The sequence below is a fragment of the Mercurialis annua genome, linkage group LG1-X (assembly GCF_937616625.2).
Source record: "Mercurialis annua linkage group LG1-X, ddMerAnnu1.2, whole genome shotgun sequence".
NCBI lineage: Eukaryota > Viridiplantae > Streptophyta > Magnoliopsida > Malpighiales > Euphorbiaceae > Mercurialis > Mercurialis annua.
The window spans coordinates 13,256,916-13,401,094 of NC_065570.1; the positions used below are offsets into that span (position 1 = coordinate 13,256,916).

General features: G+C 33.4%; 14 protein-coding genes, 1 non-coding gene and 1 pseudogene across 27 annotated transcripts; 6 read left to right on the top strand and 10 right to left on the bottom strand.

Moving 5' to 3' along the window:
- Nucleotides 1-22,581: 22,581 nt before the first annotated feature.
- LOC126665250 (uncharacterized) lies at nucleotides 22,582-23,445 on the bottom strand. The gene has a single exon (XM_050357989.1). It carries the CDS (start codon nucleotides 23,443-23,445, stop codon nucleotides 22,582-22,584), a length of 864 nt encoding a protein of 287 aa, XP_050213946.1.
- A 1,230-nt stretch (nucleotides 23,446-24,675) lies between these two features.
- On the bottom strand, nucleotides 24,676-25,152 carry LOC126665259 (conglutin beta 5-like). Its single transcript, XM_050358000.1, has one exon. The coding sequence runs from the start codon at nucleotides 25,150-25,152 to the stop codon at nucleotides 24,676-24,678; it is 477 nt and encodes a 158-aa protein (XP_050213957.1).
- Nucleotides 25,153-26,231: 1,079 nt separating this feature from the next.
- Nucleotides 26,232-30,783, top strand: LOC126678452 (uncharacterized). 2 transcript variants are annotated; one of them, XM_050373350.1, is made up of 10 exons: nucleotides 26,232-26,473; nucleotides 26,706-26,849; nucleotides 26,991-27,226; nucleotides 27,862-27,976; nucleotides 28,108-28,182; nucleotides 28,369-28,492; nucleotides 28,595-29,046; nucleotides 29,481-29,617; nucleotides 29,804-29,893; nucleotides 30,352-30,783. In XM_050373350.1, the coding sequence occupies exons 2-10, from the start codon at nucleotides 26,829-26,831 to the stop codon at nucleotides 30,461-30,463; spliced, it is 1,362 nt and encodes a 453-aa protein (XP_050229307.1). In that variant the 5' UTR covers nucleotides 26,232-26,473; nucleotides 26,706-26,828; the 3' UTR covers nucleotides 30,464-30,783. The 2 variants fall into 2 exon arrangements, with proteins under 2 accessions (XP_050229307.1, XP_050229309.1); XM_050373352.1 differs by having other exon boundaries at nucleotides 26,751-26,849.
- Nucleotides 30,784-34,630: 3,847 nt separating this feature from the next.
- Nucleotides 34,631-37,421, bottom strand: LOC126678444 (ammonium transporter 3 member 1-like). Its single transcript, XM_050373344.2, has 3 exons — nucleotides 36,674-37,421; nucleotides 35,835-36,120; nucleotides 34,631-35,556 (listed from the first exon to the last, which is right to left on the bottom strand). The coding sequence occupies exons 1-3, from the start codon at nucleotides 37,331-37,333 to the stop codon at nucleotides 35,036-35,038; spliced, it is 1,467 nt and encodes a 488-aa protein (XP_050229301.1). The 5' UTR covers nucleotides 37,334-37,421; the 3' UTR covers nucleotides 34,631-35,035.
- A 5,248-nt stretch (nucleotides 37,422-42,669) lies between these two features.
- LOC126678460 (uncharacterized) lies at nucleotides 42,670-43,666 on the top strand. Its single transcript, XM_050373359.1, has 3 exons — nucleotides 42,670-42,980; nucleotides 43,225-43,371; nucleotides 43,462-43,666. The coding sequence occupies exons 1-3, from the start codon at nucleotides 42,720-42,722 to the stop codon at nucleotides 43,543-43,545; spliced, it is 492 nt and encodes a 163-aa protein (XP_050229316.1). The 5' UTR covers nucleotides 42,670-42,719; the 3' UTR covers nucleotides 43,546-43,666.
- A 545-nt stretch (nucleotides 43,667-44,211) lies between these two features.
- On the bottom strand, nucleotides 44,212-48,008 carry LOC126678434 (protein RBL). 2 transcript variants are annotated; one of them, XM_050373334.1, is made up of 5 exons: nucleotides 47,892-48,008; nucleotides 47,720-47,818; nucleotides 46,554-47,641; nucleotides 46,222-46,480; nucleotides 44,212-44,578 (listed from the first exon to the last, which is right to left on the bottom strand). In XM_050373334.1, exons 1-5 carry the CDS (start codon nucleotides 47,908-47,910, stop codon nucleotides 44,388-44,390), a joined length of 1,656 nt encoding a protein of 551 aa, XP_050229291.1. In that variant the 5' UTR covers nucleotides 47,911-48,008; the 3' UTR covers nucleotides 44,212-44,387. The 2 variants fall into 2 exon arrangements, with proteins under 2 accessions (XP_050229291.1, XP_050229294.1); XM_050373337.2 differs by having other exon boundaries at nucleotides 44,490-44,578; nucleotides 46,198-46,480.
- A 5,533-nt stretch (nucleotides 48,009-53,541) lies between these two features.
- LOC126658622 (pentatricopeptide repeat-containing protein At2g16880) lies at nucleotides 53,542-61,194 on the bottom strand. 6 transcript variants are annotated; one of them, XM_050352679.2, is made up of 5 exons: nucleotides 58,724-61,194; nucleotides 56,583-56,764; nucleotides 56,446-56,498; nucleotides 56,279-56,356; nucleotides 53,542-53,903 (listed from the first exon to the last, which is right to left on the bottom strand). In XM_050352679.2, exon 1 carries the CDS (start codon nucleotides 61,143-61,145, stop codon nucleotides 58,818-58,820), a length of 2,328 nt encoding a protein of 775 aa, XP_050208636.1. In that variant the 5' UTR covers nucleotides 61,146-61,194; the 3' UTR covers nucleotides 53,542-53,903; nucleotides 56,279-56,356; nucleotides 56,446-56,498; nucleotides 56,583-56,764; nucleotides 58,724-58,817. The 6 variants fall into 6 exon arrangements, with proteins under 6 accessions (XP_050208636.1, XP_050208635.1, XP_050208633.1 ...); XM_050352678.2 differs by having other exon boundaries at nucleotides 53,542-53,919; XM_050352676.2 differs by lacking the exon at nucleotides 53,542-53,903 and adding an exon at nucleotides 54,680-55,054.
- Nucleotides 61,195-61,591: 397 nt separating this feature from the next.
- Nucleotides 61,592-62,135, top strand: LOC126665284 (probable galacturonosyltransferase-like 1; annotated as a pseudogene).
- A 6,899-nt stretch (nucleotides 62,136-69,034) lies between these two features.
- LOC126666451 (small nucleolar RNA R71) lies at nucleotides 69,035-69,142 on the bottom strand. Its single transcript, XR_007637949.1, has one exon. It is a non-coding gene; the product is annotated as a small nucleolar RNA R71 (small nucleolar RNA).
- A 27,135-nt stretch (nucleotides 69,143-96,277) lies between these two features.
- Nucleotides 96,278-96,860, top strand: LOC126665085 (uncharacterized). The gene has a single exon (XM_050357785.2). The coding sequence runs from the start codon at nucleotides 96,391-96,393 to the stop codon at nucleotides 96,691-96,693; it is 303 nt and encodes a 100-aa protein (XP_050213742.1). The 5' UTR covers nucleotides 96,278-96,390; the 3' UTR covers nucleotides 96,694-96,860.
- Nucleotides 96,861-99,722: 2,862 nt separating this feature from the next.
- LOC126665292 (TPD1 protein homolog 1-like) lies at nucleotides 99,723-101,232 on the top strand. Its single transcript, XM_050358053.1, is given in 3 exon segments — nucleotides 99,723-99,732; nucleotides 100,800-100,831; nucleotides 100,834-101,232. Coding segments are annotated over 3 exon segments (339 nt in total). The 3' UTR covers nucleotides 101,131-101,232.
- An 842-nt stretch (nucleotides 101,233-102,074) lies between these two features.
- Nucleotides 102,075-102,747, bottom strand: LOC126671256 (uncharacterized). The gene has a single exon (XM_050367920.2). The coding sequence runs from the start codon at nucleotides 102,607-102,609 to the stop codon at nucleotides 102,112-102,114; it is 498 nt and encodes a 165-aa protein (XP_050223877.1). The 5' UTR covers nucleotides 102,610-102,747; the 3' UTR covers nucleotides 102,075-102,111.
- Nucleotides 102,748-103,531: 784 nt separating this feature from the next.
- LOC126664964 (transcriptional adapter ADA2) lies at nucleotides 103,532-108,916 on the bottom strand. 6 transcript variants are annotated; one of them, XM_056106110.1, is made up of 14 exons: nucleotides 108,575-108,914; nucleotides 108,400-108,455; nucleotides 107,866-107,941; nucleotides 107,496-107,674; nucleotides 107,003-107,068; nucleotides 106,766-106,891; nucleotides 106,608-106,680; nucleotides 106,404-106,470; nucleotides 106,261-106,319; nucleotides 106,064-106,177; nucleotides 105,767-105,986; nucleotides 105,018-105,228; nucleotides 104,045-104,293; nucleotides 103,532-103,884 (listed from the first exon to the last, which is right to left on the bottom strand). In XM_056106110.1, the coding sequence occupies exons 4-14, from the start codon at nucleotides 107,496-107,498 to the stop codon at nucleotides 103,693-103,695; spliced, it is 1,380 nt and encodes a 459-aa protein (XP_055962085.1). In that variant the 5' UTR covers nucleotides 107,499-107,674; nucleotides 107,866-107,941; nucleotides 108,400-108,455; nucleotides 108,575-108,914; the 3' UTR covers nucleotides 103,532-103,692. The 6 variants fall into 6 exon arrangements, with proteins under 6 accessions (XP_055962085.1, XP_055962084.1, XP_050213555.1 ...); XM_056106109.1 differs by having other exon boundaries at nucleotides 107,802-107,941; XM_050357598.2 differs by lacking the exon at nucleotides 107,866-107,941 and having other exon boundaries at nucleotides 108,575-108,916.
- A 4,160-nt stretch (nucleotides 108,917-113,076) lies between these two features.
- LOC126665301 (serine/threonine-protein phosphatase 7 long form homolog) lies at nucleotides 113,077-114,426 on the bottom strand. The gene is made up of 2 exons (XM_050358060.2): nucleotides 114,037-114,426; nucleotides 113,077-113,939 (listed from the first exon to the last, which is right to left on the bottom strand). The coding sequence occupies exons 1-2, from the start codon at nucleotides 114,403-114,405 to the stop codon at nucleotides 113,361-113,363; spliced, it is 948 nt and encodes a 315-aa protein (XP_050214017.2). The 5' UTR covers nucleotides 114,406-114,426; the 3' UTR covers nucleotides 113,077-113,360.
- A 2,907-nt stretch (nucleotides 114,427-117,333) lies between these two features.
- LOC126665626 (mitochondrial carnitine/acylcarnitine carrier-like protein) lies at nucleotides 117,334-119,213 on the bottom strand. Its single transcript, XM_050358467.2, has 3 exons — nucleotides 119,082-119,213; nucleotides 118,355-118,755; nucleotides 117,334-118,008 (listed from the first exon to the last, which is right to left on the bottom strand). Exons 2-3 carry the CDS (start codon nucleotides 118,744-118,746, stop codon nucleotides 117,489-117,491), a joined length of 912 nt encoding a protein of 303 aa, XP_050214424.1. The 5' UTR covers nucleotides 118,747-118,755; nucleotides 119,082-119,213; the 3' UTR covers nucleotides 117,334-117,488.
- A 12,454-nt stretch (nucleotides 119,214-131,667) lies between these two features.
- Nucleotides 131,668-134,024, top strand: LOC126666169 (premnaspirodiene oxygenase-like). The gene is made up of 2 exons (XM_050359160.1): nucleotides 131,668-132,727; nucleotides 133,163-134,024. The coding sequence occupies exons 1-2, from the start codon at nucleotides 131,750-131,752 to the stop codon at nucleotides 133,820-133,822; spliced, it is 1,638 nt and encodes a 545-aa protein (XP_050215117.1). The 5' UTR covers nucleotides 131,668-131,749; the 3' UTR covers nucleotides 133,823-134,024.
- Nucleotides 134,025-144,179: the final 10,155 nt, after the last annotated feature.

Here is a 144,179-nt window from a genome sequence, read left to right on the forward strand (position 1 = left end):
GAAATTAAGCTTTAGAACTAGCAGTCTATCCTTTCTTCCGGTTGCCAAGTGAACAAGTTCATTACCAATCATAGAACACTCCAAAATACTCCTACCTTTTAGAAAGGCATGTTGGCTATCCGAGACAAATTTAGTTGGTAAATGCGCTAATCTCAAGGACAAAGTCTTTGAGAGTAACTTGAAGAGGCCATTTACTAAATTAATTAGTCTATAGTCCTTAATATCAGCAGACCCCACAACTTTAGGAACCAAGACCATGAAAGACGTGTTTATTCCGTTAGGTAAAAAATTTGAACTATGAAAGTCCTCAAAAAACCCCAAATAACATCTTTTATAAAATACCACACTCGTCTGTAAAAGTAAAAATTAAACCCATCTAGCCCTAGAGCCTTTCTCTCACCACAGGAAGCAAGCGCTTTAAAAATTTCCTCTTCACTAAACGGCCATATCAACACGATTGCCTGTTCCTCAGAACTTTTCTCAAAAAACAGCCTTGAGAGATCAAAATTCACATCAAGTTGTTGAATGTATAAGGATTTAAAAAATATCTTATATAACCTCGAATTTCACTAGGATTGGTATGAATAGTTTCCACAACTTGGATAGAGGAGATATTTGATGTCAGGGAATGAGTTGCAATGAAAGGTCTCGTACATCGAGGACTAAAGTGCCAAACCACCAAGAAACCTTACAGACCTAAACAGTTAAATTAGGGTGAACCTCATGGCATTTTAGTAATTTACCTTTATAGAAAATGCATTTTAAAAGGATAAAGAATTACCGCAAGCAAAACTTGTTTAAACTACTTGAGCTCTTTGAGTTTTCTTCTAGCTGATCATGTCTTTGATCAGAGTGAAAAACCCTTAAAAATTGTGCTAATAGCTCATGATAAGACTTTGATTTTTATGGTTGAGCTTGCATAATTGCAAATTTTAAATGTTGCATTATTACTTGTGAAGCATCAGTGCTCTCCTGGTAACATGGAAAATCTAAAGGAGTAATCTTATTTTAATATCAAACTTTTGTTGATTTTGTCAGTTATAGCCAAATCTTTTAAAATCTTCAGAATTAGCCCATTTTGAAATATACAAAACCTTTTCAAGTCATTTAGGCTAATCCTGTATGTAATAACTTAGGGTTAAATTCAAAAAATGGCTAGAAAAGGTAATGAATATCATAAAATGGGCTAATCCTAACGATTTTGAAATGTTTGGCTATAATTGGTAAAACCTGTAAAGGTTTGGTATTAAATGAGAAGAACTTAATATAGGAAGAACTTGAAATACCTAGGCTGCAATTACTATTTCCCAGCAAATGAATGATATATCTGCTCTAGTACATCCCCCATCAATGAATTGATAGATGTGGGAATTTTTACAAGGATTACTTTGTTTGTTTTATATTAAGAGCTTAGTCGGATAGAAGGTTTGGCCTCTAGTCTGGTTATGTGTCTCAGATTCGATCCTCTCTGGTGGCTTGAGAGTGACTTATTTATAGGCGAGCGTGACCGCGCGTTTGTTATTCCTTTTAGAATATGTGGGATTTATAACCTCGTTCCATCATTAATCCCTCCCCTATTCCCGTTTCATATAGATATTTACGTCTATTTTGGTGAAACGGGTTTTCGTGGGTCGGGTCGTTGGTTCGGCTTTCTCTTCCCCTCTCTTTTTTTGTTCCTTTTGACAGCTTGCCATACAATTAATACGTCTTGCACCCTTTCGTGTCCTTCCGCCATTTTGTTCCCCTTTCAATTTCAAAATTTTCCTAAATTGTTCATTTCACTCTTTTTATTCTGATTGTCTTTCTGCTTACATATCGTTCTTATTTTTCCCTAACCATTTGTTGAGGCTTCTTTCTTTTTTGATGATGGATGAGGGTTACTAGAAAGTCGTTGCTTCTTTAAAGAAGTGGCCTTGTACGTTGACTCGGGAATCCTTGGTGATGTTGCACGAAACCTATAGCATCCCTTCCAATTTTATTCTTTATTTTCTGGGTGACGGTCAGTTTGCAAATTCTCGCCCCCATGGTCAATCGTTCATTTTTAGGAGCAATTGTTGACAGGTCTTAGCTTCCCGTTGGATTCTTTGTTGCTTCGCTTTCTTTAGACCTGGGGTATTGCTTTGTCTCAACTACATCTGAACGCCATTCGTCACTTTATATGTCTGAAGTCGCTTTATCATCTCCATGGTGAACAACTGACCCTTGCTCGCATTCATTATTGGATAAACTCTCCTTTCCGCCGTAAGGATTGGCCGTTCTTTATCTTGGGTTTTCGATGTGGGTTGAAGATGTTTAGCAATATTCCGGATTCTTTGAAAAAAGTGGAAGGATAAGTTTTTCCTTATCTCCCATCCTACTCGCTCTTTTGGGCTTATCCTCTGGCGTTTTCATAACAACCCTCGAGATCCGTTGGTGATATCGACGAACAAACAGGCATTGATGGAGTGCATCAGTGTTACTTATGCTGAGGGGTCCCGGTCGTATGCCGACTTCATTAGCGAATATTTATAGAGGCGAGCGGCTCCTATGGCAGATGTTCCCCCGAATTTTGTTTCTTTTGCTGGTATGTTTTTGCTTTGCTTGTTTTTTTTTTTTTGCGGTTGTGTTATTTACTTTTGTCTTGTTGGTTTTGGTAGGTCGTTCTGCTGCTTCTTCTGCTGCTTCTTATGCTCCTCTTCCTGTTGAGTCTTCTGCTGTTTCTCAGAAACGTGTTCGGGATAATGTCTTGGAGCTTCCTTCTAAAAAGAAGCCTTCGCTTGGGCCGTCTCCTCCCCTTATTCCAACTCCTTGTTCTACCCCTTCGAAGGTGAGTGATGTTACTCCTCACGTTTCTTCTCGGGGATTGCGTGCCATTGTGTCTTCTCCGATTTCCCAAACTGGTGTAATGTAGGTTCCTTCGGTACCGGCGTGTGGTCCTCCTTCTTCGATTGGTGTTTTTGGGCCTCCTTAGATCCTATAGTTGCTTCGACTAATTCTTCTTCCAAGGAAACTAAGGAAGATGTAGTCCCGATTCCTAGCACCGCCGTTCATCCCGGTTTCCACCTAATCCTCCTGTAACGACTTGGACATTCTTCACCAAGTTCGTGACTTCATTGGGATGATGGACCCTCCTTCTATTTACCATCACTTGGAGGACAACGACCTCTATGATTCGATTTTCCAGGATTTCCTCAACATTGTCAATGGTGTGTCGCTAAGGAGTGCGAGTTAGTGGCCGAGCAGGCGGATCTCAAGTTTGATACCGTTCAGGCGAAGGAAGCTTTGATAGAGCAAGATCTTCAGGGGAAGGACAATATTGCTCTACGGGCTGAGTTGGGTTAGGTGAAGGCTGATTATACTCCCATGGAGGAGAGCTTAGAGGATTCTTATTTCGTTGTTTCTCGGATGTTGAGGCTGTATCGTAAGATCATTCGTGATAATTATCTTGATCTTCATCCTGGTGGGGACACTTATTTCTTGGCCGTTAATACTCGCATGTTGAAGGAGGAGGCCCAACGTATGTTGGTGGAGTATAAGCAAGGCAGGTTGTGCCACCTTCTTTTAGTGCACCCGCATCTGCTCCTTTGATTCCTTCTGTTTTAGTTAGTCATTCGGGCCTTCCTCTGTTGTCTTTGGGCTTTCCATCTTTGTTTGCTTCTTAGCCTTTGGCTTTCCCAAATTCCAGCATGCCTTTTCTTTCTGAGGGTTTTAGCTTTTTAGATACCCCAAATGGGAGATAGCCTTATAATGTTTTTATTTTGTAAATTCTAATGACCATGGTTCTTCTTTTCTTAATTGGATTTTGCACTTCTTTTAACTCTGTGTTTTGTTTCCTTTGTTTTGCTTGCTTGTCATTATTTTTGTGTTTCGTTTATGCTTTTTTGGGGGAATGTTTTCCACTTTTTGGCCATTGTCTTATTCTTTTCTTTTGAGGAATGCTCTTCAGATGTTTTGGTTGTTGCCTTATTATTTTCTTTTGAGGAATGTTCCTAAGTTGTTTTGGTCGTTGCCTTTTTGAGAGATGTCTCTCAAGTGTTGGCCGTTGCCTTTTGAGAACTGTTTCTCAAATGTCATGGTCGTTGCCATTTGGGATTTGTTTCCCATGTGTTCTGTTTGTTAATTTGTTTTTATCGCTTTTGTTAAACATTTCTTTGTGAGCTTTATTCATTCGTGATACAATTTGAAATGTTCTACATTCTAGCATATGGGTACTTTCTCTCCCTCTATTGTTTCAAGGCGGTATCCTCCTCTTCCGGCTGTCTTGGTTACTTTATATGGTCCTTCCCAGTTGCTTTCAAGTTTGCCTACACTAGCATTGCCTTTATCTGTTTTGGTATCTCTTAAGATGAGGTCCACTACCTTGAATTCCCGCACTTGCACTCTCTTTTTGTGGTATCTTGCCGCTTGGCTTCGATACGCTTTCGCTCGTATGTTTTCCAAATGCCTTTATTCTTCCAAGTGGTCTTTCGATAACCGCAATTCTTCTTCATTCGTTTCTTCATTATAGTGTTTTGTTCTCATTGTAGGCATTCTGATTTCCACTGGTATGACTGCGCTGTCTCGTATGTCATCCAAAAGGGTGTTTCGCCCGTCCTTTTCCTTGGCATCGTTCTGTATGCCCAAACTACACAATGTCATTCCTCCGCCCAATTGTCTTTTGATTCGTCTAGTTTTTTCTTCAACCCTTTACAAATTGTTCTGTTTGTAACCTCTGTCATTCTGTTTGTTTGTGGATGCACAACTGATGTGAGCTATAAGTTTATCCCCAGGTTTCCACAAAAGCCTTTGAATGTGGTGATGTCGATCCACTTCTCATTATATGTGACATGCGTCTTGGTATGCCGAATTGGCATACCACTTCTCACCAAAAGAATTCCTCAGCCTTGGTAGAGGCTATTGTGGAAACGGCTTCCACTTCTACCCATTTGGTAGAGTGGTCGACAACTACGAAGATGAATTTCTTCTAATTTTTAGATGTTAGAAATAGTCCCTAGATATCTTATTCCCCATTTTATAAATGGCTAGGGACTGTGTGTCTGGTTGGTTTCTAGGACGGGTATGTGTGATCTGTCTCCATACCTCTGGCACTTGTCGCATTTTCTGACAAACTCTGTTGCATCTGGATCCATGGTTGGCCAGTAGTATCCTTGCAAGGATGCTTTTCTAGCCATGGCGGTTGGTCCTTCGTGGGCTCCACAGATTCTGTCGTGTATTTTACCATGGATGTATTGTCCTTCTCTTTCTGATACACACCTGGACCATGGATGGCTTGTCGATGTTCGGTACATTGTTCCTTTGTAGATTGCATATCTGCTGGCTATTCTTCTAACCTTTTCATCTTCTCTTTTGCCTTCTGTCGTTTCGCCTGTCTCTAGGTATTTCCATACAGGTTCCATCCATGGGTTCATCTCTTGTATGTGGTAGCTTGCTGGGGTGTCAATTGTTGGTGCCCTTATTTCTTCTTTGAGTTTCATATGTTGGAATTTGCCATTCCTTTCTGAGGCTGCTTTTGCTATCAGGTCTACTTCTGCGTTCTCTTCTCTTCCGATCTCCGTTATCTGCCATTGTCCTCCTCTTATTTCAATTTCTTGCAGTAACTCCTTTTCCCTTTTGTGATACTTTATTAGGTTTTTTTTTGTGGCGAACGTTCTATCGATTTTTCCAACCACCTATTGTGAATCGCTGTAGATCTTCAAGTTCTATATTCTTACCTCTGCTCAGTGCCAATCCTGCTATCAGCGCTTCGTACTCTGCTATGTGGTTCATTGCTGTGAAGCTTAAGTAGACTACGTATCTATTCGCACCTTGTGTGAGAGTTTAAGGATGATCCCTGCTCATGCTCCATTCTTATTTTTGGCCAGAGACGGCGCCAAATGATAGATGTGGGAATTTTTATAGGGATGACTCTATTATTTTTCGTATTAAGAGATTAGTTGGATAAAGAGTTTGGCCTCTAGTTCGGTTGTGTGTCTCAGATTCGATCCCCTCTGGTGGCTTTAGAATGCCTTTTTATAGGCGAGCGCGGACGTGCGTTTGTTAATCCATTTAAGCAATGTAGGATTTGTAGCCTCGTTCCATCATGAATGAATGATTTTTCCCACCTATTATACCAAACCTCTCAGGATATCTTTTTACAACGCGACTAGAAGAAACTACAAACACAACCAATTCAACACAAAAAAAGTATGAAACCTAATACTATGACAAAATGCATGACTACCAAATGTTCCATGATTTTCTAAATTACTTGGCCATTTGATATTTAGATAATTTCAAAATGAAAATAACCAAATTCTATTTCTGGACAAGTATCGACAATCTTTATGCAGCATTGGCAATTTTTTTATAGTCTGGGAAAATTCTAATCAGTGTTTTAAAACCCGGATCGGCCAGGCTAACTGGTTGAACTGCTAAACGGCAGGTTAAACAGTCCAAAACCTCCTTTTTAACCGAAAATGTGGTTGGATCATATTGAACTGGATGAAACCGCCAAAAAAACGATGAACCGGTCCAAAATGATGAAACGGGCCGGTTATGCAATAACCCATATGTTAATGAAAATTTACACAAAAAAATAGAATTTTCTTATTTTTACAGTCGATCCTTCACAAATAGTAAAAAACGTAAAAAACCCCTGTTGCTGTGAAAAGTGAAGGTGAATATTGAGGATAGTGGCTACGTATTTAGAGATAGTAAAAGTGATAGAAATTGTAAAAGGAATTAGTTGTGACAGTGGATTTGTTGGTGAACGCATGAATTAAAAAGAAAATAAAAATATTCATAATTTTTTTTTTTTTTTTTTGAAAAAGAAGAGATGAATTTAGGAGCTATAAGTGTGCAATTATGCTAACGGTTTCTAAAACCCTATTCTAAGATACTAGAGCTCGTCATGGTCCGGGTCAACCCATTAACCGGCTCTAAACTGGTCAAACACGGAACCGAACTATAACCGACTCGGGACCTTTGAAAGACCATTTTTGGGCCGGTTTCAAAAATTTTGAACATGAACCGGCAGTTTAAAGATCGAAACCGACGATAAAAATTATTTAATTTTAATGTATTTGTTATATATTATATATTATAGTTTATAGTTTATATTTGGTTTAATTGCATAACAAATCACCAACTTTCGCGTGTTTTTGGTATTTAACATAATCTTATTTTCTTGGCATAAAAAATCACCAACTTTCAAAGTTTGGCGTATTTGTCCACGGGATGTGAAACGGCGCCGAAAACGGCGCCGTTTTGCGCTAAAACATCGTCGTTTTATGCTTAATTTTTCAAAGGAAACAGTTAGGTGGACAAATATGTTAAAAAATGAAAGTTGATGATATTTTATGCCAAGAAAAAAAGATTATGTTAAAAACCAAAAACACGCGAAAGTTTGTTATTTTTGGTGCAATTAAGCCTTTATATTTCATATTTTATTTTTATATTATATTATATTATATTATATATTTATATATATATATTATATTATGTTATTTATTATTATATAATATAATATATATTTATTATAAGTTATACATATAATATTATATTTTAAAAGGTCAAAAAATGACCATTTACAGCTAACGGTCACCTTGTGAACAAATTACAAGTTGAATTGCAAGGAATGTAAACAGTCAAGTGCCCGTTTGCAGTCTTCTGCAAAATGTTAAGAACTAATAATAACATTATATTTCAAGGCCAAATGATAAAAAAAGGGTTAATTACATATAAAATCACCATCTTTATACGATTTTTTAAAAATAACTCGACTTTTAAAACGTGTCAATTCAAGCCATCATCTTTCATTTCTTTTTAAAAATAACATGAGCACATTTTTAGGTAAAATTTCGCTGATTTGGACACCTAATGGATTTTCCATGTGTCCTTCCACGTCAGCAAAAAACGCCACTAAAAATTGCTGATGTTGTTTTAGAAAAAAATGAAAGGCAGTGTCCTGAATTAACACGTTTTAAAAGTCGAGTTATTTTTAAAAATTCGTGTAAAGATGGTGATTTTATATGTAATTAACCCTAAAAAAGGCCAAACCTTTATGAAAGTTTCATAAAAGTTTAAACATTTTAATCTTATCCAATTTGTTATGAAACGCATGATTTTGTTTCAATAATGTCCAACTATGTAATTTTGCTCATGTGTCGCATACGTGGCGCTAATGTGGCATGCCACACATCATCACCATATAAGCAAAATTGTAAAATTGGACATAATTGAAACGAAATCAAGTCAAACTCGAACTCGAGCTATCTGAGTTTAATATCGACTTAAATTCGAATATGAGTTAAAAACGTTCCAAAAACTCGCGAACAAATTAAATTTAAACGGATTGCTTACACTTACAAAATGATAATTTGATATTTTGTTACTGTATAAATCATCTTAGTTGGTTGAAATTTTTTATATTTTATTTGAATCCTTTATATACGTTAAAGATGTAATTTGTAATAATTACTTTTATTGATTTTCAGTCGAGCTTGAATTCGAAATCGAGTAATCTGAATGTTTTTAAAATTCGAGTCTGAGCTAGAAAATTTAAGCCAATTAAGCTCAATGTTGAAAATTAAAATTCATTTAAACTCGAGATTGAGATTGAACTTGTATATATAATCGAGTTCAAAATTGAGCTTGGCATAATTCGAGCCAGCTCGGCGCGAGTCGACTCAACTCATTTATACAACTAAGTTTTGCCCAAAAGTATAAAAAATAAAAAGGTTTTGGAGGTTATTTTAGCTTGAGGGAATTACACCATCTATATCATTTTTGATATTATTCACAAAATTACTCTATCATCTTTTTTTTTACAAGCGTGCCTTTTCTTTAATGTTGCATTTGCAAATATACGCTCTTTATTAAAATGGGCAATCAGCTCTACTAGTTGCCAACTCATCAAAAAAGAAAACTAGCAAAAGCAAAGTTATAGAAATAAAAGCCTCAACTCTGTAAAAACTGGTATCACACTAGCGGTCAAAAGAACTAAAAATTCCAACACCATGCTCTTTTCTTTCTTTAGCAAATCAATTTTTTACTTTTTCTTTTTACTTTACATTAAAAGCCTAAAGATCAGTAAAAAAATTAATGGGTTTGATTTTTATTAGAGTTGAAGATTAATATAGCCATGATGAAACAACAATAGTTATGTCACCAACCAAGACAACAATGGAGATACACAATTGTGACCGGAGCGGGGTTCGGGGCCGCTCGCCCAAGGCTTATGGCCGACTTCTCGATCTGGAAATGGTTTGAAAAATGGAGTCGCCACCTAGTTCAACTAGAAAATGCCTTTTAACCGACTAGATAACCTTACTCGCCTCCGGTAAGATTATCGTGCATCAGACCAAAGACTAGGGTTTGTGGACCTCCCCGAGACTCTTGTGCTTGTCTTATCTGTTATCGGCTTTATTTACTGGACATATTCGTTTTTATCTCATCTCAATAGTATATGCAGTTCACAGGATATAAAAGCTGTAAATAAACAGGGATGAAAGCAGTAAACAGGTTTGACCCACATATGACTCGATCTAGACTGGCATTTGAGGCAAGTAGCAGGTACTCCTAAACATACATCTAATCTTAGAGGTTTCTAGCAAGCAACATAAGTCTGGAAGGTCTGAAGATTTTACATGCACAAAGCCTAAACCAGATGTATAAGTGTGAGTGATTGATTTTATTAGGTGAGTCTTGAAAAACCTATACAACCGTTACAACATTTTCATATTAGTCCTAGTATGTCTAGGTGATGGGCCGGAATTGGGTTAATAGGCCAATTTTAGGTGATTATTTCATTAACCGGTTATTATTTGATTTAGAATACTTTTGGAAAGCAGTAAACATTGCAGGCGTACTCAAGGACAGTTGGATATACATATAAGGTTAAGAATACTTTTCAACTTCGTTGACTTTTGAGTGTCTTGCACTCGGCTCAATTTGACCGTCTGTCCGATCAGATATAGATTTCGGTCAAAGGACGAAAGTTGACCGGCTCGTCGATATAAATCCACTGGTTCAAACCGGAGTTGATTCGGAGTTCGGTTGATCCCAGAAATTGGTCTGGAAGTTGTTGGTCAGATCAAATCTAATTCGATGGGCCCGGTTGACTGGGCATATTACAATAGCAGGCTTCGAGGCCCTAAAAATATCGGTTTAAGCTCATTTACTATTACAAACAGATCCTACAACTAAAACAATATTTATGGAATCAAACTGAGCTTAATTCGGAGTCCAGATGATTCTGGAAACGCGTTTGGAAGTTTGGATCGAAGTCTGGGAGATCTGTGAGCGAATATGGGAAAGGCTGAGGAACGCCAAACACGGTGCCGGTGTGACTGCCGCCGCCGCCAATTAGACCGGCGGCGCCGCCAGGCAGCGGCGGCACTGCGGAGGCAGCAGACATCAGCAATTTCCAGCATCCGTTTTTTAGCGTTTTTGAGCCCGTTTTTCATGCAAAAAGAGGTCGAAAGGCATTAAAAAGAATCAAACATTCTAAATACGACATGTAAGGAGTATTTACATCATCACAACTATCAAATCGCATTAGTTATCGAATAAAACATATTATGTCAAATAGGCTTGTAATTAACCTAAACATGCATTCTAAGCAGTTTTAGTGTCTGGATTTCTGGATCTAAACATACAAAACGTATTAATTCATCTATTAACATGCTTTCTAGTCATTTTTCATGGCAATCATGATAATATTATTAAAACGAACAATTATGGCAAAAATATAATTTAAGCAATTTACAGTAAAATAGCCAAAACATGCAGTTTAAAAACATGAAATCTAGCAATTCTAAATAATCATGGCAAAAAGTGATGGAAAGAAGATTAGAGTCCTTAGAAGTACCGATCTGAGTCCTTGACTCGTTTGCTGGCGAAGTGGATATGGAATCCAGCTTCGAATCTGTGTAGGGCTTGCGTTCTTCGTTATTTTTCTGGTCTAGAATTGATGTGATTTGTATGTGTTTTTGGTGTACAAATCGGCTAGGATTTTGTCTAGGGTGGTGGCCTATTTTTCTGTCTGTATTTCTAGGGTTTGCGTGCCACCTTTAGCCATGATGGCTTAAGGCTGTATTTATAGGGGAATGGGTGACCTATGGTTAGATTAGAGTGTTCTAGGGTTTAAATTGTTAAGTGATAAGTCATTAGGTGTTAAGATTAGTTTTAAACTCTATTTATTTAATTTTTCTTTTAATGTTCGGATTTGGACTTGCTAGCTAATTTAAAAGGTGCTAAAAGTCTATTTTGGTGCCTAAAAGTGTTAAAAAGGCTACTAAAGTCCTATAGATTTGGTTATGGTCAATTTCAGTCCGTAAAACATGCAAATTGACCCATAAACTTCTAAGATATTGCAATTAGTCCAATTTATGGACTTAGACTACAATCTCTTTGGATTTTTATGGGCTATTTACGCCTAATTGCGTTTTAATCCTCCAAGTTTGCAACTGTGCATAGATTACGCCTGCTTAGATTTCAGCAAGCAAATTGAAAGCTCGTCACTCGGAAGGATTTCTCTGGAATTCATCATTGGACGCTTCCGTTCCTTATCACTTTTTATATGTCCAAAAAATATGTGTCTACAACAGTATTTGGGTCTTCAATTTTCCTTTTCCATCTTCTTATGGGAGTATTTTGAAATTTTTCAGATCTGATATCATATATGCCCTCACCATTTTCAGTTTTGACATTTCTCAAATGAGCACCATAAATAAAAATATATATTATATCACCCATTATCATGAGACTTTAATTTAAAGAAGAAAGTTGCAGACTTTAATATGGTAATTATCTCTATGTGAATGCATGTGATACTAATAAGGTTGTTTCTAGTTATTTGATGAGTTTGTGTATGAGATAAGTTTTTAAGATGAGTTTTGTGATATGTTCTTAGAATAATATTTGTGTTTAGATTATTAGAATGGTATTTAATTACTTTAGTTTTAAGTGAGATATGAAAATTATCAAAATAAAAGTGAGATGTGTAATCTGAAAAAAAAAATTGCTTTTCATTACTGAATTTTTATTTTCATTAATCAATTCTTGTTTTATCTAGTGCTCGTTGGTTGTTTTTTTTATTGGTTGCTCCTTGGCTGCTGCTTTGGTGCTTTTTGATTGCTCATTGTATGAGATATAGTTTATTCTACTATTGATTCATATTAACAACTAACATTATAAATCCATTTGAATGACAAATGATTTTTGTAGCTTATTTGCACCTATCTAAAAGGATAATGTCAAAAAAATTCACGAACTTTACATATTTTTTATTTTAATCACGCAGTTTAAATTTTGTCATTTTCATACATGAACTATCACTTTTTCCCAAATTCATACACGGTGCTGAGGTGTCACGGCTCCATTGATGTAATTCGCTGAGGTGGAGGTCATTTTACACAAATGAATGAGTGCCACCTCAGCGTCGTGTATGAATTTGGAAAAAAGTTGTAGTTCGTGCATGAAAATAATAAAATTTAAATTGTATGATTAAAATGAAAAAACATGTAAAGTTCGTGAATTTTTTTAACATTAACCCTAAATTAAATGAGGTGGATAATTATATAATGTTGATTCAGAAGTCACATTTGCACTCACATTTCTCTTAACTATTACCATACAATGTATTTCTATTTCATATAAATAAGTAGGGGTGAGCGCGGATCCTGGATATCTCCGAAACCGAACCAGAAATATCCAGGACCGAAAAATATCCGTTGACCATTGACTTTCTCCGAACCGAACCGTACCGAAAATTTTATTGGTACGGTTCTGGATCTTAGGTAGATAACCGTACCGAGAACCGTACCGAACCGTACCGAACCGATGAACCGAACTTATAACTGAAGAACCGAAATAATATATATACTATTTTATTTTATTTTTTATTTTATTATTATATTCATATTACATTTGAATTATTGAACATTATAATTGTTTTGTAAGTTTAAAGAATATAAGTCAATCTACTTGTAATCTATGTCTATATACTTATATACTTGAGAGGGCTAAAAAAGTATTCTTATGAGTTTTCAATTTAAATAAAACACTTATTTTATTTTTTAAAGTTATTATTAATAGATAATTTTTATTAGTGTCTTAATTTGAAGAAAAAAAATTATACTAAAACAACATTTTTATGACTTTCAAATTGAACTATCCAATATCTATAAGCTAATTTATCCAAAAAATACAAATTACTATAAGCTAATGACAAAAATAAAAATTATATTATTAAATCTAAATGAAGGTCGTAGTATAAATATTATTTTAAAATAATTATTTAATAACTATAAGTAAATGTTATTGATATTATTTAATTTTAAAATTTTGTAAATTAATGTACTATATATATTTCTAACAAAAATGATTACTAACTTGAAATTGACTATAAATAAAATAAATTGATATAATTATAGTTAATTTAATAAATAAATAAATTGACGAGTCACGTGTGTTGCACATTAATACGAAACTAATTTGATAAAAAGAATGGGAAAATAAAATACATATTTATAATTCATTAGTATGTTTTATAAATATAAAAAATAGGAGATAAAAATATAAATGGAAAGCTAAATATTTTTAGTCTTTTAATTTATTTATGTGACTTAGCATTACTTAAATTCTTTTATTATTGGTTAAAACTACGTAGTTTTGATCAAAATGATGTAGTTTTAGTTTGAAATAGAAAAGAAAACCCTAATGGCTTAACCAAAATAGGTTCTGTTTTTGTTTTAATTTCTCGCTGTGCATTTTCTTCCCCGTCGACGCCGTCGTGCCATTTCTCATCTTTCTCGCTTCTTTCAGAGTTGCCGCCACCGACGTCCACTCGAGCAAATCCGTTGGTGTTTTATGAATAAAAAAGGCATGTTCTGTATTATTTTCTTATATATTTACATAGCCTTTTTTTTCAAATTATTGTGATCATTTAGAATGGCTTTATCATAAGATTTTATCTATGATCTTTCTTTTTCAACACCTCTGATTATACTTAATTTCTTCAATGAACTTGTAATTGCAAATTATAATTTTATAATATAAATATTACTTTTAGTGGAAATATAAGAATGAAAGTAGATAGAGTTATGAATCTTATACAATAGATGTATTTTGGAGATAACTTATTCTTTCAACTTCATACAGATTGGAGATCTTAAAGGGCTGTTTGGACTACTTGCCGTTTACATGCAAGCAAGTACTAAGAGCAAAATTGGACGTACTAGGCATGTCTTGTGAAAATGGGACAGGTGAGTTTGTTTGGTTAAGGCATGAAATTGTAATGGACTAATATATTATGTTCAACTGTATTTTTCATACTTAATTTTTTGTGTAATTGATGAGTTTTCTTTAATGCGATTATTTTTATAGTGTCAAGTAAGCGGAAAAGCGCAACTTTCGGAAGTAATGACAGCAATGAAGCGGCAACACCTTCTTCATCAATTGCTCCTACTCGAACAATAAGTTCAATGGATGATTCTATGGCTGCTTCTATGGTAATGCCGCCTCCAAAATCTCCTTCTGTAGTGGAAGGTAATAATACTCTTACCTCGCCTGCACCAAAAAAGAACAGATCTAGTGTATGGGCAAATTTTGAGAAATTAAAAGATGCTAATGGAAATGAAACTGGGAGGTCTAAGTGCATATGGTGTGGAAATACTTATCAGAGTAAAAGTGAGCAAGGCACTTCAGGGTTGTGGAAACATTTGAGAGAAACATGTAAAAAGTGTCCAATTAGGAAAGAATTAGTTGAAGTACATAATAAAAAGGAAACTGATAAAGGTCAAAAACTTTTGAACTTTCAAAATATGACTGATTCAGAGATAGGAAAACTTAATTGTTGGAAATTTGACCAAGAAGCTATACGGGCAGCTCTTGTTAAAATGGTAATCAAGGACGAACTTTCTTTTAAATTTGTCGAGGGGGAAGGGTTTAGGGAATTTATTGAAGTAGGCATCCCCATGTTTCATATTCCATCTAGATTTACCATTGCTAGAGATTGTTTTGCTCTATTTGTAAAAGAAAAGAAAAAGTTGAAAGTCTTACTTCAATCTAGCTGTCAAAGGGTGTCTTTAACTACTGATACATGGACAAGTATTCAGAATGTTAATTATTTGTGTTTGACAGCTCACTTTATTGATGCCAATTGGAATATGCATAAACGGATTTTGAATTTTTGTGTCATTAAGAGTCATAAAGGTGTGAATATTGGAAATGCTATTGATTTCTGTATGGATGAGTGGGGTTTGAACAAAGTGATGTGCATTACTGTTGACAATGCTTCATCAAATGATACTGCTGTTCAGCAATTAAAGAAAAAATTGTTGAAAAAAAATGCTTTTGTTTTGGGCGGGGATGCATTTCATATGAGGTGTTTTGCACACATCTTGCAATTGATTGTTAGAGATGGTCTTGACATTGCTAATTCTTGTGTTATAAAAATCCGTGCTGTTGTTAAGTATGTTAGGAGTAGTCCTCAAAGGTTAGCGACGTTCAAAAAATGTTGTGAGAATGCAAAGATTATTTCTAAAGCATCTGTACAATTGGATTGTCCTACTAGATGGAACTCAACATATCTCATGTTAGACGTTGCTTTAACTTTGCAAGCTGGTTTTGATAAGTTAGAAGATGCAGATTGTAGATTTGTAAGTGAATTTGGAAACAATTTGCCTAGCGAAAATGATTGGAATTATGCTGCCCGCTTTTGCAAATTTCTTAAACGGTTTTATGATGTCACTTGTAAGTTGTCGGGTACCTTGTATTCTACTTCTAATTTATATTTTCCTGAAATAATGAAAATTTTGAAGGATTTGGAAACTTTTCAAAACAGTCATGACCTTTGTTTGATTGAAATGGGAAAACAAATGAGAGAAAAGTTTGATAAATATTGGGGTTCCGTTGATAAGATGAACGTTATGCTCTTTATTGCTGTTGTATTAGACCCAAGATATAAGATGAAATATCTTAGTTCTAAATACAAGATTCATTATTCTGAGATGATAGCTAATGATCTAGTACATGAGGTAACTAGATCCATGAGAGCTTTAATTGAAGAGTATAGGGTTATGGTAGAAAAGAAAGTTGAATCTTCAAGTCAGTCACAAGGTCGTGGGATTGGCGGTAGTGTAATGGAAGTTGATGAAGATATAGACGATTTTTTCTTAGAGGGAGGGAATCAAGAGAAGGCTGCCGAAGAAGAGTTTGATAGATATTTAGAGGAATTTTTGGAAAAATATACTCATGATTTTGATATTTTGGCTTGGTGGAAAGTAAATTCTATTAGGTTTCCAATCCTAAGCCTTATTGCAAAAGATGTTTTGGCCATTCAATCTTCAACTGTAGCTTCTGAATCAGCATTTAGTACCGGAGGTCGCACTTTAGATCGTTTTAGGAGTTCTTTAACTCCTACAACAGCTGAAGTTCTTATTTGTTGTCAAGATTGGTTGAGGAGTTCTAAGAAACCGATTCAAGTTGAGGAAGCAATAGAAGATCTTGAACGTTTTGAATCGGGTACGTAATTTTATTATAATTTTTCATTATGGATGTTTTTTAATTAGCATTTTTGCATATCTTTAATTTAATTTGAAATTTATTTTCAGATATAATTCAAGATCCTGAAATTATGGAAAGTGTTTTGTCAAGTTCGAAAGTAGATTGCTGAATTCAGATTGTTAATGACAAAAGGTATGTGAAATTTCCATTTTAAACTTAGACCTTTGGTTGGAATGAAAATTAAAAACCAATGCATGTTAAATTCTTCCAATTGTGATTGAAAGATTGATTAATTTATAGCAAATAGCTGCCATGAAATGGCCATGTGAGATAGTTTTTCATATGTTTTTTTTATCTTTTTAATCTAATAGTCTATTGTTTATCTTACATACTCGTCCACTGTTTATAGCTAAATATATAGCTGAATTATAGCTAAATATATAGCTGGATTTGTTTTAGCCATATTATTATTGTGGTGTTTAATTATATAATTTCTAAATTTATAATTTTAATTTTAGTCAATAACTGCTTAGTGTATAAATTGATGGATTATACTTTATTTATATATTTAATTTTATATCTAACTTTACTTATTTTTATTTGACAGTTTTAAGGTACAAGGACAACTATTTTGAAAGCACCGGAGATCAATATCATATTAGTTAGTTTGAAAGACTTTACCAATTTTTTTTATAATCAGAAACTTATTCTGAGTGTTTAGCAATTTTAATTATAATCAATGTATGAATTGGTGAATTTTGAATTTTTTTGTTTAATGACAGGATTTTATTATTGTTGCTAATGTAGAGTATAATTAAATGCTTAGTAGTTTTGCTTTTCTTGCCGGGAACTGGGCAGATATATTGTTGTCCTTCGATGATGAAACAAGTGCTATTTCTTTCCATTTATTTGTCATTGTTAAGGAGTTGAAATGATTCTGCATTTAAATGAAATGTGATGACGGGAAATTTAGATCATAAAAAATATTGTTGAAATTGAATAAAAAAATAAAAAGAACAAAAAAGAACTATATTGTAGATAAATTAATATTCGTGGTTCTAACGATAACCGTACCGAACTGCACCGAACCGTTAGAACCGAATCCCCGCACCGAACCGTACCGAAAAATAAAATCACCGGACCGAACCGAACCGAATATTGGTACGGATCCGGAGACTGCATTTTTGATATTCCCGGTTTTTGGTTTGGTTTCGGAGATGTGCCGATCCCCGGACTCCCCCGAACCGTGCTCACCCCTATAAATAAGTCAATGCTAAATAAAATTGTCATAGTCTAATACTGATAAATAAAATGAGTTCGGTGTTATTTTTGACACCTTTAACTATAACAATCTGTAATAATTAATATATTGACTAAAATATAATACAATTTATCTATTAGTTTTAAAAGAAACAAAAAAGAAAAATCATAAAGCGATATAAAAATATTTTGTGCGTCAATTTTAAATAATGCTCATAGTTAGGCTTTTTATGTGAAACATAGATAAGAATATGAGTATAATAATTTATGAAAATTCGACAAAAAAATAATAATTTATGAAAAAACGACATTAGAAATTGAAAAACTATTAAAGAACAACCAACGAGCAACAATTTAAAAGATAAAAAATTATGTCAAAAAGACTTATCTTTCTATAAAAATAAAAAATAATTTAAATTTATTTTTATGTTTTGATTGCACATATGTTAATATAATTGAGTAATACATATTTTGAAATATTATTCATGTCTTTTATTTAAAAAAAATAGATGATATTTGAAAATAATAAAAGATAAAAAAGACTATATTATTGATAAGTGTAAAATTAGATTAAAAAAGTGATAATATATAGTAACTTGATAAAATAATGATAAAATATTAAATAAAGAAAAGTTAAAATAATAAAAATTGCAAGTGTTTTAACGTACAAGACATGTGTTTATATATGAATGGCTTAAATGCATAAAAAATTACTAACTTTTGCGTGTTTTTAGTATTTAACATGAACTTTTACTTTTAGCATACTAATACATGAACTTTCAAAATTTTACGATAATGACATCGACACCGTTTTGGGTGTAAAACGGTTCTGTTTTGGATATAAAACGACACCGTTTTAAATGAAAAAATCGCAAACGTAATACATAATTGCAAAATTGAAGAGTTCGTGATAAATATGCCAAAATTAAAAGTTCATGTTAAATACCAAAAAACGCGAAAATTAGTGATTTTTGATGCATTTAAACCTAAATAAAAATTTAAATATTCAAAGATAAACAAGTGTCTTAGTAATAAATAAATTTGTTAAGTTTTTTAATTAAAAATTTAATATCTTCATTATAAAAATAATGATAATAAAAAACAATATCACTTTGTCTTCTCTTATATATGCAACAGCCAATAGACAAAAGGCGAGGTCAGAATTTTAGAAACTATAACACACCTATATTATTATGTATTAAAGACTGATGGAGTCTGTCTTCTGATCCGTGAATTAGACCTGCAAAATAGGGTAGAAGCTAACCGGACGGTAGTTGTTCGATAACTCTCCGATGCTAAAGTCAGCATTGAGCTTTGAGCAGAGTTTTGAGTATATGAATGTAGTTGTGTGTTTAGGCTTACCTCATACTCCTTTTATAGTAGATAATTGCATACCTAGTAGAGTTATAGTAGGAAAGTGAATCCTACTTTATAGGGTTTGACTCTGATTTGGAGTAATCTTCCTTATTCAGACATGAGTCTTATTTAGGATCGTCTTCCTAAGTTAGAGTTTATTTTCCCAAGTTGGAGTCTGTATCCAAATAGGTAAGATACTCGAGAATATTTCGTAGATCTGGCAATTCATCCGAATCCCATGGTCGATGCGCTTTGTCCGAGTCCTCAGGAATTCGGTATTATTCCTGTCGGATAAGTCGAGGCGGATCCTATGGATTCGGCCACCTGTTTCATATGTTCTGGTCCTTCGGGTGAGAGTCCTGCATCGTTTGAGAGTGGATCTCCTGCGACTCGGTTCCATTATAGTTAAGATAGGATTCGGTATACATCATTAGCCCCCCACCCCCTACCCCGCAAGTGAGGTGAAGTCTTGGTATGTATGCCTTAGTAAATTTTAACTCTTTTGGAGCTGAGTCGTTTTATATTCGAGCGAGTCGATTTACTTCTTTAGCAAGATTTCTATTTTTCTTCCCTCCTCCATGTGTCATTTGCTGATTCTTTATTGTAACCTGATTTTAAGACAAGTGTCTGTTAGTGTCTTGTTCCTCGTATTTAAATTGTTCATGTTTCTTCTTCCATTTTTACTTATCATTTTTGAAAGCATTTCTTTTTTCTCCTGCAATCACTTTCGCTCTCCTGCATTTTCTTTGTTTTGATTCTTCGTTGTTCAAATTAAGCTTCCAAATACTTCTTGTGTTTGAATTAGAGGTTTGAAATAGCTCTTTTGTTTATTCGTAATCTGCATCTCCTGGTTTTAATTGTTTTTGATATCTTGGCAAACTTCCTTTAGTGTTCTTGGTGTTCTTGATCATTTCCCTTGTTTGATCTTCTTCTTTGTTAATTTTCGTATAATTCCTGTTCCTGTTTAGAATGTCGACTAGTCGGGCGAAGGCGGCATATGCCTCAATGGCTATTACCGATTCTTGACTTAGCGAAGATGAGTTTCGGGACATTTATTATATATACAATTTCCCTTCTGAATATAGAGTAAAACTTACTGGGTACGGGAAACCTGCTTTCGGGTCTCCCGGTTCGCCATGTAAAGCCATCATTTTTAAGGAGAGGCTTGTTGCTGGTCTTCGGTTCCCCTTAGATCCCTTCTTGATAGAGTTGCATATGGACTTAAAGGTTTCTGTAGGACAGCTTCATCCTGGGACTATTAGGGTCCTCCTTGCTTTCGTCGAAGCGTGTAGGCTTTGGGGTCAATCTTCTTCCCTTAACGTTTTTTACTATTTTATAGAGTTAAAGAAATGCGATGCTTGTTTATTTTTGCAGTCGGTCATAAGGGTCGTTCGTCCATCGATTTGCCCTGCTTGGACAATGGTTGGCGAAAGCAGTTTTCATAGTCACACATAATTTTGCTTTTCTTCATTTTCCTGATGGTTTTTCTATTTATCGCCTTTCGAATTATCCTTCTCCTTTAAGTTTATCCGAGTCGATCCTTGCTTGATTTGTCATTTCATAGTATTTTCCAGCGTCCTATTATAGATGTTTTGGTTAATAGTCATATTCGGTGTCGATGGCTTCCTTTGGAGGATCCTTCGCGTGGTTTGGCGGATCTCCATTATACGTTTCTTGAAGGTATTTATTTCTGATTTTGTTATTTTTATTTTCTTTTGTAGGATGTCTTCTTCATCTGATGATCTGCTTTCCGGTTTTAAAGTAGATCTGGACGTTCCAATGGGCAGTCCTGAAGTAGATGTTGCTGCCGAGCCGATTCCTGAAGATGAAGCTCAAGTCACCTTGGTTCCTGCTAGAGCGATTTTATTAGAAGGCGATGGAATAATCGTCGTGGCGGATGATGATGCATTTGAAGAGCCTGCAGACGATGAGGTTGCTGTTCCCATCCCCCTAGCTCCAATGATTTCTTCAGAAGAGGTGGTGGTACTAGATTTGGACAAGACAATTGTCTAGTATTTCGAGGAGGCTTCCCCGAATCAAGGTCCTGATGATTCGCCATCTCGGAAGAGACGTCGAGTTGATGAGGGGTCTCCCTCAGGGGGAGGCCTTCGCGTCAGTTCGTGTTCCGCTATGAAGTTAGCGGAGTGAGTTGAGGGCCATGACCCGACCAGTCTCCTGAACCCTCGGGTTATGGCTGAGTACATCAGAAAATTGGCGATTTCTGATGATATTACTTGGTTTGCCTCTAAGCCCGGTCAGGAGCTTTCGGACATCGCTTGCTTCCATGGCTTCTCGGTGAGTTGGTTTTGATTTTATTTTCCACTTTTTTAACTTTGTCAATTTCTCTTTGATCACTCATTTCTCTTGTTGTTTTCATGTTAGGCCCTTCAAGCTGTGCTGATTTTGAACGATCGTCGACAGTGTGCTGAGGAGGAAGTTGAGCGTCTTACCTCTCTTTTGGCGACGTCCGAGTCGGAGAGGGCAAAGTTGAAGACTTCGGTGGAAGAGCATGATTCGCTTCTCCTGCAGCTGAAGGCTCAAGATGCTATTAATGATCGTCAGGTCACAGTGATTGAGAAGAAAACTGATGATTTGACTCGGGATATTAAGGAGCTCATTAGGGTGAATACCTATGTTGGTGAAGAGCGGAATAAATTGAGGGCCGAAGTTGAGAAGCTTCATATTCGTTTGCTCGATACAAAAGCTTTCTATTCCGCTTTGATCAGCGAGTATCGTCTCGCCATTGGGAGGAAGCTCTTGGAGCAGAACCCAAAAATTAATTTGTCTGGTAAATGGGTTGGATCCTCAAGTCATAGCTCATGACCTGCTCGAGAAGATGGCGAAGGATCGCTCGTCTAAAAAGTAGATTTTTTATTTTTTTTTTGGCCTTCGCCTTATTTGTATAAGATTTTGTAGTCTTGATATTGTTGTAATCTTGATATTTTTATGAATATGCAACTCTTTTTCTTCATTGTTGATTCGAATGCTTGATTTATTTTATTTTTTGCTTTGAATTTCGCCTGATTCTTTCGCCTGTGATTTATTTTATTGTTGATGTCTTCATATTTCTAGGAGTTTGTCTTCTTAGAGACATTTTAGAGTTAATTTGGACTATATCTTTAATTGGCATTTTCCCTTATTTGAGAGTTAATCTAAACTCTTATTTTAGTGTTTCGCCTTGCTTGAGTTAATTGAAGCTCTTATTTCGGCGTTTCGCCTTGTGCGAGTTAATCTAAACTCTTAATTTGGCATTTCTCCTTGTGTGAGTTAATCTAAACTCACTTTTTATCGTTTCGCCTTTGCTCGAATTTAATTATAACTCTTTATCTTTGGTTCTTTGTTTTCTTTTCGGTTCCTTTTTCGCGTTTAGCCGATCACACATAGTAGGAAAATTGAACTTTTATTAATTTAATAACTGCTTACAAAATATTAAAGATAGTTGTAACACCATCGGGTATGACACAAAGTCTTTACTAGCGATGAGTTATTTTTCTTCTTCTACTCTCCTTTCTTTTCTGATTTGTTTTCTTGGAGATCTACAACAGACTCGTCGTAGCATGTTTTGGCGATGTTCTGGTCTCCTCTCAGCGTTACCATTCCCTTCTCGGTTGGTACTTTCATCGCCAGGGCTCTTATGCTGGTTACTAACGCTGATTCATGGAGGAAAGGTCTCCCTATGATGGCATTGTATGTCAGTTCCATGTCCACTATGTTGAATAGCGACATGACCTTCTTGTTGATCCCCCTTTCCGGGCCGATTATGACTTCCAAAGTGACGGCACCTAGTGGGTTGATTGAGGGGCTCCCGAGTCCAGATAGCGGGATCGGTACTCGGCGCAACCTTGCTGCGGTTCCTCCCAGCATCTTATATGCATCATTCGTCATCAGATTTGCAGCACTTCCTTCATCAATAAGGATTCGCTCCATGTTCCAGTTTTCGATGATGGTGGTTACCACCAAAGCATCATTATGGAGCGCTTTCACATGCTCGTAATCCTCAACGTCAAAGATCACCGGTGGCATGTAGGTTTCTCTGATGTTCATCACTTCTCTCTTTTGTTTTCTTCTAATTGTCGAACTACTGTGCCCTGCTCCATTGATCATGTGTATAGTTCCCAGAATTTTTGACGGCCTCTCTTTTTCTTTTTCCTTTCCTTTGTCGTATTTACTCATCTTCTCCCCCTTATCACTGCTTTTCGTCTTGTGAGCTATGAACTTCCTCAGCTCGCCTGCATCTATCATTCTCTCAATTTCCTCTTTTAAGTCTCTGCACCCATCCGTCTCGTGCCCATAATCCTCATGAAATATGCAGTATGTCCTTGTGTCTCTGATTTCAAATTTCATCTTAGGCTGCCACACCATGTTTTTGACATTTTCTTTGATCCATATGAGGACATTGGTTCGGCTGGTGTTCAGCGGTGTATAGTTTCGCTCATCATCTCGGGGGTCGTATCTCGGATCTTATCTTCCTTGGGGGGCGAATCGTCTATTCTCTTCAGGTCTTCCTTGCCTATCTTCCGATCTCGATTTCGACTTCTCTTTGGGTTTTTCTTTTGATTCCTTCCCCTTCGCCTCTTTTCCGCGAATGGCCCTCCGGCCTTCGTCAAGCTCGAAGTAATTTTGGGTTATGCCCATCAGGTTTGAGAAAGTGGTTGGTTTGTTTACCAACAATTTATCCACTAATTTGCCGAATCACGTTCCTTCTCGTAATACTTCAATTGCCATGTTAACATTCAAGTTGTCTATCTTCATAGCTTGCTTGTTGAATCGTTCGATGTAGCTTCTTAGTGTTTCTCCTTCTTCTTGGATACACGACCTCAGAATGCTGGTGGTCGTTTTTGCTGGTATATTGGTGAGATACCTGTTTAGAAATTTCGTCGATAGCGAGGCGAAGCTCTTGATCGACCTAGGTTTGAGCTTGTTGTACCATCTCTAGGCTGTTCCTATGAGGGTGGTTGGGAACACTCGACACAGGATTGTGTCCGATACGCTTAATAGCCCCATGGTGGCGATGAATCTGGACGTATGGTCTCTTGGATCTCCTTCTCCATTGAAAGTTGGCAAGGTGGACAATTTCATGTTATACGGGATTGTCTCCTCTATTATCTCGGACGAGAGGGACGTTCCCTTCAATCTGAGGTCATCTATGTCAAGCTCGTCAGATTTCATCTTTTTTAGCGCCTTGGCAATCTTCTCTTCCAGGTCCTCCTCAACGACATATGTAGCTTTACTTTTCTGGGGTGATTCTGAGGATTCGTCCTCCTCTTCCTGGTCTTCTTTCTTGGATTAATTACATATAAAATCATGACCTTTGCACCAAGTTTCAAAAATAACATAACCTTTGAAACGTGTCAATTATAGACACCACCTTTTATTTTTTTTCAAAAATAACATCGGCGATTTTTGGTGGCATTTTTGCTGACGTGGTATGACACGTGGCAGACCAATTGGCTGTCCCAGTCAGCATAATTTCACCAAAAAATGTGCCCATGATGAAATTGAAAAAAATGAAAGGTGGTGTCTATAATTGACACGTTTTAAAGGTAATGTTATTTTTCAAACTTGGTGCAAAGGTCATGATTTTATATGTAATTAACCCTTCTTTCTTTGACTGCGTTTTTCCTGCGTCATTGTCCTGTTTTTTGCTCTTCGGTGGCGCATCCTCCTTTTCCTTCTCCCTTCGCTCCTCTCTTCTAGAATTGAGCCCGCTTCGGGTGTCGTCCTGGTTCTCGCCGTTTCTGGGCGCTTCTCTCGGGTTTTCTCTTCAGAATCATCTCTTCTATGTTCATGCTTCTCTGGGCTTTCTTCCTTTTTGTTTCTCCCACCGTTTTTCCCTTCGTTTCTTCTTTCATTTTTCCTTCTGGTTGGCCCTTGACGGCTTGGCTCTGCGTTTTCTGTTCTGCCCCTTCGTCTGGCAGAATTTGGACTGAAGTTTTCCCTTAGGATCTTCATTGTTTCTTCATGGTTGTCGTTTGTTCTTTTGGCTTCGTTGGCCAATCTGTCCAAGTTCGCCTGGACAAATTCTAACACTTTCTTCAGAATCTCGTTGTAGAGGTCTTGCGCTGCCATGCCTCGCGTTTGTTCTTCCTCAGTTTTTAAATTGAAAGCAATCAGATTGCTCCCCTCATCGGGTTGGTCTGGTACTGGGGAGTAGAGAAGGAGGTCCCTCCGGTGTTGCTCTTCCCAGAAGAGCTATGTATACCATCTTCAGTGACATTAATAATCTCCGATGTGTTTTTGGGGTCCATCGGCTGTTTGTCTTTCAGGTTCATTCTGTCAGAAGTCATCTTCTTCAATAGTATTTGTTTTTAGTTCAGAAAAGCTCATTCGATTTGAAATTGGTTAAGGTTTTCCCACAGACGGCGCCAATTGTTGGAGTCTGCCTTCTAATCCGTGAATTAGACCTGCAAAACAGGGTATAAGCTAACCGGACGGCGGTTGTCCGATTAGCTCTCCGATGCTAAAGTCAGTATTGAGCTTTGAACAACGTTATGAGTATATGAATTTAGTTGTGTGTTTAGGCATACTTCATACTCTTTTTATAGTAGATGATTGCATACCTAGTAGACTTATAATAGGAAAGTGAATCCTACTTTGTAGGGTTTGATGCTGATTTGCAGTAATCTTCCTTATTCAAACATGAGTCCTATTTAGGAACATCTTCCTAAATAGTCTCGTCTTCCTAAGTTAGAGTTTATCTTTCTAAGTTGGAGTTTGTATCCAAATAGGTAAGATACTCGAGAATATTCAGCAGATCTGGCAATTCATCTGAATCCCAGTCGACGCGCTTTATCTGAGTCGTCAGAGATTCGGTGTTATTTCTGTCGGATAAGTCGAGGCGGATCCTATGGATTCGGCCACCTGTTTCGTATGTTGGTCCTTCGGATGGGAGTCCAGCATCGTCTGAGAGTGAATCTCCTGCAACTCAGCTCTATTGTCTTCTCTTGCAAGAACCAATAGCCAAAAGGCGAGGTCAGAATTTTAGAAACTATAACACACCAATATCATTATGTATTAAAGACCATATAAATGCAAAAGACTTGGATAAAAATCGTATGTTTGTAACCAGTTTTTATGAACCTTATAAATATAAAGAGCTGTACAAAAATACCAATTTATGTAAGAATCCCTTCTAGCTTTTGTCCATACGGCACCGTTTCTAATCCGAACCCTCCTCTCTCGTCTCTTCTTTTGAACAGCAGTAGATTATCGAAATCGGACAGACAGAGACCGACTCCAAATAAAAAATAGAAAACAAAATAACCTCAACCAGAAGAAGATTTTCCACAATCCGCTTCGGCTTTCGGCGGCGGATCTTAGCGGAGTCTGTTAATCGGAAAATATCCTTCCTCGTTCTTCTCCTCTCCGCCTTACCAAAAAACCACCGCAGGTATAATTTAGGGTTTTGATTTTTTGTTGGTTTAGGGTTACGTTTAATAGCATTGGATTACTACAATTAAAGTTTTATAGACAATTGCTTCATGTATATTTTTTAATTAGTTTTGTTTCTGCTGTATTTCTGGATCTATTTTGTTGTGATTGGCTATTGTTTCTCTTGTTTCTTATTATGATCAAATTTAAGATTTGTTTCATTTTCCTTGTATTTTTCGACATTTTGAAAGCTCGTTGAAGAACACAACGGAATTGAACTTGGTCTGCTTCTATAGGGAAATTGCTGTTATCTCGTAGTGGCAGCAGCAGCGGTAGCGGCAGCCTGTTGATCCGAGAGGATATAGTAAGCTGCAATGCGGGAATATGCAAGAGATGTAAGCAGTTTTAGTTTTTTCTTTAGTATGTCAATCAACTTTGAAAATTTTAGTGTAAAGTCGATGTTACTTAACCGTAAGTGAAAGTTATGTCTCTTTAGAAATAATGGTGAAATAATGGTGATTTTGTTTTATATATAGGAATATGAAGATTATGATGAGTATGAGGAAGAATACGAGCAAGATGAATACGGTGAAGCAGAGGACGAATATGAAGAAGAAGAGGAAGAAAAAGAGCGAAAACCAAGTGCAGAGGAACTAGAATACCTCGAGTTGAGGGCACGCCTTAAAGAACAATATAGGAAGAAACTGCAGAGAGAAAATGGTACTGCTGCTTCCAGATCCCAGGAATTGAAGAAGAAAGTTCCTTTAGATAAGTCAGTGCCATGCTTGTTTCTCCTTGCATTTTTATTATTTTCTGTTCTCTTGTTTGACTTTGGATTTTGTTGCTTCCACTATATATGGACGATTTAGTGAACATGTAGTTAGCATATGAAGTCAGCTGTACACCCGTTTTAACTTTTGAGAGACTGTATCTAAAGATTCATTGCCCAATTTGAGATCAACAGTCTTACCTTCAGGCTATGCATGTATTTCTTTGATTAAGTTAAAAAACATTTATGGTTTTCAAGCGAGTGCGCACCTAGTTCATAATTTTTATAGAATTGTTTTAATGGCAGAAGCTCTAGTAGTAGTTTGGGAGCATGTTTTACCTACTTCAAGCCAACACGTCTGTTTATACAGCTTTTTCCGTTTTGTGACTAAAAGGTCTCCCCTGAAATTTCTACCTATAATATGCACTACAGGTTGACGTCTTTACTTTTGTTACCCATGTCATTATTGTCACTCTACATTCTTGGCTACTTTGTTTCTGTGAGTCTTATATTTGTAGTTTCCATCCCTAGTTAATTTTATTGAAATGATCTTGATATATATCTTGTGGTTGATAGCGAGCATAATGATTAATTATTTAATTGTTTGCTTCATGTTTCTATTGATTTTTTTTCTGCAGATTTGGGTCATTCTTTGGTCCTTCTCAGCCAGTTATTGCTCAAAGAGTAATTCAAGAAAGCAAGTCGTTGCTAGAAAACCCACATTTGGCATTCAAAGCACTGAATCCCCAGAAGGTATTTGCAATAAACCTTCATCTTATGCTGGTCATATATGAGTAACTACTAAGTGAACTGAATTCAAGCTCTCTTTTGCATGTTCTAATTCCTTATTATGATTTATAAATATGATAGTGCTGTTGCTGCAGGAGAAGGTCTCTTCTTCGAATGGCACAGGTCCAAAGAATGGCGTAAATGAGCGAGTGCATAAAATCAGGAATGAGGTATTTGAGCAGTTTTTTTTTATTATTATTATTATAATTGTATCTCCTACCATCCTACAGCCCTTTTCCGCTTTTCTTATTACATTTTTTTGTCAGTCTTGTTATGGGTGTGTTTGGGTGGTTCATTTGTTTTAGAAAGATATCTGAACTAGCGTTCTGTATGATCATGGGTTTTCTCATGTGCAGATGAAGACAAAAGTCGAAAAACTTAAAAATACGAGAGATTACTCTTTCCTGCTATCTGATGATGCAGAACTCCCAGCTCCTAGCAAACAGCCTGTGCCTCGAAACATCAATGTCCCTAAATCTGGTAAAATATTCGATTTAGCACTAAAATCTAGCTTGTGTAACTTGATGCATTTATTTCCATTCAGAAAAATTTAAATGGATTTTTTTTTTGCCAATGTTGAAGAGGCGCGACCTGCTCACGTGCCACAGAAGAGCAGACAGCTATCAGGCAATAGCGTTCGAGATATTGTTGGTGGTCGTGAAGAAAGGAAATCAGTTCCTATGAATGGGCAAATGCATTCTAAATCAGGGCCCTGCCGACCAACTTCTATGAACAAAACAATTTCAAGACCAATGGATTCAAGAAGGCAGCCTGGTAGCAATAGTGGGATTGGACCCGGGAGGCCTGCAGGGTCAAAAGGCTTGGTTCCAAAGATGCCTCTTGCCACTGTGGAGAGGAAGGCCCCTGCACCAGCTCCAAAAACCATCATGCCTGCTACACGCAAACCTCTACCTCCACCTCTTAAGCCTCGGCCTTCTGTTCCAAGGCAACATGTCGAACAGAAAAAGACATTACAAGAACCAAAGAAGAATGTAGCAATGCCAAAACGTCCTGTGGAGTCTTCAAGACATCAGGTTTAAGCCAGATCTTAATATTACTACTTTTTGTTAGTCTTATGAGGTGATTCAACTAAAAATGAAAGGATAAATAAGGGCTCATAAGAGAGAATCCAAGTGTCCCAAGTCACATCTTAATGGCTCATTAGGAGGAATCCTTTGCTCTCTTAGAGTTTTAGGATTCAAAACCTTACCTGAAATTCTGCTTGCTTCTCTTGGCAATTTTCATAAGCATTAAATAAAGTTTAAGCCAATGGCTGCAGCCTGAAAGTAACTTTCCTCTATGTGTAACATAATTATTTATCCTGACCATATTAAATGCTGCTAACTGCATCACTTTTTTGTGCATCTGATCTGAGATATCTGGATCTTCTTGTCTAGGCTACATATCGGTTTTACTTCTAAACCTTTGTCGATGTCATCTTGTCTCTTACTTTCTGAAACTTCAACAGATTAATAAGCCTTTGAAGCGGATACCATCTCATGCACTGCAAGATAATCGTCCCAAGAAAAAGCCTGCCAGACCATTTTATGACGATGTTGCTGCTGATGATGAAGAGGCTATTCAGATGCTTAGACAGATGCTTGGGTAGAGCTTGTTTTTCTTTTTGACTTGACATGCTGTCATTTAAATATCTTTTTGAAGATATTGTCCATAATCATTTGAAATGGAGGATAATCCATAGATCCAACCCTCGATAAATTTGGGTTTATGCATAGTTGAGTTGAGTTGTAAAAATTTATGATACCTTGTAAGAGATTTATTCTTTTGCAGGCCTAAAAGATGGAATGCAGCTGATGATGATGATGATATTAGTGACATGGAAGCAAACTTTGATGAGATCCAGCAAGAAGAGAAGAAAAGGTTAGTGGCATTTGCTAAATTTTTCTGGAAAAATTGGTAATGGAGTAGTTGATGTTTATTATGGCTTAAAAGTATGGGTTATCGGTTTTTGCCCAAAAAAGAGAAGGAAGAGACCTGATTCTAATAATGTAATGAAGCCTTTATATATAAAAATTTCAGGCAGGTCCTTTGGTTAATTTGTTAAATCCAAATGGATATTGTTGAAATTCTTGATGATAATACAAATTCTTTTGCTTTTTGGTTGTAAAACCAAAGGTTAACAAATGTTGAATGGAGATTCTTGGACCTGAAGTATCAGTTTTTTCACTTTTTGTGTTTTGGAAGACTTTGTGGGTCAAAACTCAATTTCCTCTCATCAAACTAATTATTTTCTTACATTTGTCCTGTTGCGCAGCAAAATTCTTGAACCTATTTTAATACTCCTGCTAACCAAATCTATGTTTTCTTGGTGATAACAGTTTGAAAATTGCACGGAAAGAGGACGAGGAACAACTCCGTCTGATAATGGAAGAGGAGCGGCGTGAGCGGGAGAGAAAGATGAGTAAGAAGAAAAAGCTGATGCAACGGTGACAGTACCTCTTTTTATACCCTGTTGGAGTCTTCTAGTCCCATTCAGCCCTGCATCACTACGTATGCTGTAATTTGGGACTCTTGATTTTTATTCAATTGTAGAAATGTAACGCCCATTTTAGATGCAATTTTAATTTTATTGATAACATGTGAGTGTATTTTTGGCAGACGCATTTCTTTTAACTTTAGGATTTAGGAATAATGTTGCAGTGTGCGATAGATAGTTGGGGGCAGTTTACTTGTACAATAACATAAATGGAAATGTGATCTCCTTATCCTCACATAACTGAGCAATGACTATGGGACTCGGGCTTGCTTGAGAGACTATTCTTGTCGTAGGGGCTACGGAAGCAATTATTTGATTTTATTTTACTGTTGATGCTGCGACTTGGTCTAAGCAATAGAAAGTGTATCCCGTGGTGAATCTTTGATGTTTGAACATGACGGAAAATGAGTTGACATTCTACACGTTTCTTTTTTGTTTTAACTATAAATATACTCTCTTCTATTAGTACAGTTCCATATCTTTTTAACTTTAGTTTACAGATTTATGATTTCATTATTATGTTTATATTTTCTCTTAATTATCTTTATATTTGTCGAGTCTACAACGTTCAATGATGATTTCTACGTCAACATAGTTGGGTATGAAGATTTTGAGGTCTAAATTGACATATTGCGGCAAAGTTGTTGAACTGTAATTATCGCAAATAAACATAAAATTCAGTCACATATTTTAGCAAACCATGTTCCATATTTTTTTTACGATGCAAGCTATCTTTTAAATTTAAGATAGGAAGTGGAATGCGTCAATCAGCAAAAGTGACATATTTAAACGGTTAGGTAGCGACTCTATCCTAGATCTGATCACCAGATTGCCATAAGGTTGAGTGAACAACGGTTAGGACCAAACGCTGCTTTCGATAGTGACTCCAATAGGATAATGGATGTTTCGAGGAATGTGATTATGTGATACGTTATTATAAAGATTATCACATTTTCAGAGCATTACAGTAAATATTTTGTTTCTAACCTTCTTTAGATGTCCTAGCTATAAATGATATCTATAATAAGCAAGTCCGGTGTTTGCATTCGAATACTGAATTGTTAGAAAACACCACTCAGTACAGTATCTTGTTCTGGGTTCTTGTAGGTGATGTGTATGAAGTGTGTGTAGTCCTATTTGGGTCTACAAGCTAACATAAAGTAAGAAGAAATGCCAGTCCATATAAATTCTAAGGTTATCGAGCATTAGTTAGTTTAGTACTTTGATTATTTCGATTCAACATGTTTTTGAGAGTTGGTTGTGTTTATACTAAGTAGAGAAATATAAATATTATTAAGAAACAACAAGTGCAAATCAATAATAAAAGAGAGGATTAGACTACTAATGTTATGTTGTAATCGATTAAAAATTGAATCGTAGTAAAAAATCACGAACCGCCAAAAAACAAGCTATCACGCAACATTTTCATACTATGGTGACAGAACACTTTTGTGTAGCATCATGCAAGTTGATTATGGATGATGCCTGTTTGAACAATTCTCTGCTCATCACATAACTTCTGCCCTATTTTGTCCAACAAATTTCTTTTCTGATGATTCGAGGGCCAATTTTATCCTGGATTGCACATATGATCATATTATCGTATTATATGTTCCAGAAATATTGCACGACTTCAAAATCGTTTATAATCACAAACTTCCCAGAAATAAGCAAATCAATGAGTATAAAAGTTTTTTTCTTGTACTATGTTTAAATTGATGCAATGACTATGCTAACATTGTCTATTGCTTCATATTAACATGATTCAAATCTACATTGTCAACTAATTCAAATTTAATAATCATTCAATTCGATTCTAGACTAATCAATGATATTGAAAACACAAGATTATCAAGAAAAAACAAGTAGATGCATATTTAATCATTCAAGACAAATGATTACAATTAATCTCACTTATGCCTCCAATTTAAATTTTGTGCATGAAAATTGGATAATTTATTTGTTAGAAATCCAAAATTAAATGCTTATTTTACGATTTTGTGTTCTTTGCTTGCCTATGATCATTCAAATGTGAGTCCTATACCAATATTTATTGCATTTATGCATTTGTTCATATAGTTCTAATTTACTTGTAGTTTATTTCAGTTTTTCCAGTTTATGCTCCATTTGAGACTCTGATTTATTGTTTCTTGTATGATATGATTTTGTATATTTAAGAGTATTTTGGTAAATTAATAAATTTAATAATTGAAAATTTATATGAGTTGAACCATATTCCGAACCTAGATCTTTTGGTTTGATGCACTGTATCTTATGCATCTATAAGCGAGTTGTGAAATACTATTTTGATATAAAATATAATTTTTGTGTTTTGGGGCACAAATCCAGAAATTATAATATTAGGGAGGCACTTTTTTGTCAAAAACCCCTTATTCAGAATCTTCTTCTTCCTCTTTTTATATGGTTTTGAATTATTCTAGTATTGTTTTTTTGACAGATTCAATTTTTTTGATAAAATCTTCATTTTTTTTTAATGATATTTTGACATGGTTTTTAAATATTTTTAAATTAATTTTAGAAACCGTTTGTTTGAAACTATGTTTTAGAAATTGTTTTAAACTGCTTGAAACCTTTATAAACCGTTTGAAAGTATTCTTTTTGAAAGTGTTATTTTTGAGATTATTTGAGAATGTTTTTAGAAATTGTTTTAAACTGTTTGAAACCTTTATAGACTGTTTGCAACCTTTATTTGAAACTGTTATTTTTTAAGACCGTTTGAAACTATTTTTAAAAACCTTTATAAACTGTTTTAATTTTTTATAAGATATTTGAAAACGTTTTTAAATAAAGGTTGTAAATTGTGTTTTTGAAAATTGTTTGAAACTGTTTTATACCTTTGTAAACCATTTGGAACTATTTGCAACAGTTTGAAACCGTTTTAATATTTTTTTATTAGAAGAAAGATAAATTAATAGTTTACAGTTATTTTCTTTTTGAAGAAATTTACGATTATTAGATCTGAATTCGCAACAAAATTTGAAGAAATTTAATTACGAATTAAAAAATCAAGCGGATCGAAAATTAATTTGAAACTCGCAATTTTTTTGAAGAAATAACAGTAGAATTACAGAAATCAATTGTCGAATTGTTATGAAATGAAGCTTTTGAACTAATTTGTTAAATTGTTAATTCAATTTCTTTGAATAAGTTGAAGAAGATGAAGAATTAGAAGAAGAAGAGGACGTTTGCTATTTATAAAATATGTAAAGTAAATACAGAGTACAAAATAAAAGTGACAGAGTAAAAAACAATAACATGCTGAGATAAAAAAATTAAATTGGATTTTTAGAGTTAAAAATGCTAATATTTTTATTGATTAGCTATTTTTCTAAAAAAAATTCGGCTAATCCCCTTAAAAACCCTCCACCTTTGACCCCCAATTCAATTCCACTCTCACCTTGCAAAATTCCTAATTTTATTCAAATTATCACTTTTTATTTTCAATTGCACCCTAAAAGTACTAAATTGATCTCTTTTCACAGGAAAAATTTCAAATCAATACTTTAAATTTCAACAAATATTCTAAATAGTTCTCAATGTTAAAATTTCAACAATAAAACCATCTTTCCTAAAATTTTAAAAGTTAACAAATTTTAAATTTAATATAAATTAATTAAAAATAATTTTAAAAATATAAATAATATTTTTATATATAAAATTAATTTAAAGTTTTGAATCGAATCATATCTCACCGCCCTTATTCCGCAAAATTAATTTAATTTATCTTTATATTATTTTTAGTTTATATTTAATTAAAAAATCTCGTGTCCAATTTTAAACCGATTATCTTTTAAAAAAAAAATTAAAAACCGACCACCACAAATCCACCGCTTCTCCTCCATCTGTTCTTCTCAAGGAAGAACAGCCGCTGTTCTTCCCAAGTAATGAGCAGCCGAATTCGCTGAGCGTTTAACAAAAGCAACATATATAAAATTCATACAGCTTATCAGTGAAATATCAAGGACTACATCAGAGAAATAGGATAAATCTTTATTGGGACATAATGGTTGTATGTGTTAGTTTGATAGATAATATAATGTGACATCAATGATGATATGAATTGAGAATATAATTCTTTCAATTCCAAAAGTATACATGATCGTTCGAGGAAAACAAAGAATAGCAGGAAAGAATGTTTTTAGCAAGAACATAAAGCTTACTTTGCACATAAGTACTCTACAATACATTAACTTGTCCTAGCAAATGCAATTTACACTTACAACACAAAACACGAGTAACAAAAAGTTGCTGACAAACATGAAAACCTAACAAATATAATTCCTAATAACAATTTATTCTAAATAAATTTCTTAGTTAAATCCGGTTTACCACGTAAAATTTTAACTTCATTTTTAGTAGTGTGACGCATGACACATTTTAATTAAAATTACCTATCACTTAAATGTAATTATCTAAAAATTGATTCGAGACTTTAACCAATTACTTCATATGGTAAAAAAATTTAATTTTACGTGGTGAACTGAATCTTTCTAATTCTAAATTAACTAGACAGCTTGAGCTGCAACAATTGGTGTCTTATGGTGCGTGGTGTCGTCTGAGTAAAACCCGTGCTTACTCGAGTCATATTTTTCTCCATCACCCCATAACGCATATGCCTCTTCACCATGCACAGCGTCGTCCCCTATCAGTAGATGCTCCTCCGGCATACGCAGCGGGATCACCAAGTTGATCACCACACAAATAATTGACGTAACAACAACGTTCCATCCAATGACGAATGCACCACCGACTAATTGTTTCAGAACTTGCATTCCTCCAGATCCGCCGTAGATGGCTCCTCTAGAGTTGGTGACAGGTAAAAAGAGAGCGCATAATTCGGGTTCAGCAAAAATACCCGTTAAAACGCCGCCTAGGAGGCCAGCTACGGCATGTGTATGAAAGACGCCAAGAGTGTCGTCAATCTTTTGGAGGAGTGTCCATCTTTTATGTATAATCATCATTGTGAACCATGGAACACTTCCTGATAGGATCCCCATTACTATTGCTGCCCATCCTTGAACAATACCTAATTGATTCGTCAAGCAAATTGATAAATTAATAAACGAATTAAATCTTCGAATTGTTCAATTATTTAAATAACCATAAAATCTTTTACTTATATACACAGACTATGATCACCAAGTGATTTATAAACACAATCAATAACATTACACATAATTAAGTATTAATTTTTCCGTTCTGTTTAAGAAGGAACATATTTCATTTTACATGTTCCATTTAAGAAATCGATATTATATTTTCCATCCGAAGACGGATAATTAAGAAAAGGAATAATGTATATACCAGCAGCAGGAGTGATGCAAACAAGGCCGGTGATCATGCCTTGAACAGCGCCAATAACAGAAGGTTTGTCGAAGAAAATGACATCAAGCAAAGTCCAAACCAGAAGGCTTGTAGCTGCACATATGTTTGTGTTCAGGACGGCCATGGAAGAGTCCACGTTGGCACTGTATGGATCTCCACCGTTGAATCCTGCCCATCCCATCCATATTAATCCTGCTCCTGCTAGCACTAATAGTACATTATTTGGTGGAAATCTCTCCCTGTCCTTTTTTGATCTTGGACCCACCTGCATCCATTTTACTCTAATAGATTAATTATGAATCAATGTAAATTTGTTTATTCTCATGAGTTGAATATCACCATACTTTTAACCCATGTAAGTTTGTTTATTTAAATGAGCCGAACACTAATACGATATGTTTAGTATATTTACTGATAACATGTTGAGTCTGATTGACACGGCACAATATATTTTAAATTTTGTCATACACGGATTGAATGAGTTAAAATGCTAATCCATACACGACATATTCTAAGGTGTGTTATGAATAAATTTATCCGTTTATAACATCTATCTTAACGTCAATCCCGACACTGTTTTTTTTTTCCGCAGTGGCAAATCGTGTTTTCAAATTCTAACAATTGTATTTAACATAAAACAGTTTTAGTTATAGCCAATATCTTTTATTAAGATATTAAAGGAAACAGCTAGCAGCCACCAGCCAGAAGAAACAGCTAACAGCCACCAACGATAACTGTAACTCTTAACTTTAGAATAATAAAATATAAAATAATTTATTATCAAAAAGAAAGGAGTGGAAAGTATGTATAATACTAACCCAAAAAGCAGTAGTCAAGCCAGCAATACCAGAAGAAAGATGAATAACATAGCCACCGGAATAATCCATAACACCCCAATGAAACAAAAACCCTCCGCCCCACAAGCTAAACGCCCCCACCGTATACGAAAACGTCAGCCAAAGCGGCACAAAAGCCATCCACGCCTTTATATTCATCCTCCCAAGTACCGATCCCGCAAGCAAAATCAACGTTATGGCAGCAAACACGCATTGAAACCAAACCATCGTAGCCATCGGATAGAACGGTTCGGCCATGGCGGTCTCCACTTCTCCATTTTTAAAATAATGTGTAGTTGCAGGCAATGCAGCCTGTTTTATCAGAAACTTCTGCCCCAAGGCAGGTCCGGCTTTCCCCCAAAACGGTAAAAGCTCGTCGCCGAACGACATCTTATACGCCCAAGTCACCCAACAAATGACAACTGCAGCGAACGCGTATAAGGCCATGAAAGCGGAATTGACTGCCCATTTCTTTTTTACGATACTTCCGTAGAGAATGACGAGCCCCGGTACGCTCTGGAGGCCGACCAGGGTGGCCGAGATCATTTGCCACGCGTTGTCTCCTTTGTTTAGCCATTCGGGAACCGCTGCTGATCCTCCTTGGTATGCTATTGGTACCGGGTTAAATGGAGGAGCAGCCATGGCTAATTAATTTGCTAGCTCTCTAGTTAGGGTTAGGGCAAAACAAAGCTTATGTATTGCCTAACTATTTAACCATGCAGATTCCATAGTCAAATGATACCTGAAACTGAATCATTTATAAATAGAATATTGCCAGGTCCCTTTTCAAATTTTTATAGTCTAATTTTAAATTTTTAGGGGATGTATTGAAACGTATAAATTTGGCAGAAAAAAAGTATAATTAACTATTGTTTTGCCCAATAGTAACCAGCTGTGATATGCACTTAGCTTAAGTTAAGGAATCAATTAAATTTAATACATTATTCGGCTAAATTTAGATAAATATAAAATTGAAAAATATATTTGTGTCATTATCAATTCTAATGTACATTGATTAAAATGGATACTAATGCATTTCCTGCTATTTATCATGAAGAAAGTTGTATATCTTTCTATTGTCTTGCCCTGATGTCTTATTGCCAATTAAGTAGTGAAGAAAAAACAATACAATCCTCTTATTTTATTTGCTAACAAAATAAGGGAATCAAACACAGTAAAATTAATCAGACTCTTTGAATATAATTTGATTCCATTTCGGTTGTAGTTGTTGAAAAGTTCAACTTAGCCGAATCCATGGAAGGTTTTAAATAGACCAAATAACCAAAAAAAAGACAATTCTTTTTATAAAATTTTTATAAAAATTCAAACCTTTTAATTTTATCCAATTTTTCCTGAAATGCATGATTTTATTTCAATTATGTCCAACTATAAAATTTTGCTTATGTGGCGCTAATGTGTGGCAATGCCACATCAGCGCCACGTAGGCGCCACATGAGTAAAATCATGTAGTTGGACAATATCAAAACGAAATCATGCATGTGTTTCGGGACAAATTGGATAAAATTGAAAGATTTGAATTTTTGTGAGTTCCCTTCAAAAGTTTGGTCTTTTTTAGTTATTTGGCCTTTTATATACAATGGGTAGAATGTTATTGCCAATGTTGTTTACTTCAGGGGTATTGACAATATTGAATTTCAAAATCTATCATTTGTAGCGAGTTAATCGCAACATTTAAAATGTTATAAAACAAATTACAATATTTTCTCTTTTTTTATTTTGTAGCGAAAATTTATTTTCCGACAATTTTGTGAATAAATGGCAGACTAGAGTTCCAAGTGAAATACATATATTGGCATATTCAATCTTAAAGTTTCGCACTTTTACACTATGACGCCTAAAAATAATTATTTTTTATGAATTAATATGTATATTAGCCTCAAACAGAGGCTACATGTCACCATCCGAAATCTCGGATTGAGATCGACACTAGAAAATAATAGTGGTTGCTCTGAAACATCATTTGCGTCAGGGGCGGAACCACGCTTAGATTCGGGTAGGCTAGAGACAGGGCTGTCGCCGGAAAATCAAAAGTGGACCGGTGGAGGTGGACGGTGAGCTGGAGCTGTATCAGCTTATTCCAGTTGTTATAGCCCTGGCTGCGCTATTCTGTAAATTCCAACGAAGAAGAAAACTAATTTTTAGGTTAAATTTTAAGGGCCAAACGGGCCTCAGGTGAACTTAAAAAGATTGGATTTTTAGACAAATACCTATCAAACACATACTTATTCTCAAAAATACCTTTTGACTAAAACTAGTTGAAATTTACAGTTTGACCAAATTTTTTTATAAAAATACTTTTTTTATTTGCAATAATACAATTTTAGTTTCTAACAGTTTACTAACAATTTACTAAATATTTGTTTTTCACCAACAGTTTGCTAACCGTTTACTAACAATTTACTAAATGATAAGTTAATTTAGTAACTGTTTACTAACAGTTTCCTAACGTTTTACTAAAAAAATAAATCAGACTCCTAAAATTCATAAATAGAAAATAACATAAAATTTAAATATATGAATAACATAAAGTCATTTTGTCCAGTATTTTGGTAGCAAAATTTGATGATAATATAGGAAAAATGTTTTGTACCTTTTTAATATGAATGAAATTTGAGATTTCAAATTGAAACATAGATAAAGTTTTGGTACAATTTAAATTTTCAATTCACAAATCTGTTCCAGCTAGCCTTAATCATAATCTCAGCTAGATTGAGCCGTATTATTGTGGTTGTTGCTGCTCTTGTTGCAAGAAATTCCACCATTGTCAACACCTCCGCCAGAAAATCCAACAATCGACGACCCATTGTCGGACGAACAATCAACAACCCATCGTCGCCGCCGTCCAACCCATCAATCGAGAACCCATCGCCGCTGCCTTCAGATCCATCAAACAATAACCCATCGCCGCCGCCATCGCCAGCAAACCCATAGATCCGCAATCCATCGCCGATTTAGCGGCAGCCTTAAGATACAAAATACCTTCGTTATCGCCGGTGATGAGGATTCTGTATTATTCAATATTTTGAGTGTAAAAAAATCAAGAAAACCCGTAAAGAAGAAGAAAAGAAGAAGACTGGTGTATTTTGGCAAGGAGATGAGCGTGTTTGTATTACCGAGAATAAGTAGCTGTTTGGTGGTGTAGAGTCTAATTTCCTCTAAAAAGATAGCTACTTTTGAAGACAAATCTTGTGACCTTTTTAAGCCCAAACACTAAGGCCTAACAGGTCAAACAAATGAAAAATAAAGTCAAAAGTCTTTTGTGTCCACTTTCATACTAATTTTTCATTTTTGTTAATATTTTTAATGAGTATCATTTACCAGTAAAATTCAGTTTGAAAGTACAAATATTTTCTACCAATGGGGGTTGGTCTAAGTGGTAAGCGGCTTGGTATCGTTTAAGCAAGGTCTCGGGTTCGAGTCCTTGTGAATGCAGAAAATTCCCACTGGCAGACTCACCCACCATGCCAGGTGCGCGACGCGGGTCGGATCCGGATTAGTTAAGGCGAAGCCTTGGAAACCGGATGAGCTTACCAAAAAAAAATACAAATATTTTTTGCAATTATTTAACCCAAGTTTTCCAGTTCTCAACTTTAATATCTTGTAGGGTTTTATTTTAAAAAATAAAATTAAAATCTTTCATAAATGAATCAATTCTAATAATTTTTTAGCATTTTTTTTTAAATTAAAACACCTTTGATATTGATTAAATTTGTATTTTTAAATTATTTAAATTGATTTAGTCTTAAAAGAACATTTACTGCATTAGTTGAATGCCATTTTTATCAATAAAAATTATTAAACCCGATTTACATAATAAAACAGAAGACGAAATATTGAGCGATTGTAATATTAATTAAATACATATGGTTCTTAGTGATAGATATTAATATAAAAAACTATCGTAATATTAGCTATTTTTAATTCAAATTGTGTTTTTATGTTTATTTTTTACATGTTTACCCCGGGCTGAAAACAATTTCTAGTTCCGCCACTGATTTGCGTTGACCTAGAATAAATGTATGATTTATTTATTAAAGAATAAAGGTTATCATTATAGAGACTTAATATATTGTAATACATGAAAGATAATACTCGTTCACATAGAACCTATCGCCATGATTCATATATTTTATTTCTTTTAGTGCTTTATTATTTGGACCAAGTGGAAAAATGTAAGAATAATTCCATATCAATTATGATATTAATGAAAAATAATAATTAAGACTATTTCTATATTGATCATGATATCAATGGAAATAAATATTTCCTTATTAATGATGATATCAATGGAAATGAATATTTCCATATTAATTATTGATATGGAAATAATACTCTTTCCGTCCTAAAACAGTAGTGCACTTTTTTCTTTTCACACAGTTTAAGAAACACAATTAATGCTCTAATTTTTCACAACTTTATCTTCATTTTTTTATCATGCCCTTATTAAATGTTATGAGTAATTTACTTTTTAGGCTAATAACATTAAATGGTAAATTTTAAATAAAGACAATATGGTCTTAGTTGTTCGAGAGAACTCTAAGTTAAGTTCTTGGCATGATCTTTCAAGAGAGAATAATAGCAATTTATCGACAATGTGGCAGGGCGTTTATAAGATGTGTGTTAATAATTCTGAGATTTGGAATTTGTTTTGTGAAAATTTGCATTTTAAGGTTGGAAATGGAGAGGGTATTTTTTTTGAAAGGATTTGTGATTTGAGGGACAAGATTTATCTCTAACAATTTCTCATAATTAATTTTATAATCTGTCTTTGCAACAAGACATTCGCCTTTGTGATTTAACTAATCGTAATGCCGATTTTCAACTGTATATTTTTAGTAGGACTCGTACTGTCCAGGACAGGTCTGATCGAACATCTTGGGGCAGGGACGAGCTCAGTTTCAAGGCTGTGTGTTTTTGCAAAATGAAACTTGACAGTTCAGCTATAGAAAATAGTTTTTTACGTGGGCTATGGAAGCAGCAGATTCCGCCAAGATTACAATTCTTCATTTGGCTTTTACATAAGGAGCTAATCACTTCGAAACTCGCTTCTTTCTCAGCGAGGCTTGCTATCTCAAAATCAGCAGTGGTGTGCTATATGCAGCGACAAGGAAACGGGCGTTCATATTGCTTTGTATTGTAGTATTTCTTAGATTTTTTGGTGCTATTTTTTAGAATTCTTCAGGTTACGGGCTGGTCGGCTCCTCCGGATATTGAAAGCCTTTATTCTAAATGGATTTCACTTGTCAAAATTAAATTCAGGAAGTTATGGAGTACAATCTTATTCTTCGGTGTTTAGAAACTTTAAAAAGTTGGGAATAAAAAAATCTTTCAGAAAACAGATTCGAACTACAAAGATTTACTTTTTATTTGTACAGTTAAGGGTGTGCTTCATTATAGATATCACAATCTTTCTTTTCAGTATAGTGGTAATTATGTTTTTAGGAGTTTAAATTTTTTATTCCGATCATAATTTCATTGGATTTTTTATAGCTCCTGATTTTACCTATCACATCTTGCGACGGTGCTAATATACTTATTATTTATATAAAAAAATTAGAATATAAAAGAATAAAAATTAAAAATGTGGAATGTATTTAGATTGCTAGGCCATGGATAAATTTTATAGAGATAGTTTTTCTCTAATATTTCGTTTTCGATGTTATATATATATATATATATATATATATATATATATATATATATATATATATATATATATCTATTTCTATGATGAAAACCCACCTAGCTTTCTAATGAGTGTCACTTGTCCAACTTTGGAAACAAAAACTTGATGCACATCGTTGCTACATACATACACGTTGCTACTCAAACAAATTACACGTAATTAAGGGGCCGTCTGATGTAAGGAAATATATGTGTAAGAAATAGAGCTTCATCTAATTGCATGCACTACATTTGTTTATTTAATTTTGATAGGACATCTTCTTCTTATGTACAATACATTTTTCCATTATCAGAATCCTCAACTTTGTCTTAAAATACAGTCATGGCTCTATCTTCATCCATCGCCATTTTTTTCTTTGTATCGACATTGTTTAGCGGAGATGCAGTGCGAAATATGGGCGGCGAACAGTCTTTAATGTCATACACCAAACGTAACAACGTTAGCGGTTGTAATGGAGAACATACTCGTGTAGCAACTTTATATCCCTACAGTACTCAAACTTGGCACGGCGCATGTTTTCACGACACCAATGGTTATGTATCATATAATAGAGATCATGGCCTTGGTTACATCGTCATTTCGGTATTATTAACATTATTTCGTTTACATGTTTTTTTTCTAATTTGTTCATTTAAGGCTATAAACGCCTAGGCGTGTAAATGAACCAAGCCGTTCGCGAGCAGTTCGGTGTTCGGCTAAGAGCTCGGTTCATGTTCGTTCGTATTCTAAACGAACTGAGCTCGAACTTTGTGTGTGTGAATTATTAAACTCTGCTTTATATTCTTAAATCTTATTTAAAAAATAAGTTGGGGATTTGTGTGAATAGACTTGGGAAGCAGAAAGCAAATGGTGCAAGGATTCATATGAATTTAAAGTAGGCGGCCACACTATAGGAAGTGATACGTTTTATCTATCTTGGACCAACCCTCATCAGGTTGTGTTCGACTCCTCCCACAAAGACTTAAGGACCTCTGTAAGTTTTTCTTTAATTTAATTTACTCTATTTTGTAATAAAATTTATTAAATGATTTTATTTTTATTTTCAATGATATGATATGATCAGATAAGACAGAACGGAGTTGAAGTTTATTTGACTAACAATGGACTCTGTGACCAAACCATGGGAAAAGCTAAGGAGACATTGTGAAGATGAGAGGCATAATAAGTATTTTAGTTGTCAATTGAATAAATGAAAATGGCATGTTATAAACATGGAATCTTTGTTCTTTTTCCTACATCAATTATGGCAATCTTTAATTTACGCATGCATGAATATATTATATATTGAGTATATATATAATATTATATATATACGTTGTTTGGTCTGGTTTTCATTTTATTATCCTTTTCTTTTTCTTGTAACTTTTTTTTTGTACTTTCTTGAATGTTTCAAATGTAAATGAGATATTGTTGGGAAAAAAATAATCTAACTGAGATGTGTAAATGATAAAAGGTTGCAAGTTTTATTCTATAACAATATCAGTAAATGTGGTTAATTTACACTAACCGAGTTTTATAACTAATAGGTTATTACCTAAATAGTATAAACGTTAGACAGCAATCTGCTAGATCATGAGATAAAAAATTGTTAAAAAACCAACCTTATATTCAACTCCAACATAGTCATATGATTCACCTTTTTATAAGTCGTAAGATATATGCGACTAAGTCACTTATATTTGTAGCATAGACTACTTTTTCTTTGTCATATCTACATGTTTACTCTTAATCTTACACTGAAACTGCTTTTGTTCCGAATTAATACAAAAATTGCTATGTTAATTTCACAAAAAAATAAAAAAAAATCCTAATATTTTCACAAATCTTCCTCAATATTGACTTTCAATTTCCGTCTATTAGCATTTGTATGGTACAACACCAACCTTGTCTACTTTTGTGCAAATCAGATTACCTATATCATCATATGCCTGCGCTATGCTACCAAATAATGTCATGTTGTCCAGTCAGATACAAGACATCAATCTAATGCTATTCATCAGAAACATCATCTCCAGATAAACCATTACTAATATCTAACTCAGCACATTTACTTTTTACTTTTGAGATTCTACCAGAAGATTTCAATGTCTTAAAGGGTTTCCTCACCTTCTCCGCCTGCATCTCTAACCCCTTTTCAGAAGGCTTGCGTTTTCTTTTCACACGCGTTCCTCCCGTGTCCTCTGTCAATAATCACAGCCACATAAGAATTAGTCGCTTCTTTAGACAAATATAATGCTAGAATATTCAGAGTGTAGCTATGAGTATAGGCTTATAGTTAGTGTTATTAATGTGGGCTGATTTCGTCATTTACTAATCTGATGTAAATTACTTTTTTACATTTATAAATTAGACATAATTATATGTAGTAGTGTTGTAACTAAATGCAGAAAAAGTTGTAAAGGAAAACAATTGATTAAACTATGGTTCTATTTTCTGTGCAAGTTGTACATGTAAACTAAGAATTTTTACTCAACAATGCCACTTGATAATTAATATATCCGGTCAAAAGAACAAATACTTCGACTATAACAAAGAACATATCAGCAGTGGTCACTCGTCAGTACAAATGAGATAGCGACTAACAAAGCATTAAATGTAGGTAAGCAAATTGCTTGTTGGTGGAATTCTTTAACATACAATAACATTTTAAACATTATCGTGAATCAGAGAACTATAATGTACGAAACAATTGTCCACAAATTCAAAATCATTGTTGCAATTTCAGATGGATCAACATTTTTAAGAACATACCTATAAGCAAACAAACATTGAAAACACAAATAGGCTATAAAATAACAAAATGATACTCATAAATAAACTTCCAAAACAAACTAGACCTATTGTGCAAATCTCAAACGTAAAGGCCTATGATGTACGGTAAATTGGAAGTGGGAGTATCACCTTAAACCAATATAGAATAGGAATACAAATTAAGCTCTTTAGCTAACTTATGGGAAGAGAAGCTAAATTCTAATTATATCCTACTAAAACATAAATCTATCTTGCAAAATGTGTAATGATGTTGATTACCAGGATGGATTCGACCAGCAAGAAACAAAACAAATATTTGAAGCAATCAAATCTAATTAGGAAGCATGGTGCTCAGGGTTCACACCAACAGTGGTAGGTGGTGACATGACAATAAATTTCAACAAAATAACATATTTGCGACTGTTGTAGTAAAAAAGTTATTACATATGTTAAGGATGGGATTATCCATTCATGCACCTATGAGCACAAAGAATAAGATAGTCAGCTTCTGGTTAGAGTTTTGTTTACTTGAGTAGTTATAAAATAATGTCCTCTCACATTTGCTTCTAGAAAGTTGAATTCTGAGTATTTACTGCAACTCTAACATGGCAGTTGAAGTTTAGAACTTCAGAGTATTCCTCAACTCTTTTTGGTCGAAACAATTATGCAGTTGAAGTTTAGAACAGAACGCAAAAGTAGAGGATTACTAAATAATAAATGTTTTTTCTAGTTATATTTTCCTTTTCTTTCTCCAAGATCCAGAGGAAGATTATATTTCTTTTTTTGTTAAATTGATAATTCTGATACTTCTACAAATTTTCAAATTAATTACAGATTTTGACTGCTGACAAGGTGATTAGTTATTTAGTTTACTAGGGATTTTCTAGGAGCTTTCATACAATATTTGACTGCTGATAAGGCCAGTAGTTTAGCTTGGATGTTTGCGACAACGATTTATGGATCCCATATTATGGTATTGGTGTGGCTAACGATTATCTCAAGGGTTTAGGCCATTTATGGCAAACAAGAAACTAATGCACTTCCAAACCTTAAAAATGATAGTTGATGTTACCTTCCAGTGGACTCGATGCATGGTTTATTGCTATTCCATTTTGTCCTGCCCCTTCTGAAAGAGGAGATACAGAATGATTACTGTCTATCAACTTTGAAGAACTTCCCACACACTTATCCTGCTGTTCAGGGACGTCAGGACAAGGAATTGCCGGCAAGAAGCACAGTTCTTCTTGAGACATGTCTGAATCACTGAAAGCATCTTTGTCAACTGTGACAATATCAACTTCGTCGTCTTCATTAACACCTGATTCTTTCACCTGCAAGAATACAAAATTTTCAGAATTTTATAAATTAACGAAACAAATTTTTAAGCAATGTATTTAGTTCCACCTTTTCAGTTTCAGGAACCAAATCAAATTCATCTTCTCGCTCCACGTACTCTTCATTTTCTTCTAGCTCTTTAAAATCTGGTGCAAATGCACTCCAGTTCTCAGTGTAATCCTTTGCCCATATATACACCAAACCAGTCAATGAAACAGAAACTACAATAGGATGAACAGGATGCCATGCTAAATCTATGACTGCTTCCTTTGGACCTTCAAGGATCTTCACAAGATATCCAGCTCTATCCCATATGTAGATTTTGTGCTCTCCTTTGCTCGCACAACCGCCAATTACCCATTCTCCATCGCCACTGAAACAAGGTGCTTTCCAGTGCATCTTAGTGATAGTATCCTGAAATTCTCGGAACAGTGATAAGCACTTCGATCCAACAGTCTTTATCTTTTCGACAGCATCAACCTCATCAATGGTCCTGCTCATGTCTTCTAGAGCAGTATGGCCATCTTTAAGAGGCAGAAGATTTTCGTAGATTCTGAGGGTCCGGTCATTCGAATTGGTAAGCAGATACTGCCCATTTCTGCTAAATACTATGTTCTTAATCACAGCACCACCAGGAACGGTAACCATACCATGAATTTGACTGCTTTTATGATCTATTACAAGTATTTCCCCTTTGGAATTCCCCACATAAACCAGATCTCCACGCTTGTTAAAGCAGGCAGCAGTTGGAGTTAAAGGCGGACTTCCATCTGAAGATTTGTTGCGTAACGGCGGGGCAAGTCCATTCTCCATATCAGGTATCGTAACTGGAAGCACAGTCGTAGTACCCGTATTAAAGTCAACAATGACAGGAGCAGACGAAAGCAGGCATGCCAAGCAGGTAGATGGAGCAGAGGAACCGGGATAAAGGCGAGCTAACAGGCACGTCTGCGCTAGAACAATACGCGTAATCTTCTCGCCACTCATAACATCCCAAAGAATCAACGACTTATCAGCAGACGAGACAAGAATGCGACGACCACATCTAGACCAGCAAACACTTGTTAATGAGGCAACACAGTCTCTATCCCGAAGCTCTTTAACAATTCCCCGGGTCTCAAAATCCCATATAACGCAACTTCCGTCGGAACATCCAGCTGAATGAGGAAACACATTTTTAAACTAAAATCAGTAATCATACAGAAAATAGAGCATGAATGTAAATGCAGACTGACCGGCTAGAAGAGTTCCGCGACGATTGAAGGCGATACATTTCATGACACCATGCTCCAGATACTCCTCTATTACCTCTGGAAAATCTCCTTGCAATGGATCTTTATGACACAACCACATTAATTTTTTGAACACAAGACATTGAAAACAAACGAAAATCAAAAAATAACTGACCGATTATTGATGCGTTCATTGTGTGTTCTTCAAGGTTGTCGCAGCTACTGCAGAATTGCCATAACTTATTAGGGTTTTGAAAGAACTTTTAATTTACCAACTGTTTTCTTTTTTTTTGCTTTTGAGAATGAACTGGTTTTTTCATTCGCTTATTTCGTTCCCAGGTAGAACGGCGTCGTTTAGCTTGTGCTGTTTTAGCGTTCTCCTGTGTGGAAATTTTTCAAGTCCTTTCGTTCTCTTTGTTGGGAATCAAACGGGTATGATTTTACTTTTATTTTTGTTAATATTTTAATTTTGCATTTTGTGAAAAGTTGAGATTTTATTGGTAAAATTTTAAAATGTTTGCATTTATTACGCTCAATAATATGGTTGTCACATATGCAAATAATTGCCAGAAGAAAGTTTGGACTACAAAATACAAAAATTGAAAAGTTGAGGGGATCATGGTCTATCGTAAAATCAAAACCATGGGGGACATCCCTATAGACCGAAGTGCTGTGGGCTCAAACCGAATCACGCCAACGTTATGGAAGTTTCTGGATTGTGTGAAATAAGAGTAATACCAAAGGTGCTCTTCTCCTCTGTTTTGTAAGTGAACGAAAGGCAACCCTTGATTGTTGAACGATCTACTTTTCTATCCTAATGGCTAGAAAGCCGCGTTTTTTTTAGAGAAAAATCGCGCTGAATTTTTGCAATATTTTGGAACTTCTTCTTTCAAAGCGGTGAAACCTCGAGATACTTTTCCATCATTGTATATTTTGAATATAATAAGTAGGATAGAGCGCCTGGACAATTCGACATCCAACCCGTAATCGCAACGACCCAATTGCAAAAGCGGAGCTCTACCAACTGAGCTATATCCCCCCGAGTCAAGTGGAGCATGCATGAAGCAGTCAGATGCTTCTTCTATTCTTTTCTTTGGCGCAGCTAGGCCATCCTGGACTTGAACCAGAGAACTCGCCCGTGAAGTAAATCATCGCACCTACGGTCCAACAAATTGGGAGAGGTTTCGTAACGTTTTAAACGTTATGCTTATATTGCTAAAAGGTGAAATGTTATAATTTGTTTTTCTAATGCTCCTATTTTTAATTAGCATAATAACATAAAATGGCTATATTTTTAGGGTAAATTTTGGACAAGATCAGAGCAGTTTTTAAAACTTGGACATTTTTTTAACAGATTCTTCGTTTTATTCATCAAAACAATCAATTTTTTTTGTTTAATATTTTTATTCCTAAATTGATCTTATATTTATTTGGGAAGAAATCAAACACCTGAACTTTGTTTTTTTTTTTTAACAGAGATAGATTAATTTAAACTAACTACATCTACGCATTACAAATATATACAAATTATGCGCCATTCACGCCATCCACGCCGTGTTACGTTGAATACATCGCTTTACGGGACTCGCTATTGTGGCGGGACGATGCCGCATCCGTCGCTTCTAACGCTTGTAGCCTTCTCCATAAATCTTCAATAATCTTCATCTTCTTTGTCCACAAGGGGATTCGAAACCACGCCCCTTGAGACTTGATGCCTCACTCTTAACCAACTGAGCTAGAGATCATTGGCCGAACTTTGTTTGCACAATCTCTTTGAAAAAATTTGAAATTTACCTAAAATAAGAAAATAATAGGACTTTATATCTCAACACGGAAAAGATAACAAAAATACATCAGTGTTTTGGCTTTTTTGTGATTTTACTCTTTAGATTTGAATATTTATTATTTTACTATGACACGCACATGACACATGCTCTCTCTCTCTCTCTCTTTTTCTCTTTCTCTCTCTCTCTCTTTCTTTTTCTGCGTGCGCGCCCAGGTCTTCTACAATATTATGCAGAACCATTTTCCATTCACTTCTCTTTTGTTAATTCACTTTACATTCAATTTTTTTTTATTCTATCAATTTTTTTTAGGTCTTCCATAATTATGCTGAACAATTTTTCATTCAATTTTGTTTTTGTTCATTCAATTCTCTTTTATTCATTCAATTTTTTTTGTTCTTTAAATTAACTGGAGATTACAAATTTCATTTTCATTTTTTATGAATATTAAATTTTAAAGTAAGCTTATCAGAAAATTAAATGAATGTCAAGAATCTATTTTATTTCCATTTTCCATCTTATTATCATGTCATTACGAGTATTATATATAGCAGATTATTATATGATAATGTAATCATACTACTGGATAATATAAGATAAAATCACAGTATCGCATTATTATCATATGATTATCACTGTATCACCTTATCATATGATTATCACAGCTTCGTCTAAAATGTAATTATCAATGTATCATATTGCATTTTAATTTTATTATCATGCCATTATCAGTATCGTATGTAGCAGATTGTTATCATCTCATTATCATAATTGTTTTGTAATTTTTTTTCACGCAAGTATCATATTATCATACTATTATCATTTTATTATCAATAAGAATCTTATCATAATTTACATTATCATCTCGTTATCATAACTTTTATGTAATATTTTTCCATGGATGTATCATATTATCATACTATTATTATAACTTTATTATTTAATCATCATCTGGTTATCACTGATATCATGATTTTTTTGTAATTATATTTTCACGTACGTTATCATCCAATTATCATAACCTTATCATACTTCATTATCATCTAGTTATCATAATTTTTATGTAATTTTTCTATATAGGTATCATATTATCATAACTTTATTATTTAATTATCATCTGGTTATCACTGATATCATGACTTGTTTTGTAATTATATTTTCACGTACGTTATCATCCAATTATCATAATCTTATCATACTTCATTATTGTCTAGTATCATATTATCATATGATTATCACAGTATTACATTATCATATGATTATTACAATTTCACCTTACCATATAATTATCAATTTATCATATTGCATTGTCATCTTATTATCATGCCATTATTAGTATCATATGTAGCATATTGTTATCATAATTTTTCTATAATTTTTTTTCAAGCAAGTATCATATTATCATACTATTATTATTTTATTATCAATAAGAATCTTATCATACTATTATCCTGACATTATCATCTCGTTATCATAATTTTTATGTATCTTTTTCATATAGATATCATATTATCATACTATTATCATAACTGCATTATTTAATTATCATCTGATTATCTCTGGTATCATGAATTTTTTTGTAATTATATTTTCACGTACGTTATCATCCAATTATCATAACCTTATCATACTTCATTATCATCTTGTTATCATATTGCTGTGTTATATAATAATGTTATGATAACAACGTGATAATCATATGATAATCAGACTTTTTTTTTATAAAAAAAAATAATTTCTCTTCAGTTTTATGATAATGATATGATAATGCAGTGAATAATTATATGATAATCAGATGCTATTTTTTTTGCAAAAATCATTTTTTTGTGCAGAAACTCATTATTTTCATCATAACATTGTTTCTTATGCAGATTTTTAGATCTAAAGTTGAAAAAATTCAAGATTAATGTATTTAAATTTGAAAATTGAAATAAATCGTATTTATCACCACGAATTAAGGAAAAAATCGCTAAAATCAAATATGAAAGGACGACGAAACGATGGCGGGGCGACAGAGAAACAACGAAGAAAAAGGAATAAAAATAGAGAAGAGAAAAAGAAATAAATAAAAGAAAAAGAAAATGGTGAAGAAAAATGAACCAGAGAAGAAGAAAAAGAAAGAAGAAGGAGAGAAGGAAAGAGAAAAAGAAAAAGAAAAATGACAGGTGTTACTTAGAGTAAAATAAATATGATTAGAGTAAAATAATAATAAGGAGTAGGTATAATTATAATATAAACATGTCTTAAAGTAAAAAAATAAATATATTAAAATGATGAGATATTTTCTTTATATTTTCCTTATTGGGGTAGGAAATCATATTATTTTCAAAAAGAGAGTATTTTTCCTATTTTTCTTAATCTTTTTCTCTATATTTAAACAAAAGCCTTTTAATTAACTGCAAATCAAATTTAAACTGCAAAACAATATTTTTGATGCAAATTCATTCATCAAATCTGTCATTTTTCTCTGTCCCAATCGAGTAGGTCAAAGATAAACAAGTGAAACATGAGTTATAGATCGCAAGCAATGTGATAATGATAGGTCTTGCTTTTGCTGCAACTGCAAAGAAGAGCTACAAAAATCTAAAACAATCTGTTTATAATTAATCAATAGAACTGTCGGTTTTGTTTACTATTTTTATTTAAGGTAAAACATTTACTGAAAATCCTACTTGTGTCCAAATATTTCAAAAGTATCTATATTGTTCTAAAACACATGTTTTTATTTCAAAAATATCCATCCATTAAAAGGCTCACGCCTGAGCTGACATGGCGTTGACATGGCAGGCCACCTATTTGCCACCATGACAATTTTTAGATAAAAAGTGCAAACATGTCTTTGGATATTTTATAAAAAATATTTACACTCTCAAACTTTAAACCATTTCAACCAAATTCTTAAATTCAGAAAGTCAATTAAAAACAACTCAAATAACTAGATAGATCAACAATAATAAAAAATTCATAAAATAACATCGTTTAAAATAAATAGTATTTTTTAATTTTGAGAGTGTAAATTTTAAAAAAAAAATTATTAACTAATTATAATTTATATTTTAAAATTTTATGAATTTATTACTATTATTATCAAAATGTCAAACATTTAATGAAAATTTTACAAAAGTTTAAATTTTTCAATTTTATCCAGTTTGTCCTATTATGAACTATACAATTTTTCTTTTGTGGTGTTGATATGTGGCATTACCACATTAGCACCATGTATACACCATATGAGCAAAATTACATAATTTGAATTTATTAAAACAAAATCATGCGTTTCAAAACAAATTAGATAAAATTGAAAGATCTGAATTTTTATGAAACTTTCATGAAAGATTTGGTATTTATTTAACGAAAATAATTTAATATTCTCATTTATTAAAACATTAAAATTGATAATTAATTTTATCAAATTTAAATTAATATTTTAAATACAAATTATGCTAGAATCTATAATTTAATTTACATTTAATCATGATTAAAACTCACTAATATAAAGAGCTAAAAGAAATTAAAATAAGTGAGAATGCTTTTTCCAAGTACTATTCTTTTAATTTCCATGACAAGATGGCCTTAAGATAAAGCAACCGACTAATGTAGGAAATGGACAAAGAACATATGCCAAACACAATTTTTAACTTTTCTATAATGACTAATCTGCCTACAAACCATCATGGACATTAAATATAATCACTATGCTAGACTTATCTAAATACTGAATATTTATCTCATTGTGTCATGTTATTTTTATAATAAATCAATAAACATTTGTGATAGAAATTTTTCTAATTATCATCTAATTTTTTTATTATTAATATTTTTACATGATATTTATTATACGAATGACATAACGCAACAGTTACGTACTGTTATCAGACTTCCGATCCATCCCTTTATTACCCGAAAAGGGCATCAATGTAATCATAAACGACGAAAATTATTAGGGGAGAACTGTTTGTGCTTTGTAGAAAGAAAAGGAATCTCCATTTTGACAATTAAGTACACAATGAAAGGCAAACTACTAGTTTTAAGCATTATTTATGAGACAATCATGTCCTTAAATGTTCATAAACATAAACATTTGTAATTCTCAACCTCTCTCTCCTAAATTCTAATACCAAACATATGGATATCCCAGAAAAGATTATCCAACACAAATATTCTTTTTGTATAGCAATCATTGCTTCACTTGTAATTTCATTGATTTTATATGCAGCTCCTCGGTTTCTCACAATTCTTGCATATTTTTGGCCGCTTTTCGCCTCGACCGCTGTCTTCTTGGTGTTAATTATAGCGTTTGGTGGGGTGTCTGAGTCGCCATCTTACGTTCATGGTAAACAAGCAGGCGAAGGCCTTCTTCACTACGTTTCAGATCAGCAGCATAATGTGGATCATCCTTAGAACTAGTATTGAGGCATCCTTTAATCAGTAAAACATGTAATTATATGAAGAATTTGCATATCAAAATGTAAAGAAATGTAAATGTGTAATTTCAAGAAGTGAGTTTAAGAAAGTTTACTTTATGTTTACATAATTCTTTGCATAATCTCTTTCTTTTTAATATTAAAATGAGATCATGACTATACCTTATGTTTCCATTTCCGGAAAGAGTTCTGCTCATTTTATTTATGGTCCCCTTTGGCCAAGATATATAAATGAGTAGAATTAATATTCAATAATAAAATTGAATTAAAAATAAGAAATACGAAGGGAATTAATTTGATTCATATGCGTATCACACGCTTTTAGGGGCGAAGCCAGAACTAAATTTGATTTAAAAGAGAAAATTGAAGGGGGGGAATTGCAAAAAAAATTAAAGTTAATAAAGATGCTACACCATTCATTTTAGGTGTTACAAAGTTTGAAAAGATAAATAAAAACGCAAAAATTAGCTTCCTCTACATCCGTAGTATATTCGGGCACACATGTTCATGCGGTTGATTTGCACCATTCGGTTCACTTTCTTACAACTAAGAAAAGGCGTAAATCATTATAAACACCGTTGGAATTGTGATACCAAATCAATATGGAAAATCGAAATTTCTTTTCAACATTTTAAACTGAGTGACCTTTTGAGCATCAATTCTCGTTTCTCTATTAACCATTTTGAGCGTACAAATACATAGTTTTATCTACCCACAGTCGAAACACAAAATCATTAAGACCCGACACTTTCAGATAGTGAGTCTCATTCCAATTAATGATCAAAATGATAGATAATCATGTAATTTTTAAACCCTTATTCAATATTTTCTAACAATTCCCCACCTGAATGAAACTCAATGAGGAATTAAAGGACATAAATAAAAATAATAGAGTTAACAGTCGGATATAGCAAAAGATAATAAGTATTCTATCTCGGAACGTTCCCTTAAGAAAATATGCTTAGCTTACTGGCAGAATAATAGACTTGAATGTCCTTGAAATATGTTAACCTTGCACTAAAATAAAAATGTGATATATAATAAAAAGGAGATAATTCCAAACACAAGAGCTGGACGATATGGATTCAAAATCATTAACGGATGTTGAACGTGAAGAAGAGAAGCAGCTCCTAGAACGTGCAAGTAAGAAAAAAACCGTTATTGAACCAGAGACCAACAATTAGCAGCAAACAATTCAGACAAAAACACTTAAGCAAATTCTCTTGCATTTACTCTACTTATTCTTAGTTTAAACACTTGAATTTTCTTTAAGCTTTTGTACTTGGTTTCAATTACTACAATTTTATTAAGCTTTTGTATTCAATACTTAAGTACATTCAGAAAAATTAACAAAATCAAATTTTTATTTAATTTCAAGCTTTTCGTTCTTACCATAGCATTTGAGTATTTTTGAGGAAGTCAAAAACGCTTACATGATGATTTAAAATCAAAAATTAGTTATAGTAATCGATTTAAGATCAATTCTCCAGCACAAATTCTGAAAACACACAAGTCAACAAATGTGAATAAAAAATAATTTCATATGTGGTATGGCTTTCATTCTTTTTATTTAAATTTGAAAAATAGCTATAATTGGTAGCTCAAAATGCAAAACATGCTAAATATGGCATTTTGAGAAATTTGGCATATATTATATTTGATGATTCTAATCAAGGGTGGCGCCGAAAATATCATAGATGTTAACAACCTAAATCAAAGTATATAAAAAGAAATTGTTCGCCTAGCTGAAAATTTAGATTATGTTAGCCTAATCATAATTAAAGGGATCTTAAGGTAATCATTAAGTCCTTGTATGATGATTTTTTGTGGGCAAATCATGACCTCCAACTGAAATGGCTATATAACAAAATAAAATTCCATTGTATATAATTAAGCTATATATTGACAAAACAATATTAATTTTATATAATAAAATGAAGCATATATAATTTGATACTTGATAGTGTTGTTTGCAATAATTTAAGGGTGGCAATATTTTTAGGGCAGTAAATGGTAGACAGTATTTCCAGAAACGCTATTTTGACAAAATACAAAATATTAGTACTTTGTACATATCAATTATGGCTACGAAAATAGCATCACCCTAATTTTATTACATAAAAATTGTAAAAAATGAAAATTATTGAAAAAAAATTTATTTCATTATATTAATAATATATAATTCAAAAATTATATACTAGTTTATAATAGAAAATTCTCAATGTAAAATGCACTAATAAATCCTCTTAAGATATCCTGCATGCCATTAATATGACATACAAAGCTTAGGGATATTCAGTTATTGTGTAAAGTCTAAACTGATAGAAAGAGTTATCACTACAAGAGTTTATTACCGTGAAAATATCTCGAAACATCCCTTGCAGGGGAATTCCACGCTGTACTCTATAGAACTCTTCACTTTCATCTAGCACCTGAATCAAATTCATGTAAGAATTCATACATCCACAAAAATCAATAGAAACAGAGACAAACATAACAATACGAATAAAACTGCTACTACCTTACTCTAGTGGCCCTTATCGGACTTGACCAAGACAAGCCGCTTCCTAAATCCTAAAAAATATGAAGGCCATTTCAACTATATTGGGTCAAGAAACTATATTGCTCTGCAGAACAAGGAAAATTGGTACAACTTACGTTGGCAATATATATGTGATGAGTTGGATCAGATCAGATTTGGTAAGTTCATGCTTTGTGGATTCCACTTCTCTCTTTACCTCATCTATTCGACAATTCGCATCTCTCGTGTAATCATTTTCCAAGCGTGCTGACATCAGAATTGCTCATGCAATAGCGAAATCATCTTCACCGGTATAAAACTGCATTGTTGAAAATAATATTAGTTGAAAACAATAAAACGCTCTCCAAGATACACATTTCCCTATCTATAAAGTGACACAAATTAAACATGACTATAACACTGAATTTAGTATTCTTTTCACAAGAGCATTGATTATGACAGCACAATCCTTAAATAACTGAAATAGTGGTCACAGATAGGCAGAATGTACATCAAAAATTAAAGCAACATTCTAAAAATAAAGTGATATCTAAATTTAGCAAATAATTATGTAAAAATTGTATTTTCTACATGTCACTAGCATTTTACATAGCCAGCTAATAATTCACTATATGACTGCCCACATGTCTTTCCCAGAAATTGTGGTTCCAGTTAAATTATGCCGGTCATCTTACCATTAGAAAGAAAGACTATGGTAGATGCGAACTTTGCCTCATATTTGCCTGTAACAAAATGACACTAAATTCTAGTTCATGCCTTTCAACAAAACATCATAAGATGATGATAGGCCACGTAAAGATAACATCAATGTTACAGACATCATAATATTGACCTCTAACAAAATGGTCTGCTACAATAATAAGATAAGTAGAAGTAGTATCTATTTTTAACTGATTCACAAAAACCAAAAAAAATTGCCATAACAGCACAAGGCATATGGACTTATTGAATCCCTATAACAAATAAAACAATGCATTCTATTAAACAGAATTTCCATAAAATCAAAGGCGTAAATGCATTTCATTCATCCATAAAAATAATAGGCCAAAGGTATAACAAACTCCGCTAAGTATTTTTTTAAAAAGCACATAAGCCGTTTTACTTATTTTTTTGCCACTCGGGCCCTCGATGTTTTTATACGGTGCAAAAAAACATTACAGTTTTTCGAAGAAAAAAAAACACAAACCCGTTTAGTTTATTTCTTTACCACTTAGCCCCTCAACATTTTTAGTTATTTCGGTGGATTTTTTCAATTGATGGGGTTTATTTATACTATTTAAAAACGCTGAGGGCCCAAATGGCAAGAAAATAGCTAAAATGACTTATGTGCTCTTTCTAAAAACTCGAAAGGTTTCTGTACTTTCTGCTAAAACAATGCTCCGTCCCAAAAAATTGTCCACTTTCCTCTCTTTTTTTCCCCAAATACTTGCTCATTTCTAGTAAATCGCAACTTTTTAATGTTAATCTTCCTATATTTCCCTTATTTAGAGTCCAATATTTATTATCATTATCCCAAGGAAGTGAATTAATTAGTCGTAGTGTTTAATAAGGGTATAATAGAAAAAATGAAGATGAATCTGTAAAAGTTTAGAATATTAATTGTGTATGTGAAAATGCAAAGTGGATGGTTATTTTGAGACGGATGGAGTAATTATATTGTTCGTCTTTCATGATTAACAAGGTTGCAATTTCTAGAATTCAACTCTTCCAAATTTTAACAAAAGAGCAAGCCATCTTAAAAGCAATTAAATCAGGAAGTAACATGATTTTGCAAGAATTAAATACAATTCAATCCTTGCAAGTGATATATTCCGGACAAGAAAAGTTTAACAAAAGAGCAAGCCATCTTAAAAGTAATTAAATCAGGAAGTAACATGATTTTGCAAGAATTAAATACAGTTCAATCCTTGCAAGTGATATATTCCGGACTAGACAACTTGTGGAAATGATTCTGAGAAATTGTCAGCAAAATCTGCTCAGAAAAAGCCAACTAAATGAATTCAAAAGCAACCAACCTGTCGACTTGCCGAAAATAAAAACTATGTTAATACGGACACATGAATTCACAACAAACATGCTAAAGGATTCAAAAGATTAAAACATAGGTCAATTATCAGCTAGAAAAACAACACTAGACATGCCAACATCTAAATACAATCCTGTTACCACATGAACCAAATATCATGGTATTTTCTCTGAATTTATCAGTATGATAACCAATCAAAAATACATATAATAGATTAGGAGAGGATATAACCTGACCAGTGTATAATTGATTTGAATTCCCAAACAGTAGAGATGTTGACGAGCCTCCACTTTTGCACTGTTAATAACAGCCCAAGAAGGCTTTACTACGATAAAGAGGCTTTTGAGATGCTTTTTCGTCTCATAATAAGTCCTTCAATCAAACTAATATACGTAGATTTATGTAACACGATGCCCTCCTGTGTTGATTCTTGAAACATACGCATTGCATCCTTGTATTTCCCTTGAGCACACAGCTCATTGATCTGTTCTGAAAATTCATTAGATTTTGGATCAGATTCTTGATGAGTTTCACTGGTATTGACATTTTTCTGTTCATCTAACAATATGGTGGTTTCCTGCAATTTTTCCTGTTCCATAAACTTTGAGATAAACTCTTCAGCCTCTTTTGTCCTACCTGCATCAGCAAGTGTACCAAGAATAATATTAAAAGTGTAAGAATCAGGCCCTAGCTTCTTTTCCTCCATCTCTGCAAGAAGATCAAATGCCTCCTCAAATCTGCCTTCTTTGGAAAGACTTGATATCAATGTGTTGTAAGTAACTGCATCAATAGATTTCCCCTTCAAAATCCATGTGTTGAACAGTTTAAGAGCCTTATCAAGCATGCCCTCTTTGCAAAGCCCACGAAGAAGAATGTTACAAGTGAACACATCGGGTTTAAATGAATTCTCAACCATTTCATTATAAAAATGAAATGCTTTCTCAACTTGCCCCTCCCGGCAGTAGCCATGAATGATTGTATTGTATGTGATTTCATCAGGAACCAAGCCATTCCCTAGAAGTTCATTCAACATATCAACTGATAGGTCAGTTTTCCCTGATTGGCATAACCCTGTAATAACAGTGTTATATGTGGCGGTGCTTGGAAGAATCTCTTTCTCCTTCATCTCATCCCAAAGCTTCATTGCTTTAGCTGACTTTTCATCTCTAAAATATCCCATTATCAAAGTTCCATAGCTGACCTCATCCACAAAATATCCACGCTTACTAGCACTATTGAGCAACTTGCATGCTTCATCAAGTTTCTTCTCTTGGCAAAGAATATGAAGAATTGTATTAAGAGTTACACTATTCATTTTCAAACCTTTCCTTCCCATTTCATCCATTGTCCTGAATGCATCATCTAGATTTCCAGCTTTACAATATCCACTAATTAAAGTGTTATATGTAACACAATCAGGTGAAAATCCATTTTCATCCATCTTTCTAAGTTCACGTCCTGCATCATCCATCTTCCCTTCCTTCACATACCAATTAACCACTATATTATGTGTAACGACATTCGGCTTCACTCCCTTCCCTTCCATCTCACCAATCAATTCAAAACTCTTTAAGCTATTATTACACTCAAAGCATCCATTAATCAAAGTATTATACGTAACAACATCAGGTAACAACTTTAAACTCTCCATCTGATCTCTCAACCTAAACGCCTCATCAATCCTACCATCTCTACAAAACCCAGCAATCAACATATTATAAGTATAAACATCGGGCAACACATTAGTCTGCGTCATTAAGTTAAGAATCTGAGCAGCCTCCTTGAACCAACCTAACTTACAGTACCCCGAAACCAAAATATTAAAAGTATAGCGATTTGGCAATAACCTATCATTTTTCATATCTATCAACAAATCCCTAGCCTCATTCAACTTCCCTTTCTTACACAAAAAATCCAAGATCGTATTATAAGATACATTATCAGGAAAACAACCAAATTCCCGCATTTTCCCGATCAACCCGAGACCCTCCTTAAACTTACCCTCAACACAACACCCATAAATCAAAATATTAAAAGTATTAGTATTAACCTCAACATCCAACTTAATAGCATCACTAAAAACAGCTCTAGACAAGAGAATAGAATGCTTAGAAGGGCATCTAACCAAAGCATTAATAAGAGTGTTACAAGTAAGCAAATTGGGCTTAAGATTCAACCTTTTCATTCTATTAAAAATCTGAGCAGCATGGTGGGGCAAACGGCACGCCACGTAAGCGCCAATCGAGGTATCCAGAACGAGTTTCAACGACCTAATCTTGTTAACCGGCAAATTAAGGAGGTGGAGGTGGAGCATATGGGTTTTATCGGCCGCGATAAATGCGGTGAGGAGGGATTTGGCGTCGGAGAATTTATGATGACAGAGAAGCGGAGAGAGCAGGGAAAGTAAAGGGAGTGGTGAAATTGATTGAGAGAGGTGCAGCTGTGACCATTTGAAGAAGGAGAGCAGAGTGTTGGGCTTGTTGAAGAGGGATTTTGATGAGAGAATTGAGATTAGGAGATTAGGGTTTTGGGAGAAATGGGGAATGTAGGGTTGGAGTTTCTGCAGCTGTAATGGTTCTTCTTCTGATGATGTAAGAATGTGTGTTAGTTTCGATTCTAGGGTTGATATTTCATTAGGTTTCCATGCTTCCATTTTCTTTACAATTCAGCTTGCAGGGGAAAACTGAGGATGATGATGATGACCTCTAACGATGGCGTTTTAAAGTTTACTTTTATTGTTATTAAATTCTGAAAAACTATTTTAATTATATTAAATCGATTTTAAATTTTAATCAACCAACTAAAAAGTTATTTTTAATTATTTAAGTTAATTATAAATTTATAATTAGTCAAGTAAAAATTATTTTTATTTATTTATTTTAAGTTTACATTAAATTTACATTGAATTTAGGGAAAAGGTACAAAAATGATCTCAATGTTTCGCCCGTGTCTCACTTGGGCCATTAATGTTTTTTCGGTCTCAAAAATGACCCTCACGTTATAAAAAGAGAACATTTAGACCCTTCAATTAACAGGAACTTATTACAACGTTAAGTTCCCTGACGTGGCAATTAAAAGAGAATAAAGAAGAAACAGAAAATGCCATGTCATTCTTTTACATCTCAAGTAAAACTCATCCCTTCCGCTGCAACACGTATTAATCATCATCTTCAATGTTTTTTTTTCATAAATTAAATCCAGAATAAACAAGGGAATCCTCTCATTATGCGTACGTTCGAGTCATTTACCTCGACTCCGACCTTGTTCTCGTCGACGACATTGCCAAACTCGTCGCCACTCCACTAGGTGAAAACTCAGTTATTGCAGCTCTTCATGAATACTGCAACGTGAATTTCACTTCTTATTTCACACCAGCTTTCTGGTCCAATCCATCTTTATCACTCACATTCATTCACCGACAGAAAAGCTTGCTACTTTAACACTGGAGTTATGGTGATCGATCTTGATAGATTGAGAGAAGTTGATTATACAACGAAGATCGAAGGATGGTGGAATTACAAAAAAGAATTGAGAATTTATAAACTGGGTTCACTGCCGCCATTTTTGCTAGTGTTCTCCGGAAAAATTGTTCTGGTTGATCATAAATGGAATCAACACGGGCTCGGCGGAGATAACTAAGATTCTACTAAGCTCGCGGTGACAAAGATTACCGTCCTCAGAGTTGGAGATGGCGGTGAAGATATTTATTAGAGAAGGATCACGATACAAACACGTGGAGATTCCGGCTGCCGGCAATAACGCTTCCGGAGATGGCAACATGATGTGTATCAGCGGGAAGTTGGTGATTACGGATCCTAAAGCCTCGACGGAAGAGAGTTTGTTTCTTGTAGAGTACTCTACTAAAGAGTGTAAATGATAATAAAGTCTCGACGTCACAGATTTGTAGTACTGCAGTAGTGTAGGGACGTTTTTTGTATACGATTTTCATGTATCGTACGTTATATATATATATATATATATATATATATATATTATATGCTTTTGTATTTTCTGTGTTGTTTGTATTTTCTGCAATTTGTGTATTTAAACAGGATTTGTATTAAATTAAAAATCCGGGAAAAAAAATTTAGCCCAGAATTAGTCATTTTGGCGACGGAATAATTACGTTTAGCGACGGATTATATCCGTCGCTAAACATGAAAACGTTGTTCTAATAATGCATTTGGCGACGGATTGTGTCCGTCACCAAATCTGTCGTGGCTCGTCGCCAAACGCGTCGTTTGGCGACGCGTTTGGCGACGGCCATGCGCCATTTAGCGACGGATACTTCCGTCGCTAAATGGCGATGGATTTTTTGTGGCGTCGCTAATATAATTAGCGACGCCACATTTGCCGACGGATTCAGTCCGTCGGCAAATCCGTCGGGAAATTTCCCGACGGATTTCTGCTTTTTAGCGACGGAAAAATCCGTCGCTAAAAAGCAGCATTTTAGTAGTGAGTAATAATTCATGAATTTTTCTAGAATTCTCTTGGTTTTGATTTTCTATATTCATCAGGTAAACATGTAAAGATTCAATATCCAGATATTGAAGATGGTGAAGCAAACAGGGATGTGGCGAAAGGGATGTTTCACTTGAGAGATAAAAGGATGATGTGGCATTTTTTGTTTTTTGTTTATATATTTTTAGTTGCCACATAAGAAAACTTAACGTGGCAATAAGTTTCCGTTAATCCAAGGGTATAATTGTTCTCCTTTTATAACGTTAGGATCATTTTTTGAGACCGAAAAAACATTAATGGCTCAAGTGAGACACGGGCGAAACATTGGGGTTATTTTTGCACCTTTTCCCTTGAATTTACACTACCAACCATCATGTATCTGACAACAACCACCTTGGGTCTGACTACTAGATAACCACGGATCCGACCATATTTCCCAACATTGACATGTAGACTATCTTATTAGCCTTACTTATATAATTATACAGACTAATAAAGAGTGTAAAATATATACATATATTATATAGAGTAAATATTGACAACAATAAGTTTTTGTCTCTGTAATTCTCTGTAAGTTCAAATTAACCGATTGAACCACGTGTCATGTTTTAAGTTGCCGGAGTGATAACATCGGAAAGATTTATATAAAGTGGATAAGACACTAGTGTTAGTGATATGCACTAAGTCAATCATGTTTGACCATGTTTGACCATGTTTTGACTTTATCATTTTGTTATTTATTGATTGACAGTTTTTATCATTTTATATTAATGATTAAAATACTTGAATTGTTAATTCTTTCTAAGGTCATCAAGTATGTGACTTGATTGTAGAACCCTTAGGTTTTATAAAAGAATTATATACCATCTATCCCTAATCTTAATAGAATATTGAGACTAGTATGATGTTGACTGATGATTATGTTTTACTAATCATGTATATGAGATATTAAGTCAAATCATAGGTGCTATTTAAGAAATAACGTACTGGATGACCCACTATGAGAATACTATATAGATCACTGTCATAAGTAATTCTCATTACAGTTCTATTAGTATAATCCTTTGACCTTGAAATCATCATGTATTTCTACATAGCTATTTCATATTTTGATACAATCTTACATTATCTTTAACAGGATAATGGAATAGATTGTCATTGGATATGAAAGTAACTATGTGAGAAATGTGAATGACTGAGAAGGAATTTGTCCCTCATTTATTTGAGTAAGATATATATGGGTCCCTTGAAGAAGATAGACTGAAGGAAATGCATGGCCATGCTAAATGAATTGATAAAGAGTTATCATTTTCAGTCTACTTAGAGTCAAGAAACTAATGATTGAATATTATAAGGATAACAGGACTATGCCTTATATTCAATCTGGATATCGAGAGACAAAGGGATTAAAATATTATTGTAAATGATTAAATCGGATTGTCGATATTCGTATAACTTGGGTAGTCATAATGTCTTGCTAGAGGCCACTTATGACTTGTGGGCTGAAATAGGGATTTCGGACCTACTGCCAACGTTATATGAACCTACAGGGCCGCACACTAAGAACAGGCACAAAACAGTTATGGATTGTACAAGCCCAATGTGATTAAATGATAAATTATTATATATATATATATATATATAATTCGTAATATATATAAATTAATAAATATATATTAATTCGAAATTAAGGATAAGTATTTTTCTTAATTTATTATTTTTTGAAGATAATAAATATAATAATTAATATATATGGATGATTATCAAAAAGGAGTTTTTGATAAACATAAACTTGTAAGAATTACAATGAGATTGAAATTCAAATTTGTATCAAATCCTAGTGTTGTTGCATGACTATAAATACACATTAAGGAATAGTTTTGAGGATCACGAAATTCATTATTCACTAAATCACTAAAATTCGAAATTGCTTGTGAAGCAATAGTGCTAGCACACAAGCACTAGTTTTGGCTAAGGTCTGTTCGTGTGGATACTCGTAGAGGACGCATTCTTTTGGAGGCGTTTCTGATCTGAGGCCAGATATCACCAAAGTGAACCACCTCCTTCCTTCCTACATTGCTGTTGAATTCGACATACAAGTAAGCAATAATTCTGTTGTTAATCTATTTATTCGAATTACATGGATCTTGGTTTGGGTTTTAGTTAAAATTTTTGAAATTCCGCTGCGTTATGAACCTAGAAAACCCAACACCTAGTAGGACGGTTTCAAGAATATTACTACGGGAAGTTTGATATAACACCCTAATTAAAAGATGGAATGGGGACCAAGGAAAATATTAAGAAAAGTTATGAAAATAAAGTTTGAGTCCAAATTGGTAAATAACCAGTTAATTCTCGAGAATTGGAATTATAATTTTTTTTACGGAAGAATATTAATTTTTGGATTCGTTTATTTATAGGATGTAAATAATACGTGTAAGTATAAATCTAAACGATTAAGTAATCGTTGAAATAAAAGATAAGTTAAAAGAGATATTTGTATCAAATCTAGAAAGTAAGGATTGAAGAGGAATTTTAGCCATCATATATAAAGGAGGTGATATGAATCGTAGGATTCAAATAAGAATCCAGAAAAGGAGTAGAAGATCAACGAAGGAAAAGAACGGCGATCGCGAGAAATTCGCCGTCCGACGCACGAATTATACGTTCCTTATATCGATCTTCTCGGAATCGGATTTTCTATCATCCTTAAGCATTATAAAAAAATAAGAATTTGATTGATGATGGTAAAATTGGGTAGTTATTGGTTATTTTTAAGTTAAATGCTTTATGAGTGTCGAATTCGTCAAAAATATGTCAGTTTTGGTATTTTCGAAAAAACTAGAATGCGGGAATTACAAAGGAGAGTGTTTTATACGTGTAGGGTGTGTCGGAACACGTCGGGGCGGCCCTGGAAAAACGATTTCTGGGGCTGTGCGTGAGCACAGCCGTGCTGCGCGAACGCACAGCCAAGCTGTGCGCCCAAACAATGTTAGAAAATTTTCACTCGCTAACTAGTAGTAATCCGGAAGTCGGATGTCGAACCCACAAGGACAAGAGGTTTAAAGTGAATGAATACGGATTTGAAGTTCAATTCGGAAAGCGACAATTAAATTGATTTAGATTAACAACTATGGAATTTAATCACTAATTTAACGAATAATTAAACGCTAAAGCAAACAATTAACACGTTACTTAAATTAACAATTAACTAAACAATCACTAAATAACACAAGATTTAATCAATAAGAGAAAAACTTAGAGGTTGATAATTAGGGTTGAAACGTTCTAGCTAACCGGGGTTGATTTAGTATTTGGTTCGAGTCAAGTTTTTCTAAAATGCCTAATCCGCTATCTCGAGTCCGCAATTAGAGCTAATTGTAATTAAATTAATACACCGAAATCTAAATCGCTCTCGCATAATTAGATTTCGATTATATCAATTGAATCCAATCACAAAGCTAACCTATAACCAATTAAGTCCTAAACCGCTCTCGCGTGATTAAGCCCTAATTAAATGATTTGCTAATTTCGAGTTATTAAATGACTCTTGCCTAATTAATTAACCTTTTAACCTAGGATTAGGAGATCAATCTATCTTAGGCATTAAGCACACAAATCACTACAAACCCTTATACCCAATCAAGACCTAATCAACTAATAATAATCACCCTTCATTAAAAAACCCTAAACAAGGGGTTTAGTGATAGGAGTATTTTACTCCTATCTTTAGTGTCGTTTCCGCATGCTTTATTAACGTTTTATCACGGTTTTATGGTATTTCGAATGCCTTATTACGTGTTTTAGTATTTCAGGTACTTAGGAGCATTGCGGAAGCATTTTGGTGCAAAAGTTGGAAAAGACGACAAAAGCGATGCAGAAGCTCATTTGCAAATCTGAAAAGCTGACTCCTGGGCACTAATTGACCAATTTGGACTAGTTAGAAGCCTCAAATGAACTCGTGATCTTCATGAAAGTTAAAGTAGACGTCCTACGCTTTCCAACGGTTCAAGAATCGACTCAATCGGACATTTCTACACCGAGTTACGAAGGTTTGAAGATCGAGATCCGAAGCAGAAAATGGCAGTTCGAATCGGGCTCCTCATTTAGCCCAAGGAGCTCTATTCGAGCTTGGGCTTGCTGGAATGGGGAAATCTTATTTCAAGATGCAACAAGGCTTTATTAATTTGCTATTTTGGGCCCAACACATGTGTAAATGAATGTTTGTCTTTTTCCTTCTTTTGTAAGTACTATATAAGGAACCTTACCTCTATTTTAGGTCAAGAAGATTTCCCTAGACTTTATTCTATTAGTGTACTTTTGAATCTTCTCCTAATTTTAGAAATCCCTAAGTTTAGTCCTTTTCTTCTTCAATAGAATTTCCAGATTTTTATATTTCCTCCATTGTTGGAGCTTAATGCAAGTTTTATTTGCTTTATGAGAACAAGATCTTCATTGTTATTACAAGCTACTTATTGTGAATCTTCATTATCTTTATGGTTGTTTGTTCTACTTATTTAATCAAGGTAATTCTTCTTACTTTAATGTTCTACTTTTCTTATTCTTTAATTGTTTGTGTTAATCTAAATATGAGTAGCTAAATCTCCCTTGTTAGGGGGTTAGTATGATAACTTAGGGGTTTGATTGATTGGTTGGTTCTTAGTGTTGTATGCTTATGTTTCTTCCCTATTACTCATTGCTTGATTAGGATTAGCTACCTTAATCAATGATTATAGTTTGATTGATACACCGAGAGGTGGTTGATTAGATCGACTTTTAGGTTAGAAAACCTAGAATTTAGAGCACCACGAGAGTGGGCTTGAACCTAGGTGACCTTGGAGCGGATTGATTAATCGTTTGATAATGGTTTAGTTTGCCTTGTAACACGAGAGTGAGCTTGGTGTGATTGATTAATTAGATAGCGGTTTTGGCATTCCTTGAGGCTCGAGAGAGCGAGAATGACGTTTTAGGCCTCGCTCGGTCGTTAGTAGCTTACACTTTGACCAATCATGATTGCATAACCTAGGTTGGATTACTAACTCCTTGACTTTCCCCTTTTATTGAATTAGATTCTTGTTATTTAATTCTCCTGACTTGTTAATTGCAATTTCACGTTTAGTTTATTTCTAAAGTAGTAATCGGATACTTGAAACTTCAATTATTTGTGTTTCGCTAAACGAATTGAATCATAACTAAAATTCATTCTCATCAATTGCTCCTAATTCACTCCTTGTGGGTTCGATCTCGTATTTACCGAGTATTACGAGTTGGGTTTTTGCTCAACAAGTTTTTGGCGCCGTTGCCGGGGAGTGACGAGTGTTTATTGATTGATTGAAATTAGTTATTGTTCGGTCGAGTTAGCTCTATTTTCTGTTTTTATCACTTTTGTTGTTTTCGCTTCTTTACGGATTTACGCGTGATGTGTTTGTTGTTGTTTATGTAGGAGATCGACTATAGTGTATGCACAATACACGAAGGGCCAAGCTTCCGCTAGAACCGTTTCAAGACAACCTCGGGAGATTTGAAGGAAGTGTGAGAAGGGAGAATCGTATACCCGTTATCATGGAACATGGGGATGATAACTATGAGGAGGAGCATTATCACCCTCAAGACGATGGAGTGAGGCAACATCCGCCTCCTCCACCCGATGAGAGAAATCGGCAAGAGCAACAAGGGGACAATCACCCTCAAGTTCAAGGCCATCAAGCACAAAGGCAAACTTTGGGGGATTTCTTCCTCCCGGATGTGGATAATGCCACCTATGGGTGCTTTGCAAGACCGGTCACCGCGGCTACTTTTGAAATCAAGCCTAGTACGATTCAACTCCTAGAGAATCGGTGCCAATTCTTTGGGTTACCAAGTGAGGATCTGAATGAACACATAGCCAAGTTCTTGGGAGTGTTGGACACATTCAAGCTCCATAATGTCACCGCCGATCAAATCAAGCTTCGGATGTTTCCATTCTCACTAAGAGATAAGGCTAGCTTGTGGCTTCGATCATTACCTAATGCATCAATCCACAATTGGCGGGATCTTGCTCAAGCTTTCCTTCACAAGTACTTTCCGATGGGGAGAACCGCAAAGTTGACAAAGGACATCATTGATTATTACCAATATGAGGGGGAATCTCTCTATGAAACTTGGGAGAGGTTCAAGGATCTCCAAAGGCACGTACCTCATCATCGACTTGTAAGGGAGCATGTGCTTCAAATATTCTATAATGGTTTGGGTGAGATTACAAGATCTACCATTGATTCGGCCGCGGGAGGTTCTTTGATGCAAAAGACGCTTGATGAGGCTAATGAGTTGATTGAAAAATTGGCTACGGTGAGTAGCGCTTGGTCCTCGGAAAGGAGAAGACCACCGGCTCAAAAGGCATTAATGACGCTTGATCAATCCAAGGAGTTTGAAGCAATGAAAGCTATGAATGCCTCTTTGCAAAGTCAAGTTGATGCCTTGAAGAAGCAAGTGGCTCCACGGAATGCTCCGGTTGCGTATGTCCAAGTAGGTTGTGAGCATTGTGGAAATTTCAATCATGGAAGTAATGAGTGCTATGCCACGGGTCAAACTTGGAGCGAACAAGTGAATTATGTGGGAGGTCAACGCCAAGGGAATGATCCTTACTCGAATACCTATAATCCGGGGTGGAGAAACCATCCTAACTTCGGATGGAGGAATCAGGAGGGCCAAGGCAATGTGCAAGCAAATCAACAAGCGGGTCCTAGTTTCCAAGGAGGAAATAGGCCCCAACAACAAGGTCCTTATCAAGGCCCTTATCATAACCATCAAGGGCAAGGAAACAACTATGGTGGTAGACCTCAACACCCTCCGGGATTCCAACCACAAAAGAATACGGATGAGGGAAATGTGCTTTCCAAAGTACTAGAGAAGTTAGAGAAAATGGATTAAAGGGAGAAGAATCAAGCTTCTACTATCCATCATTTGGAAACTCAAATTTCTCAAATGGCGATTTCGCTTCAAGGAAGACCTCAAGGAGGGTTGCCATCCACTACGGAAAACAACCCTAGAGAGCAAGTTAAAGCGGTAGAGCTCCGAAGCGGGAGAAACCTTGAGAAAGCCAATGGGAAGAAGCATGTTGTTGAGGAGGATGAGCCTCAAGTGATTGTTGATGTAGCAAGCTCAAGCCAAGAACTACCAATGGAATGTGAGGAAGTGGTTATCGAGGTTGAAGAGCCCTATGTGAGGCCACCACCGCCGCCACCGTTTGTACCACCGGTTCCATTCCCAAGCCGGTTAAGGAAAGCTCAAGGGAACGAAAAATTTCACAAGTTCCTTGAGATTTTCAAGAAATTGCAAATCAATCTAAGCTTGGCGGATGCACTTCGGGAGATGCCCCAATATGCAAAATTCTTGAAAGACATAATTATGAACAAGCGTAGTTGGGAGAAAGGTGGGACAATACCGCTCACGGAGCATTGTAGTTCCATAATCCAAAGCAACTTACCGATAAAGCTTAAAGATCCAGGGAGTTTTTCCTATACCTTGCACTATAGGAAATATGAATGCTATAAATTGCTTGTGTGATCTTGGGGCAAGTATTAATTTGATGCCTGCAACTTGCCGATCACTCTCTCAAAAAGCCGTATGGGATAGTGGAAGACGTACTCGTTAAAGTGGATAAATTCATCTTTCCGGTGGATTTTGTGATCTTAGACTATGCGGTAGATAAAGAATGTCCTATGATCCTTGGTCGCCCTTTTATGAACACCGGGCGTGCTCTCATTGATGTTCATGCCGGCAAGCTCACCTTGAGAATTGATGAGGAAAGTGTGGAGTTTGATATGAAGAGAGTGATGCGGAATGCCATCGAGGAGGAGGATTGCATGAGAATTGATGTGATTGATGAGATTGTGGAAGAGCAACTCCGGAAGAATGTGCAATTGTTGAACGAAGCAAAGAGGGTAGAAATTTGTCCTCAACAAATCTCTCAAGTTTCGTTTCATTCCGAGTCGGGGGATGATGAATATACTAGAGAGGATGAACCGAAGCCGGAAAGTTTAAACAAGAGTAATGGTGTGACTCCACCATCTTCGGAGTTGCCCACGAAGGTTGAAATGAAGCCGCTTCCGCCACACCTCCGGTATACTTTTGTTGGGGAAAATGAGACCTTGCCGATAATCATCTCAAACAAGCTCTCTAAGGATCAAGAAAGGAAGGTTGTGCAAGTAGTGAAAGAGCACATGTTAGCAATGGGTTGGCAAATCTCCGACATTCGAGGAATAAGTCCTCAAATTGTGATGCATAAGATTAATCTCGAAGACGAGTCAAAGAAGTCGGCTCAAAGGCAACGAAATTAAATCCGAATATGAAGGAGGTAGTGCACAAAGAGATCGTCAAGCTCCTCAACGCCGGAATAATCTATCCGATTTTGGATAGTGAGTGGGTTAGTCCCATTCAATGTGTTCCTAAAAAGGGAGGTATGACAATGGTGGAGAGTGAAAAAGGAGAGCAAATCTCCACAAGGACGGTAACCGGTTGGCGAGTATGCATCGATTATCGGAAGCTCAACGAGGTAACCCGAAAAGATCACTTTCCGCTACCATTTATCGATCAAATGTTAGAAAGGGTAGCGGGACACAAGTTTTATTGTTTCCTTGATGGGTACTCCGGTTACAATCAAATATTAATCCTCCCGGAAGATCAAGAGAAGACGACCTTCACATGCCCCTACGGTACCTTTGCATACCGGCGAATGCCCTTCGGACTATGCAACGCACCCGCCACATTTCAAAGATGTATGACCTCAATCTTCAACGATATGATTGAAGATATTATGGAGGTGTTCATGGATGACTTCTCGTGTTTGGCGATTCGTTCGATGGTTGTTTAGCGAATCTAAGGCGGTGTGGAGACAAATTTGGTGCTAAATTGGGAAAAGTGCCACTTCATGGTGGATGAAGGCATTGTACTCGGGCATAGGATATCGGAGGCGGGAATTGAAGTGGATAGGGCAAAGACGACAGTTATTGAAAAATTAGTCGCTCCGACTACGGTCAAAGGAGTTCGGGCATTTTTGGGCCACGCGGGTTTTTACCGGCGATTCATTAAGGATTTTTCGTCTATTGCACGACCTTTGATAAGTTTGCTAGTAAAAGATGCGCCGTTTGACTTCACAAGGGAATGTCAAGATGCTTTTGAGAAGCTAAAGGAGGCACTTGTGACCGCTCCCATTATATCATCTCCGGATTGGAGTTTGCCTTTTGAGCTAATGTGTGATGCTAGTGACCAAGCATTGGGTTGCGTGTTGGGGCAAAGAAAGGACAAGCGGGTGCATGTGATCTACTACGCTAGTAGAACTATGGCGGGAGCACAACTCAACTATACCACTATCAAAAAGGAGATGTTGGCGGTTGTCTTTGCTCTCGACAAGTTTAGACAATATTTGCTTGGGTCGAAATGCATCATATACACCGATCATGCCGCTTTACGGTATCTATTCACTAAGCAAGATGCGAAGCCAAGGCTCATTCGGTGGATTCTTCTCATGCAAGAGTTCGATGTAGAAATCCGAGACAAGAAAGGTACGGAGAATGTGGTAGCGGATCACCTTTCGAGATTCGAGAATCCGGAACCAATTCCTATGGGTGTGGAGATTAATGAGCGGTTTCCGGACGAAACGCTTATGATGATTCGGGAAGTGGAGACACCATGGTATGCCGATTTTGCAAATTACCTCTCATCGGGAGTCATGCCTCCGGACTTGACATCCCACAAAAGGAAGAAGCTCTTATCCGATGTTAAAAGGTACTTGTGGGATGAACCTTTCTTGTTTAAAATATGTGGAGATGGAATGTTGAGACGTTGTGTGGCCTTGGGGGAAATGATGCCCATTTTGAGTTCATGTCATGAGACCGGACATTATGGTTCGGCAAGAACCGCCGCTAGAGTGCTTGAGAGCGGGTTCTTTTGGCCAACTTTATTTCGTGATGCCAAAGAGTTTGTTGACCATTGTGATCGGTGTCAACGTGTAGGCAACATCTCAAAAAGAGACGAGATGCCTTTGACTACGGTTCAAGAAGTGGAAATATTTGATGTATGGGGTATAGATTTCATGGGGCCTTTTCTGGTATCATTCAAAAACCAATACATTTTGGTATGTGTGGATTATGTTTCAAAATGGGTAGAAGCGGAGGCTTTGCCCACTAATGATGCTAAAGTGGTGTTGAGTTTTCTTAAGCGGCTAGTGAATCGGTTTGGGACTCCTAGAGTGGTTATTAGTGACGGTGGTTCGCATTTTTGCAATCGGCAATTTCAAGCTCTTATGAGGAAGTACAATGTACATCACCGGGTCGCCACACCTTATCACCCCCAAACGAGTGGTCAAGTTGAGGTTTCGAACCGTGAATTGAAAAGAATCCTAGAGAAGACGGTGAATGGATCCCGAAAAGATTGGTCTTTGAAATTGGATGATGCATTGTGGGCGTATAGGACGGCCTACAAAACTCCACTCGGTATGTCACCATTCCGTATTGTTTATGGGAAGGCGTGTCATCTTCCTCTAGAGCTTGAGCATAGAGCGTAATGGGCTATTAAGAAATTGAACTTTGACTTCAAAAAGGCGGGGGAAAAGAGATTGCTTCAATTGAATGAGTTAGATGAGTTCCGATTCATGGCATATGAGAATACCAAGCTCTATAAGGAGAAAACGAAGCGATGGCATGATGCTCACATCTCCCCAAAGGTCTTAGAGGTTGGTTCGTTTGTACTTCTTTACAATTCACGCTTGCGGTTGTTTCCGGGTAAATTGAAATCTCGTTGGAGTGGCCCATTCAAAATCCGGAATGTGGCGAATCACGGTGCGGTGGAATTGGAGAATTCTAAGGGTGAAACTTTCAAGGTTAATGGCCACCGGTGCAAACCGTATCTTGGACCCTTGACGAATCGGGTGGAAGATGAGATATCTTTCACAACTCCTACATGAGTCCACCGTGAGACGGTCGAGCTTTCGACTTTAAACAAGCGCACTTGGGAGGCATTCCCAAGAGGTTCGATTTAATGTTTTTGTTGTTGTTGTTTAACCTTCTTTAGATTATTTAGATATTGTTTTTTGTTAATTTTATGTCTTTTTGTTCGAGATAACGCCGGTGTGTTTGATTTTGGGTGTGTAGGTATGAAGGCGACGAGAAAAAAAAAAAATTATTATCTCCCCTAATTTTAAGGGAGCTCGAATCGAGCTCCCCCTGAAATTGGAGAGCTCGATTCGAGCTTCCCTTGAGAAAGGGAAGCTTGATTCGAGCTTGGTCACCAAAGACCAAGCTCGAATCGAGCTTGGTAGGAAAAGAGGTGAGCTCGATTCGAGCCCACCTCATTAAAAGGGGGAGCAATTTTTTTTCTTGAAATGTTCCTATTGGTGGGGTTTTACAAGTCTTGGATTGATGTGGTGAAGGCATCTTGGCCTTCCAAAGAGAAACACATTTCACAAAGATTAATGACATGACAAGATCTCCACCCCTCTTTTCCTATTTTTCAAATCTTACCATAAAAAGAACTCCAACACTTCTTCTTCTCCAAACTCTTTTCCACAATTATCCAAAACTCCATAGCCAAGAACTCCATCCTTTTTCTTCTAGCAAAAATTCTCCAAGCTCTATCTCCACCATTTTTAAGCCAAACTCAAAACTAAATACACTTCCAAACACCCTTTTCCTTCCGCTACAATGTCCCGGAATACAAGAGCAAGCCTAGCCTCCAAGAAAAAATCCATACCTCCTAGTGAGCAAGAATTTCAAGAGGAGCTACTATCACAACCTATCCATTCTTCAAAGAAAACAACCACCTTCGGGGCTCTCTCTCACGGAAATACAAGGCACCTTTCGAAATCCGCTCGGTTAGTGAGGGTGAACGCTATGAGAAGCTTAAGGAATTGGGTGTCACCGATGCGTATGCCATTTGTTGGGAGACTATGAAGAAATTGGGCATTCATGAGAAGTTGGAGGCGGATATTCAATTCCTTTTTCTTGACAAGTTGATAAGGATACCGCACGAGCAATGCGAGGCACTCACATTTGAATTCTTCACCACTCTTGCCCCAACCAACAATACTTCTATTACATTTCGGTTGGATGACAAGGAGCGGGAATATACCATGGAAAACTTGTTTCAAGATTTTGCATTGAATGATGAGGGATTGAAAGAGTTGACGGAAATGGGTGCTTTTGAGGCAAGCGAGATATGGAACAAGGCATCGGGTAAACCGAGCTACGACTCACACGTCTCCATTGAAAGAGGTTCGGGATATTGCTACCATAGTCTTGCTCAAGTGGTATGGCCACACCTTTTATGGACGCCATGAGCATAACAAAATAGCAAAGTCGGATTTATTCCTTTTGCAAGCTTTGGATCACCCAACGGAACCGGGAAAACAAGTGCATTTGGCATACCGCTTGATGAAGTCGCTACAAGAGACTCCTAGAATTCAAAAGAAGAAAGGTTTCGGATGGTTGGTGTTGTTTTTGGCAAGAAAAGATCCGGAGTTTGATGAAAGCAAGTATCAAATTCAACCGCCACGAATGATAGACATGGATCACTTGAGCATCGGAGGGTATGTGAGGAAGGAAAGAGTTGTGGGAAAGTACAAGTACGATAATTGGGTAGAAGGACATCCCGGCGAACCAATTCCGCCTAGGTTGCGCGCATCACCAAGGCAAGAGGTAGAGCCGAGGCGAGCTAAAGAGCTGGTGAGGAGGAAAGACAAACATGCGGCCGGAACAAGCGTCGAAGGAGGAGCAATACCGGAGGGCGTGCAATGGGAGCCTCCCGCTCCTAATGTGGATACAAGGAATGACTTTGAAGCCGCCCAACTCCGATTCATGGAGGATCAACGCAAGATGTGGGCACGTATGGAATATCGCATGACGAGGCTTCATGATCGACAAAGGCGCCACGAGGAAAAATTACGTGACTATTTCAATGCCCCGGGGGCGCCGGCTTATCCATCTCCAACTCCATCACCCGAACCACCGGAATTCGACTAAAACAAGATTTGCATTTCTCTAACTCAACTCATACAATTTTGCTTTATATTTCTTACTTAGGGACTAAGTTCGAAATAGTGTGAGGAGGGTTAGTCAATTGTATGTCGTTAGTTGAAATTTATCTTGTTTTATGCTTTAGTGTGTTTTATTTTACTTTGTTGTTTTAGTTTGTGTTAGTAGTCTAGTTATTGAGTCACCTCCACTAAATCTTTATTCTAAGCATGATAGTGAATGTTTTGAATGTTTGTGATTGTGGCAGAATTTTGAAATTTATTAACTTGTGACATCTCCCGATCTTTAATGGCATGAATGTGTTTTTGTCTAATTTGAGCAACTTCCAAAGATGATTGATTGATGAAAATACTTTTATGTGATAAATTTTGATGAAAATTGGGGGAAAATGTTCTTTGGTGAAAACAATTGTGAGCATGATAGTTGTTTTGGGATATGGATGCATGATGTGCAAATTTTTGAAATTTTTGGGTCATTTGTGAATAAAATTGGGCATGATTGGCATGAGAACATAGGAATTAAATTAGTGCATAACACCACATTCGTTTCTAAAATGTTGAGCCTTGATTATAATTCTTGTGTGTTGTGTAGCTATATTCCTAGAACTTGCTTGGTGTCCATTTAAGACTATATAGTTGAGTGTCGATTGCTAAATGATTATGGCATTAGGATCACCATTTTGTTTAAGACTACTTAAAAAGTCTACCCTTACCACTAGGTCACCCCTTTGAGCCTTAAACCATTTTTTTCAAATTGTAACACATGTTAACACACCATCCCTTCAACAAATTACCCTTTGAAAATACCCCAAAAATTGACTTGAATGACTCTTAACTATTAAGAAGTTTGTCTAACTTGAAGAATAGGAAAAGTATGAGCAAGGAAGTAATTATGTGCCTAAAGAAAAGAAAGAAAGAATAAAGAAAGATCAAGAAAAATAAAAATAAAAAAAATATAAAAAAAAGAGTAAAAAGAAAAGTTGAATAAAAGGGATGAAAATCAAGTTGAAGTTCAAATGTGCAAGAAAATTCCAAGTTAGATAAATAAATGTGAACAAATATCTAGTTATCAAGTCAAATTTTTGTAGCCAAATTATCCTTCTTTACCTACCCCCTAACCCCTAGCCAAGTTACAACCCATATAAAAGACCATATGATAGCAATTGATTACCGAACTAAGTAGGGGAGAATCGGACTAAAAGCAAGCCTATGGTGAATTAGCATATTTTTTCTTGAGCCTAATTGTGTGCACCCCAAACACTTGTGTGTTAGAGTGAATCTTGTGAGAAATAATGTGCTTTTAATTGATGCCTATGTTTGCTATGCCTTGATTGCCCTCTTATCACTTGACCAAGTAGTGCATGTCACTTAGATGATCTTAATGACTTGATTTGTTCAACAAGAACCTTAAGCCAATGCAAGTGTAGTCTAATTGTCATCACATATTGTCATTTAAAGTGCATTCATCTCTTGTGTGCATCATTAGCGGTTGTTGACTTTAGACAATATCATTTGAGCCATTGTTGAATAGGAGTTCATTTGTTGATACTTGTTCGAGATCGCCATGGTTAGTTACCGTTTGATTTGCCTAAGTTCATTTCTTGCTTGGGGACAAGCAAAGATTTAGTGTGAGGAGGTTTGATAGGAGTATTTTACTCCTATCTTTAGTGTCGTTTCCGCATACTTTATTAACGTTTTATCACGGTTTTATGGTATTTCAAATTCCTTATTACGTGTTTTAGTATTTCAGGTACTTAGGAGCATTGCGGAAGCATTTTGGTGCAAAAGTTGGAAAAGACGACAAAAGCGATGCGGAAGCTCATTTGCAAATCTGAAAAGCTGACCCCTGGGCACTAATTGACCAATTTGGACTAGCTAGAAGCCTCAAATGAACTCGTGATCTTCATGAAAGTTAAAGTAGACGTCCTAAGCTTTCCAACGGTTCAAGAATCGAATCAATCGTACATTTATACACCGAGTTACGAAGGTTTGAAGATCGAGATCCGGAGAAGAAAATGGCAGCTCGAATCGGGCTCCTCATTTAGCCCAAGGAGCTCTATTCGAGCTTGGGCTTGCTGGAATGGGGAAATCTTATTTCAAGATGCAACAAGGCTTTATTAATTTGCTATTTTGGGCCCAACACATGTGTAAATGAATGTTTGTCTTTTTCCTTCTTTTGTAAGTACTATATAAGGAACCTTACCTCTATTTTAGGTCAAGAAGATTTCCCTAGACTTTATTCTATTAGTGTACTTTTGAATCTTCTCCTAATTTTAGAAATCCCTAAGTTTAGTCCTTTTCTTCTTCAATAGAATTTCCAGATTTTTATATTTCCTCCATTGTTGGAGCTTAATGCAAGTTTTATTTGCTTTATGAGAACAAGATCTTCATTGTTATTACAAGCTACTTATTGTGAATCTTCATTATCTTTATGGTTGTTTGTTCTACTTATTTAATCAAGGTAATTCTTCTTACTTTAATGTTCTACTTTTCTTATTCTTTAATTGTTTGTGTTAATCTAAATATGAGTAGCTAAATCTCCCTTGTTAGGGGGTTAGTATGATAACTTAGGGGTTTGATTGATTGGTTGGTTCTTAGTGTTGTATGCTTATGTTTCTTCCCTATTACTCATTGCTTGATTAGGATTAGCTACCTTAATCAATGATTATAGTTTGATTGATACACCGAGAGGTGGTTGATTAGATCGACTTTTAGGTTAGAAAACCTAGAATTTAGAGCACCACGAGAGTGGGCTTGAACCTAGGTGACCTTGGAGCGGATTGATTAATCGTTTGATAATGGTTTAGTTTGCCTTGTAACACGAGAGTGAGCTTGGTGTGATTGATTGATTAGATAGCGGTTTTGGCATTCCTTGAGGCTCGAGAGAGCGAGAATGACGTTTTAGGCCTCGCTCGGTCGTTAGTAGCTTACACTTTGACCAATCATGATTGCATAACCTAGGTTGGATTACTAACTCCTTGACTTTCCCCTTTTATTGAATTAGATTCTTGTTATTTAATTCTCCTTACTTGTTAATTGCAATTTCACGTTTAGTTTATTTCTAAAGTAGTAATCGGATACTTGAAACTTCAACTATTTGTGCTTCGCTAAACGAATTGAATCATAACTAAAATTCATTCTCATCAATTGCTCCTAATTCACTCCTTGTGGGTTCGATCTCGTATTTACCGAGTATTACGAGTTGGGTTTTTGCTCAACATTTAGCTACTAATCACAAACATACTAACGATAACTAATAAGTAAGAAATAGGAATAAACATAGTGTAGAGATTAATTACCTTGTAATAATTGAAGACCCAAAGCATAAAAGAGATAATGAAGAACAATAATAATGGAACCAATAATCTTCTATTAATAATAATAATCTTCAATCCATAACAAAAGCTCAAAATATCACTAAGAACAAGTGTAATTCAAAAAGCTGAGAATAGTAAAGTAAAATTGGGGCTACAAATCTAAAAATGAGTGCATAACCCTAAAAGGGAAATAAAGGGGTCCTTTTATAGTTCAAGGACAAAAGGGGTATAAAATTACATCCTAGTACAAGTCTAAATGAAGCCATCAATGAAAATAGTTCAATTAGATGCCCATATGTGTCATTTCAGCTTTTCCTCACGTTTCTTCATTAACAATGCGTTTATGTCAGAAGTTGGCTTGTTCCGTCCGAAATGGCCCTTAAATGAAGAACTTCTGGACACATTCAGAGCTTGTTTCGTCCGAAACAAGTGTGTTTCGTCCGAAACACAGGCAGTTTCGGACGAAACACTCTTGTTTCGTCCGAAACAGAGCCTGGCTTGTAGGTTTCTGCTCCCTTCGACTTCGATTTCTCCAAATACGCTCTGATTTGCTTGATTCTTGCCAATATGTACCTGTAATATCCCAAAATAAGTAATTATCTAATTGGACCACGTGTCCAATTTTGACTCGCCACAGTGGCGTTATCGGAAAGTTTCCCAACAAAGTTAAGATAAATAAGTTTTAAGTAGGTCGGTTTTGGGAAATTAATTATGAGGAAATTAAGGTTATAATTCAATTCTAAAGTTAGAATTGAAATTAAAAGGAAAAACGTCAGGAAAAGGCCAAAATAGAGTACAGGGACCAAAGTGCTAATTTAGCCACTTTGTGTCGAAAATGGAAATTTGTAGGTTTTGACGGGAAAACGTTCATGTCGAGTTTCGTATTATTTATCGGGTGTAAATAATACGTATGAGTAGTAATTTAAGAAATTAACGATTTAGTTATGGACTAAATCGTACGAAAGAAAAGTTTAAAGGATAAATGATAAGAAACAAAAAGAACAAGGACCAAAGTGGCCTTTTTGCCATGTTATATAAAGAAGAAGAAGAAATGAATCAGGAAGCAGAAAGAAACATCGAGAGAAAACGAGAAACATTCGATCGATACCGTCGTTTCGCCGCCGTTTCTCCGTTCGACGTCCGATTCGAGCGATTCAAGCGGCGATTTCTTCAGAATCGAATCCTCTATCGATCCTAAGCTTCGTTTTGAGGTATAAATCTCGATATTTGGTATTAATTTTGAGTTAAAAGGATGATTTTGATATAAAATAGAAATCTATCGATTTAAACTCGATTTTAGTGTTTTTGGAAAAACAAAGTTACGGGTTTTGTCAGAATCGAAGTGTTTGGTGTGTATGGTGAGAGGTAGCACGACGGAACGCCCAGAAAACGAGTTTTCCGGGGCTGTGTGCAGGTCGCACGCGGTGTGCGAACGCACACCCATGGTGTGCGGACGCACACCACCCTGTGTAAGCACACAGGGACCAAAACGAAGCTTTTTCCTGAGGGACTAAAGTGGACTTTTTGCCCGAGGGACTAAAATGGACTTTTAGCCAAAAAGAAACGAGTTTTCAACATTTTGAATATTAAGCCCTAATATTCAATTAAAGGTCCCGATGAGTTAAAAAGTGAGTTTTAGCTCGACGTTTTACTCGAACTATATTTGTGAAAAATATTAAGGAAATTATATGGTTTTCGAATACAAGGAATGGTATTCAGTAAGTCGTGGGTACGACTAAGAATTTCGGAATATATATAAATAAAAAACTAATACCTATATTATAAAAGTATTATACGTATAATCCACGTTTAATCATTAAATGTTAATTATTTATCAGACGTGTCAGCGAGCAGAGAGGTCAGTAGACGTGGGATAGCGAGGGCATATCATTTCATCGACCATATTTGTGATTGGATTGCGGTCACTGTGAGTTGCATTTTACTTTCGTGTATTATCAATTGATACTATTTTGGTATTACTATCTATATGCTGTTGATATGCATCGCACTATATATATTTGAATTATTGATATGTTATATGTTTTGAATAAGTTTTTACGTACAAGGACCTAGTATACGATCCAACGAAACTAGCTACCTATTGGGTGTCAATAGGCTGTGTGATCACCAGTAATGCGTCAGTCTAGCGTGTCTGACTATGAGGTACGATTTGATATGCATGGATGATATGATTATGAAAGTTAAAATATGAATTGGATACGAGAGTGAACTCGGTTAAAATAACCTGAGCCCCACGAGAGTGAACTCGGTTAGAGTAACCTGAGCCCCGTATCTAGTGCCACTTTGGGATTAAGAGATATGTTCTGACTGACGTGGTTGAACGTGAACGCTCCCGGGTCAGACTATTGGAATCAGTATGATTTGAATAATAGTGAGTTACGTTATGTTTTAGGATTTTAGTTTCGAAAGGATCGAGTACTTGTTCATATGTACTTTTATATTGATATTGATTTGAAATGCGATGCTATGTTTTTATAATAATACCGTTGGTAAACTGCGAACTCACTCAGTATTTTCCCAAATACTGACCCCTCACCTTTGATGTTTTCAGGTGCTTAGTATGTGGACTTAGCTAGAGGCCAATTTTGAAGTCCAGAAGTCAGTTGTATATGTTTAGTATCTGACTTCTATGAATGCTGCAGTAGTGGTCCCGCGTTGACAGAGTCGTAGCCTAGACAGCAGTACACATTGAGTGTACATATTACTTGATGTCCAGTTTATATGTTTTTGTAGGCTACGTGTTTTATATGTTGTGCACGGCACTAGGTGCCAGTGATATGTTGGATACACTAACTGATGTATACAGTACCGCGAGGCTAGTTCGTACGAGGTACGGTAACTAGAGCCCGCGAGGATAACAGAACAGTTAGTGTAAATGTTTATATATATATGTTATATATATATGTTCGTTGCTTCCGTTGTTTAATGTATTTATTTCTATTTGCGAAAAATTAATAGTGAAATGAGGCTTGCTACGGGTTCCGGAGCTACCACTCCCGTTCCCTAGCGCCGGTTGCGGCTCAATATTTTGGGTCGTGACAATGTTGGTATCAGAGCAGTTGGTCCAGTTACCACTGCAAGTTTGTATTGATGTTTGTTTGAGAGCAGTTGGTCCAGTTACCACTGCTAGTTAGTTTTGTATGTCTGTCTGGTTTATGAAGCTCTGTCAGTAAGAAAACCTAGGAACTACTGCAGCAAGAGTCAGACCATAGTTGTCTGTAATTGTGTGATATATGCATTGGTATGATGTAGTATAGCGTGTGCGAATCAGTGCTACTAAGTTAGTGAAGGATTAGCATTCATGTATACAAACGACGGAGATAATTAAGCGTTTGTTTCCTTGCGTTGAGATTGTTAAAGGGTTATCTGTTGGTGAACTAGGTGTGATTTGATTAAATGCTAAGCGTTTATGGCATTTTATAAGTTGACACTGGAATTGCGTGTGGAAAAGAGAGCTCAGATGGTCGTTGGTGTTTGGAACTGTTTCTTTTTAGCATGACTGGGCAGAACGGAGCTTAGTTACATGCTGCTGAGAAACGGGAGGAAGTGTCTCCTATCGGTCAGAATAGATTTCATTCGGATGCTATGAGATCACCTGAAATATGTCGGAATGGTTACATGTCAGTATCTAGAATTAGCAGTCCTTCTAAAGTTAGAGGTAGAATCCACTCACTAGAGATGGAGTACAGTGAATAAAGTGAGGAGAATCCTGAGGAGTCAGAAGAAGATCCTCAGGAAGAGGACTTCGAAGAAGAAGAGTTATGAGACGAGTCACATACGGAGGGGTATCAAAGTGAACATTTCTGGTTCAATGTGTAGAGGTACCGCAATTTGAGCAAAGATGGAGGGTTAGCAAATGGCTAGGCACAAGTAGTTTTGAATCAGGTTATGAAGCATATGCTCTCCTTTTTCTAGAGGAATACTACCAGCGGAACTGTATTCCATTAACTTTTTACGTATGGTCAAAGGAATTCTAGACCTTGATGAAGATAATGAGATAGTCAACCGTAGGTATGTAAAGGGATTAGGACCAGAGTATGATAAGTTATATGAGCATGGTCACGAGCACTTTGGGACGCTCATTATGACGGCTCATAGGATCAAGGCTGACCGCGAGTGAGACGGACTAAACCCCCACTCCGTGCATCGAGGCGGAGGCCACTCCAATAGAAGAGTTAGGGACCGACACGCAGGCATAGTTAGTAGGAAACCTAATGATTGATATGTTATGTGTAATTGTGTTTATGTGTTACATTATTATGTATATATGCTGCATGGCATAATAGAGCATATCAAGTAGAACATATCTATAGGATAATACCTCAGATAGGTAAGGGCCTATAGGAAGCGATATCGATAAATACGTGCTTAAAAAATAAATATATATAAACATAATTACAAAAGCAATAATATAATAAATAAAACATAATACATTTGTCGCGAACGTAATTCCTATATTACGTTCTAAAAGTTACGAAGGAAGAAGTGAATTTCTGAAGAAGGAGTAATGAAAAAGAGATTAATAATGATACGAGTGGATTAAGGAGACGAAGGTAGTGGTGACGGCTATAAGAAGTCTTTTACTGACATGAGTCAGTAGAGACATAAAGAAGGAGTGATGTTGACAGAAGTATAATCAGGAAAGTGTCAGAAAATGACAGCAATACAAAAATATGAAATATACCCAATAAGTATAAAGAAAGCCGTTAATAGTCGCAGAGTGTACAGTCTAGAATAAACTTACGATTTTGTAAAAATTTTGAAAGTTTTTATGATTTTTCAAGGTACAATTGTGCTCAGACATCGCATATGATATTGCATAATCACGATAGAAATGCATAAGAAAATAATTTTCAAAATTTAGATCATGCATCATATGTTTATAATAATGCAGAAAAATGCGATTTTGAGCAACTCTTTGGTGATGAGAGGTGTCATCACTCTGAGCTACAATTATACTAAAGATTTCAAACGATTTATGAAAAGTGATTTAAAAAGAGCTGGCCAGCCAAAGAATATTTTGAAATCTGTCGTTTGTTAAGTGAACACAGACGTGAAACTCTGCGACGAATAATAAAGAATTCTTAATAATTAAAAATAAGACTTGTAAAAGAAACTCCAATAACAGAATAAAGCCATATTAATGATTAATTGCAACAAAGCTAGTAAAACTAAAGAATAGTGTGAATAATAATTTATTGCTGGAAAGCATACGCAGTTAAGATGCGATGCGCTGATAATGTCTGAGGATACACTATCTCTTCTCATGATAGAACGAACGATGAAATGACAGAAAGTTATGTTAGACGAAAGAAACGAAACAAATACGTAATGATGAAGAATATAATGATTATTCTTATGTTAAGACAAATAATATAGTGACCCAAGGTCATAACGGAGGAGAGAAATTAAAAGTATAAAGGAATGGAATTATATGGATAATGATCATCAAGTAATATATTAAAGATATATAATCTTATCCATATCAGTGTTTGAAGATACAGAAATAAAAAGAGAAAGGATACGGAGGATGAAGAAGATAATCCAGTAAGATGTGAAGGTTCGAAGTTGGATAGATCAAGAGAGATGATGATAGTAATTGACTGATATTAAGTGAAGTCATTAATATCAGCATTAAGAGCTATAGATTGCATTAACAGAAAAGAGAAAAGCATACGTATAAGTATATATGTCAGTAAATATAAGAATGATGGACAAGATGAAAGAAAGTATAATAAAGGGACTCATATACCCTTAAGATTTAGTAAGATGAATAAAGAAGTGGAAAGTTCTAGAGATACGTCAGAAGGATTATCAGAGTAGAACAGCAATAATGGAGTTATTATAAACGAAGGAAAGACGTAGCAAATACAGTAAGTAAAGGATAAAATGACACTTCATTGCTATTGAATAGATAAGAGTGATACTATACCTAAGAAGCCACAATGTTATAAGAACGAGAGGTGGTATTAGTATAAATAGATCAAGTTGTTTAAAAGACAATTAGAAACGTGTTATAAGTGCTAAAGAAGCATAAAGAACATAGGACAACAAGAATCGAAACTATTCCTTAATTTTGGAAGTTGCAAAATAAAGTATGATCTAAATGCTAAGAGTGATCGAGAACACTTCATGAAGAAGATGTGAGACAGAATAAGAATAAGCTAAGAAATGATTATGACTAATGCTAAGACGACACCTTGAAAAGTGAGAATAAAGTCGTGAAGCTAATTGAGAGTAAGAAATAGAAGTGTAAGATAAAAGAGGAAGTTGATTATACAGTAAGAAGGAATGATGATAAAGGAAGTAAATAAGTTATAAGTATCCACTGAATCTGTTAAAGGTGAAAAATTAACAATGAAGTTAAGCAAAGATTAGTCAGTAAGAAGGATTCTTAAGAAATCTAAATGTTAAGAAACATATGAGACTCTCATGAGATCAACGTGAATAAGGAATTGGGACGTAAAGATAAGACAGTTTTGACTGATAAGTCAATAAAAGACTTGAGATGATCTTCAAAGATCATATAAATAAAGATAAGGGAGATAATATACAGATAGTATTGGTTAACAAAGGTAACTGTACAAGTTACATGATTCAGGTGAATGTGAAGTGGAGCATTTATAGTAATGATAAACGGATGAAGGATCATGACTAACAAAACGACATGAGATTCACGAAACTGAAAAGAGCAAAGGAAAGAGAAATTAAAGACAATAGAAGGTGTATCAGACTCATCTTCTCTAAGTAATAGCGATAATAATAAATGAAGTGCAGTTCGAGAGGAACTAATCGACAAAGAATCTAAGTGGCGATTAGTCAAAGAAGGAAATAGGAATTAAAAATAATCGTCTAGGAAAGAAGCGTGGCAACAAGGGATGCCAGCAAAGATTAAAACCGGAGATTTGTCGTTATAAGTACAAATAAAGTTAATACGTTATTAAGGATGTGGATAACACGTCATTGACTACTTATTCATAAGAGAGACACGTAGCTACCCAATGGCTACTAAAATTGGATTGAGAGGATATTAAACACCGCTTAATGACAACCGACACGGGAAATCCCGACCAGGTGGTGAAAACGCAAGGATTGCAATCTTGAAGAAACTACGACTAATACGTAGTAATAGACGTAAAGAAAGGTATAAGGACAATTATAAAGTCCCAACAAGTTTTATGAAAATTCGAGGACGAATTTTTATAAGGGGGGAAGAATGTAATATCCCAAAATAAGTAATTATCTAATTGGACCACGTGTCCAATTTTGACTCGCCAGAGTGGCGTTATCGGAAAGTTTCCCGACAAAGTTAAGATAAATAAGTTTTAAGTAGGTCGGTTTTGGGAAATTAATTATGAGGAAATTAAGGTTATAATTCAATTCTAAAGTTATAATTGAAATTAAAAGGAAAAACGTCAAGAAAAGGCGAAAATAGAGTACAGGGACCAAAGTGGTAATTTAGCCACTTTGTGTCGAAAATGGAAATTTGTAGGTTTTGACGGGAAAACGTTCATGTCGAGTTTCGTATTATTTATCGGGTGTAAATAATACGTATGAGTTGTAATTTAAGAAATTAACGATTTAGTTATGGACTAAATCGTACGAAAGAAAAGTTTAAAGGATAAATGATAAGAAACAAAAAGAACAAGGACCAAAGTGGCCTTTTTGCCATGTTATATAAAGAAGAAGAAATGAATCAGGAAGCAGAAAGAAACATCGAGAGAAAACGAGAAACATTCGATCGATACCGTCGTTTCGCCGCCGTTTCTCCGTTCGACGTCTGATTCGAGCGATTCAAGCGGCGATTTCTTCAGAATCGAATCCTCTATCGATCCTAAGCTTCGTTTTGAGGTATAAATCTCGATATTTGGTATTAATTTTGAGTTAAAAGGATGATTTTGATATAAAATAGAAATCTATCGATTTAAACTCGATTTTAGTGTTTTTGGAAAAATAAAGTTACGGGTTTTGTCAGAATCGAAGTGTTTGGTGTGTATGGTGAGAGGTAGCACGACGGAACGCCCGGAAAACGAGTTTTCCGGGGCTGTGTGCAGGTCGCACGCGGTGTGCGAACGCACACCCGTGGTGTGCGAACGCACACCAGTGCTGGTGTGCGGACGCACACCACCCTGTGTAAGCACACAGGGACCAAAACGAAGCTTTTTCCTGAGGGACTAAAGTGGACTTTTTGCCCGAGGGACTAAAATGGACTTTTAGCCAAAAAGAAACGAGTTTTCAACATTTTGAATATTAAGCCCTAATATTCAATTAAAGGTCCCGATGAGTTAAAAAGTGAGTTTTAGCTCGACGTTTTACTCGAACTATATTTGTGAAAAATATTAAGGAAATTATATGGTTTTCGAATACAAGGAATGGTATTCAGTAAGTCGTGGGTACGACTAAGAATTTCGGAATATATATAAATAAAAAACTAATACCTATATTATAAAAGTATTATACTTATAATCCACGTCTAATCATTAAATGTTAATTATTTATCAGACGTGTCAGCGAGCAGAGAGGTCAGTAGACGTGGGATAGCGAGGGCATATCATTTCATCGACCATATTTGTGATTGGATTGCGGTCACTGTGAGTTGCATTTTACTTTCGTGTATTATCAATTGATACTATTTTGGTATTACTATCTATATGCTGTTGATATGCATCGCACTATATATATTTGAATTATTGATATGTTATATGTTTTGAATAAGTTTTTACGTACAAGGACCTAGTATACGATCCAACAAAACTAGCTACCTATTGGGTGTCAATAGGCTGTGTGATCACCAGTAATGCGTCAGTCTAGCGTGTCTGACTATGAGGTACGATTTGATATGCATGGATGATATGATTATGAAAGTTAAAATATGAATTGGATACGAGAGTGAACTCGGTTAAAATAACATGAGCCCCACGAGAGTGAACTCGGTTAGAGTAACCTGAGCCCCGTATCTAGTGCCACTTTGGGATTAAGAGATATGTTCTGACTGAAGTGGTTGAACGTGAACGCTCCCGGGTCAGACTATTGGAATCAGTATGATTTGAATAATAGTGAGTTACGTTATGTTTTAGGATTTTAGTTTCGAAAGGATCGAGTACTTGTTCATATGTACTTTTATATTGATATTGATTTGAAATGCGATGCTATGTTTTTATAATAATACCGTTGGTAAACTGCGAACTCACTCAGTATTTTCCCAAATACCGACCCCTCACCTTTGATGTTTTCAGGTGCTTAGTATGTGGACTTAGCTAGAGGCCAATTTTGAAGTCCAGAAGTCAGTTGTATATGTTTAGTATCTGACTTCTATGAATGCTGCAGTAGTGGTCCCGCGTTGACAGAGTCGTAGCCTAGACAGCAGTACACATTGAGTGTACATATTACTTGATGTCCAGTTTATATGTTTTTGTAGGCTATGTGTTTTATATGTTGTGCACGGCACTAGGTGCCAGTGATATGTTGGATACACTAACTGATGTATACAGTACCGCGAGGCCAGTTCGTACGAGGTACGGTAACTAGAGCCCGCGAGGATAACAGAACAGTTAGTGTAAATGTTTATATATATATGTTATATATATATGTTCGTTGCTTCCATTGATTAATGTATTTATTTCTATTTGCGAAAAATTAATAGTGAAATGAGGCTTGCTACGGGTTCCGGAGCTACCACTCCCGTTCCCTAGCGCCGGTTGCGGCTCAATATTTTGGGTCGTGACAGTACCTGAAACACTTCGACATGAAAAATGAACAATAAAACACCTTTAATGGACTTTAACATGGCATTAATAACTCAAAATAGACAAGTAAAATAGGTGTAATTCTACACCTATCAAACAACTTGGGCAAACTGTGCGGCCGCACAACCGACTCGGGACACCTATCAGACATTTGTGTCCCTATTCGACCTACCTTTCCGATTATAAGTACGTTAGACCTTAAAGATGAATCGTGGACCCCGAAAGTCATAAATTGAGAATTAAGTTCGACGTTTTAAGTAATTATTTGTAGTAGAAAACGTTAAGAAAGTTATATGATCAAATGAATACAAATGATAGTATCCATTAAGCTTCGAAAATATGTTGCCTTTTTAAGATATGTTTGTAAATATATGTTTATGTATGTATGGCGTATGTGCTTCCGTCTGTGATGTCATTATTTGACAACTATATGCGAAAAAGTTTTAACTATTTTAGGCTTGCTACGAGTTTTAAAGCTACCATTCTCATTCCCTAGCGCCGGTCGCGGCTCAATAATTTGGGTCGTGACAGTCTCGACGCCACAACACATTGTCTTTCTTGTAAGAGGTCATGGGTGATCTCGAAATTAACTTTTATAATTTTGTCATCGACGATAAATCAACAAAACAAAGCATATTAACTCTAGAATCACTACAAATATAATAAGAAAAAAGAATAATCAAAATACTTAATATATTAAAGTTTACATAGAGTTCGCTCTGAATTGACATAAGGCATAAATTAACTCAATCTAAACCACAAGTAAACCAAAGACAATACAAACTTTGAATTTTTATATTATACACCATTGAAATTAAAACAAAATAGACAATTAAATAATCAATATTGAGTACGATCATTGTTTAACATATAAAAATATTAACTATTTTAGAGTTATGATGTGTTTCAACTGTAAATATATATTTCAGACTTTTGCCACAGAACATCAACTATCTTCAAATTCTTTAAAAATTCAAATGAATGCACCTCCATATCATGATAGTGCACATATTCCTGAAAATCAGTTAAAAGAGTATCAATTTTTACTTAAATATAAAATTACTTCAACAATTGCAATATCAATTCATTGAAAAAAGTATTAAAATGAAGAATTATAATTCAATCTAAGCATATGACTAAAAGTCAAAATAAACAAAATAAAACAACATTTAAAAGCATACAGTAGCATAATAATGAATTAGTTGAATTTAGTTCAGTTTTGCCTCCTTTTTGATGCCGATCTTCGACGAAAACTTCAATTGGAAAATTTCAAAATTGTTCACCAAATATTTAAAACCCATAATGATTGTTAAAATAGAAACATTCAGATAAAATTATGAGAATTGTTAGCTTGCAGCTTGATGGTGAATACTCAGATGCGTTAGAATGAAAATAGAAGTCTGGTTATTAATTAGAACAAGAAGAAAATAATTATAATAAGGTGTTATGAACATGTGAGTGGGTATTGAGGGCTATAAGAGGAATAAAATTATATTGAGTTACACTATATAAACAACTTTTTTTAAAAAAGATTGTCGAAAAAAATAAATTTTTGAGTCGTGACATAAAATTTGAGAATTTGAGTTATATGGTGTAATTTTCTCAATATATTATCTTTAGTTGACTTAAAAATAAAAAAATATTGTATTAATTGATTAAAATAGTTGAAAGTGAGTTATTTAATTGTGAGTCACAAGTTTATAGACGTGTATTTTTATATTTTAATCGATTAATTAAAGGATAAATTATTATTATAACTTTTAATATTTATCATTAGTCACAATTCTATGTGTTTTGTTTAAAAATTAAAGGTCGTGGTCTTCCATTTTTATATATATATATATTAAGATTTAATTTATGAGTTCATTTTTTATGTTAGTCAATTAAATCAAATGACTTAATTAATAGAATTAAATTACTGTTGATATTTGGTTGAATTTAAAAAAGGATTTAAGGATTTCAAAAAGGTTTTGGAAAGTGCCTTGTGTGTGTGGAAAGAAACACCACTTGTTTGTGAGTGTAAGAGTGGAAATTCCACATTGATAAGGAATAAGCTTGTCAATGGGTTCATAAGGGTGAGCTTCATTCTTTGGCTTTAGGCCCCAAGGGGTACCCGGGCTAGGAGTTACATTCTACCCGATTTACCACACACACGCGCGCGCTGTCCGGCTCGGCTCGGGTCGGTCTGTGGCTATTTTATCCTGGGGACGGCGTGGTTGATAGACTATCTTGCACCTCTAGGCAGAGCCGCGAAACGTCTTAAAGAGAGCGACCTAGTTCGCGAGTCAGCCAGATTATTCATTGGGTAATTCGTTCCAATTTTTTCATAAACTTGAACAAATTATCTAATTATTTTTATTATTTGTTTGAAAAATTCCAACAATTTTAAGACGATGTATTCTGCGTTGGATATTCTGGTTCTGCGATTATCACCACTATCGTTCCTTTTCAGTGACTGTGATTTATTTTAGCTAATTGCGGTTATTGATTTATGTTTTAATTGTCCTTCGGGGAAGGAATTCTATTGAGATCTTAATTATAATTTAAAAAATTCGTTTATTGAATTTATTATTATTAAGATTTTGTTTTGATAAAAACCTTAGAGAATCCACAGTCGTTAAACTTTTTTTGAGTCTGATGAGTATGCCACATCAGCTTTCCATTAAACTCAACTTTATTATATAATCTTCCACAATGATTAGACTTTAAAAAGCAAACTGATAAGGGATCCACATCGAACAAATACTACTTTTTTTTTATAAAAAAAAACATATTGTATTCATATATAATTTTTACAAAATTATGTATAAATAATTACGTATAAATTATTAATTATTTAAAAAAACTATAACGAATAATTTTTTTTATAACGCTACTTTATAATTACATAAAAATTAAAGATACATTAAATTAAAATAATAAAAATTAAAAATTATATAAATCTGAAGTTACATAAAAAATTAAAAATAATATATTATAAATTATTTTTAGATATAATTTTTTTAAAAAATATCCAATATAAAATAAAAATTAATTAAAAAAATTATTAAAAAATTTCCATATGCAAAAAAAAAATTACAGTAATATTAAATTATGTTATCATTTAAAAATAATTTTTTTAAAATATATTAAATATTATTTAATTAACAAAAATAAAAAAAATAGGGCCCACCATTGAGCGGTTGGTGCAGACCAACCGCTCAATGGTTATTGAGCACTTCCCATTTCTTCACAATGGGAAGTGCTCAATGTTGAGCAGTTACAGCCCCACTGTGGATGCTCTTATGGAATATAATTTTGACTATGAAAATTTATTATTTCATATAACAAAGTGTTAGAAAATTCAAATATAAATCGAATTTATGGAATTATGTTATGGATATAGAAATGACTTTGGTTAGATTGTGAGTTAAGATTGTGATTAATCATGACACCAAGTATTAGATCAGGCTTATAAAAACCTGATTGAAGAACTATTCACGTAGTGAAAGTTTATTTCTGAGATCAACCTTAATGGTAGATCAGACAGATGGTGTGCAGATAATGGCACATCACACCATCTGATATGACCATGTTATGTTCAAAACATACACTATTACTAAGGAGAAAGAAGTGTTGTTGGGTGATTCCCACACTACTATGGTTGCCGAAATCGGTAATATAACTGAAGTTTACTTCAGAAAAGAGTTTGATTTTGAAGAATGTGCAGCACACTCCTATGATGAATATTTTTTATGCCTAATGTTCTCTTGAATAAAGCCGGAGCTACTCAAACTATTGGAGACGGTGTTTACACCATTATTGAGGATAATACATCTACTGAAAGTTTTGATACAGACAGTATGTTTAAATTAATTGTCAATTTAAATATTTTTTCCGTCTGCTTATATGTGATTTTAAATTAATTGTTAATTTAAATGAGTTCTTTAGGTTTAATACCTAAAATAATTTTAAATAATTTAAAAATGAAGTTTATAGTTAAGCGAGGAATATCTGAAATATTTAAATTGGGTGGTCGGTCGGCGGCGGTTTATTTGTTTGTTAGTATTGCAGAGTGTTTGTATTTTAGGGTTTAGTAAATTATGGTTTAGTAAATTATGATTGATTATGAGAGTAATTGGATTTAATTAGGAAGAAAAGTAGAAAAAGCTTTAAAATTTATATTAATTAAATTTTTAAATTAAAATATATTAATTGATGTTTTAATTAAATTTAATTAGAGTTAATTTTTTAGAATATTAATTTGTTTTAAAGTTAGGTTTGGTTTAGTCAGGTTATAATATGGTTTGATTAGGAAGGCTACCATGTCAATAACTTTTTATGTTGGCGATGACGTGGCTGCTATGGTGGCAATAAAATTCGGATTGATTCACTAATAGCTACAAAATAATCTGAGATAGTTAAAAATGGCTATTTCTGCCAATTTTTAAACGTTTGGCTATAACTGACCTCCCGCGCATACGTTTGGCATTTTATTGTAATTAAACCTAATTTATAACCTAAAAGTGGTGTTTGATAACCAACTTAATAACCTAAATTAAAATTTTCAGCATTTATTTTCATTATGTTGCGGTTCATAATAGAATTTATTTCAACTTAACTTAATTAATTAAGTTAAATATTACTCAAAAATTCCAAACATTAAGTAATATGAGGAGTATATTCAAACTCTTTTCCACTAAATTTAAACTAATGTCTACAACTGAAACTGAAATCAACTAAAGTTGAAGTTTTAAAAAGTTTGAACCATAAACGAAAAAGTGAAATATGAAATATTTTTAGAAAATCACATCTTTAGCTTTTATTTGTACAAAACATTTTTTTCTATAAACATGCATTTGTTTTTAAATTTAATATTTTAAAAATTCGCTCTCTTAAAAATTAATTAAATTAGTGTATTTTTATAGAAAATGAAATAGAATTTATTTTCCAAATACCTGTTTTTGGTAAAGTATTTACACCATTTTGGCTCATCTTTTCCTTTTATCCTACGTTACCCAATAAGCTAACTTATTTACAAAAAATACTCACTATATAAAAAAGCCTTATCTTATTTTAGGTTAAATTTTTACATAGCCACCTTTTTTTTCTCTCTTCTCTCTTTTCTCTTTCAAAGTTCTCTCTTTTTTTCTTCTTCTTTTTCATTTGATTTTCAGTTTATTTCCTCCGATTATTTTTCCGTTCGTCTTTTCCGTTCGTCTTTCCGGTCGCGCTTCTGTTCGTCTACTTCCGATGGATTTCTCGTCGTTTCCGGTCGTTTTTCTGTTCGTCTTTTCCGTTCGCGCTAATCCGTTCTTTTCTTCCGTTCGCGCTATGGATTTCTCGACTCGTTTTTTAGATTTGTGTAATTTTTTAGGTTTTTAAATATTTTGTAAATAAATTATTGTAAATCTATAATTTTTTGTTTATAAAATTGTTCTATAATTCATATAATTATTTATTTTGTCTTCTCTTATTCATAAATTTGTTTATTACTACTGATTTTGTAAAGAAAAAATTGATTTATGCTGCATTTGTATTAATTTTAAAATATATTTACGTTTTAGTGTATTTTTGGTGTAAATATAGTGTATTTCTGCCGTTTTTAGTATATTTATGGTGCATTTACAGTGTTTATGGTGTATTTGTAGTGTTTATGGTGTATTTGCAGTGTTTATGGTGTATTTGTAGTGTTTCATGGTGTAAACCACAAAAAACACTACAAAATGCCATAAATACACTACTTATACACTATATATACACTAATTTTACACTATATAAACACCATAAAAACACTATATATACACTACTGTTACACTATAAAAAAAATTCTAGGAAAAAAATCTATAAAAAATAAAAATTAACAATATATATACACTAATCTTATACTATATAAAAAAACTGTCGGTCAGTTCGGTCAACCGAACCAAAAAACTGAAAATCGAAATTGGAAACTGAAAATAAGGTATTTTTGAAATTAAAAAAACAAAAAAGTATTTTTCGTAAATAAAAAAAGGAAAAAAAGAAAAATCAAAACTTGACAGGTAAAGGTGTAAATAAGTTATCAAAATACGTATTTCAAAAAATTACCAGAATGAAAAAAAGAACTCCGTAAAAAAAGATAGTTTTGTGAAAAAAAAAAAAAAATCTTACATATTTTGGCAAACAAGGTCTTTTACTAGTTACATTGATTTTATAATTAAGAAATTTTTTAATTTAGGACTCTCTTTGTTTAGCAACACCAGGCAGGCATACATAATGGTTTCCGTTTCTGTAATTTTAAGGGTAGTGGAAGTAAATGGAAACTTTGACTGTAACTAAAAAAATTACTAATAGTTAACTTTCTAATTTTAAATTACTGAAGTTTGAAGTAGCTGGCACCCTTAATTATTTAGCAATTGTAACAACTGCAAATCCGCGGAAATCGCTCATACATTTTTAAAACAGAACTCTATATTTGGAATTAACTGAGGTCTACTGTAACTTGATTGCCAAGTTACTTCACATTATTGCACATTTCGTCAACGACCAATTACACGGAACTCAATTATGTGTTTGTTATGTTTTGTACGAAAACCTATGACCTATGTCCACATTCCAAGTAAGGGTGTGCTAAAACCGAATCAGCTGTAAAACCGAGTCGAATCGAATAAATATTCTTATAATAACTTGGTTATTTCGTTAATATAATTTAGTTTAGTTTGTACGGTTTTTTACATTTTTAAAACCAAAAACACTAAAAACCGACTAAGAAATTTTTAAAATTAATATGAATATATTTATTTATACTTTGGTTATATCTTACAAATAAGTTAATAAATTTTATATGATAGATAAAATATACTAATAAATATTTATAGACAATTAATTAGTAGACAATATTTTTTAATATTTAAATTAACTTTCAAATGAAAAATAAAAAATCAGCTTGGATTTCAACGAACCGAACCAAAATGAGATTTTTCGGTTCAATTTTATATGGTTTGAATATAAAGTTCAGTCCGGTTCAATTTAAATTTTTATCAAGCTTTGATTAGTCGGGTAGGCGGATTTTAAACCGAACCGACCAATGAACATGCCTAATTCCAAATAGCAAACCCTACTTAATTGATAATTATAGAATATCTTATTATTACTAGTCGTGAGGAAATGGGATTCTAGAGTCCTCATTAATTACCGCATAATTAACATTTTACAGCTTTGTCATTTAACCTGTCCACGGCCCACTATAAATACAACTCTATTTCTCTAAACCTAATTCGCCTCAACCTTCTCTAAATTTCTTAAAATTTCTCTAATTTTCTTAAAATTTCTCTAAACCTAATTAATTTACTTCAAACTTCTAGTTCTACACACACATACACAGAGATGGGCTTGAAATGGCTTCTTCACTCTGCATGTCATGTTTTAGGGTACCCTAATAATAGCCAGATCCAGGGTACTGAATTTTTAGGGGTCCCTAATGAACCACATGTCAAGGTGGAAAAGTGCCCTTCAGGTTTGTTTCAGATGCCTCTGCATTACCCTAGATATTCCAAAACTGACTATGAGAAAATGGAAGAATGGAGGGTAGATATGCTTCTTAAACAATATGGCCTAAACTTTAAGGGTACCCTTGAAGAGAAGAGGGCTTTTGCAATTGGGACATTCTTGTGGCCTCATCAATATTGATTGTTAATTCTTTTTTCCTGTGCTGTGGAGAAATTAATGTTATGTGTATTAGATGTTTTTATTTATATGTAAAACTATGTATTGCCTTACTTAGAGAAGAATTTTTTTTTTTATTGTATCGAATTTAGAAAATATTATTAAACTCAATCCTGATTTTGTTATCTGAAGTTATAGTACTTCTTCATTGTTTCCTTTCAAATTTATTTTTTTAGTCATTTTTCATATTCTAGTAGTACCAATTAAGTTGTCACTTTATAACAATTCAATCCTTGTGTTTCGTTGAATAGAAATGTTTTTAGGCAAAAATACTATGTTTTTGAAAATATTTGCAAAAAATACTCTCGATTTGAATGTTTATTTGTTTACTTGTTTATTGAAAATTTGTTTTTTCACTCTAAAAAATTATAAAAATACTCCATTTTTGAAATGGTTTCAAAATGTGTTTTAGAAACTATCTAAAATTATTTTAAAACCATTTGAAATTGTTTAAAAAACAGTTTTTTTAAAACGGTTGCAATTTGTATTTCTAAAAACCATTTGAAATTCATTTAGAATCTTTCTTAAAAACGGGTTTTAAAAAGATGTTTAAATTGTGTGTTTTAAACACCATTTGAAATTGTTTAAAATTGTACAGTAACAAAATAAAAATTGAGACATGCAGAGACACGACTAAAAACATGCATTTTGGTAATTAAATTTGCAAATATTTTCTTTTTGAGGTATTATTATGAAGATTTCATTTCTTATTCCTTACACAAGGTTAACAAATGAGGACTGTGTTATCATAAAAATGAGGTCTGACTCTGAGTACTTTGTTTTAAATTGCCAGAGATATTTTAACAACAAAGTTCTCATTTTAAAAGATTTTTGTTTGGTTAATTGCCAAACAAAAGCAACTTATATTGGTTAAAAGATGCCCAAAAATACAACCCAGGCAAGCCCAGTTACAATAAGCTAGCAGCTAGCCAAAGCACAAACAAGAAAAACAGAACAAAACAGCAGAATACACAGCAAAAATTAACTTCCCATTTCAAAAGAATTTGATTGAGTTAGACTTTAAATATATTATAGAAAGGGACATTTTTTCTAGTGCCTGATTGTTTACAAAGGGACATTTTTTCTAATACATATACATTTATGTTGATTTTTCCAGTCACTCCGATATGGCCAGATAAAATCAAGAATTTAACAAAAATAACTTTTAATTAGTCATTTACACTAACATTATATTTATTTATTTTCCCTTTCCCCTCAAAATTTCTATATCTATTCATGAAAATTTGGACAGTTTTTATAGATAATTAATAATGGGGGTACTAAAACTATTATTTTTCATATATTTTATTGACTAATTTTGATTTATTTTATCGTGATTATTAAATTTTATTTGCACCGGCCCAGACCGGTGGACTCAAAATGAGATGAAACCCAACAAATTTTGAAAATAGCTAAATGGACCCAGTATGAAATTTTTAGGAGTTTTTCAAAAATACCCATACTGTGTGTAAATATTTTGAAAAATCCGGTTTGACCAGTTTGGGTTGATTTTTACGGTCTGACTTTTAAAAGTTGCGAAATTAGACTTTTTGATTAAAAAAATACGGTTTTTATTTTAAAAAACTTAGTAAATTTATTACCGGTTTACTAACAGTTTACTAATACAAACAAAAAATTTACTATCAGTATACTAACGGTTTTTATTTATAAAAATACGGTAAATCTACTATCGGTTTACTAACAAAAAATTTATTATCAAAATAACAAAAAATCTACTATCGATAAATCTACTATCAGTTTACTAACAAAAAATTTACTATTGGGATCATCAGTTCTCCGATGAACCTAGCTCAACTGCGTTAATCAGTTTTTATCTAAAAAAAACAAATCAATAATCTTTTTAGATTAAATTTTGTCTGATTTTAAAAGAAAAATTCAATTATCGGAAAAAGACCGGTGGTTTTCGAAATAGGTTTCAATTAGATTAAATTTGGTTTGATTTTATTTGATTTTATTTATTTAATTGAGTTTTGTTGATTTAATTACACTTAGTTAGACTTTATTAATTGAATTTAAATTGATTTTAATTTGTTTAATTAGATCTAATAATATTTGATTGATTGGGTTTTAATTGGTTTAATTAGGTTTACTTGAATTTTGATTAGTTTAATCAGATTTAGTTAAATTTTGATTGATTTATTTGGTTTTAATTAGTTTAATTGAGTTTAAATTGGTTTAGTTAGGTTTTAATTAAAAAAATCAATTAATTAGAGGTAGTTAGTAAGTGTTAAAAAACTGCTAATTTAATTAGGGGTGGAAAAGTGTTAAAAATTATAAATTTGAAATTGATAAACATTTATATATTAAGGTTATTTTTGAACTTTTTTCTTATTATCACGTCAGCAAGTTAACATCAGTCTGTCAAAATCATGGACAAAAGAGTTTTTCTGTTCAGTTTAAAAACGACGAGGGATTTTTTGTATTCAAAATGTATTTTTGAAGAGTATAAGAGTTTTTTTATACCTTTTGCATAAAATATAACAAAAACAAATACATTATTTGTTATACTTTCAAATTTTGTGAAGAAAAATATGAAAAAACAAAACTCAACGAAAATTCAAATAGAATTGTAATTTTTTTAATTAATGTAAAAAGGCTATAGCGACAAATATTATGGTCAAAGGGGAGTATCTAAATTGAAATTCCAAACTAGATATAAGCAAATTACTCCATTAATTGTTTAATACTCCCTCCGTCCCATTCTAATTGAACACTATTTCCTTTTTGGGTATCCCATTCTAATTGACACTTTCTATTTATAGAGTACTTTTCACACTACTTTTCTCTTTATACCCTCTTCAATTAATGCATTTAGAAAGCATATTTTTAAAAAGTTGTGATGCATTTAATGTAATGTAAGGATATAAAAATAATGTTACTAAAATTTCTTAAATAATGTGCAATTGAAATTTTCTCAATTAGAATGGGACGGAGGGAGTATACTGAAACAAACAATTAATTAAGCCTCAGAAATGTATTTAGGTGTGAGTTATATCTTTCCTCAAAAAAAAGGTGTGAGTTATATCTTTGAGGGAAATTATAAAAACAATGGGCTAATGCCTCATAAACCTCCAATCTTTTAACCACTTTTTAATCATATTCTAACGTTGATTACTTGTCAATTTTACCCTATTTTGTATTTTTAAGTTCCAATTGTACCCTGAAATATTAAATTGACGTTTTTTTCATTTGGAAAAAATTAAAAAATGTTCGCCATGTCTAGCATATATTAATTGTATATGTTGAAAATTTATTTAGATTTAGTTAAATTAATTAAGAATTTAAATTAGTTTTAATTTGATTATGGTTTTTAGTTAGTTTTTAAAAATAAAAGACTTATTTGTATTTTTTTGAATGGTAATAAATCTAATTTTATCTTTTAACTTAGTTAATTAAATGATTTCATTATTTAAATAAAAAAATTATGAAAAATTAAAAAATTAGGGTACAATTGAAACGAGAAAATGCAAAATAGGGTAAAATTGACCAGTTTTTAACGTCAGGTTAGAATTGAAACGGGGCTAAAAGGTCGGGGTTTTTTGAAGTATTAGGCATAAAAACAATTGAATTGAGCATCTTAACTTGGAAGGTAGCACGAAAACGGAAACGGGAAACGGAAACGACACGAAACGGACACGCGGAAACGGGCATTTTTCTAAAATAAAGAACACGAAACGTGGGGAAAACGTGTAAATAATAAAAATATAGAGATATATTTATAAAATTAAAAACTATAAAATGCTATATATATTAAATTTTATTTATACCAATTAATAAAATAAATCAAATATAACTAAATGCAACAAAAATAAGAAAATAGGTTATATCGTAGATAACGTGAACAATAAAAATCATGGATAATTGGTTCAAAAAATTATTTGTTGAGGATTTTTTAGATTTTTTTACAACTTTTTTATATTTTTTATTTACAGAAACGGCCCGAAACATTTCCTTATAAGTTTCCGAGAGTTTTTGAGAGTTTCCGGTTTCCAAAACGTTTCCGAAACGGGACACGCAACTTCGTCGAAGTTTCCGTGCTTCATAAACAGATAATGGAGACAGAAATCGCATAGGAACATCATATGCTCAAAAGCTGATATTGTAATATATGAAGGCACCATAAGTCCACTTCCAAATGGAGTTCCATCATACACCGTCCAGATTCTTAATACATGCGACTGTAGTATCTCCAATATTCATGTAAGCTGTGGTTGGTTCAGCTCGCTCCGGTTAATAAGTCCTTCGGTTTTCAGGCGAATCTTCTTCGATGACTGCCTTGTCAACGACGGAGAACCTCTTGCCCCTGGTGAAGCTGTCTCCTTCCAGGACGCTAATAGTTTTCGCTACCCATTATCCGTCACAACTGTTGATTGTTGCTGAGCCCCGCATTGTTGATTTTTATATGTAAATGTCGATTATATGTATATGATACTAAGCACAAAAGTTGCAGGACAACTACTGCTATTGCCTTTTCAATCTATCCAGGACATTATTCTCTTATCAACCTGAAAATTTCATCATTTGGCTATTTGGACATTCAAATCCAGACTGATCATTCTCAATTTGGAATCTCAAAATTATCATTGAGTAAGAATAATGAGTTGCTCTACACCCAATTTTTTCCATCACTGTTTCATTTATTTAGCTTTAAACAACTCCATAAAGAGAATGTTTTTTTTATTAAGGGAGAAGCGGCAAAAATCCTAATGTATAGTCTGCGTCTCTTATAAGCACCCCATGCATTTTAGATCTCAAAAATGACCATAATGTCTTGATAATACATCAAAAGGACACAAAAATTATATAGTGTTAAACAAAAATGTAAACAGGGTTGAGTTTTTTTGTCTTTTAACTCGTTTTCAAGACGTTAGAAGCATTTTTGAGATTCGAAATACATAAAGTGCTTACAAGAAACTGCCAGCATATGGAGTTAATAGTAATTAAACAATGACCAAAAATCCTTCTTCTTAACATAGTAATTGGGCGAGCTGTACATTAGGGTCATTTTCGTACCTTTTTCCTTTTATTAGTAGTAATTAGGCAATGCATCACAAACTGCCTGCATATGGAGTTATATTGTAGCAAACCTTATGGACTTCTATGTTTCCCCATTCCATTTTGTTTTGAGAACACTTTCAAAACTACTAGTTTTACTTAACTATTTTGCACATTGCTCGTTATGTCTCACATCTTCGCACATTGCTCGTAATGTGACATTTGTTACATCGCTCGTGATGTGACACGTCAATAACAGGTAAGGTTCACACAACCGCACAAGATAAGGTAGTATGAACATAAACAGAAAGAAAATCATAGCACAACTCTACAAAATTCGCAATAGTTAAAACGAAAAGTTTACATCTAGTAACCATAATCATAACTGAAATCAGTGACACCAACCATGGCAGATAAAACCTGAGAAACAATGAAAAAGCCACCTCCAAGAATAAGAATAACAAGCACAGCAGAAACTGGATTCTTGAGCAACTCCACAATAGGCTCTAAAAGAGCCCAAAGAGCCCCTGTACTGACAGTCAGTGCATAGAGTGCATATCTCCTGACATTATCCCAAAACTCCTCCATCAATGGACCTTCAGGTCCCAAAGCCAATGCCCTACTGCTATCATCCATCCCCATCACAAGCAACGCAATTCCCAGCGATGCAGCTCCGACAACAGCAAACCTTAGATGCCCATTTGCAGATGCATGGTTTAGCTTATGTTTCAAGGGTTCTTGGGCTATGGGTGTTGTGAATTGTATTGACTTGTATGGATTTTTTGGAGATGGGTTGGGGAGAGTGGAGCATGTTACAACTGGTAGGAAGTTGAATTGGGAGCTGAGTGTGAATATTGTCTTCATTTATGGTTTAATGTTGAGCTCAGACCATGGTGTTCTTCTTTTATTGATTTGGTGATTCTCTACTGGTTTTTATATTTTAGTGTTAGAAGCAGGGAAGCATATGAGAAAGATTGTGTGGCTGCTTTGTTTCACTCTATGCATCTTATCTCTATCTAAAAACTTAAATTTTCTCATTTATTCTTTTTTGGTAAGCCCATCCGGTTTCCAAGGCGTCGCCCTGACTAATCCGGATCCGACCCGCGTCGCGCACCTGGCATGGTGTGGAGATTTTTCTGCATTCACATGTTTCCTTACTGTTTTGTTCAACAGAAAATGGTTCCAAAAATGATAAATAAATAAATAAATAAAAGAGCAAATTATTATGAGACGTCTCACATTTGACATAATTCACACTTTAGTATTTTCTGTTTGAAAATTAAAATAAGTGGCCCTTCACTTTTATTTTCAACAACAGTTTAGTCCCTCCGTCCATTTTTGGTGTTAGTCAACGAGATTAAAGTGCTTAGGAGTAAATCAATTTTCAAATACGAGGGACGAAATCGTTGACAAAAACAAAAGCGAGGGACTAAATCATTGACAAATACAAAAGTGGGGAACCATATAATTTCGTTGATTTAGCTGACTGACACAAAAAATGGATGGAATGACTAGATCGTCGACAAAAACAAAAGTGAGGGACCATATCGTTTGATTTTCAAATAAGAAAAATTAAAATGTAAATTATGTCAAATGTAAGGGGTGTTATAGTAATTTGCTCTAAATAAAATGGCATTTGAGTTTTGCCTCCAATACCGGAGAAAATTAATATTTAATGTTAGAAATAATATTATTAAAACAACCATTGCATATTTGAAAATTTAAATAATAAAAATGAAAAACAGTGTTGCAAAATTGAAAACTATATAAAAAAGTGGTAAACAACTTAATACTAAAAAAAATTGTTATTCTCAATAAAAAAAATTTTTCTTTCAAAAATTGAGAGTTCAAACTTAAAATACATGCAAGGGGATAAAGCTACATAATAAGTAGGGAGCAAGTAGATTTTCATTTTCATTAAGAATTTACAACTAAAATGCAGTAGCATCAGGGCTGAGCAATCCCCTTCTTCACAAGTACATCATAAACTCTATCAACTTTGGTGGTATCAAGCTTGAATAAGGGATGAGCATCAGATTTCTTACTGATATTTCCGCTAAATATTTCTTTCGTCATCACCTCCTGCATCTTCAGATACACAGGTGCTGGCAGCTTAATCTCATGGCACAGTCGTTTCTCCTGCAAATTAACAAATCTAAATCACCAAATTTCTTCTTTTGAATAACAAGCAATCGGAGGTTCATAGCTCGTAAATGGTAATATGTTTAATTCTGAGGCACAACAAAGAACAGCACGACGCATAAAAAGGATGTAGAGACATGAGCAATCCAGTACTTACAGCTTCAGAGAGTAACTGAGACTCGTGAAATCCCAATCTGTCAAAATCATTAACGTAGCTCTGTCCACCCATTCTTGAATTTGAATCCTTGCTAAATGACTCTGATCCCATATAAACATTTGGACCTCCCTGGTTACTTGGCCCACTTTCTTTTGCTCTCTCGCAACTTTCTTCAGCTTCCCTCTTTCGTTTCTCTTCAAGATATCTATCTGCTTCAGCAGATGTACGACAACCAGCGCCTCGGGCTTCCTGTATTCTCGTGCCAGCGCATCAATTCAATGCATTATTACCATTTTCATCTATCAATCAAATTTACATGCTTATGAGAGCATCATTATAGGTATGATGAGCGGTGCGGTTCACAAATGCTTGCTCATTAAAACAAATTGTGTTTATGCAGAACAGATGCATAGTAGTTTTAATCGTAGTAACCTGTCCTGCTAGTACTAAAACTGAAGGGCTCAACACATGTACAGCTTGTATTAATAATGATGGGGTAACTGATTCTAGGGTTACTGAACTTTCTCAAAATTATAAAATGGTTACTGAATTTTAAAACGAAACAAAATGGTTACAGAACTTTCAAATTTGTGATTCCGGGAGGTTTTTAAGTGAATTTCGGTCAAATTATGCTTATGTGGCAATCAATTTTTGATTATTTATGACAAATAATACCTTAAATTTTATCTATGTACATAATCAACCAAAAATCGAGTCCAAATCATTTTCTTCGGTGACCAAAAATCCTTCTTCTTAACATAAAATAATAGTTTAGCAACCATTTTGTTACGTTTTAAAGTTCGATAACCATTATGTAATTTAGGAAAAGTTCAGTACCCCCAAAATCAGCTACCCAATAATGATGATAACACATGGTAGCAACTTGTAATATTTATTCTAGGAAAGGAATCAAGAAAACCATGCGAATTGTGAATTATAAATTACATTGTGATGGCATCGATGAATTGTATACCTTGAGTTCTTGAATTCTTGTCAGAGTTCTGTGTTCTGATATAACGGTCTGAAGTAAATCATCATGCTCTTCCTTAGAATGAAAACGCATGAAGACATCATATTGCCGACATAGTGCTTTCTCATCAGGAGATAAGTCCTTCTCAAAAGGATTTGGATATAACAAATCTCTTTCCAATATAAAATCCTTTCTGCGCTTTCTCTCATCAAGCCTGACATATATCCACTTAATTTACATGATTATGTGAAACAGATTATAAATTGCTGCAACCATAATAAGGTATAAAGAAGATAACCTGGTAATATATCTTTCAACAGTCAAAACAAAAGAGCGTGTCGTTATTCTTAAAGCAAACATTCTAGCAAACAAAAGCTATAAGATGCAATATCTTAAAATTGTATCAACTTGGTGTGAAAGTAATTTGATCTTTGATCTCGACTAAGATGACGTAACATGAGAGATTTGAGAAGACAGTTGAACAATGTGTCCTCAGGCTGGGTTGAGGCATGCCTTGGGATTAAATGCCTATAAGGCTCCTAGCATTTCTAGGCATAGTATCACATGGATGAAACTAATTACTTGACCAGAAGTTCAGGGATATGATGAGGAAACATTTGAGTAACATCTGATTGTTTTAACTATCAAAACATATGCCTAATGTCTGAATAATTTAGCAACCGCTAACTGGCAATGAGACCCACCCTTAAAACATCACAAACTAATCCACTTGCAATCACACTACATAATACCTCTTTGCATAGATACGGAGCACTCGCAGCTTCAGCTCACGCTCATCTTCTGTGTCAGTGTCTTTAAATTCCATCTCAGCCAGCAACTGCTCGGCGTCATTGTCATATTCAGGGTCGAATTCTTGCCTTTTGGCATTGTAGCCACTCGACTCTACTAAAGATCCATCTTTCCCAGCAGGATTTGGTTTTTTCCCTTTAAAAGTCCTATCTGTTTGAGGATCTACAAACAAAACAAATATTTATGACCAACAGCAGCAGCCCTCATACACAATCATACTAGATTACAATTTTACAAACCTTCAACTTTAACAACACTGGGGCTATCTTTAATGCGGGCTATCTTTGATGCCTTCTTATTAGCAGATTTTGCTGCTGCATTTATGCTATTAGTACGGATTCCAGATTCGGCTTCTGATACAATGGAAGGACTAATCACAATCATGATACTATTGGAATATTACCATAACCAAAATAGAAGGAAATGTGCATCTTACCTGTATTTAATGGGGACAGTAACCGTCCAAGGTGTGGCCCTTTATGCATTTCTTCAACTCTGAGTTAATCAGGAATAAACACATAAGAGGATTGGCAAATGGATAAGAGGTAATGAATGCATGGAGAAGAACTCAAGCCATACTTGACTCTGGAAGGAGAAAATGGTGACTCCTCTTTCAAAGTATGCTCGCCAAGCATAGAGGACCCTACTAGTCAAAAAAACAACTTGAGAAATTTAGCAAAAAAAGGCGAGCATTACAACTTGTAGAATTACAATTTAACGTGCTAAATCAGAGATGAGAAAATAGAAGTATGAGGAACATAACAACTAAAGATATCACCAGACCTTTTTTGTCCTCGTGTCCTTTAGCCATGGCAAGAAGCTCCTTTCTATTTTTTCCTACCACATGAGACATATCCTACAAAGAGGAAAAATGCTTATACGTTTATTTGGGTTGAACAATGCACTTTAAACAGAGAATTGACTTTCTCAAAGAATCTTACTGGAAGAGGAAAATATGGGGAACTCATATAAACATTTGTATAGTGTTCGATGCACATTTCTTTGCTCTTTGTTCCCACATGCTCAGCAACCTCTGTCCAATTTCCTAGTCCATACATTTCAATTCCCTATAGTGAGCGTTCCAAGTAACAAAAATGATGTGTGAATCCATATTGCTTGCTAAACATTCTGCTGTTTGTAATAAATCAAAACAAAGACAGATACATTAAAACAACTACCTCTAATAGTAGTGTCTCATCATCTGCATGCCAATCGGGGCAAATTAGAGGGAAAGACAAATTATCCTGTACAGATAAAAACTCATAAATGCACATTGTCATCAGCACTTTAACATGGCAGTTCTAGAACGACGTCCACATGCGTGTTCATATAACATTAGAATGATTAAACCACTCAAAAAGTATAAGAACAAAAGAAAGACACGATAAACGTGATAGGTGAAATTACTTGTTTTATACCACATAATAGATCAGTTAAAACATAGTACATTGCCGTATCTTAAATACAGATACAAAGAATAATTCAAATGACGCAATTTTTAAATCAAAGTAAAAAATAAACATGTAAATAGAACTTTCCGAGGACATCTAACATTTAGGCTCAATGAAGATACTTCCTTAGGAAGAAGCTTATTTCCGTGTCATATGAAGCACAAAAAAACAACCATGTATATAAACGGAATAGAAATTTAGCATGAAGGGAATCACTAACCATAACCTTGTAAGGATGATTGCTTTTGTGAGGTGAAACTTCTGCTCCAACAGAAAAGCACTCTATACATAGATCAAAATCAGGGCAAATTGCGCACTTGATACGTATCTTACCAGTTATATCTTTATTGCAATAATTACAATGGTACAAAGCTTTTTTCCCATCACTTGTTCCTTGACCTGAATGCAAATGAGATAAACATAAAAAGCATACATAAAAAAGGACCATACATCAATCACTAGAATTCAAAGATGATTTTACTAAATTATAATTCTAGAAACTTAATTAGGCACAGATTTCATTTACCTCAAGTTAGCAACATTTCCAAATATCAAACTAACATAAGACTAAGCAATTTCGCAATACGTACAGCCTCAGAATCAAGCAGCTAGCTAAACTCTTTTTGGTGACAGGATTTACTCTCCCCGGGCCGAAGTTTAGGATCACTGTCAAACCAGGCAGGGGCGGACCTAGTAAGAGCTTATGGTGGCCAGTTGACTATCTTATTATTTTAGATCTTTGAAAAAATATGAATATATAAGCTAATATTATAGTTTTTCCACCTAAAATTTATAGCATTGCCCACTTTAAAATTTATATTTTATAAATTTTGTCCATCTTATAACTTTCAGTACAATCTTGCCCACCTTATAAACATTCAATACAATTTTACCCATCTTATAAAATATTTCTGAGTTCGCCACTGAAACTAGATATGTGAGCAAGTCCACATACCTGGCAATTTCAGCTGAGTCCCAACTACTCCATTATTTATTAGAAATGGCGAGTTTTAACCCGCGACCTTGGTGCCCAGATTTTCAGGCCAAACCCGTGCGGGCAGCTAGATAAAATTATGCAAAAAATAAAAGTGGAATAAATAAACATATTGGGTAATGGGTAGTACCTGCTGATGAAGATTCTAAATTTTCTCCGGTAGCAGCATTTTTCTTTCTCCTTGATCTGCATTGTCATGAAAACAAACATTACCAATTATGCAAAAATGCATTTCACATTAATCAAGTGTTAAACTTGAATAAATTAACACAAAAAAGAAAAGAAAAAGAAATAAATAAATAAACCTCTGGGTTGGGTCGTCATCGGCAGAGTGAAACTTTCCACGGGAACGACCCATTTTTTATATGAAGTATAATTTAGCTCAAAAATAACAACGAGAATTTGAAAAATTCAGCAATTATTGATGGATCGACGAGCTTCCAAAAATTCAATTAATTTTGTTAGTTACTTCTTCTGGGAATAACAATAACTGGCTGTCATTTTTTTATCTGCTAGTGGGAAGCTGAATCAATCTGTTTGTTTTCCCAGAAAATAAATAACTGAAGAGAAAAAGAAAACGGGCTCTTTTGCCTTCAAAATGTTGGGTCGGGTCCTGACTCTCCCTCGTCTCAAATTGAGACCTTCTCACATCGTTTTCTTCAAATGTCGGGTCGGATCCATACGAATTAGGAATTTTAACTCCTTCAATTCCACATTATTTGATTAGTAATACGTTTAGCGATAATGTTTAATAAATTTAGGGTTAATTTCATAAAATATCATGACCTTTACACGAAATTTCATTTTAATCACGACTTTTAAAAATTGTCATATAAAATTATGAGCTTTCATTTTTTTCAAATATATCACCAAATCAATTTTTGGTGTATTTTTGCTAACGTGCCCACCGGAATCCGGCGGATTTGAAAAAAATAAAAGGTAAAAATACACCGGAAAATTAATCGGTGATAGATTTGAAAAAAATGAAAGTTCATGCTTTTATATGACAACTTTTAAAAGTCGTGATTAAAATGAAACTTTGTGTAAAATTTGTGATTTTTTATGAAATTAACCCATAAATTTATAAACTATACATGTTTTCTCAGTTTAATCACGAACTTTAAAATTTATTGATCATATACAATAAGTTAGATTTTTTTTCAATTCAATACACCAATATTAATTCTGACAAATTCTACTAATATGTAGGTCGGAAATGACACATCATCGCCCAACATTTGGTCTTTTTTTTCACATATAAACTCATCGTTTCACTAACTATGCTACATCAAAACTCACCGTTTCATAAACTAAATGGTCATGGCAAACATGAAGAGATGCGTCGATGTCTATCCACCACCCATCTGATCCATCAATAGTCCGTTCCCACATCCGTGCTTTTATATATAGTTGCGACAATTATGATTTAATTCTTCAAGTCTCCTGCTACATGTCAATTTGCTTATAAATTTTTCAAACGTCTCAAAAGTGTAATTTAAAATATTGTTTTAGAGTTAGAAATAAAATTTGTGATTGAAGAGAAATTTATTTATAGATAAATATAGAGTTTGTGGTTGAAAAAAAAAACTTATTTTATTTTTATAAAATTGAGTTTTAAATATAAAATGAGTTGGAAATGGCCTTATATATGAAGATAATCATTCCACACAGTTCAGTTCCAATGGTTCTGTATAAAGATCAATAAGAACACATCATTATTTTATATTGGATCTTGAATATTTATTAGACAAATAGACAAATGCTAGTTATGAAAAAATAGCTAAATAGTATTTATAGAAAATATAGAAAATGAAACTTAATTTATATAAATCATATTCAAATTAATTAATGTCAAAAATATTAATAAATTATTATTTAAAATACTACTCCTGTTTATAAAAAATAGGCTTGTTTTTATTTTAGGCATCACAAATTATAGGATTATTTTCATTTTTAGAAAAAAGTTAACTAAATAAATGTCTAAAATATTCATAATTGAATTAGATTTAGTCACCTAAATAAAGTAGTAATAGTTGTGATGACAACAATAATTAATGCTTTTTGATAGTTTGAATATATAAAATAATTTTATATTTACTTTATGAGTAATTTTGAATTATTAATCAATAAATGTATTGAAAAGAATAATGCATTAACTATTTAATAAGGGTATTATAGGGAGTTAGTATAATTCTAACTAAATAAACTAAATTTCTTAATAGATGTATAAATGAAACAAGACTATCTTTTATGGACGGAGGGAGTAATAAAATATTGTCCGAATAATTAATAAAAATTCAATGATAATTTGTCGACATAAAATAAGAAATTATTATTAAAATACCTCATTTTCAAATATATTTACAACAAATTTGTCCATCTTCTCATAATTTCCCACTTTATGCTGATAACAAATATATTTACAAAAATACCCACTATATATAGAAGGCTTATCTTATTTTAGGTAAAAAAATTACATAGCCACTCTCTCTTTTCTCTCTTTCTCTCAAAATTTTCTCTTATTTTTTTCTTCTTTTCCGTTTGTTTTTCCGTTTGTCTCTTCCGATTGTTTTTCCGTTTGTCTCTTCCGTTTGCTTTACCGTTCGCACTTCCGTTTGTCTATTTCCGATGGATTTCTCGTCTCTTTCGGCCGCTTTTCCGTTCGTCTCTTTCATTCGCGCTTTTTGTTTGTCTCTTCTGTTCGCACTATGGATTTCTCAACAACATTTTTAGATTTTTTTATAATTTTTTAGGTTTTTTGTGATGGTTTAAGCATTTTATAACTAAATTATTGTAAATCTATAATTTTTTTTGTTTATAAATCATTCTTTTATTCATATAATTATTTTGTCTTTCTCTTATTCATAGATTTGTTTATTTATTTTAATGCTACTGATTTTGATAAGAACAAATTGATTTATGGTGTATTTGCAGTGTTTTTATAATGTATTTACGTTACAGTGTATTTTTGGTGTATTTATAGTTATTAATGGTGTTTTTCGGTGTATATATAATTTTTGGTGTATTTATGTTATTTTTTAGTATATCTATGGTACATTTGCAGTGTTTATGGTGTATTTGTAAATCACCAAAGTTACACTAAAAAACACAATATATACACTATAATACACCATAGTTACACTAAAAACACGATAAAAAATATAAGAAAAATGTGAAAAAAGTATTTATAAAATTAATAAAAGAAGAAGATATTTTTTTGTTAAAAAGATTAGAAAAGTAAAGACAAAAAACAATATAAAATTGTAAATAAAATAGGAAATAGTGTGCTGTATAAAATTCCCTCATAAAATAGCGGCCCACTGATTTGTTACAATTTTTGGTGTGAATAACTATCTAAGATTCAAAATTGTAGTTTTCCTACCATCCACTTGGAGAATGTCAACAATGATTTTTTAATTTTAGATGCTTTTTGTTCAATTTTTACCTCCTGTTTAGGATTTTCTCTCGAGAAATTTTTACGTAGACTCAGTCCAATACGTCATCTGCGGACTAAGCCTGTTATATCATGATACGTCATTAAAATAATGGCAATCTTATAAATTCGTTTGTTATTTATTTACACATTTGAATAGTAACATTAAGAGATTGACATTATTTTAATAACGTGTCATAATGTGATATAAGTCCACGGATAACGTGATGGACTGAATCTAACTAATAATTTCTCCGTCACACGAGGTGCACAGCCTAATTTTAAAGATGACTTTCACTAGGCCATATAATAGTTATGTTTTTTTCTCCCTTTTGTTTTGAAATAAAATAAAGGCCTAATACCTTAAAACCCCCTGAACTTTTAGCCCCTTTTCAATCATACCCTGACGTTCAAAACTTGTCAATTTTACCCTATTTTGCATTTTTGTGTTTCAATTTTACCCTGAAATATTAAATTAACGTCTTTTTCATTTGGAAAAAATATAAAAACATTCTCCATTTCTAGCATATATTAATTGTATATTTTTAAAATTTATTTAAATTTAGTTACATTAATTAAGAATTTAAATTAGTGTTAATTTGACAATGGTTTTTAGTTAGTTTTTAAAAATAAAGTACTTATTTGTACTTTTTTGAATAAAAAAGAATTTAATTTCATCTTTATATTTAGTTAATTGAATGATTTCATCATTTAAGTGAAAGAATTAACAGAAATTAAAAAATTGGGGTACAATTGAAAACGGGGTTAATGACACTTGTGTGTCTCATTTGCTAATTATTTCTCAAATTACCCCCAAAAAATAATAAATTCTCATTTAGTGCCTTACAGACCGAGGAACAGTTCCGCGGTTTGTGTAAACCGCGGAACTGTTCCGCGGTTTGGCTTACGTGGCTCCTCGCTGGCCAGTCAGGGAGGAGCCACATAGGCAAAGCAAACCGCGGAACACTTACACGGTTTGCTTTGTCCAACGTGACAAACCGCGTAACTATTCCGCGGTTTGCTTTTTGTGCAGCCAGGGAATTTGATTCCCTGTCTGCACTGATTGGGAGAAAATTCTCCCAATCATTTGATTTATTTTTAATGATTGGGAGGTTTCTCCCAATCATTTAAAAAAAAAAATTAATATTTTATTTATTTAAAAATGAAAAAATCTTTGGTTAAAAAAATTTTACGTTTTAATTGTTGAATTTTTTAACTTTAAAACGTTTGAATTAGTTAATTTTTTTAACATTCTACAAAAATAAATTTATAAAATACTACAAAATAATTATATTAACAAATATTCAAATAAAATTTATACTTCATAACAATAACATATTTAATAAACTAAAAATTACAAAGTACAAAAAAAAAATCACCGAGGAGTCCTATCGTCATATCTGCTAGTGACCGGGAGGTTCGAGCGCAAGTTGTTTCTGTTACGGTTCGCCCGACGGCCTGTACTGATGGTGAGGTAACGTCGACCTGGGCGACCATCACCATCTCCCCCTCCTGCATCGGCGTCCTCGTCGTCGTCTCCGTCGTCACCCTGCTGGTCCTCGGGAATGGCCGTACTCGTCGTTGCTGGTGGCGGGGTAACAAATTCTTCTTGTTGGCGGAATATCATAGCCTCCATGCTGTCTAGACCTAACCAACTGCTACCATATGATAGAAAGTTTGTAGTCCCAGGTGTCTCTGGAAGTCCCTGTGAAGCTGGAAAGTCCTGTGTACCCTGTGTAGGCTGATCCCACTGCACCTAAAAAGTAGGCACCGTAAGTGGTACATAAGCAGGCGGCGGTGGAACAAAAGGTGAAGAAGGTCTTGGTGGCACTGGATATGAACATGATCCCTGAAAATAGTGATGTGCCGAATCCCCGTAAAACTGGCCAGATGAAGAAGGAGGACCCGATGAAAAGGGTGGCGGTGCAGAGCTGGACCCCCGCGTAATAGTAATGTCCTCTGAAAGGATGAAAAACCACTGGGGGAGGCATAGGATCGGTCGGACGCTGAGGTGGTGCAGGGGGATGACGCCGCTCTCGCCGTCGATGTCGCAGTGTAGTCGGATCTATCGGCGCGTCAGGTATGACTGGTAGTCGATGCGGCGGTATAGAAGGCTCGATAAGGGGCGATGTAACATCACAGCGGTCCTCTCTAGTGCCTCTCTGTGTGCTGGCTGCGAACCGCCGAAGCTCAGTGTCAACAGGAGCATCCCTACGTACACGCTCCACAAAATCGGCCTGCAAATAAAGATATAATACGTTAAAAAAAGTAGGACATTAACCCACAATTTGACATTGATAAATTAATTGAAAAACATATAATTTAAGAAAATACCTGTGCTCCGAGCTCAGCGCCCTGTCGTGTGATCCAGCGACGCGTGACATACCGAAACCAATCCATATACTCGGAATGGTAATGAGGTGGGTCCTGGAGGGACTGTCCTGAAATTACAAACCGGATCCTGTCGTCCCACACACGAATGTAGTAAGAGTGTGTCTGGATCCAAGATGAGCTGCTTTTCAGGGTAAGGGTGTGTAGTGAGTGGTCCTGATGTGGGGCGTCTGGAATACCCTGTTGCAATCCGAACTGCTGCAGAACTCTGTCTGCATGGTGCCACTCCACAATATGAAAATAGATAAGTGGAACCGTGGCCCGCCAAAAAGCGCGCCCATCCAAACAATATGCTGGGAGAGTGTCCAGCATATCATCAGTGTACGGCTGCCAGATAAACTGCATGTATAAAATATAAGATATTTAGTATTAAAACATTCCCACAATAAGCTATTTAACATACGAGATAATAAAACCGAAACATAATTTCTTACATCTTCGTAGCGAGACGTGTCAAGCCGAACACGGATGTCAGGCAGCGAGTGTCGGGCCGCACGGCTGGCGTTATATCTTGTTATCATCCAATCTGTCTCGCCTTTTAAAAGAGACGCACGCAACCTCCAATTGCAAGTGTCATTGTTCAGACACCCAAGAACTATTGTTTTACCAGTTGTTTGACTGCTCTTGTATTCTTTATTAGCTGCAATGTGATAACTCGTCGCGCATATCTGGACAGCATACCTCGAACTAAAAACCATCCCCAATTCAAACTCTTTGCCAGCTTCCCATATTGCATTTTTTTAGGCCACAGATTCATATTGACACACATGTCGTCAACATTCTGATGCGTGTACTCATGAGGAAGGCGCGACTCAAAATGATCTGTATTTTGTTCCGACTCACCACCGACATTCTCACCATGGGTGTCATCTCCATTCTCACCACCGATGTCATCATCATCATCATCCTCGTTGTCATCAGCAACGGCCCCGTAGAAGTGTTCTTCTTCCTCATCTTCATCACTAAAATCATCACCATCGTCTACATCCGCACAGTCGTCTACATCCGCACAGTCGTCTACATCCGCACGTACTTGAGATAACAGATTGTACACAATATAAAACTCAAGTACCCTCATTTGTGGCGTCCGCGAAACATTACGCCACATTGCTTCCATGTGAACATCTATCTCCATAGGAAAACCATCATATTTTTGAAATCTTCCATGTTCATCGAACCGAGGCACTCGTAGATAAATCTTCACTATCTCGTCAGCATCGTTCAGCCCAATTACCCTTCTAATTACGACTTGTAGTTGGGCAAAATTCACTACACTCGTTAGCTCAACCAGTTCTGATTTACCAGAAACATAATCAACTCCACCCAGAGTCGATAATATTGTACCATCCCAATAATTTTTTAGGGCTGGCAGCTCATTTGTCGTCATTACTACATTAAAAAATATAATTTTAACTACATTTTTAGGGCTGACAGCTCATTTTTCAAAATTAATCGTACTAAATTTATCAAATAATTAAAAAGAGGGTTACTCTCATTTAAAATATAATTCGAATATTCTACATGTCAAATTCAAATTTTTAATAATTAGCCGATTTAAATGTAAATTCAAATTTTTTATATTAACTTTTTTTCACAAAGTTACAGTTATAAAAAAATTTAGGCCAAATGTTGTAAAAAGGCCAAACCTTTCATAAAAGTTTCACAAAAGTCCTGACCTTTCAATTTTGTCAATTTTGGCCAAAAACAAATTATTTGGTTTCAGTTGTGGCCAACTCTCAATTTGATTTCAATTTGCCTATGTGGCGCCTATGTGACGCCTATGTGGCATGCGAAATAGTGAAAGTTCGGGATTTTTGTGAAACTAAATAATCCATTTTTGGCCAAAATTGACAAAATTGAAAGGTCAGGACTTTTGTGAAACTTTTGTGAAAGGTTTGGCCTTTTTATAACATTTGGCCAAAAATTTATGTTTTCTCTAAATGCTGTTAAAAACAAATACCTATTTTTATATTTAATTTTTTAGTATCAAATCTATTTATATAATATAAAACATAAATTTTAATATTTTCACTAATTCCAACCTAATTTAAAAATATTTTAAAAATTTCATATATTCGATTTTCTAATTTTAATTTACTCTATTTTACATTTATATAAATTTTATACACATTACTCTAATTTCATTTACACATTAATCTAATTTATTTTATAATACATATTTTTAAAAAAATTAACTAAATCTAACTATATTTATTTTTTAATCTAACTACATTTCAAACATCATTTAAATCTAACTACATTCAATAATTAAAAATAACATATCTATAAATTTAAAAGACTCACCCGATAATTCTGCCAAAAATTAATATTCTACACCAAAAAATAATATTCCGCCACAAAAAATAATATTCCACCACGAAAATCGACTCCGCAAAATCTTCTCCACAATAATATTTGTTGTCGAGTGAAACTAAATCTTTTCCACCCATTTAATAAATTTCTCTCTAATCTAAATCTTCTCTCTTACTATTTATCTCTCTACATATTTTATCTCTCAACTTTACTCTACATTTTTTTTTAAAACTACACTAGTGAGTGAAAGGGGGAAGGGGGAACGGTTCCCTTATATAGGGGTTGCAGACCGCGGAAATCTTCCACGGTCTGCAACTACCTGGTCAAAGGGAATTTATTCCCTGTCAGAGGGAATAAATTCCCTCTGTAAACCGCGGAAGTGTTCCGCGGTTTACATTGACGTGTCACTGTAAACCGTGGAATAATTCCGCGGTTTACGCCGACGTGGCTCCACCTGCGTCCAGATGGAGCCACGTCTGCAGACCGCGGAACACTTCCGCGGTTTGCAGTAAGCCGCGGAAGTGTTCTGCGGTCTATAGGTGACAAATAAAGAAAAATTGTTAATTGGGGGCTAATTTAAGAAATTTTACTAATTTTATAAATAAACATGTCATTAACCCTTGAAAACGGAAAATTTAAAAGTGGGTAAAATTGAAAACTTTTCAACGTCGGAGTAGATTTGAAAAAAAGTCTAAAGGTGAGGGTTTTTTGAGTGATTAGGCCTAAAATAAAATATGAGATGCATTATCAAGAACTTCCAATCGCCAAGAACTTGAAGACTCCAATCTTAATTGTCGCCTTGTGTTTACAGTTCTGATTCCAGAAATTGCAAGGGTACTTAAAATATAAAATAGCATGTTCTTTTTGTTACTGGCGGGTGATGATTAGCAAATGCTTCCATCATTCAGAACCACAAAAAATTGGAAGGACGAGCGAACTGTTGGGGCAGTGTTATTAAACAGTTATTTGTAGCATTTACTCGGAAAGAATGACGAGATTACATTAGTATGATGACTTTCATATGAGCAATATGATAACAATGGCGAAGAATTATCCGCATCGTTGGTTGGTAACTAAACGATTCAGGCCAGACTAGACCTTGTAATCTCATAGGCCAAGAAGCATGCTGCGTTTGCAGGAACACTTCGACCCATGGCAGGTCCAAAACCCTTGTACAAGCCTTTGACACCTTCGGTAGCTAAGATCGTTTTAAAAGCATTGATAGAGCCACTAAACCTGGGGTTTTTGTAATCATCAACCTGAAGTACACTCTTGACGACATCAGTAGGATATACCAGTCCCCAAAAGGATGCTCCAGCCAACCCTCCGGCCAACATCAAAGAGCCCCTCCCCAATTGGGAAGTATCCTGGCCCCCAGCAAGGGATTGTTTCAACAATTCGTAGACCCCGAACATAATAGCATTTCCAGGAACTTCTCGTCCTAAGGTAGGCACCAACCCCTTGAAAAGACCCCTCGCTCCACCTTCTGATTTCAGAACTTGCCTTGCGACATCCATTGGCCCTGCATATTTCGGTGCAACAGCTGCTGTGCCAGAACCTGCTGCTGATCCAGGACCTGCTAATGCACTTTGCGCTTGCAACCTGTTTCCGACATGAAGAGAGACAAGCTAATTGGTAAATTCATAAGTTGAAAAGCCCTTTCTTTTAAAAGGAAAACGAAATGATAGATAATTCATTCATTCACAGCCTATGTTACACAGAAATAAATATGTAAGAAATGGAAAACGCTTAAATGAAACACTATTTTCTTACAAGAAAATGCTTTCAAAAGGATTTCAGAAACCGAAATGAAACATCGACAAATTTCTACGCGACATAGTTCACAACTACATCCAACCAAAATGAAACGTAATGCTGAAAGGTAGGACTTGACAAGTTCCGGACCAACAAAGTTTGCGAAGGATATTACGAGGATGAGAAAATTGACCTGCATTTGATCAACTCAGTAGGGCAAGCAAGAAAAGAAACAGCAAGTCCAGCACCAGCTCCACAAACAATCTGCTGATTAATAGTAAGCGGGACACCAGGTTGAGACCTCAGCAGAACCTCCATTTGTCCCCTGACCGTGAAAAGAACAGCATTAAAGGCGGCCACAGTGGCAAGAGGAGCTCCCATACCTTTGTATAACCCCCCCGGCCCCTCTGCACGCAATGTCTGCCTCACAGCGTCCATTGCACCTGCAAACTTGGGGGGCTGCCCGGGTAGCGGAACAGGCTGACTCTGCAGCTTCACCTTGATGGTGTCGAAGGGGTGTCCACAAATCAACTGCGCTGCTCCCCCGACAGTCCCCGCTGTTAAGTCCTTCGCTACATCCCCCATCTAACGTAACTGTCATCAAAACACAGTTAGCTTATACCTTAACCGTTTCTTGTAACTAAAACCCAAGTCAAAGGCAGTGTATGGAACAGGACAAGCTAAGAAATCCAACCAAAAATATGCAATACAATTAAACAGAAATTTAACTAATCAAAACTATAATTTTAGACATCTCAATCAATTTTTATGCAATGAAAACAAATTTATAAAAATTTAAGGTGCAATCTGAAAACATTGCGCGCAACCCAATAGGCTCCGATATATTGGGATGGATACTGCTCATAAATCAGTAGAAATAAAATAAAAATGCAGAGGTAAACCTCTGATAGTTTAGTTACCTTTGAACAAAGATGAGGGTAGAGTCAGAGGGTGGGATGAGAGTTGACAGAGAAGAAGATAATTTACGGTTTAGTTTCAATCTTACAACTTCAATAGGTTCCCCAATTTTCAATTTTTTAAGCTTTTTTTTTGAGTTAAAACTTTTATTTTATTTATTATAATAACTGTTTTTTTTTTCTAAAGCTAGAATAAATTAATAAAGACATAAATACAAACAATGAAAGTCATCTATATCTATATTATATATAAAAGCACGGATGGGGGGGACAGACAAATTTACTGAATAATCCTTTTCAGTTTACTACTAAATAAAGGTTTTATAGTCATTAACTAATTAGTTATTTAATTAATCATTATTGTAATTAAAGTTCTAATTAGAATAGGTAGCTAAATTATCTTTAATTTAGTTTTTAGTATATAAAAAATAACTAATTAATTAAATATAATTAATTACATTTAATTAAAAATATATTATTATTAGAATAGAGTCATAATTAGAACACTATTATTTGATATGTTTCGGATGTTATAAAGGTGGAAATCGAGCAATTCTTTTTAATTTATAGCATTAATTTATAACTGCAAATATAGGGATATTAAACTCCCTAGGTCACTGAGTTATTCCAATATTACAGAAAGGGTACTAAATTTCAAATCGTTAAAAAATGGTCACTAAGTTATCAAATGATTTCACGGGATGTCACTCGAGGCAAAACGCACTAAACGTTTTGCGTTTTATCCTACGTGGCATGACATAATTACAAAAAGGTGTATAATTCAGTATTATTTTTTAACAAAATGGTATAACTCAGTACCCGTTTTGTAATTTGCGATAAATTTAATGACATTCTTTTAAGACGGTAACCTCCCTGAGAAATAATTCGATAACTTAGTGACCATTTTTTAACAATTTAAAATTTAGTACCCTTTCTGTAATATTAGAATAACTCAGTGACTTAAGGGGTTAAATATCCGCAAATATAGTCCTAATTAGAACACTATTGCATTCCTCCCGGCGAGACATCATATAGTACAATAAAATCGCCTCCTGCTTCGTTCCACAGCGGTGTGGTTCGACGGAAAAAGCTGAGTCGTAAACCAAGTTTATTATGGATTTGGGTTTTACTGCTTTTGGCTATTTTCTTCATTTATCTTTCAGTTTTTGGCGTCAAATTCCAACTTCCAGGTCACGCTCTTTTTTTAATCCAATTTAATTCTACGTTTGAATTATGATTTTATGATTTATGTTCGCAGGTAATTTAGAAAGTTTGGAGAAATTGGGTGATAATAGAATTCTTAATACAAGTAGTATTAGTGTTCCAAAGCAGCAAGAGTCGTCATGATAGGTATATCCCTATCTTTCACCTTACCCACTATGTTTTGTAGATATAATTTTTAATAGAGTAATTATAATATTATATGAGAGATATATTGAAAAGCAGGAAAAAATAAACTATGAATGTAATTTAGAATTACATGCAACCAACTTATTTAATTTAATATTATAATTTATCAATTTATAGATTTTTAAAAATAAGAATTCAAATCCGATTAGAAATATAATTAAGACAATAAAAATTAAATTTTATGGACAATAAATTTGTGATGAACTATTGATAATTGAATAGAGTACTAATTAAAATAGATTATTTTAATATTTAATTATTTTTATTTTTATTTTTATTTAATTATTTAGAATTATAATTAAGATAAATTACTAATTTAATTATTATTTGATATTTTCTTTATATATTTTCTATAGACAACTCCTATTAACTACTATTTCAACAATTATTTATATTTTATACTTAAATATATTTTATAATTATAAAAATAATCATTAACTAAATATAAATATATTATTTTGACGAGTCACACTACGAGTCACGTGTGAAACACGTAAGGCGACACTAGTATTATAAAGAACTCAATATGATCTTTCAAATTTGAACAAACAAATACTAACCAATCATCCAAGACAAGCAAAAAATAATCAAAAAAATAAAGAAAATTCATGACATGAGTCCCGTAAACTTAAAACAATGTAAAACTATGTTCCCGTTAAGCGGGGTACTTAGATAATTTTTCTTTCGATTTTCACAATAAATCCGCTCTATCCGACGAAACCTAATATTTTTGGTTCATCTTCAATAATGTTTTAGAAAATAGATCTACACACCTCCCCAATTCTTAGATCTACAACAACATGAATTTAAAGTTTGAACGAACATTAAAGATGTTTGAACGATCAAAAACATCATGTCAAAGAGGCAAAAAAAGACAACAAAATTTAATTTAATAACATAAAAATTCAAATTGAAAAGACCATTTTAAAAAAAACTTATTCAAAATAATAGATCTACAATAATTAATACTATGGGCGGAGAGAAGATGATTTTCCGGTTAACCGGAAAAATCATCTTCTCCTATTCTCAAGAAGATGAAGAAAAGAAACTCATTTTTCTAAAGACAAGGAAGAGTATAATTTTGAGAGAGAAAGAGAGGGAAACATAATAAATGTTCAGCTACAGAAATTTAAATATAATTTTCTATTTTTATATGGTTAGCATTTTAAAATAAATTATAGATTAGTGATTTTCTTTTATAAATAAATTATTAATTTTTACTTTTTGCATTTTTGAAAATTTAACATATAAAACCATAATTTTAAATGATACTAAAAATAAAATAGACTCAGCATAGTAGTCCCAAGTGTAAAAATATACTTTATTTACTAAAATTTTACAATTAAATTAAATTTCACTAAACTAGTTCTATGTTAATAAATTAAATTTTTTAGTATGAATAGATAAAATTGGCAAAAAAAATTTAAAAAATTTAATCCATTAGCTCTTTTCTTTTTAAAATAAACTTAACCATCGGGTTAATAATAGCTAAACCTTAGCATGGAAACCGGTTTTAGGATATTTGGATATCTTTTATACGAACCGATTTTTTTGACAACATGTCGGCCATGTCACCGCCAACTAAGTATTAAAGCGCTCATTGGACAACCAATGTCCGATCAGTCTACTAATCCTTGTTTTGCAGGTCAAACCCGTCCAGAAAGCATACTCTATCAATTGGCGCCATCTATAAAAAAAGACTTGTAAAATTTTCAAATCGAAGAAGTTTTATGCGAAGCAAATAAATTTCATTGAAAAGGATGAGCTCTGACATGACCGATTGAAAAAACAAACAACCACTTTCGCCGACCGTCGGCACAAGAACTTCAACAATGCCAAGATATAATGGCTCTGGTAACAACTCAAATATCAATAGCGCCACCATTAATTATTGAACGAAACTAATTAAGGTGACAAATACCATCAATTCCTGCCACTATACGGATATGTGGATGCAACCCCTACGGTGGTGTTTCACAAAGTCTATCATCAAACCCTGATGAAGATGCTAGAATAGTTTAAATCTAACTTAGATAAAACGGTCGAGGAAGCCCGAAACGCGACTAAAAATCATGTTGAAAACATTAATCTCCAAAGAATAGAGTACTTGACTTCACCCTAAAATCTCCATAGAAAAAATCTGGAAACATCAGAAGGAGATGGCGATGAAAGAAGAAATTCAAGAGATCAAGGTTGTAATGCTCAAAACGGGTGTAGAGAGCAAACTGACGAAAGAAACCCAGAAAAACCAAGACAACACTCGAAGCAGACGTGGAGAGTAAATCAATAAGAGAAATGAAGGAGCCAACCTAGAAAACTGTCACGACCCAAATTATTGAGCCGCGACCGGCGCTAGGGAATGAGAGTGGTAGCTACAAATCCCGTAGCAAGTCTAGAAGCACTAACAATTTTTTGTAAATAAAGTATATAATTTTACATAAAACGTCTACAGAAAACTTCTTTAGATAATATAATTACAAATATTTGAAATATCGTATTTTTTTCTGAAAACGTTTGCGGAACAATTCGTAAAAACCATGGTTTTACAAAGCGATATCCAATATCCAGTACCACCCTGTTTCTAGTCATAACCACAACCAATTCCACTCACGGCAATTGGTACAAAAATCAAACGGATAAAACATCATCCTTATAGACAAATTACTTATAAAACCATATCAGAGTTTACATTTAAATATATACCGTTTGAATTCAAAACATTACTTTTATGCTGACACCTACTAATTACTGCAGCTCTAGGAACTTGTACTTTGTGCAAGTCAAAAGACTTCCAACACAAAGAAGATGGTCTGTCTGATCCGACTCTGATTACCTGGAAAAAAAAACATCAAAGTGAGTGGGCCAATATTTTGGGAAATACTGAGCGAGTTTACATATTGCTAATGGTATTATAAAAATATAGCATCGCATGCTCAAACATATATAAATCAATGCATGATATAAGAAAATAATATTACGTTCTCAAGCGTTGGATCCGATCGAAATCCTGATCTTAAGCTCTATCTCATCTTTCTATATCGTATCCATATCGAATCATATCATATCGAATCATTTCAATACAAATGGTCTGGTCCCGAGACAATTCAACCGAGTTCAACCGCGACCAATCACTAAATCCCAAGTCGTGGGTCCCGAGATAGTTCAACCGAGTTCAACTCACTAGATACGGGTCTCGGGATAGTTCCACCGAGTTCAACCTCGTATCTCTCATTCATATTCCATCTTTCATATTCATATTATGCGCATTCATATCATCAATAACAATATAGACACGCTAGAATGACTCAAATATTGGTGATCGTACAGTCTATTGACACCTAATAGGTAGTTAGTTTATTCAGATCGTACACTAGATTCATATATTCACAACTATTGGTAAAACAATATATCATACAATCAAATCGTATAAATGCGATGTATCTGATAATCATATTCATAATATATGAAATTAGCTTTTATAATAATACGCAAAAGTAAAATGCAACTCACAATGACCGCTATCCAAAAATGCAGTATCATAATCCATATCACTCAAGTCTCATGCGCTATTCAATCCCTTAGCTATACCAGTTCCTCGGCCTGGTAGCTCGTCGATACCATAATCACCTATTCAAATCCCTCGTACGTTTAATTCATAACCGTAAACTCTATGCTGAAGCCCTAAGTTACAAACTTAGGTTAATATGACCTTCTAAATACGACTCTTAACTTCGATAACCTCTTAATCGTATTCTTATACTTAGTCGAGATACTTGTTGTACTTTTATTATCGATTCCAACTATAGGTTTTATACATATCAAAACCTTAGTCGTACACGTCATGTTCTATATCTAATTTCATATTTTCGAGTCCATGATTCATTCTTTTTAATGTCCGACATACTTGAAATTGGAAAACTGGGTCGTAACGGGGCAAAAATGCCCAAAAGGTGCCTCGTGCCAATTGTGCGATCGCACAGGAGGCACAGTGTGCGTCCGTACAACTTGGCTGTGCGTTAGAAATTCATTTTCGGGCTGTCCCGACGTGCTCTGATGCTTCTGACGCGATTCAGACACTTTTCCTAACAATACCCATCTTTAACATTTTCAAATACGACTTTAGAAACGTGATTTTAGCGAGTTCGTTTTGTCCGCAACTCTTTTAAACTAAAATAGCCCATAACTCATTAAAAACATAAATTAAAACGTTAAGCTTACCTCGATTCAAAGCTTGGAGATGGTATATATCGATTTTTTTAAAGCAATGGAACGAAAATCACGCGATTCAGACGAAAAACGGCGAAACCGCATCAAATCGAAATAGATCGTCAAAACTCTTCTTTTCTTGCCTTCTCTGGATTCTTCTTTTTGAATCCTTATGATTCATATGATTACATATATATATATATATATATATATATATATATATATATATATATATATATATATATATATATATATATACACACACACACACACATATATATATATAGGCTATTATATCTTTAACTGAAACCAATTCTCTTTTAAACTTATACTTTTAACCAAACGGTTAATTATCCGCTTTAACTCAATTACGTACGTATTATTTATATCCGAATAAATAATACCAATTCTATCATTATTATTTTTCATCAATAATATTTTATTTGTAATTCCCGAGAATTATTTACCAATTTGGGACTTAAACTTTATGTTAATAACTTTCTTACTACTTTCCGTAGTCCCAATTTCTTTATCTTTACTTTATACTAATTTCTAAAATTTTCATATTAAATTTCATAATCGACCTTCTCGGGTCTTAATTATTTTAATAATTTCTCCCTTATCGACACTCCAGCGATCAAAAAACTCGACACGTGCCCAATCAGATAACTTGAACTTACGGGGTATTACAACAACGATGCCAGGGACATGCATGAAAACGTAGTCGATGATGAGGAAGCTCTTGCTAGAAGCAAGCGAGCGAAAAAATGTTAACCTAAATCAAATTAAACTAGACCATTTGGACAAAAGAAAACTGCCAAAACTTAAGAAGAGGAATAGGGTGAATCTTCCAGATTTCTTTAAAAAGTAAGTTTACCTATACGGTCGAGGAGGATCTAGAAGAAAAAATATTTAAAACTTTGCAAAAAAAAAAATCAAATGAGAAGAGTTAGACATATATGATTTGAAATTGAAGGGTTCGCTCTCATCCACCGAAATAATGCAGGAAAAAATACCAATCAATATGAAACTACCAAATCTTCCCATCATTAATGGCGAAGGAGACCCAATTGATCATACTTCAAGATATACGCAATTACGAGACTACTCAATATGACAGACGTCATCCTGTATCGAGTATTTCCAACAACGCTAACAGGAATCGCATAAAATGGTTCAATAGGCTAAAATCTTGATCCATCAAGAATTACAAGAGCCTTTCCAATTAATTTCTTAGTAGGTATTTGACCAATATACATGCCAAAACCACCACGAGCATTATTAGAAATCGCGGATAAGAAGAAGGTGAAACTGTTCGAAACTATATAAAGAGACTCAACAAGAAAGCTATGAAAATCAACAACTTCAACATGAATATGGCCACCGAAGTCCTCAAAGAAAGGGATGAGGTTCATCAAACTAGTTGATAAATTGTTAAAATATAAGCCAACATCTTTCTAAAATTTTATGGGCATTGCCCAAAAATATTTTGAGATAAGAGGAAAGGAGGCGAAAGTAGAAGAATCAAAGCAAGAAAAATTAATAGAGAGACAAAAATAAAAATCAAAGAAAAGACCCACCGAAAGGAAGACAATAGGTGATTCCAACCGTTGAGCAGATATGACGGTAGGGAAAATGAGATGAATTGCACACCCTTGAATACAAATAGGACAGCAATCCTAATGTGGATAAAAGAAAACAGTAGAAATGTCAACTGACCGACGAAGATAAGAGCGGCTCAAACGGATGAGAAAAGATTTTGCAAGTTTCATGACGAGCATGGGCATGACACGGAAGAATACCAAGATCTCAAGATGGAGATTGAAAGAATGATTGAGGCAGGGGTGTTAAAGAAATGTGTAGTAAGGGAAAACAGTGAAAGGAGCGAGCACCGAAGGGAGAAAAGACATAGGCGTGATAAAACCAAGTCGAACAAAAAAGAAAAAAGACCTTAATAAAAAAAGACAAAAAGGAGAAATCCGATCTAAAGTCAGCCATAAGTATGGGCGAACGGCTCCGAATCCCGCTCCGCTCACACATATATCAAAACTAGAAAAAAATATCAAATTATATATTAATTGTATTTTTTTAAATTGTGTAGTAATCACAAAGTGAAAAACTCTACTAGCATGGAGGGATAATAGATATTAAGAGTTTATTTGAGCCATTTAAATAATATTAAGGGTGTTTAATCCTCTTTCAGTACATAAGAGGCTTATATGCTCTTAGTTATAAACATAGAAGATATATTTATATCTTCTCCCTTCATATATGAAAAAGAATCTTGTTATTAAATATTTAACTTTTTCCAAAATATTTTTTCTTTCTATTGGCTAATCATATTAGAAAAATTAAAACTTTATGTTACATATTCTATAATAAATTTCCACCAAAATAGACTGAGCCTGTTTGGCTGTTTTCAAATTGACAAAGCAAATATATTTTTGTATAGTTTTAGCTACAAACCATGAGCCTTCGCCTCATCTATGTATTATGCTGCTGTGGTGGTTAATTTAGGTGGCGTTTGATAAAACCAAAAATTAAGTGCTGAATTTTAAGTGTTGAAAATAATAATTGCTGATTTTTTTTAAGTGCTGAATTAAATAAGTCTGTTTGATAACTGTAAGTCTACAATTACTAAATATTATTAAAATTATTATATTTACATATCAAATCTTTAAAGATTAATTATTTCAAAAATAAATTACTAAAAACAAATTATATATTATTTAAATTTTAAAATATAAATAAATAATATATAAAGGATATTATGAATATTACATATATATAAAAAAATTACAACTTTTAGTTACATATGTTGATAATTAGTTTTTAAAAATTATAATGATACTCCCCTTTAACTTGAAAATTAGGCCTTAAAATAAAATACTAGTTTTTAAGAATCTGAAAAACTATTTAATAAATAATTAATATTGTGCGTTACAAACATAAGTACAAATAATATTAAAAAGAAAAAATATTAAATAAATGACATATAGACTATAAAAAGAAAAATAAAGATAGAAAATTAAATATTTATAATAAAAATAGAGTATTTTATAATTTTAAATGCTAATCTAAGTATAATTTACTCATTGTCATATTAAAAAAAAATAATATATGTGAAATATAATATTTTTATTCGTGAGTAAAAATTAGAAATAATAAGAATATAAAGTTTATTCAATGATAAAACTAATATTTAATAACTTAATATTTTCAGTAAAAAAAATAAGTCAAATTATTTGATTTATTATTTTAAATGGTTTTTGACTTAACTGAATAAGTTAAGTTGAACCTTTTTGAGTTATCAAACAAACTTAAAACAATTAAATGCTTAATACATTAATTTAAGTAATAAGTTGGGTTATCAAACACCCAATTTGTCTGCCTTAATTAAATAATAATTGTAAATTTGTTTTTCTACATGTCCTAAAGACTTTATAATTAACCTTTTAATATCAAATTGCTAATTATATGTTTTCTTTTCAAAATTAAAATTACATATACAGACATGCTACAATAAATTTATGTTTTTGGCTTATCAATATTATTATATTCAGACAATAATAATAAACAGCGTGATTTAATATTTTTTTGAAAAAAATAGTTATTTATGCTTCTAAAATTTGGTTTCAAAATCAAATATACCCTTAATGTACAGAATAGTTCAATAATGCCCCTGATATCTTAAAACGTGAACAAGCAGACTCCAATTTTAACGCATAAATGAGACATTGAGAGCTTATTTGTCAAAATCGGAAGACATGGTTGCTCACTTTTTTTATACTTTATAGGACATATTTAAACTATCTCCATCAATTTAAATATGAACATTTATAAGTTTCAAAAAATTATTATTGTTTTCTTTATATTATTGTTTTTTTTTTAAATCAACACTCCTTTTATAAAGAAGGTTTCAAATTTCAACTATATAAAAAGTAGTAAAAATTAAGAAAAACCAGTTACGGTTTAAAGAAACCATCATTAAAATATGTAGAAGTTGTCAGCCTCGAAATTTGTTCAAAACTGATGGCTGCATTCAAAATTCATTCATGCTTATGCCCATAATTCTCGCTCGTCAAGCACGAATAGTTGAATTATATGAATTTGGATCATTTTCATCTATGCTTGGAATAGACTTTTCAGTACTGGTGACCTATTTTTTTATACCACGTTTTTTAAAATAAAAGGACTATCTCAAATTCTACATTTTTTTAGGGTCAAAATAGATCTTAAAAATAAAAAACAGTTACATTTGTGAGAAATTCAGGAAAGTAACTATATTGATGACCTGAAATGGAACGGGCGTGTTGCGCTAATACGTGCGCTGCCTGAGTTGTTCCTATATGTATCTTTAATATAGAAATTTAGATAATATTTTTATTATAATGATTATCTTTACTAATTTTTAAACATGAGAACAAACAAAAATATTTAAATTTTATATGCTCTTTAAATTTAACTTTTAATTATGGTGAACTAACAAAAAAAAGAACGATTGAATGATAAATAGTGAAATTGTTGTCTAAATATAGAGATCTAAAACTAATTGAATTTAAACAGAAATATTGTGGTTCTTCAAGATGTCATTAGAAATCTACGAGCTATAAATGATATAACTGCTGAGCAGAAATCTACTATGTCATAGGTTCAATTATCAAAGTCATTAGAAAATAAAGTCTTTAATCTTGACATATATGGCAGAGATATGATAATTCGATATGAGAGTTTCAAATTTGATTCTTCCTTTATTGCAATAAAGAAAAAAATTATATTTATAAATGTATTTGTTTGAAGCATTAGAAAAAAATTTAGTGTCACTTTTATTTTATTCTTTTGCATGAAAAAAGAAATTTAAAATTATTTATCTTTATTTTGAAATAATTGAAGTTCAGTAGCAATTTTTAAACTGAATTTAAGCAAAACTTCCTCTTTACAAAGTAGTTATAAAATGATAAATGTATGTTGTATGATTGCGTTAACTTAGTCATCCATAAAGTCAAAGCTAAAATAGTTCATACAGATAAAATAAAATTTATTTGTTTATTTTAAATATTAATTTTGATAATTTTTTTGACAATTTTAAATTGACTAATATAGTCTTCTTTTAATTTCTTTTGTCTTTTTCCATTTAGGCAAGTGGCTTTTATAAATTCTTGAGGCGCCGCCATCCTTTTATTTATAGGGTAAATTTTACTTACATTGCCTTAATTTTTGTCTTATTTCCACTTTAATCCCTAAAATTGAATTAGTATTTTCTTATTTTAAGTCTTTAATTTTATAATCACATTTTCCTCGCCTTTAATTATTTTAACTCCATTAAATTTGATTAATGTGACGCTGGTTTGGTAGTTTTTTAAGGCTTAAATGCATAAAAATCACAAACTTTCGCGTGTTTTAGGTATTTGACATGAATTTTTAATTTTGGCATATAAATACACGAATTATTAATTTTTTGCATATATGACCAAGTTTCCATTTTAGGTGAAAAACGGTGGCGTTTATAAAACGTTGCCGTTTTAGGTCAAAACAATGTCGTTTTAGGTCAAAAATGGTGCCCGTGTTATGTATGTAAAAAATTGATAGTTCATGTATTTATATGCCAAAATTAAAAGTTCATGTCAAATACCAAAAACATGCGAAAGTTGGTGATTTATGGCGCAATTAAGCCTTTTTTTTAATGAAAAACTTGATAGTTTGTGTGTCATTTTTATTAGACTTAAATGCACAAAAAATCACCAACTTTCACGTGTTTTTAACATTTAACATAATCTTTTAATTTTGGCAAAAAAGTACATGAACTTTCAAAAATTTGCAATTAAAGACATGAGCATCATTTTTGGATATAAAACGACGCCGGTTTAGATTAAAACGACGCCGTTTTTGATGTAAAATAACACTTTTTTTTTTAAAGAAAACGCGTGTGGTCTTAATTGCAAAAAATTGGAAAGTTCATATTAAATATGCTAAGATTAAAAAATTATGTTAAATACCAAAAACACGCGAAAGTTGGTGATTTTTTGTGCATTTAAACTTTTTTATTAATATGTCTGATTTTATAATCTAACTAGCATCAAATTATTATTTTTACAAGTCAATATATCGAGTTCATAAGAAACTAAAAACGTTTTCTCTCTTAAAAATCATAACATACAATCTTATTTTGCTTCGACCCTCACCATCGCCCCATCGCCACCACTACCATCATGCATCACCAGAATCACCATAATTCGTCGTTGCATCCACTACTACCCGTCCAAGGTGATACGAATTTGGGACGATCAAAGATGTAATTAAAAAAAGCGATGATATTTATGCAACCGACGCTAAAAAATAGTAGTGGTTAATCCAAAATCTATAATAAATTTAAATAAAAACATATATAAATCATGCCAACAACAGTTAATCCCCTCAAATCACATAACAATTTAAGTTAGCCTAAATCACCTAACCAACTTGTCACCGCTCAAGAGTATACAAATCCGATATAGCGTGCCACAACATATCCAACATTGATCAAATGCTGTAACAAGATGACAGTACCAAGTTCTCACATTATATTCACATAGCATACAAATAATATTTGTACATAATGCCTTAATTTTTGTCTTATTTCCACTTTAATCCCTACAAATTGAATTAGTATTATGTTATTTTAAGACTTTAAATTTCTAATCGCATTATCCTCGTCGTCAATTATTTTAACTCCGTTAATGTTGATTAATGTGACACTAGCTTTATAATTATTTTTAATAAAATACTTGATAGTTTATGTGCCACATTTTTAAAAACACTATGAGCTTAAATGGCCTAGAAAAATTTAAAGAGCTTATATTTTCTTAGAAAACTTGAAGGGTGTTTTTGCACCTTTTGACATAAATTGTTGGGTAGTCAAAGACCTGTAATAATATATACTTTGAATTCAAACAAATAAGCAGCAGATTTAGACGAGTATCTCCTCTCAAACTCTATAAATACAATGAACACTCACAAGTCGTTCTACCATAAATTCAACCAAAGCTCCTCATTTTTTCTTCCACCAAAAACACAAAATGGCATCTCTACAATTTTCTCCATCAAACATAGGAGCATTCACAACAACTAAGATAGCATCTCCAGCTTCTACTGCGCCTCTCCACTTGTTACCCTCTTCTTCCTACCGTCTTCACCGCATGAAAGTTCATTGCCAAACTAATCCAGAAGATCAAAAGAGCAGAACCGTAGCGAAAACGCTGCCTCCTGGGCCGATGAAGCTCCCGATCATCGGAAACCTACATAACCTGGCAGGCAACCTGCCCCATCTAGCTCTTTCCGAACTTGCCAAGGAATATGGCCCCATCATGCACCTTCAAATGGGTGAAATCTCTTCGGTGGTGGTTTCGGACGCGAAAATGGCTAAAGAAGTGTTAAAGACGCATGATCTGAAATTCGCACAGAGGCCGCAGCTTCTTGTTGCTCAAATTGTGATTTATGATGGTAAAGACATTGCTTTCTCCCCTTATGGTGAGTATTATAAGCAGATCAAAAAGATTAGCTCCACGGAACTCTTGGGCCCGAAAAGAGTCCAAGCATTTGCTTCTCTTCGCGAAAATGAGGTTGACAAACTCATCGACTCAGTTCGTCGTTCGGTTGGTAAACCTATGGATTTCGGCGAAAATGTGTATCGGTTGACTAATGTTATTATATGCAAGGCCGCGTTTGGAGAAGAATGCAAAGAGCAAGATGCGGTTATTAAACTTGGCAAGGAAGCAACAGACCTCGCGGGAGGCTTTAATATAGCGGATTTGTTCCCTTCGTTAACGTTTCTTCACGGAATCACTGGCGAAAAACGCAGATTTGAGAAACTCAGAGATGAATTCGATAGAATGTTAACGAATATCGTTGAAGATCACATGAAGAAATTGCTGACCAAAAGCGGGAATAGCGATGAATCGGAGAGGGAAGACCTTGTGGATAGTCTTTTAAAGCTTCAAGCAAGCGGGCATTTTAAAAGTCCTCTAACAATGGACCACATCAAAGCTGTCGTTTTGGTACGTTTAATCTAGCATCTTCAATTTTTTTACGTCAAATATGTCATAATTTTTTTGGTTTTTTTTTTCAGCTTGGTCTATTTTTTCCCAAATTGTCAAATATATTCATATTTATTTTTTAGCTGATGGAGCATGACATTGTGTAAACTAAATAAGACAAATTTTATATGCACAGACGTATAAGATGGAGTCATATCATCTATAAATAAATTGTGGATGCATTTGGCAAAACTTAAAAAATAAAAAACAAATTAAACAAATAAGAATTGAGTCTTCTCGAATTAAAATTTAAATAACATTTTAAAGTATATAATAAAGGTTTTGGTACCAGTCAAAATTTCTAACCCCAATTATATAAAAATAATTTTACAGTCACTTTATTATATCCATCTCTTTAAAAAAGAATAGACATAATGAATTACTCTATACATGCAGGATTTGTTCATTGCTGGAACTGAGACATCTTCAACAACAGTAGAATGGGCAATGTCCGAAATGATAAGAAATCCACGAGTGCTAAAAAAGGCACAAGAGGAGGTAAGAGAAGCTCTAAAAGGAAAAGAAACAATACGTGACGCAGACGTCCAGGATTTAAAATACTTAAACTTAATAATGAAAGAAACACTTCGGTTACATCCACCGGTTCCTATGTTGCTTCCAAGAGAAAGCAACGAAAGGTGCGAGATTGCGGGGTATGAATTGCCTGTCAAAACCAAAATGATCGTCAACGCGTATGCAATCGGGAGAGATCCCAAGGTTTGGCGCGACGCTGAAGAATTTAAACCGGAGAGATTCTTGGATATGCCGGTTGATTTCATAGGGATGGACTTTGAGTACATTCCATTCGGAGGTGGAAGAAGAATTTGTCCGGGAATGGCTTTCGGTGTTGCGAATATGCAGCTTCCTTTAGCAAGATTACTCTACCACTTTGATTGGACACTACCTGATGGAGCCACACCTGAAAATTTAGACATGTCTGAAACTTTTGGAGCCAGCATTTCGAGAAAAACTAAGCTTTATCTCATCCCTACTCTTTATGAACCTTCAAAAGATGAGTCTACTCATTACAAGGAAGCCATGAAAGTTCTCAATTGAAGCATCCATAACTAGTGTCCATGGTTGTCATGTACTTTAGTACTACGAATCCTGATCGAGATGTTACCAGGCTCTTTGTGAGAGAAAAAAAAGACTAGTAAATAAATGAGATGTAAAATTGATTAGTAAATTTATTTCTATTTTTTTAATATTGTTGTTTTTGTATATCTAATCATCGATGGCGTTTTGCATTTATCTTAAATGATGTTACGCAATTTTTGTTGTTGTAACATTGATACCAATTATTGAAGTTATGGTACCACTTGTTATAACCGGTGGTAACAATTGATATGGAATTTTTGATCAAACAAACAACAATACAGCAAAATTAACAAATAACAAAAAAAAATTACGTGATTCGACATTAAAGCGTACATCCACAGGCGAAATAATCGAGTCATCCACTAATCATCAGAAAGAGTACAAAATATATACTAAATAGAGAACATATCTAGTAAATATTTCTTTAAAAGAAAAACTTAAAAAGTGTTTAACTCTTTACAAAAAATAACACATAGTGGTTATGATTAATTTATATTCCTTCGGTTCTTTTAGTTTTATTTTAAAAGATGAACAAGCTATGATATTTATAGTGAATAAATAATTCATATGACATTAGGCATATTAATCATAATTGGACTATCACTACTAGAACTCGTGGGTTTATCAACGGATTTTAATGACGAATTCAAATTCCATCGCTAAAACCTTTTTTACCGACGAATTTTGCGACAGTTGGCAAATCCGTCGCTCAATCCGTCAAATATTTGGCGGGAGCATCAAAATCCGTGGAATTAGCGACGAATTCAATAATCCATCGCTAATCTGTGGAATTAGCTAAGGATTTTTAAATCCGTGACTAAAGAGTAATTAATTTAAAAATATAAAAAATGATTATTTATGATAAATTATAATTTTTTTTTAAAGTATCATCAAATTTTTTATTAAAAACTTTTTATTTATTTTAAAAAAATAATTATTTTAGGATGCAGGAGTAACTTGCGGGATTAAATATATGTTCTTTTTAATTATATTTAAATATAATAAAATATAAATAAATATATAACAAGAATTTTAGTTGGTTAAGATGAAGTTACGCATGATGGAACTTTAAGGTCAACATAGGATTGTTGACCGATTGGGAAGTTTACGAAAATCGTGGGTTGGTGACGGTGGGTGACCTATCTCGGGTGGGTGGGTGATGGTGGGCGAAAAATTAAATAATAATTCATTTTACGATTTAATTAAATAATTGATTTTTTTTATTTATTTTCATTTAAAAAAAATTAGCAACAGATTTAAATCCGCCGTTAAAATTTTTGTTCCGTCGCTAGATAATGTTGCGGCAAGGTATATGCTGACGGATTCAATCAGTCGGGAAAATACTTCTCAACGGATTTCCTGCTTTTAGCGACGGATTAAAAGCAAGATTTCTAGTGGCGTATACTTTCACTACAAGAAAAGTGAGTTTTAGCAACGGTCTATTACAACGACCATAAAAATCATTCCAATACATATACCTTTTATAACAATTATTTTAATGTCGTTTCTAAATAAAATTATTTTACAACGCCTAATAAAATCGTTATTAAAAGTTATATTTTTAGCAACGACTTAATTTATATCGTTTTTAAAGATAATTATTTTACAACGACTAATCATGTCATTGTAAATTATTTGCTTTACCAACGATTTAATATGTGTTGTTTTTAAATATTATCATTTCACAACGACAAATAATTTCGTTGCTAAAAGAAAGAAGAAATAGTTAAAATCCCACATTAAAAATAAGTGAAATGAGAATGATGCATTCTCACTATAAAAGAAACCCACCCTTTACTATATAAATAATTTTTACTTTTGTTGTAATATATCAATCAAAAAATAAAAAATATGAAATTTTAATAATAATTGTATTTTAAATTATAAAAATTATAAAACTATATAACATATTAAAATAATAATTAATATTATAATGTTTTGACAACGATTTTTTATAGTTACTAATAACTTTTAACAACCAATCTTATAGATTTTGTAAAACCTATAGTAACGACCATTATTTAAAAAAGTCGTTATAAAAAACATTACATTACGCCAACACGCACAACCGCATTTGTCGTTGTTAAAAACTTTTAACAACCATATTTTAGGTTTTCACAACGACAATTCACGTTTCCAAAAATCAAATTTCTTGTAGTGTTTTCTAATTAGGCATTGACAAAAAATAGTTTTCACCTGAATACTCCACAAATAGAATCCTAATACAAATAGAATTATAGGCATTGTTTCAACAATGTTCACCTTAACTTGAATTTTTCAATAAACTATGATTACTATTGTGCTCCACCTTCTTCATTTTAAATCTAAACCGAACTTATTTCAAAAGAGGTTTGTGAAGAGACCCATACAAGCTTCGAGAATGATTGAACTTGCTGAAACCGAAATGACTTAAAGATTTAACTATCTCGGGTGCATTACTTAAAATTTCATGAAGGTTCAAATTTTGTTTGTCTTAAAACTGATACCAGAAACAAACGTACCAACAATGATTAATTCAAAAAACAAATATTAAAGTTGTACCATATCTCTTAATCTTCATAAGTCTACCAATCAAATGAGCATACATCACAAGTGCAACATCCAATTTCACTTCATCTCCAAGAAAGCCATAAAACTCCTACTTTTATATATTGAGATAGCAGACATGTGCATTTAGAAAACATGTTGAACATACATTATTGTTCTAACTGCCTCATTATGCATCTTGTCCTTAATTAAACCAATACCAAAAATTCTGCATGTATTGACCATTGCCTATAACTACAACTCCACTATCAACTCAGTTGTAATCGGAAAACCAATCAAATTGGCACACATGTGATATGAAGATCGTGAATGTGCTCAAATTTTAGATCAAAAAATATGTTGCTACAATTTTAGCATACAGCTGGTTCTACATCTGATTATCTTCAAACAAATTGACTTATGAGCGATCTAACAGTGACGTCGCTTCAAATTACAAATTTTGTAATTCATTTTGTGTTTAAGATTGCTCCTTAACTAAGGAGCCTAACGGTGTTAACGGACATTTATTTATTTTGAAAAATTAGCGGTTTCTGCAAATTTACATTTATTTTTGCATATTATTAATTGAATTTTTTTATTATATGATTTTATAATAAATGCATCACATGTCGTATGGTATTATTTATTATTTTTATTATATTATACTTTGTTTTGTAATATGAAAACCAATATAGTAATCCGAGGAAACAAGCTAGCTATTTGGTGTCAATAGAAGTATGTGATCACCGGTGTTGATTTGAGTCTTATGTATCCATATATAGTGTATAAATATGAAAAGTAAAGATGAACATTATAAAATTAGTTTTATTTCTCTAAGTTAATGTTTATTTTAAAAAATAAAAATTAAATTCACTTTTATTTTTCAATACAATGAAAAAAGTTAATAAATTATATTTTTTTATTTATAGATGAATAATAATAAATTTAATATTTAATATTTAATTTTAATTTTATTAAACTAAAAATTAATGCATATTTATACACAATCTCTATATTTAAAAATGCAGGGACGTAACATTAAAAAAATTAAAAGTGCAGAGAATACTTGCTTTAACAGAAGGACTTCAGAATGATGGAAGTTGAAGTGTAAGAATTTAATGATGGAAGTTGAAGTGCAGGGATTTAATGATGCGATATTTTAACAAACCAATGAGAATTTGCGATAGGGAATTTTTTAATTATCATTTATTTTTTTTATTCTTAATTTTTTCACATAGCTAGCGCATGATTGATTTGTTGCACGAATGACATGGCACAACAGTTGTACCCAATAATTATTTAAAGAGAAAAGTATAAGGACACGGAGATGTATCAAACCAAGTGTTTTTGTTCTATAATAGGCCTAGTGGTGTTAAAACATACTAACAAATCTCATTGCCACGTAGAATAATTAAATTAATCTAAGAAGTTGGATAGATTTTTCTAACATATCTATATCTATATTATCTATATCTATCTATAACTATTCTATAAGTGTGAGGGGGGACAGGCAAAATTACGATATTAGCCTTCAATCATTAAAAAATTTATAAAATTAAATATAAAACTAATTCTTCTAAGAGTTTAATAATAGAAAAAACGAATGATTTATAAAGAGCTTAACTTGAACTCAAATACCAAAATATGAACCATGCTACTGAATTAATCGTAATTATTTATAAAAAGATAATTATGTATTGATGTATAATGATCACGATCTATTAAATTAGATTCCTAATCAAACACCACTAACTTATAGTAATGTTTTATAATTAACCATCACTAACTCATGAGAGTTTATAATTATAAATTGGGTGATAAATATTTCCATTAAAAAGTTACTAATACTTAAATAAATAAATTTAAGTACTTTAAAATTATTAAATATAAAAACATATATTTTTTTATTTTAATTATTAACTCAATTTCATATTTAGTAATGGAACTATCAAAAAAAATTTCATCAATACTAATAAAATTAAAATGTATAAATTGTAAAAATATTTCCGTATAAAGGTAACAAATGAAGAGTCCTATATCTAATAAAAATCAAAAGGTAGGGAACACTAACAAAATTAAGTCTATCTGTTTCTATGAAGTAAATCTTTTATAGTTAAGAATTTTATTGCTACATGTACTCTAATTAAGTGCAACAGTTTGATTCTATATATATGTGTGTGTTTTCAAAAGAGAAATTGCACAATCAATTTGATTTCAAACCCTAGGCTTGACAAAGTGTACATATATATATATATATATATATTAATTTGCTACATTCAGCTATGTCTACTAAAGTATGTTTGTTTTTTTTTATTTTAATTCTAAATAATGGCACTAAGGTGGCGTTTGATAAAACTGAAAATTAAGTGCTGAAAATAATAATTGCTGATTTTTTTAAGTGCTGAATTAAATAAGTCTGTTTGATAACTGCAAGTCTGTAACTACTGAATATTATTGAAATATTATATTTATATATAAATCTTTAAAGATTAACTATTTTAAAAATAAATTACCCCCTCCGTCCCGTTTAAGAAGGGACAAATGACTTTTTCACATATATTAAGAAAGCATTAATTACTATAGTGTTTTCTTATTTTACCCCTATTTATGATAGTGTTGTATTTTGTGTATAAGCTTATAGTCATTAATTATGGAAAGAGAAAAGGGGGTAAAAAAGAAAAATTCATATAAATTGGCATAAAAAACACGATATGGCCTTCTTAAGTGGGACAAATAAAAATGGGATATGTCCCTTCTTAAATGGAACGAAGGGAGTACTAAATATAAATAATTTTTAAAATATAAATAAAAAAAATTTAAAAAATATTATGAATAATACACATATTACAAATAAAAATCATAAATTTTAGTTGCTTATATTGATAATTAGTTTTTAAAGATATAACGATTCTCCTCTTTAACTTGAAAATCGGTCCATAAATTAAAATACCTTTTAAAACTCTAAAAAAACCGTTTAAATCTGATAATCATTGTTGTGTGTTACAAACGGAAGTCTAAATAAAATTTTAAAAGCGGATATATTAAATAATGACATATAGACTATAAAAACAAAATAAAGATGGAGAATAAAATATTCATGATGAAAAATATAGTAATTTGTAATTTTAAGTGCTAATTTAAGTATAATTAGTGATAATAAAAAAATTTGAGATAAAATATTTTTATTCATGACTAATAATTAAAAATAATAAAAATATAAAATTTATTGAATGATAAAACTTATATTTAATAACTTAATGTTTTCAGTAAAAAAAATAAGTCAAAATTTTTGAATTATTATTTTAAGTGGTTTTTGACTTAACTGAATAAGTTAAGTTGAACTTTTTTGAGTTATCAAACCAACTTAAAACAATTAAGTGTTTAATATATTAATTTAAGTAATAAGTTGGGTTATCAAACACCCCCTAAATAAACCCTAGGCTTGACAAAGTTTACATATATATATATATATATATATATATATATATATATATATATATATATATATTAATTTGCTAAATTCAGCTATGTCTACTAAAGTATGTTTGTTTTTTTGATTTTAATTCTAAATAATGGCACTAAGTACTTTTATTTGTTTTAACATAATTTAATTATTTATTTTTCAGGGAACATGATGAGTGCTATAATATGGAACAATTCATTTGACATATATAAAGATCTTTTATCCATAAATTTAAGAAGCCTACGAACTACAAAATTTGTAAGTATAATATATGTTATATTTTAAGTAGTTTTTATTTTTTAATTATTTATTTTGATTATTTAGTTGTTCATAAATAAATGTTCAAGATAATATAATCACATGTTAGATTGCACTTTAATGTATTTTTACTTTATTTTATTTTTGATAGGAGGAATTTAAAACACACATGTATATGCTCTTTTCTATTCAATTATATTTTTACAACAATTATTAAGTGTTGAAAGTCTTAATTGAATGAGACCTGTTTAAATTTTTTTATTAAATAAAACTTTGATTTTTTAATTTTAACATAAATTTTTTGAAAGAAATACGAATGAATTGTCCCTAAAATTCTAACTAATTGTTTGGTGCAGCATAAAATTGGAATTGTGATTTTATACACACACTAATATATATAAATAATAATATATTACTAAAACAAATAATATCTAAATATATAATTATAAATAACGGGTCATATTAATATCGCTCACGTGCGTAGCACGTGGCGAAAAACTAGTTATCTATACTATATATAAAAGCACGGATGGGGGGGGGGGGGGGGGGGGACAGGCAAATTTACCGAATAATCCTTTTCAGTTTAGTATTAAATAAAGGTTTTATAGTCATTACCTAATTAGTTATTTAATTAATCACTATTGTAATTAAAGTCCTAATTAGAATAGGTAGCTAATTTATCTTCAATTTAGTTTTAATATGTAAAAAATAACTAAATTGTCTCCAAATTAGTAGGAATACCTATCTTTTAGTTTGATTGAACTACAAAATAAAAATACTGTATTTGGTCAATATATTATTATTTAAATTTCTATCTTATTATTATTTTTAAAGATATTATTAATAAAATTAAATTAATTATGGTTATTAATTATTATAAAATCAAAAGAAGAATAAATTCAGTATGGAACAAATTTAATAACCGAATATATTATATTTACTTTTATAAAAATTCTTAACTAATTTAATATTAATTATAAATAAAAAATTGATATAATTATAATAAATTTACTAATATATTTATTGACGTGTTACGTTACGAGCCACGTGCATAGCACGTAATGCGAAACTAGTTATAATAAATCACATCTTAAAAGTTTGAATTTTTTTAAAAGAAATTAAAAGACATTCGGCCTTTATATTAATACATACTTTCTTTATCTCATTTAATTGTCAAATTATAAATTTCAAAACGTCCCATTTCAATTGCCATATTATTTATTTATACTTTTAACTATAGTTCTTCTTATCTTATTCTCTTTTCATTTGTTTTAATATAGTGAAGTGTAAAATATTTAATGTGATATAGGAATATAAAAATAAAATTAGACTCGATTTAGTGACCTTTTCTAAATAATGTATAAAAAGATTTTTGACAATTATAATGGAACAAAATAAATACTACATTTTCCATATATTATTTATTAATTCAAAACATTAACTCGTATATCCACAACTATAAGAAAATTAATAAATATAGTTTTAATAATTTTTTTTAACAATTTAGTCTATTAATTTTATATTTTAATTAATTATATAAAAAAAATGAAACAAATGAAAAATCTAATTAATAAATATTAAAAAAAATTATTATTTTAATTTTTTTAAGATAAAATTAGTCAATAATTTTTATTTTTTATCTTCTTCTACCCTAATAATTGTATACTTTTTAAGATATAAAAATTAATTAGTTAATAATATAAAATGTTAAGCGAATGTGTAATTAAATGGCCCATGAAGCGGCTAAAAAGTCCTTAAAGCCTTCTTTCTAGGAGTTACTATTGTAATCTATGTTATCTATTTCTCACAAACACTATATACTTCTATTTACCAAAATTAATACAATTGCTATTTTGCTAAAAAAATAATATAAAATGTGATATAATTTAAGTAATTGTAATAATATAAAATGTGATACAATTTAATTAATTTTAATAATATTTAAATAATAATTGTGATATAATTTTCTTTTATGTTTGCTTTATATTATAAAGTTTCAACTGCCATGTATGCTTTAATTAACTGTAAGAAATAATTGAAAGAACTTTTTAGTTATGAATTGGAGTTTAAGGCTTTTGGTTGGAGACAAAAGAAGAAGTTATAAATTTAAGTTCGAATATGGAAGAAAGACGAAAAATCAAGGACTTCGAAAGAAAATTACCCTGAAAAGTAATGACCATCGTAGGGTGAGATTTATTTGACTTGCAACCAGTTGGGTCTATGACCTATAAGAGCTGCCGGTCCAATTTGGATACTAAGACCGAGCATTGGGGTTTCAACTTTAAACCAGAAAATCAATATACATTATCTTCTTTGACTTTTAAAATCGAGAAAATGACAAAAATATTCAAAAAAAGTGGAAAAAAATAACAAAAATATTAAATTTGCTGAAATATTATATAAGCATCTGAAAAAGCTGAATTTTACATTTAATTAATTTCCAATGAAAACGCAACACATGACACACTTAAAACAAATAAAAAAAAGTCAAAACGCGTCAGAATGGGTCAAACACGCGTCGGAAACGTATTTGACGTGTGTCTGACACACGCGTCAGAACCATGCATCAGTTACGCGTCAGTTTGTCAAAACTATTCAAACATGTATCATCTATGTATCTGTTATATATCGATATGTATCAAGGATATATTTAATTATTATTTTCTCATATTTCTAAAGCAAAACTAAATAATAAATAAATATATTATTAATATGTGTAATATATTTTAAATTAAAAAATATATGTAACATGTGCTTTAATTGAACTTCACGCAACAAATAATATCAATAATATATTGATATGTTACTATTCAGCAGTGTTTTAAAAACCGAACCGGTGGCCGAACCGGTGAGGCCACCGGTTTTCGGTTCAACCGGTTGAACCGGTTCAGTGATCGGTTCAACCGGTTTACTAAATTTAAAAAAATTAAAAAAAATTCTATTTAACCGGTTCAATCCGGTCCGATCCGGTTCAACATTCAGTTTTTTTACCGGTTCAATCCGGTTCAATCGGTCCATTCCGGTCCAACCAAAAATCCTGTTTTTTGCAGTTTCAGACCGGATCACTGGCCGATTTGCGGTTTAACCGGTCCGGTTTTTAAAACACTGCTATTCACTATAAATTAAAGCACAAAAATAATAAGTTATGATTTTATAAACTCAACTTTTATCAATATAAACATTTTTGTAAACATGTGATATAAAAAAAATTGATAACAATATTTATATTTCCTTCATTAAATTTATTGTTATTGATAAAAATAATATATACTCCCTCCGTCCCACTTTAATTGACAAAATATGGAGTTTTTGGTGTCACATTCTAATTGACAAAACTAACTTAACTATAATTATATCTTTTAATTTTCCATCTTTACCCTCATCTTTTTATGGAAAAATGGTGAATATTTAATGAGAATTTGACTAAGATACTAATAGCATTAATTAGCTCCATTATCAATAGAAGGGTATAGAAGTAACTATGTACGTCATTTATTAGTTTGTATTGGTTATTGTAATTTAGTTATTTTGTCAATTAGAGTGGGACGGAGGGAGTATTATTAATAAGTATTATTTATGTGTCTTAAAACTATATTATTTCTCCCTCCGATTTATAATATTTGTCATATTCGAGAAATATTTTTGGTCCATAATATTTGTCATGTTACAATATCAAAAGGGCATTTATTGTTATTTTTTATATTTATTCCCTCATTATTTTATTAAAAAAATACAATAAACAAATAAAAATAATAGTCATAAATGTAAATAAATTTCAATGTAGGGCTAATTTAGTAAAGGTGTTTACAAATTAAGATATATTAATTGTTTTCTTAGTTCTTGTGTCAAAACTAAATGCGACAAATATTATGGACCGGAGGGGGTAACATGTATTATTTATGTATCTCAAAAACTATTTGAACGGACACAATTTACTCCACGACTCTTTTCATTTGCTAGTTCTAATGAATTACAATCACTACTATCCACGATGTATCAGAGATTTATCGATAATTTATCAACGAATTGGAGTTCAGTCCATGAAATTTAATTAGAAACAACTCGGAT

Excerpts from the sequence above, each read along its gene's own strand:
- LOC126666169 (XM_050359160.1), top strand. The coding sequence starts at position 131,750 with ATGGCATCTCTACAATTTTCTCCATCAAACATAGGAGCATTCACAACA. Across the intron at positions 132,728-133,162 it reads ACATCAAAGCTGTCGTTTTG|GATTTGTTCATTGCTGGAAC; the intron begins GTACGTTTAATC and ends CTATACATGCAG.
- LOC126665259 (XM_050358000.1), bottom strand. The coding sequence starts at position 25,152 with ATGGCAGCGCAAGACCTCTACAACGAGATTCTGAAGAAAGTGTTAGAA.
- LOC126658622 (XM_050352679.2), bottom strand. The coding sequence starts at position 61,145 with ATGGAAGCATGGAAACCTAATGAAATATCAACCCTAGAATCGAAACTA.
- LOC126665085 (XM_050357785.2), top strand. The coding sequence starts at position 96,391 with ATGGGCTTGAAATGGCTTCTTCACTCTGCATGTCATGTTTTAGGGTAC.
- LOC126665250 (XM_050357989.1), bottom strand. The coding sequence starts at position 23,445 with ATGGTGTGGCAGCCTAAGATGAAATTTGAAATCAGAGACACAAGGACA.
- LOC126678444 (XM_050373344.2), bottom strand. The coding sequence starts at position 37,333 with ATGGCTGCTCCTCCATTTAACCCGGTACCAATAGCATACCAAGGAGGA. Across the intron at positions 36,121-36,673 it reads GCTTGACTACTGCTTTTTGG|GTGGGTCCAAGATCAAAAAA; the intron begins GTTAGTATTATA and ends AAATGGATGCAG. Across the intron at positions 35,557-35,834 it reads TTGCATCACTCCTGCTGCTG|GTATTGTTCAAGGATGGGCA; the intron begins GTATATACATTA and ends CGAATCAATTAG.
- LOC126671256 (XM_050367920.2), bottom strand. The coding sequence starts at position 102,609 with ATGAAGACAATATTCACACTCAGCTCCCAATTCAACTTCCTACCAGTT.
- LOC126678452 (XM_050373350.1), top strand. The coding sequence starts at position 26,829 with ATGCGGGAATATGCAAGAGAT. Across the intron at positions 28,493-28,594 it reads CATCAATGTCCCTAAATCTG|AGGCGCGACCTGCTCACGTG; the intron begins GTAAAATATTCG and ends CCAATGTTGAAG. Across the intron at positions 29,047-29,480 it reads TGGAGTCTTCAAGACATCAG|ATTAATAAGCCTTTGAAGCG; the intron begins GTTTAAGCCAGA and ends AAACTTCAACAG.
- LOC126665626 (XM_050358467.2), bottom strand. The coding sequence starts at position 118,746 with ATGGGGGATGTAGCGAAGGACTTAACAGCGGGGACTGTCGGGGGAGCA. Across the intron at positions 118,009-118,354 it reads ACTGAGTTGATCAAATGCAG|GTTGCAAGCGCAAAGTGCAT; the intron begins GTCAATTTTCTC and ends TGTCGGAAACAG.
- LOC126665301 (XM_050358060.2), bottom strand. The coding sequence starts at position 114,405 with ATGCTGGACACTCTCCCAGCATATTGTTTGGATGGGCGCGCTTTTTGG. Across the intron at positions 113,940-114,036 it reads GCGCTGAGCTCGGAGCACAG|GCCGATTTTGTGGAGCGTGT; the intron begins GTATTTTCTTAA and ends CTTTATTTGCAG.
- LOC126678460 (XM_050373359.1), top strand. The coding sequence starts at position 42,720 with ATGGCTCTATCTTCATCCATCGCCATTTTTTTCTTTGTATCGACATTG. Across the intron at positions 42,981-43,224 it reads TTGGTTACATCGTCATTTCG|ACTTGGGAAGCAGAAAGCAA; the intron begins GTATTATTAACA and ends TTGTGTGAATAG. Across the intron at positions 43,372-43,461 it reads ACAAAGACTTAAGGACCTCT|ATAAGACAGAACGGAGTTGA; the intron begins GTAAGTTTTTCT and ends TGATATGATCAG.
- LOC126678434 (XM_050373334.1), bottom strand. Across the intron at positions 47,642-47,719 it reads TCGCGGAACTCTTCTAGCCG|CTGGATGTTCCGACGGAAGT; the intron begins GTCAGTCTGCAT and ends TTCCTCATTCAG. Across the intron at positions 46,481-46,553 it reads TGGTTCCTGAAACTGAAAAG|GTGAAAGAATCAGGTGTTAA; the intron begins GTGGAACTAAAT and ends GTATTCTTGCAG.
- LOC126664964 (XM_050357598.2), bottom strand. The coding sequence starts at position 108,627 with ATGGGTCGTTCCCGTGGAAAGTTTCACTCTGCCGATGACGACCCAACC. Across the intron at positions 108,456-108,574 it reads GATGACGACCCAACCCAGAG|ATCAAGGAGAAAGAAAAATG; the intron begins GTTTATTTATTT and ends ATGACAATGCAG. Across the intron at positions 107,069-107,495 it reads ATCATCCTTACAAGGTTATG|GATAATTTGTCTTTCCCTCT; the intron begins GTTAGTGATTCC and ends TTATCTGTACAG.